Source organism: Cervus elaphus, chromosome 4 (assembly GCF_910594005.1).
Source record: "Cervus elaphus chromosome 4, mCerEla1.1, whole genome shotgun sequence".
NCBI classification, from domain to species: domain Eukaryota; kingdom Metazoa; phylum Chordata; class Mammalia; order Artiodactyla; family Cervidae; genus Cervus; species Cervus elaphus.
The window spans coordinates 17,964,597-18,087,899 of record NC_057818.1 but is presented as its reverse complement, the minus strand read 5'-3'; the positions used below and the strand labels follow the sequence as shown (position 1 = coordinate 18,087,899).

The window sequence follows — 123,303 nt, the reverse complement described above, 5'->3', positions numbered from 1 at the left end:
TATGTGCTCTGAACAGATTCTGCTTGCTGAAGGAGTCACCTACAGTGTGGCCACCAACTTTGTATTCTTCCTTCTACTGTCCTCACAAATTCCGCCCACCTCTGCTAGCCTTGTTGTGTGGTTCAGTCGCTAAGTCATGTCTGACTCTTTGCGACCGCATGAACTGCAGCACGCCAGGCCTCCCTGTCTCTCACTATCTCCCGGAGTTTGCCCAAGTTCATGTCCACTGAATCGGTGATGCCATCCAACCAACTCATCCTCTGCCGCTCTCTTCTCCTCTTGCCTTTCAATCTTCCCCAGCATCAGGGTCTTTTCCAATGAGTTGGCTGTTCACATCAGGTGGCCAAAGTATTGGAGCTTCAGCATCAGTCATACTGGAGAGTTCTAATAAAACATGGTCCACTGGAGGAGAAAATGGCAAACCACTCCAGTATTCTTGCCACAAGAACCCCATGAACAGTATAAAAAGGCGAAAAGATTTGACACCAAAAGATGAGCCCCCTGGTTTGGAAGGTGTCCAATATGCTACTGGGCAGAGCAAGAGCAGTTACCTCTGCTAGCCTCTCTTCTTTCATACTCACTGATGTCAACACAAGTTCAATTTTAAAAATACAAGTAAACAATCCACAGAAAATAGACATATGCACAAAATGTCCTTGTGGCTCTCTCCAGGAACACTTGTAGCAACTTCAACATTTTAAACATTCATAAATAGGAAAATGGATGGATTGTGTAATATGGATATAGAATGTTACTCCATAACTCATTCATTTTGTGGCTAAGAGTTTTTTTTAACCTCTTAAGCTCCTTCACTATTTCATTCACCCTTGCCTCCCTCTGGCAACTATCTGTTTGTTTTCTTTATCTGTGAGTCTGTTTCTGCTTTGTTAAGTTTGTTAATTTGTCCTTTTAGATCCCACATATAAGTGAAATCATGTGGTATTTGTCTTTCTCTGTCAACTTATTTCACTTAACATAATACCCTCTGGATGACCCATGTTGTCACAAATGCCAAGATTTCATTAAGTGTAATCACTGGATTGTATGGTAGTTCTATGTTTAATTTTTTGAGGAATCTCTATACTGTTTTTTTATAGTGGCTGCACCATTTACATTTTACAATTTACATTTTACAAATTTAAAATTTACATTTTTCCCAACAATGCATGAGGGTTCCCTTTTCTCCATATCCTCCTCAACACTTGTTATTTGTTGCCTTTTGATGGTAGCCATTCTGACAGGTGTGAGGTGATATCCCATTGTGATTTTGACTTGCTTTTCCCCGATGATGAGTACTTTCGAACATCTTTTCATGTACCTGTTGGCCATCTGTATGTCTTCTTTGGAAAAATGTCTACTCAGGTTCTCTGCCCATTTTTTCATTAGGTTGTTGGAATTTTTGATGTTGAATTGTAAGACTTCTTTGTTTTGGATATAAACCCCTTACCAGATGTATCATTTGCAAATATCTTCTCCCATTCAGTAGGTGGCCTTTTCATTTTATTGATAGTTTCTTTTGCTGTGAAAAATGTTTAGTTTGATGTAGTCCCACCTGTTTATTTGTTATTTTATTTCTCTTGCTTGAGAAGACATAACCCAAAAATATTTCTAAGGGCAGTGTCAAAGAGTATACGCTACCTCTATTTTCATCTAGGAGTTTTATGGTTTCAGGTCTTTAAGTCTTTAATCCATTTTGAGTTAATTTTTTTATATGGTGTGAGAAAATAGTCCTGTTCGATCAATTTGCATGTTGCAGACCAGTTTTCCCAACACTATTGAAAAGTCTATCTTTCCCCCATTGTGTATTCTTGCCTCCGTTGTGTGGATTAACTGACCATACCAGTGTGGCTTTATTTCTAGGCTCTCAATTCTGTTCCATTGACCTATATGTCTGTCTTTGTGTCAGTATCATACAATTTTGATTCCTGTCATTTTGTAGTATAGTATGAAATCTGGTGGCATGATGCTTCTAACTTTGTTCTTTCTTAAGATTGTTTTGTCCACTTGGGGTCTTTTGTGTTCCCATACAAATTTTAGAATTTTTTATTCTGATTCTGTGAAAAATGCCATTTGTTTTTTGATATGGATTCTGTTGAATCTATAAATTGCCTTGGATAGTATGGTCATTTTAATAGTGCTAATTCTTCCAACCCAGGGCATAGTGTATCTTTCAATTTGTGTCATCTTTCATTTCTTTCATTAACCTTGTAATTTTCTGAGTATAGGTTTTTTAACCCCTTGGTTTGATTTATTCCTAGGTATTTTATTCTTTTTGATACAATTGTGAATGGGATTGCTTTCTTAGTTTCACTTTCTGATAGTTCATTGTTCATAGTTCATAGTTCATAGAAGTGCAACAGATTTCTGTAAATTAATTTTGTATTCTGCAACTTTACTAAATTCATTGATGAGCTCTAATAGTTTTTTAGTGGCATCTGAAGGAGTGTGTACATAGTATTATGTTATCTGCAAACTGACAGTTTTCCTTCTGTTCCAATTTCTTTTTTTCTCTTCTTTTTTTTAAAATTATGAAAGTATGATAACACATTTACAGGAGACAGAAAATGCAGAACAAACTTACATATAATTCCACTATTATTACAATTATTTTTTAAGTAGATAAATTAAGATTTTTTGCTTTCAAACTGTGGTGCTGGAGAAGACTCTTGAAGAGTCCCTTGGACTGCAAGGAGATCAAACCAGTCAATCCTAAAGGAAGTCAACTCTGAATATTCATCAGAAGGACTGATGCTAAAGTTGAAGCTGCAATACTTTGGCCACCTGATGCACAGAGGCAGCTCATTGGAAAAGACCCTGATGCTGGAAAAGATTGAAGGCCAAAGGAGAAGGAAGGAGGCAGAGAATGAGATGGTTGGAATGCATCACCAGCTCAATGGACATAAGTTTGAGCAAACTCTGGGAGATAGTGTAGGGGAGCCTGGTGTTGCAGAGCCAGACATGATTTAGTGATTGAACAACCACAACAAAATTAAGATTTTCTTGTTGGAGTTTCAATATCAAACTCTCAAAAATTAATAGAATGAATATACAGAAAAGTGGAAGGGTATAATAGACCTAAAAAGCACTATGAACCAATTCAACATAATTCAGATTTATACAATTATCATGCAACAGTAGGATACAAATTCTATTCAAGTTCTCAGAGACTATAAACTAGGAGATACTGGAACATATACAGGGACATCAAACAAGGTGCAAAAATTTCATGGCCTTGTAGTAGTCTCATGATCTTTTTTATTTCTGTCATGTTCATTGTAACTTCTCCTTTTTCATTTTGAATTTATTTATTTGGCCCTTATTTCTTTTTTTCTTGATGAATTTGGCTCAAGGTTTGTCAATTTTATCTTTTCAAAGAAGCAACTCTAGCTTTCATTGATCTTTTCTACTGTTTTTAATCTCTATTTCATTTATTTCTGTTCTAATCTTCATAATTTCTTTCCATTTACTAACTTTGGGTTCATTTGTTCTTCATTTTCTAGTCCCTTTAGAGTAAGGTTAGGTTGTCTGTGATTTTTCTTATTTCCTGAGGTGAGGTTTTATTGTTGTAAAATTCCGTTTTAGAACTCTTTTGCTGTGTACCATACATTTTGGATCATTTTGTTTTCATTTGTTCCCAGATATTTTTAAATTTCCTCTTTGATTTCTCCAGTGACCTATTGATTGTTTAGTAGCATACTGTTTAGCCTCCAAGGGTTTGTGTTTTTTGCAGTTTTTTTCTTGTATATGATATCTAGTCTCATACCTTTGTGGTCAGGAGAGATGCTTGATATAACTTCAATCTACTAAATTTATTTGGACTTGTTTTGAGGCCTAGCATTTGATCTATCCTAGAGAATGTTCTGGGCTTCCCCAGTGGCTCAGTGGTAAAGAATTCTCCTGCAATGCAAGAGCTCCAGAAGATGAGGGTTCAATCCCTGGGTTGGGAAAATCCCCTGGAGGAGATCATGGCAACCCACTCCAGTGTTCTTGCCTGGAGAATCACATGGACTGTAACCCTGGTGGGCTATGGTCCCTAGGCTTGCAAAGAGTTGGACGTGACTGAAGTGACAGCATGCACACAGAGAATATTCTACATGCACTTGAAAATTCTTCAGGCCAGAATACTGGAGTGGGTATTTTGTCTTTTAACCTTCCTTTTATCCTTGTAAGTGATTGATATATTACTTTTACTGTATATTTGCTTTACCAATAAGTTTTTTTGTCATTCTTATATTTCTAGTTATAGTCTTTTTCTCCCCTTAGAAAAGTCCTTTTAACATTTCTTGTAATGGTTTAGTGGTGCTGAACTCACAGCTTTTGCTTGTCTGTAAAACTTTATCTCTACATAAAATCTGAGTAATAGCTCTGTTTAGTAGAATATTCTTGGCTTTGGGGTTTTTCCTTCCATCACTAAATATACTGTGACACTCTTCTAGCCTGAAAAGCTTTTGCTGAAAAGTAATCTGACAGTCTTACAGAAGTTCTCTTGTGTGTGACTGGTTACTTTTTCCACGCTGCTATTAAGATTCTCTGTCTTATTTTTTGCCATTTTAATTACACAGTGGATCTCTTTGGTTTGATCTTGTTTAGGACTCTGTGGTTCCTAGACCTGGTTGTCTGTTTTCTTTCCCAGGTTAGGGAAGTTTCAGCTAGTATGTCTTTAGATATGTCCTTTGCAATTTCTCTTGCTCGCCTTCTGGGACCTCTATAATGTAAATGTTAATATTCTTGATGTTGTTCCAGAAGTCTTGAAAACTGCCTGCATTTAAAAAAAAAAATCTCTTTTTTTTTGTTCAGTTTGAGTGTTTGCACTACTCTGCCACTTCACTGATCTGTTCCTATGATCTAATCTACTGTTGATTATTCTAGTCTCTTTAATTTCAGTTATCATATTCTTCAGCTCTGTTTGGTTCTTCTTTCTGTATTCTAACTCTTTGTTAAACTTATCACTGTGTTCATCCATTCTTCTCCTGAGTTCATTGAGCATATCTATAATCACTACTTTGAACTCTTTATTTGGGAAAATTATCTCCATTTCACGTGTTCTTTTTGGGGGGGTTTATCTTGTTCCTTCATTTGAAACGTATTCCTCTGTCGCTTCTTTTTGTCTGATTTTCTGTTTTTATTTTCATATATTAGGTAGATGGGTTAGTTTTTTGATCTTGAAAAAGTAGGCTTGCGTAGGAGATGTCCTATGGGGCCAGCAGGACACTGTCCTCTGGCCACCATATCTATACGTTCTAAGGGTGCACTTTATGCAGGCTGCATGCTCCCTTCCGTTGTGGTAGGGCCAACTACTGTGGGAGTGTTGGTGGTTGGGCATGCCTCCAGCCCTGTTGGTTCCTAGGCTCTGCCTCATATGTGATCTCACTGTGGGCACATTCAGGTCTCAGAGCAGCTGGCTGTGGGTCCCAGAAGGTCCTCAGGCTGTGCTGGCCTGCTGGTTGGTTAGAAAGATCCTGGGGTGACAGGAGTGGGGCTTGGGTGGGCCTAGCTGGAATCTTAATTTATTTTAATTTAAATCTTTAAAAAAGTCTCTTTTAACTAATTATTATTGTCCCTTTTCATATTTACTGTACTCTTGGGAGCACTTTATCCCACTTGATTAAGCTGTTTATCAAAATGCCTTTGGGCTGACAGTTCCGGTACTGTTAGCATGGTTTTTTGCATCCTTTTATTTTTCAACCCATTTGTGTCCTTATATTGAACGGATCTCTCATAAGCAGCATATCACTGGGTATTACTTTTATATGCAATCTGACAATCTCTGCTTTTTTAATTGAAGTATTAACTCCATTTATATTTAATGTAATTATTGATTTAGCTGTATTTCTGTCAGCTTGATATTATCTTTTATTTGCTTTTCCTCTGTTCCCCCTTGCCTATAGTTTTTGGGGGTTAATCTACAACTCAGTGCTCCATTTTACTTCCTTGATTTACTTCCTTAGCTTTAAGTCCTTATTTGTGTGTGCATGTGTGTGTGTGTGTGTGTGTGTGTGTTTTCTAGGGATAACACTATGCTTCCCTGGCTCAGAAAGTAAAGAATCTTCCTGCAGTGTGGGAGACCTGGGTTTGATTCCTGGTTCAGGAAGATCCCCTGGAGGAGGAAATGGCAACCCATTCCAGTAATCTTCACTGGAGAATCCCCATGGATAGAGGAGCCTGGTGGGCTACAGTCCATGAAGTTGCAAAGAGTTGGACATGACTGAGTGACTAAGCACACACAAGACTATGCTATGGTTTTATATTTTCATGTGTGTTATTGTGTGATCATTTCTCCCTTTTTGAGGAAAGGAATTTTGTCTTAGACTTCTCTCATATCATCATTATTCATTCATTCAATTCATTTATTCATTCAACCTATTGTTATCTAACATCTACTATATACCAAGGACTTCTAAGTACTAGAAATACAACTGTGATTCATACAGATATGAAGCCAACAGTCTGCTTGGAAATAGATAAGTAAGGAGGAAAGTTTTCCCAAAGGAGGAAACATCTGAACTAAGCCTTGAAGTCTCAACAGTGAAGTTCAATTTTGTTCAAGTGAAGGGAGTAATGTTAAGTTGTTTCAGGTTGTGTCAATGGTGATTTCAAAGACCCAGAAACAGGAGCAACTGGTAACTTGCTCAGGGAGTGGTAAGACATGCAGCGTGGCTGGAGCACAGTGTTAGACGGAGCAAGTGGGGTGGAATGTGGAGTACAGTATGGGTCGGCAAGAAGTTTAAGGAGTCCCTATTGATAACTTCTAATTTTTTCAGGAATCTAGAGCTATATCCATGATATTCGTGTTATTAATGTTCACTGATTGAATGACTGAAGAGATTTTGAACAGAATTGTTGCCTATAAACCATGTGCCTTGTCCAGTTGACTATAATGCCTGTTTTCACTTTGGGAGATTTGTCTTTAGGAGGTGAAGACATTTTGATTCTCAAATCCTTTTATAAAAAAAGAATATATTATTCCAGAAGAGTGCTTGTTATAACATAACATAAGCAAGGGATTTTCCAAGGTTAGTGGAGAAGAGAGTGTGCATCAGTTTACCCATACCTAGATTGCCTCAGATGAGAAAGTGCTCCTCATTTTACATATATTCTTCCCCTGCCTAGCTTTATTGAGATATAATTGCTCTATAACATTGTGTAATTTTTAGGTGTACAATGTGTTATTTTTCTGTTTTTTTTAAAATTTATTTTTAATTGGATGATAATTGCTTTACATTATTATGTTAGTTTCTGCCATACATCAACGTAAATCAGCCATAGGTATACATATGTCCCTTCCCTCTTCAACCTCCCTCCCATCTCCCCTCCATCCCAGCCCTCTAGGTTGTCAGAGAGCACCAAGAAATGTGTCAATTTGATACATGTATATATTACAAAGTGATTACCACAGTAGCATTAGTTAAGTCCTCCATCTATTCACATAATTACTATTTCTTTTTTATGGTGAGAACACTTAACATTCACTTTGAGCAATTTTCAAGTGTACAATACAGTATTGTAAACTATAATCACCATAATGTACATTAGATCCCCAAAACTTATTCATCTTATCACTGGAGGTTTTTTATACTTTGACCAATATCTCCCTATTTCTCCTGACATCCCAACCCTAACCCCTGACAATCCCTATTGTACTCTCTGTTCCTCTGAGTTTCTGTGAGTTAAGCGTTAAATATACATATTTACTTGGCTGCGTCTGGTCTTAGCTGCAGCCCGTGGGATCTTTATCACGTCACGTGAGGTCTTTCGTTGCGGTGCCCTGGACTTCACAGTTGCGGTGTGACAGCTCCAAGGACACGGGCTTCAGCAGCTGTGTCACATGGACTCTGGAAGACGCACACTCAGCTGTTGCAGGGCACAGGCTTTGTTGCTCCACAGCATGTGGGATCTTAGTTCCCTGACCAGGGATGGAACCTCTATCCCCTGCATTGCAAGGTGGATTCTTAACCACTGGACCACTAGGGAAGTCCTGAGTTAGGTATTTTTAGCTTTCACACATAAGTGATATCACACAGTATTTGTCTTTCTCTGTCTGACTTATTTCACTTGGCACCATGTCCTCAAGGTCTGTCCATGTTGTCACAAAGGGCAGGGTTTCCTTCTTTCTCATGGATGAATAATATTCTACTGTCTATACAGCTGACCCTTGAACAAAGCAGAGGTTGTTGCCGCTAACCCAGTGTAGTGTAAACTCATGTACAGATACCAATGGACTTGGATACCAATGGTATCCTGGTTCCAGGACCTGGCACAGATACTCAAATTTGAAGATGCCCAACTCCCATAGTCAGCCCTCTGCATCTGTGGTTCTGCATCAGTGGATTCAACAACCCTGGATCATATAGTATCGCAGTTATTGAAAAGAACTGTATATAAGTAGACCCACACAGTTCAAACTGGTTTTATTCAACGGTAAATTATATAAACACTTCATCTTCTTTATCCATTACTTAGATTGTTTCCATATCTTGAAAGAGTTAGTCACTCAGTTGTGTCCGACTCTTTGTGACCCCATGAACTGTGGCCCGCTAGGCTCCTCTGTCCATGGAATTCTCCAGGCAAGAATACTGGAGTGGATAGCCTTTTCCTTCTCCAGAGGATCTTCCTGACCCAGTGATTGAATCTGCATCTCTCACGTCTCCTGCATTGTCAGACAGGTTCATTATCACTAGCGCCACCTGGGAAACCCAAGATTGCTTTATCATGCTTTATTTTACTTTCGTTCTCAAGGGTAATTTCACTGAACAAAGAATTCTTGATCATTTTCTTTCACCACTTTTAGCACCAGGGAAGCCCTTCCATATCTTGGTTATTGTAAATAAAGCTGCCATGTACATGGGGGTGCGGATATTTCTTTGCGATGCTGATTTCATTTCCCTAGGATATATACCCAGAAATGGGATTGTTGGATCATACGGTAGTTCTATTTTTAATTTATTGAGGAAGCATTATACTGTTTCTGTAGTGGCTGTACCACTTTATATTTCTACTAACCATGTTTTATGTATCTTTGTCAACACTTGGTTCCCTGGTGAATCAGATGGTAAAGAATCTGCCTGCAACGCAGGAGACCTGGGTTTGACCCTTGGGTCAGGAAGATCCCCTGGAAAAGGGAATGGCTATCCACTCCCGTATTCTTCCCTGGAGAATTCCATGGACAGGGAAGCCTGGTGGGCTACAGTTCATGAGGTTGCAAAGAACTGGACTTGACTGAGCGACTAACACTTTCACTTCACTTTCAACACTTGGTTATGTCTTGTCTTTTTGATGACAGCCATTCTCATAGGTGAGAAGTGTTACGTCCTTGTGATTTTGATTTTAATTTTTATGGTAATTAGTAACTTTAGCACCTTTTCATGTACTTTATGGCTATTTGTGTGTCTTGTATTCAGTTCCTCTACCCATTTTAAAATTGAATTGTTTTTTGTTTTGTTACTGAGTTCCTTATATATTTTAGATATTAACCACCTATCAGACACGTGATTTTCAATTTTTTCTCCTCTTCCATAGGTTACCTTTTCATCTAATTGATTGTTTATTTTGCTGTGCAGATGTTTTTTAGTCTGATGTAGCCATACTTAATTGTTTTTACTTTTTATTTTGCTTGTGCTTTTGACGTCATATTAAAAAAATACCTGCTGAGACTATTTCCCTATTTTTTTTTCTAGGATTTTTATGGTTTCATGTCCTATGCTTTAAGTCTTTGATTTAAAAGTGTGGGTTGTGTATGATAGGCGTGCAATTTTATTCTGTATGTGATTATGTGATTTTTCCCAATACCTTTTATTGAAGAGTTTATCCTTTCTTCATTGAGTATTCTTGACTCTATTGTCAAATATTGGTTGACTGTGTATGTGAGGGTTTATTTCTGGCCCTTAACTATGTTTTATTGGTCTATGAATCTTTTCTTATGCCAATATCATACTGTTTTGATTAATAAAGCTTTGCAGCATACTTTGAAATTAGGAAGTGTTATGCCTCCAATTTTCTTATTCTTTCTCAGGATCGCTTTGACTATTCAGGGTCTCTTGCAGTTTCATACAAATTTTAGGATTGTTTTTTCTATTTCTGTGAAAAATGCCATTGGAATTTTGATAAGGATTGCACTGAATCCATAGGTAGTTTTGGGTAGCATGGGCATTTTAACAGTATTGATTTCTCTGATCCATGAACACAAGATATCTTTCCATTTGTTTGCATCTCTTCAATTTCTTTCCTCCAAGCCTTGTAGTTTTCAGTGTACAGATCTTTTACTTCCTTGGTCAGATTTATTCACAAGTATTTATTGTTTCTGATGCTACTGTGAATGGGAGTATTTTCTTTATTTCTTTTTCAGATATTTTACTTTAGTGTATGGAAACACAACTAGTTTCTATATGCTGATATTTTATCTTACAGCATTTTTATAATGTTGATTTAGTTGATTAGTGTTGATTAGTTGATTAGTGTTGATTAGTTGATTAGTGTTGATAATTTATTGATTAGTCATAATGATTCTTTTGGTGGAGACTTCAAAATTTTCTATATATAAGGTCATATCATCTATAGAGACAATTTTACTTATTTCTTTCCAATTTGGATGCCTTTTATTTCCTTTTCTTGTCAATTGTTATGGTTTTGACTTCCAATACTGTGTTGAATAGACGTAGTGAGAGTAGGCATCATTGTCTTTCTGATCTTAGATGAAGAGCTTTCAACCTTTCACCACTGAGTGTGATATTATGTATGGGTTTGTCAAATATGGCCTTTATTATTTTCAGGTACTTTTCTTCTATACCTAAGATTTTTATTTTTATTATCATGAATGGATATTGTATTTTTTAAAAAATGTTTTTCTACATCTGTTGAGATGATCACATGATTTTATCTTTTGTTCTGTAAGTATGGAATATTTATTTAGTGATTTATGCTGTTGAACCATCCTTGCATCCCAGAGATAAGTCCAACTTGATCATGGCATATAATCCTTTTAATGTGTCATTGAATTAAACTTGCTAATATTTTGCTAATATTATTACATTGATATTTATTAGGGAAACTGGCCTGTAGTTTTGTTTTTTTTTTTCCTTATAGCATCCTTATCTGGCATTGGTATCAGGTAATGCTGGCCTCATAAGATGTATTTGGGAGTATTTCCTCCTCTTTAATTTTTTGGAAGAGTTTGAGAAAAACTGTCATTTAACTCTTCTTTACTTATTTGCTAGAATTCACTACTGAAACCATCTGGTTCTGGGCTTTTCTTTGTTAAGAGATTTCCAATTAATCATTAAATCTCCTTACTCATAATTGGTTTGTTAAGATTTTCTGTTTCTTCATGATTCAATCTTAATAAACTGTATGTTTCAATGAATTTCTCTATGTTCTCTGTTACAGAATTTGTTGGTATATAATTGTTCATAGTCTCTTATGATTTTTTGAATTTCTGCCTACTCTTTCTTTCATTTCTTTTTTTCCCCTTAGACTAGTTAAATGCTTGTCAATTTTATCTTTAACATCCCCCTCCCCAGCTTTTTGTTTCATTGGTTCTTTCAATTGTTTTTAAATATTGTATTTCACATATTTCTTCTCTGATACTTATTTCCTTCATTCTGCTTTGGCAGACTTAGTTTATTCCTTGAAGTATAAAGTTATTGTTTATTTGAGATCTCTCTTTTTTTTTTTTATTAATGTAGGCATTTATCACTATAAACTTTTGTCTTGGAACTATTTTGGCTGCATCCCATGTAGATGCTACAAAAGTAGAATGTGTATTCTACTCAGTCAGATGGAATGTTCTATATATGTTTGTTAGGTCCATTTGATCTAAAGGATATTTCAAGCTCAATGTTTCCTTATTGATGATCTGGATGATCTATTTAATGTTGAAAGTGAGGTATTGAAGTCCCTTATAATATTATATTACTCTCTATTTCTCTCTTCCTCATCTGTCAGTATTAACTTAATATATTTAGATACTCTAATATTCAGTTCAGTTCAGTCACTCAGTCGTTTCCGACTCTTTGCAACCCCATGAATTGCAGCACGCCAGGCCTCCCTGTCCATCACAAACTCCCGGAGTTTACTCAAACTCATGCCCATCGAGTCGGTGATGTCATCCAGCCATCTCATCCTCTGTTGTCCCCTTCTCCTCCTACCCCCAATCCCTCCCAGCATCAGGGTCCTTTCCAATGAGTCAACTCTTCACATGAGGTGGCCAAAGTATTGGAGTTTCAGCTTTAGCATCAGTCCTTCCAATGAACACCCAGGACTTATCTCCTTCAGGATGGACTGGTTGGATCTCCTTGCAGTCCAAGGGACTCCCAAGAGTTTTCTCCAACACCACAGTTCAAAAGCATCAATTTTTTGGTGCTCAGCTTTCTTCACAGTCCAACTCTCACATCCATACATAATCACTGGAAAAACCATAGCCTTGACCAGATGGACCTTTGTTGGCAAAGTAATGTCTCTGCTTTTTAATATGCTCTCTAGGTTGGTCATAACTTTTCTTCCAAGGAGTAAGTGTCTTTTAATTTCATGGCTGCAGTCACCATCTGCAGTGATTTTGGAGCCCCCAAAAATAAAGTCTGACACTGTTTCCACTGTCTCCCCATCTATTTCCCATGAGGTGATGGGACCAGATGCCATGATCTTAGTTTTCTGAATGCCAGTTTTTTAAGCCAACTTTTTCACTCTCCTCTTTCACTTTCATCAAGAGGCTTTTTTAGTTCCTCTTCATTTTCTGCCATAAGGGTGGTGTCATCTGCATATCTGAGGTTATTGATATTTCTCCCGGCAATCTTGATTCCAGCTTGTGCTTCTTCCAACCCAGCATTTCTCATGATGTACTCTGCATATAAGTTAAATAAGCAGGGTGACAATATAAAGCCTTGACGTACTCCTTTTCCTATTTGGAACCAGTCTGTTGTTCCATGTCCAGTTCTAACCGTTGCTTCCTGACCTGCATACAGGTTTCTCAAGAGGCAGGTCAGGTGGTCTGGTATTCACATCTCCTTCAGAATTTTCCACAGTTTATTGTGATACACACAGTCAAAGGCTTTGGCACAGACAATAAAGCAGAAATAGATGTTTTTCTGAAACTCTCTTGCTTTTTCAATGATCCACTGGCTGTTGGCAATTTGATCTCTGGTTCCCCTGCCTTTTCTAAAACCAGCTTGAACATCTGGAAGTTCTCGATTCACGTGCCGTTGAAGCCTAGCTTGGAGAATTTTGAGCATTACTTTACTAGCGTGTGAGATGAGTGCAATTGTGCGGTAGTTTGAGCATTCTTTGGCATTGCCTTTCTTAGGGATTGGAATGAAAACGGACCTTTTCCAGTCCTGTGGCCACTGCTGAGTTTTCCAAATTTGCTGGCATATTGAGTGTGGCACTTTAACAGCATCATCTTTCAGGATTTGAAATAGCTCAACTGGAATTCCATCACCTCCACTAGGTTTGTTCATAGTGATGCTTTCTAAGGCCCACTTGACTTCACATTCCAGGATGTCTGGCTCTAGGTGAGTGATCACACCATTGTGATTATCTGGGTCATGAAGATCTTTTCTGCACAGTTCTTCTGTGTATTCTTGCCACCTCTTCTTAATATCTTCTGCTTCTGTTAGGTCCATACCATTTCTGTCCTTTATTGAGCCCATCTTTGCATGAAATGTTCCCTTGGTATCTCTAATTTTCTTGAAGAGATCTCTAGTCTTTCCCATTCTGTTGCTTTCCTCTATTTCTTTACATTGATCACTGAGGAAGGCTTTCTTATCTCTCCTTGCTATTCTTTGAAGTCTGCATTCAAATGGGTATATCTTTCCTTTTCTCCTATGCTTTTCACTTCTCTTCTTTTCACAGCTATTTGTAAGTCCTCCTCAGATAGCCATTTTGCTTCTTTGCATTTCTCTTCCATGGGGAGGGTCTTGATCCCTGTCTCCTGTACAATGTCATGAACCTCCGTCATTAGTTCATCAGGCTCTCTGTCTATCAGAGCTAGTCCCTTAAATCTATTACTCACTTCTACTCTATAATTGTAAGGGATTTGATTTAGGTCATACCTGAATGGTCTAGTGGTTATCCCTACTCTCTTTAGTTTAAGTCTGAATTTGGCAATAAGGAGTTCATGATCTGAGCCACAGTCAGGTCCGGGTCTTGTTTTTGTTGACTGCATAGAGCTTCTCCATCTTTGGCTGCAAAGAATATAATCAATCTGATTTCGGTGTTGGCCATCTGGTGATGTCCATGTGTAGAGTCTTCTCTTGTGTTGTTGGAAGAGGGTGTTTGCTATGACCAGTGCATTCTCTTGGCAGAACTCTGTTAGCCTTTGCCCTGCTTCATTCTGTACTCCAAGGCCAAATTTGCCTGTTACTCCAGGTGTTTCTTGACTTCCTACTTTTGCATTCCAGTCCCCTATAATGAAAAGGACATCTTTTTTGGGTGTTAGTTCTAAAAGGTCTTGTAGGTCTTTGGCTATAATATTAGGGATATATATATATATACCCAATATAATTATCTTATCTTCTTAATAAAATGACACCTTTGCTATTATGTAATAACTTTTGTCTCTTCATACAGTTTTTGGCTAAAGGTATGCTTTCTCTGATATAAGTGTAACTACTCTGCTCTTTTGGTCTCCATTGTCATGGAGTATCATTTTACATCCCTTCACTTTGAACCTTTGTGTGTTCTTAGAGCTGAAATGAGTCTCTTGTAGGTACATAGAGTTGTTTCTTGTTTTTTCAAATCCATTCAGACACTCCTGCTTTTTGATTGGAGAATGTAATGCTTTTACATGTAGAGTAGTTGTTGATACATATGGACTTTCTAGTGCCATCTTATTGTCTTCTGACTGTTTTGTAGTTCCCTTATTTCTTTCTTCCTCTCTCTGCTTTCCTTTGTGAATTGATGATTTTCTATAGTGTTATGATTTGATTCCCTTCTCTTTATCTTTTGCAAATCTATTGTAGAATTTTGCTTTGTGGTTACCTTGAGCTTACACAAAACATCTTATAGATATCAGTTCAGTTCAGTTCAGTTGCTCAGTCATGTCTGACTCTTTGTGAGCCCATGGACTGAAACACACCAGGCCTCCCTGTCCATCACCAACTCCTAGAGTTTACTCAAACTCATGTCCGTTGAGTCAGTGATGCCATCCAACCATCTCATCCTCTGTCGTCCCCTTCTCCTGTTTTCAATCTTTCCCAGCATCTGGGTCTTTTCAAATGAGTCAGTTCTTCGCATCAGGTGGCCAAAGTATTGGAGTTTCAGCTTCAACATCAGTCCCCTGAATGAACACTCAGGACTGATTTCCTTTAGGATGGACTGGTTGGATCTCCTTTCTGTCCAAGGTCTCTCAAGAATCTTCTCCAACACCACAGTTCAAAAGCACCAGTTCTTCAGTGCTCAGCTTTCTTTATAGTCTGACTCTCACATACATACACTACTGGAAAAACCATAGCTTTGACTAGATGGACCTTTGTTGGCAAAGTAATGTCTCTGCTTTTTAATATGCTGTCTAGGTTGGTCATAACTTTCCTTCCAAGGAGTAAGCATCTTTTTATTTCATGGCTGCAGTCACCATCTGAAATGATTTTGGAGCCCAAAAAAGTAAAATCTGCCACTGTTTCCACTGTTTCCCCATCTATTTGCCATGAAGTCATGGGACTGGATGCCATGATCTTTGTTTTCTGAATGTTGAGCTTTAAGCCAACTTTTTCACTTCCCTCTTTCACTTTCCTCTAGAGGTTCATCAGTTCTTCTTCACTGTCTGCCATAAGGGTGGTATTATCTGTATGTCTGAGGTTATTGATATTTCTCCCAGCAATCTTGATTCCATCTTGTGCTTCATCCAGCCCAGCATTTCTCATGATGTACTCTGCATATAAATTAAAAAAAACAGGGTGACAATATACAGCCTTGACGTACTCCTTTTCCTATTTGGAACCAGTCTGTTGTTCCATGTCCAGTTCTAACTGTTGCTTCCTGACCTGCATACAGATTTCTCAAGTGGCAGGTCAGGTGGTATTCCCATCTCTTTCAGAATTTTCCACAGTTTATTGTGATACACACAATCAAAGGCTTTGGCACAGACAATAAAGCAGAAATAGATGTTTTTCTGAAACTCTCTCGCTTTTTCGATGATCCACTGGCTGTTGGCAATTTGATCTCTGGTTCCTCTGCCTTTTCTAAAACCAGCTTGAACATCTGGAAGTTCTCGATTCACGTGCCGTTGAAGCCTAGCTTGGAGAATTTTGAGCATTACTTTACTAGCGTGTGAGATGAGTGCAATTGTGCGGTAGTTTGAGCATTCTTTGGCATTGCCTTTCTTAGGGATTGGAATGAAAACGGACCTTTTCCAGTCCTGTGGCCACTGCTGAGTTTTCCAAATTTGCTGGCATATTGAGTGTGGCACTTTAACAGCATCATCTTTCAGGATTTGAAATAGCTCAACTGGAATTCCATCACCTCCACTAGGTTTGTTCATAGTGATGCTTTCTAAGGCCCACTTGACTTCACATTCCAGGATGTCTGGCTCTAGGTGAGTGATCACACCATTGTGATTATCTGGGTCATGAAGATCTTTTCTGCACAGTTCTTCTGTGTATTCTTGCCACCTCTTCTTAATATCTTCTGCTTCTGTTAGGTCCATACCATTTCTGTCCTTTATTGAGCCCATCTTTGCATGAAATGTTCCCTTGGTATCTCTAATTTTCTTGAAGAGATCTCTAGTCTTTCCCATTCTGTTGCTTTCCTCTATTTCTTTACATTGATCACTGAGGAAGGCTTTCTTATCTCTCCTTGCTATTCTTTGAAGTCTGCATTCAAATGGGTATATCTTTCCTTTTCTCCTATGTTTTTCACTTCTCTTCTTTTCACAGCTATTTGTAAGTCCTCCTCAGATAGCCATTTTGCTTCTTTGCATTTCTCTTCCATGGGGAGGGTCTTGATCCCTGTCTCCTGTACAATGTCATGAACCTCCGTCATTAGTTCATCAGGCTCTCTGTCTATCAGAGCTAGTCCCTTAAATCTATTTCTCACTTCTACTTTATAATTGTAAGGGATTTTATTTAGGTCACATCTGAATGGTCTAGTGGTTTTCCCTACTTTCTTCAATTTCAGTCTGAATTTGGCAATAAGGAGTTCATGATCTGAGCCACAGTCAGGTCCGGGTCTTGTTTTTGTTGACTGCATAGAGCTTCTCCATCTTTGGCTGCAAAGAATATAATCAATTTGATTTTAATGTTGACCATATGGTGATGCCCATGTGTAGAGTCTTCTCTTGTGTTGTTGGAAGAGGGTGTTTACTATGACCAGTGTGTTCTGTTAGAAAAACTCTATTAGCCTTTGCCTTGATTCATTCTATACTCCAAGGTCAAATTTGTCTGTTACTTCTTGACTTCCTACTTTTACATTCCAGTCCCCTATAATGAAAAGGACCTCTTTTTTGGGTATTAGTTTTAGAAGGTCTTGTAGGTCTTCATAGAACAATTCAGCTTCAGCTTCTTCAGCACTATTGGCTGGGCATAGACTTGGATTACCATGATATTGATTGGTTTGCCTTGGAAACAGAGATCATTCTATCATTTTTGAGACTGCATCCAAGTACTGCATTTCAGACTCTTTTGTTGACTATGATGGTTACTCCACTTCTTCTGAGGGATTCCGTGCTTTGCTGGAGGAAACGTGAAGAGATACCCCATGTCCAAGGTCAGAGAAATCCCAGTAAGAGGGTAGGCGCTGGAGTAGCTGTAAAGAGATACCCCACATCCAAGGGCAAAGAAGAGCCCCAGCAAGATGGCAGGAGGGGCTAATTCGCATTTAGAATCAAACCCCATTCCCACCAGAGACACTCAGAGGGCTCAAACAAACTTTGTGTGCACCAGGACCCAAGGACCTCACAGAGACTGAGACAGGACTGTGTTTGAGTGTCTCCTGTGGAGGTACGGGCAGGGGCAGGGTCTCTGGGTGCAGCAGACTTGGGTATGGCATAGCCCTCTTGGAGGAGGTCACCATCCACCCTACCATAGAGCTGCCAGAACTTACACAGGACTGGGAAACAGACTCTTAGAGGGCACAAACAGAACCTTGTGTACCAGGACCTGGGAGAAAGGAGCAGTGAACCCACAAGAGACTCACCCAGACTTGCCTGTGAGTGTCCAGGAGTCTCCAGCGGAGGCATGGGTCCATGGTGGCCTGCTGCAGGGTTGGGGGCGCTGAGTGTAGCACTACATGCATGGGAGCTTTTGAAGGAGGTCACCATTGTCTTCATTACCTCCACCATAGTCTGGCCCCAGGGAAGCAGCAGGGAGGGAATACAGCTCCACCCATCATGGCTAACACACTATGTATTACAGTAGTAGGGCATTCTGATTTGATTATATACTTACTTTACCAATATGCTGTATATTTTCATATGTTTTCAGATCAGAGATCTAAATTTCAGCCTGAAGAACTCATTTTAGCATTTCTTTAATGTAGGTTTGGAGGTAATGAAGCCTTCAGCTTTTGTCTGGAAAATATTTATCTCTCCTTTATTTCTGAATAGTATCTTTGTCAGATACAGTATTCTTGGTTGGCAGTTTTTTTCTTTTGAATATACCTTCCCACTCTCTCCTGACTTGTGAGATTTCTGCTGAGAAATCTGCCAGTACCTTTATGGGGGTTTCTTTGTAAGTAATGAGCTTCTTTTCTCTTGCTGCTTTTTAGATTCTCTTGTAGTTTGATTTTTGACAGTTTTATTAAAATGTGTCTTGGAGAGGATCTCATTAAATTCAGTTTGTTTGGTGACTATTAACTTCATGAAATGGGATATGAAAATCTCTACCCCAACTTGAGAAGTTCTCAATCATTATTCCTTTAAATTAGATTTCTATCTCCTTCTTCCTCTCTTTTTCTGAAACTCCAATAATTTGCATATTATTTCCTTTGGTTGTATTCCATAGATAATGTAGGCTTTCTTCACTTTTTTTCCTTTGTTTTTCTCTGTCTGGGTAATTTCAAAGTTCTTATCTTCCAACTTTTATGTTTTTCTTGCTGTTGATACACTTTATTACAATTTTCATTTTATTTGTTGCATTTTTCAGATCCGGCATGCTTTTTTTGGTTCTTTTTAATGATTTCATCTCTTTGTTAAATTTCTCATTTGCATTTAAAGTAGTAATCATCTCTTCTAGTCTTTAATAACTGCCTTTGTGAGAGAAACACCTTCTGTTAGTCCTGCTAGGGACTCTGAGGTTTTCTCAATCTGTGGATTCACCTACAAATTGCTCTTGTTGGACAGGAGGCAGAGAAGCATAAATGAGGTATATCTTAGCCATGAATCTGATGTTACTACTATATATACTCTTGAGTAAATCCTTTCTCTTCGCTGGACCTCTGTTTTCTTTTCTGAACAATTAGGAGCTTGTAAAGACTGCATTTGAGGATACTTTCAACTGTGAAATGCCATAGGCTTATCAGCCATTAAAACCTCAATGGGGATTGATTAATTTTATGTTTCTAGTCATGAAAAATTCCATAGTGAATTCATAGGATTCATGTATTTATAATGGTGAGGATTCTCTCTGCTAGTGACAGAAACTAACTTGGGATAATTTAGGTTAAAAAAGAGAATTTATTGATAGAATATGAGGAGCAGAATGTCATGGAACTTTAGGGCAAGAATAGAGCTATGTACCAGGAAAGAGTTTAAACTAGGCATAGAAAACCTTCAGGAATTGTTCTCTATTACTTAGGATTAGGTGATTGGTGAATGGGGTGGTTGGTTTGTGGACTGGACAGGCACTCCCAAAAGTGTCCTCTCAACCTAGATTTTTAATTTCTCTTTGGGACAGTTGTCACAGAAGTGGGGGGAAGGATGCAGACTTGATCAGATGTGCCTAGTCCTGAGAGGTGGTCTCTTTGAAGTTCTCTGATCCTTGAGTATGGAGACATAGGAATGTGGGTATATGAAAGAATTAGGGAGAAAAGGGGGTTTGTATGTGTGACAAACTTCAATCTGGGTCCCATTAAGGCAGCAAACACACCTTCTTGGGTTCTTTTGCTGGGCTAGTACTGAGGCTTGGTCATGGGCTGGCTCCTGGTAGAAAACCTGCAATAGGCTTTTCTCCCTGTCAGCCCAAAATAGGAAAAAAGAGGGACAGAATGTCTTTGCTAACAAAGAAGGCTCTTAGTGGAGTTAAGGGAATTATGGGGCGTCTGACCACTCTCCCCCATGATGTGAAAGGTTGATTGGTGAAACCAGATTGGAGCTGATCTGGGTGGAGTAGGGGCTGCCTAACCCCATTCCAAAGTGTCCTCATCTCCTCATCTTTCTGCTGCAGAGTGAAGGTCATTAGACGAGGAGCCCAGGGCTCTAGACTGCCATCAAGATGGTGGGTGATGGCCCCTACCTTATCTCTGATCTGGACCGGCGAGGCCAGCGGAGATCATTCACAGAGAGATATGACCCCAGCCTGAAGACCATGATCCCAGTGAGACCCTATGCAAGGTAAGTCAGGAGGAGGATTGAAGGGAGGTCTGGGCAGAACTTCCAGGAATCATTTCCAACCCATCAGGACAGTGAACATTGCCCCTGCTCCCCACTTTGCTGCTCTGCAGGCTTGTAATTTTGGCCTTCCATCCATCCATCCATCTTTAAAATTTATTGACCAATCACTTCAAGAAACCTCCTTTCCTTTGGTGTAAAGGAGGCAACAACAAATGTTTAAGGAGAGCTTGCCATGTGCCAGGACCTGTTTGGGTGCTTTACAAACATCTTCTCATTCACTCCTCACAACCACCCTGGAGGTGTTGTGATTATATTTATCTGATGTGTGAATGAGTGAGGCACAGAAAATTTAAATAACGTGCACAATGTTAATCGCATAGATATTACTTTGTAACAAACTGCCTCTGCACTTAGTAGCCTAAAACAATCACTGTTTCTTTAGCTTAAAATTTTATAAGTGGTCCAGCAACTTGAGCTAAATAAACGGTGATTGTTTTAGGCTTGACCAGATTTTCTTATGCTCTGCTGGTCAGCAAGATGGCTGTGCTTCTGGGGGTGATGGGCTGGGGGAAGGTGGGCCCCATGGGCTATGACCTTCCAGCAGGCTAGCCTGCACTAGTTTCACCATTTCTTTCACTGCATTCTATTGGCCAAATCAAGTCACATGTAAGCCCAGATTCAAGGTGTGGAGAAACAGATCTGACGTCTTGAAGGAAGAAGCTGCAAGGGTCTGGAACACAGATGGAGAGAGAGAATTGGGTTGAATTGGACAAGGAAATGGCAGCCCACTCCAGCATTCTTGCCTGGAGAATCCCAGGGACGGGAGCCTGGTGGGCTGCCATCTATGGGGTCACACAGAGTTGGACACGACTGATGTGACTTAGCAGTAGCAGCAGCAGAATAGGAACTTGGGAAGTCTGATTTCCAAGCTCACATGCTTAACTATAATGTGATATTATATTACTATATGTGTATTCTTAACACTACATTAGCTATAATATTTTAAAAAGCTGCTTTTTCTCAGTGGTAAAGAATCTGCCTGCCAATGCAGGAGCACAGAAGATGAGGGTTTGAATCCCATGGACAGAGGAGTCTGGGAGGCTAAAGTCTATGGGGTCACAAAGAGTCGGACATGACTGAGCGACTGAACACGCAGGCACGCAAGCACACACACCTTTCTGCATGAGAAGTGCCCTATAACCTGTCCTCTGAGCAGCAGAAGGCCAAGTGATGTCTCTATGGTGAGATGACTAGCACTGTTCTCCTTCCAGAACATGTAGACCAAAGATAAACCTGTGAACCCTCTAAGGTGAGAGGTGAAGGTTGAAGGGTCAGGGCATGGGCTACCATCTTTAGCTCCAGGCAGGAGAGCTCTAACTACCCACTGTTTTGGCTCTGTTCACAATTGTTTTGTGGAGAGGCAGTGTGATATAGTGCTTAAGAGAAAGACGGGGAGAAAAAAAAAAGAGAAAGATGGGAGTCAGCAAGTGTTGGTCTTGATTTCCTGCTTCGCCACTGACTAGCTATAAGACTTTGGGCAAGTTCTGTAACCTCTTTTTGCCTTGATGTTCTTGTCTCTGAAATGGGATCATAATATCACTCAAATACTCGGGCTGTTGTTAGGATTATATGATGTAATGCACTAAAGTTACCCTTTGGGAAATGTTTACTATGTACCAGGCACATAGTATTAATACCTTATTAATATTATCTTAGCTTGGGTTCTCCCAAAAGCAGAGCATGAATCGAAAACTTGGATGCAGGTAGCTTATTTGGGAGGTGATATCGAGAAGCAGGAGGAAAGGTTTAGGGAGAGTGAGGCAAGGAAGGAGAGCATGTGGTGTGTTGTGAGTGTCACTGCTTGTAGACATGGGGGCTGGATTCTACTAGGCCCCCTGCAGAAGTATACAGTTTTCTACCCGTAGGGTGGGAGGTGGGGGCATTTGTCTGTGGACTCTTATACTCCATTAGTTAGGTTTTCTTCTTGGGGGCATTGAAAGTGAAAGTGAAAGTGAAGTTGCTCAGTCATGTCCAACTCTTTGTGACCCCATGGACTGTAGCCTATCACGCTCCTCCATCCATGCGATTTTTCCAGGCAAGAGTACTGGAGTGGGTTGCCATTTCCTCCTCCAGAGGATCTTCCCAACCCAGGGATTGAAGCCGGGTCTCCAGCCCTGCAGGCAGACGCTTTACTGTCTGAGCCATCATTAGCCCCCTGCAATTCTGGGCTATGCTTCTGCTCTGAGAAGACCCTGAAGGTAGTGAAAAGAGGCACAACACACCTGTGAGACGGGACCCCGTCAGCGGAGCCCAAGCCGCACAGCGTCGTCCTCCACAGCTGAGACTGGAGGTAAATGTGACAAAGTCCACGCAAAGTTTGTGACTCAGAGCATCTTGACAGCATCTGCTACAAGTACAAAGCTCTTCCAGGGCCTGGAATATAGCAAACACTCAGCAATTAGTAGATAACACCCTGTGTCTCTGACTCTTATTCCCTCTTCTATGGTTAATTTCTCAAGGGCAGAAACACATCTCTTCCTCCTCCCTTATTGCTTTTCTTTTACCCTTCCCTCTACCTCCCCTGTCCTCCTTCTTCATCTGCTAGCTAATATTTATATCATAGTTGTTGTTTAGTAGCTAAGTTGTGTCCAACTCTTGCGACTCATGGACTGTAGCCCACCTCTGTAGGCTCTGTAGGTTCCTCTGTCCATGGGATTTCCCAGGCAAGAATACTGGAGTGGATTGCCACTCCCTCCTCCAGCGATCTTCTCGACCCAGGGGCTGAACCTGCGTCTCCTGCACTGGCAGGCAGATTCTTTACCGCTAGCGCTACCAGGGGAGCCTGGTACTGTGCAGTAGTTTACATATATTAATCCATTCCATCCCCACAATAAACCATGAGTTTGACTCTAGCTCTTGCATCCTTGAGCAGGCTCACACCCACACCCTGTTCAGACCCTCCCCATCCTCCCAAGAGCAAAAGCCAGGCGCCCAGCTCCTCTGATGATCTGGTCTTCATTTCCTCATGCCAAATGAAGCAGGTACCCTTTTTTCCATGGGGTGGTCATTGCTAAATGTTTAACAACTGGCTCACTAAAAGAATTCCCTGGTTTGTAGCACTTAGCGTTTTTTATGGTGTAAATTCTCCCACCATGGCTGATTTCAACATGCTGTCCCTGATTGCAAAGTTGAGAAGGGATGCCTGGTAACAGAGTCCTATGATGTGTGCTATTTCCACCACAGAGGTCATAGACTTACATGATCTTAAGAACAGATATGAGTAAAATCCAGTAAAATAATCTAGGAAGCTATGAGTTTTGCATATTGATTGCATTTGTCTTTAAGATAATTTACTTACATTTATGTAATTTAATTTTTAATACCGGCTATGTTTAAGAACTGACTTGCAGAATTCCTAGAAACTGAACAATCAGCTCTCACAAGCTAGTAGGAGCTGGCCCAGCACAGCGCTGCTCACAGGGCTGTGACGTGAGTCACCCCCTGAGAGTGGCTCTGGTTATCCCCGTAGTTAAGAATCCTAGCCAAGGACTCAAGGCACGGGCCCCAACATCCTGGGACACTGAGCGTCTTGCCTGTTTCAGGTTGGCGCCCAACCCTGTGGATGACGCAGGGCTCCTCTCGTTTGCTACATTCTCCTGGCTCACACCAGTGATGGTGCAAGGCTACCAGCACATGCTGACTGTGGACACCCTGCCCCCACTGTCTCTGTATGACTCATCTGACACCAATGCCAAAAGGTACGAGGATTTGTTTCGGTCTGTATCGTCCAGAGAAGAGCCCACCTTAGGAAGGGACCTGAGAGCCCTTTTATGCTCTCCCGATTCCCCGTGGGGAAATCTCCACCCACCAGTCTCGGTGGCCATTCTCCCTGGCTCCTCTCTGAGATGTGGGCTGGGCTGACTGGGCTAATATTTCACTGTTTTGACTGACAAAATCATACTTTTCATTGGTTCCTGGCCTAGTCTCCGGGGAGGTGAGTACTGGGGAGAGTTGTGGGGAGAAAGAGCTCCTTGAGAGCATGAGGATTCAGGACCATCCTGGTGCAGCTGGTTTGTAGGATCACTGCGTTGGGACAGGAGTGGCTGGAATCTCACTTTGCTCTATGCTGGTTGGACTCCACCTGGGCTGCTGTCTGCCGTGAGAGACATGGTGTTTTATTTCACTTTAAAAGTTGTCATTGGACTTAAAATTTTTTTTAATTTTCTATTTGAGTATACTTGATTAACAATGTTGTATTAGTTTCAGGTGTTACTGCAAAGTGATTCAGATATACGCATACATGTATCTATTGTTTTTCAAACTCTTTTCCCATTAGGTTATTACAGAACATTGTAGACTTTCATATTACAAAATATGTTTCGGTTGAACCGAATGAAATATTTGATAATTTTGACTTGCCAAAACATACTTTTCAGTGGTTCGACCTAATTCAGATTCATTGCAGAAGTGTTAAAGCAACAGAAGTTTAAGCAGTGGAAGTAGCCCCACCATATGCCCACCCCACTCCCCAGAGGTCAACACTGTTAAACACTGGTTTGCATCTGTCTGGAATTTTTTCTATTCTGATTAAATACACCCTGTGCTACCATCTTCTGCAGATCAATACCTCTTCTTCTTTCCTACTCACAGGTCATCTTTTTTCCTTTGAAGAAAAAAATGAAGCATACTATTTCATGGTTAACCACTTTGCTATTTTCAGTTAAGAGTTTACATTTTTCCACAGCACAAAATCCTCCTGCTGCGCAGCCCAGTTACTTCATTCTTTCTAATGGCTGCATTGTTTTAAGCAATGGGAAAGCTCTCAAAGTCGTCACTCTGCATTTGTTTCTTCTGGAATTCTCCTTCTTTGTGGTCTATATGCATGAAGGGCTGTGAGTTCCGATCATGCTCCTACAATTATGTATTCACATCCCCTTCTCCATGTCCTGAAGAAATCTGTCAGTGGTAGTTTCCAAAATCCACAGTCCAGGGAGCACAGAGAGAAATGGGCTGGATCAGTGTCTGTGGAGTACCAGGTTTTCCTTCTACCTCTCTCTCTGTTTTTAATGTTGCCTCCCATCTACCCAACATCAGCTTAGATCCTTTTCCAAACACATGCTTGACAACCTTGATAACATGTGATCTTCAGCGCACACCTCTCTTCCGGACTCTGAGTTCATACACCCACCATCCAACAGGACTTGGATGATTCACAAGTATCCTACATCAAAAGCTATGTTCTTGATCCTCAGCCCCACCTGATGATATTCCCTTTTCCCATCTCTGTCAACTCCTTTCCCACAGATCTCCTTTTCTCCCATGTCTAATTCATCTGTAAGTCCTAATGTCTCCACTGTCTACCTTTCTATAAATTTTTCACAGCCCCCTCCCACCTGGACACCCATGGTCTTCCACTGTGGTCTCCCTGCTCCCCACCCTCATAACCAACTATTCTCAAAGCAGCCAGATGTTCTTTTAGGTATGTAAAGTAATCATGTCACATCAGCTTAAAAACCTGCGGTGGCTTCCTTTGCACTTGGAATGACATCGAATCTCCTTCCTGAGGACCGTGAGGTCCCGTGAGATCTGGCCCTGCTTTGCCTCCCTGTGCCCCTACATACCTGGAACACTGGCCTCTGTTCTGATCTTTGACACGGACAAACTCCTCCTTGCCCTGGATATCTTCTTCTTGATTTCTCTGTCGCCTCTGTGTTTCTGTCACAACTGGTATTGTGCCAGGGACAGGCAGGAGAAGGAAACCAGGGTCTGGAAAGAGCCCTAATGTCAGGGCTCTGGCCACAGCCATTCCCATGTCCCATCCACCCTGTAACGCAGCGGTCCCCGGTTACTTTGGCATCAAGGACCAGTTTTGTGGAAGACAGCTTTTCCATGGATCAGGGGTGAGGGGATTGGTTTCATATTCTATATTATTGGTTTCATATTACATATAATAGGCATATTACATTTATTGTGAACTTTATTTGTATTATTATTACATTGCGGTATACAATTAGATAATTATAGGACTCACTTTAATGCAGAATCAGTAGGAAGGAGCCCACCAGTTCAGTTGCTCAGTCATGTCCGACTCTTTGTGACCCCAGGAGCCCACCAGATGCAGCTTAACTATCACTTGCCACTCACTGATAGGGTTTTGGTATGAGTCTGGAAGCAATTGATTTATTGTGGTCTCTGCAGTCAAATCTCTCTGCTAATGATGATCTGTATTTGCAGCCACTCCCCAGTGCTAGCATCACCACCTCAGCTCCACTTCAGATCATCAGGCATTAGATTCTCATAAGGAGCGTATAACCTAGATCCCTTGCATGTCCAGTTCACAGTAGGGTTCATGCTCCTATGAGAATCTAATGCCATCACTGATCTGACAGGAGGCAAAGTTCAGGCAGTAATGTGGGTGATGGGGAACAGTTGTAAATACAGATGAAACCTGCTGCTCACCTCCTGCTGGGCAGCCCGGGTCCTAGCGGGCCACAGACTGGTATCAGTTCCTGGCCCAGGGGTTGGGGAGCCCTGCCGTAAAAGAAGAGCAAACTAATGCTGTTCTGAAGCTGCCACTGCCAGGGGTGTGGGTTGTGGATTCCTGCGGTGTTTTATCCATCAGCATAGCTTTCAACAGCAAGTGGGAATATAAGTTCCTTTCCTTCTTCCTGTTCTTTTGTCACAGATTTCGAATCCTTTGGGATGAAGAGGTAGAAAGGATGGGTCCTGAGAAAGCCTCTCTGGGCCGAGTGGTCTGGAAATTCCAGAGGACGCGTGTTTTGATGGATATCGTGGTCAACATCCTGTGCATTATCATGGCAGCCATAGGGCCGGTGAGTGCAGTGGCCCTTCTTTGGCCTTGTCTCCCTGGTCCCCAGACTGGCGAAGAATGTTATTAGTTACTTTCTCTATGAGCTGGTGGGTTTAGTACATTGTTGTTATCTTTGCACTCCTTGGGGGAGAATTTTCATAAAGCTAATCCTTGTCAAGCATGGCAGCTACCACTGAAGTTAATTAAAATGTTTGCCTCATAAAGTCTGCTTGCTGACATTATCCGAAGCCTCCTGTACCTACCTTGAACCCCAGCGGCAGTTTCCTCTCCCTACCACACTGTTTTACAGACAGTTCTCATTCACCAAATCCTCCAGCAGACCGAAAGCGTCTCCAGGAAGGTCTGGATTGGCATCGGCCTGTGCGCAGCCCTTTTCACCACTGAATTTACCAAAGTCCTCTTTTGGGGCCTTGCCTGGGCCATCAATTACCGCACGGCAATCCGGCTGAAGGTGGCCGTCTCCACCTTGGTTTTTGAAAACCTGGTGTCCTTCAAGACGCTGACACACATCTCTGTTGGTGAGGTAAGCTGGTCCAGAAGGAGTCTAACTTTAGGAAACTGCATTCTGAGTTTTCTGAATATGCATGAGGTGTGCTTCCTGGATGGAATATCTGCCCCCTCTTTTGGTTGTCTGTGTCCTGTCCATCATTTCCCTTCTTCCTGCTAAGTGAAGTGGTGGACACTCAAAACACCAGAAGAATTCAGAGCAAGGAGGACTCCATTCGAGCTGGAGAATTTGGAAAGGCTTCCCTGTTCCAGTTGGAACAGGGCTTAGGGGTGACCTCATTCAATCCCTTTGATTGTCAGTGAGGACATGGAAGCAATACAGAGCATGCTATGGCATTTAATAAAATTGACTGACTAATGGATCTGATGATTCCAACCATGTAGTATCTTGGATGCCAAGTCACAACAAAGACCATGCCTGTTGGACTTTAGAGTTGACATTTCCTTAAGCCCTTAATCCTTAGCAATAAAATCTTCACTTTTTACATGAGAATATTTCCCTGGCCAAGGGAACCCTAGGTAGTGTGAGGTAAGGGAAGAGACTGTTTCTTTCTTACAGTTGCTCTTTCAGTTTGTTTAAAGCATCCAGTATCAATTATGATAAGATTCACTTGTGTAAAACCAAAACCCCCAAATAACAGTGGATTAAACAGGATGAATTTATTTCACTCTATGTAAAAGGAGTCTGAAAGAGGGTGATCCAGGGCTGGAATGGGGACTTCCAGGCTCTTCTGTCTGTCTTTATCACTACCTTAGTACATGGTTTCCATGAATTGTTCAGGATGGAAAGTGCAGGTCCAGACATCCCAGTCATGTTTCAGAGAACTGGTAGGAGGATGCAGAAAAGAGAAAGGGATATGTCTTCCAAGTCGAGCTGGCTCCCTGTCAGAATTCACCCCCAAAGCTCCATTGGATACCTTGGCTTGTGTCTCATTCCCCTTAGCATAGCCACATGGTCACAATGCTTCCACAAAACAGGCTTGCAAATGTGTCTTTTTCTTGGGCCCATGGATGCCCTGATTAAGCAGGGTTGTGCTAACAAGGAAGAAGGAGAGAGAGCTGTCAGATAGACAGTGGGCTTTGCCAATGTACTCCTAGGTGGTATTTATGCCTTTCTTCGTTGGGATTTTCAGTCCTAAAAGACTGGCTTCTCCAGAGTCATACTAGAATGAAACTCACAAAACTCACTGTGTTGTTTCCCTGATGACCTCCAACCCCTTGAAGGCAGTTTTCCCCTTCCTTCCGCAGATCCCCCAGCCATTGCAAAAGTCCTCAGTTGAGGAAATGTTCGGGCGGCCCTTCCAAAGCCTGAACCTGTGTGCTTTCTTTCCAGGTGCTCAATATACTATCGAGTGATAGTTATTCCTTGTTTGAAGCTGCCCTGTTTTGTCCCTTGCCAGCCACCATCCCTATCCTAATGGCTGTCTGTGCAGTGTACTCCTTTTTCGTTCTGGGGCCCACAGCTCTCATCGGGATATCCGTGTATATGCTATTCATCCCCATCCAGGTAATGGCAGGTCTTTGTAGCTGTATTTCACGCACACTCTCACTGAAGTGGGTAGAAGGTTTTGCTTCCAGGGCCTGGCCCTGAAACCTGAGCCCTTACTTTAGGCTCATGGACAGTATAGTTTTTTAAAGAACTTGAATTTGAATGCCCCGGGGAAGGGGGCTTGCTTCTTCAATTTGTCAAAGTCTCCAGTGCTTCCCTTGTATCCTGGTGATTCGGGTATTTGTATCACCTGGCCAGACTCAGGTTGTGTCTCCAGAGAATATTGACCACAACTCAATGGAAGGATTCAGCTGAGAATCTCTCCCTTAGAACTTTTCCTGGCACTTACACCCTGGTCCCTGGATTTTTAGGCCAACAGCCACTCAGCAATTCTCTCTGAATACTGTACCTTGATTTCAGATGTTTTTGGCTAAGCTCAATTCAGCTTTCCGACGATCAGCAATTTCAGTGACAGACAAGCGCGTTCAGACAATGAATGAGTTTCTGACCTGCATCAAGCTGATTAAAATGTATGCCTGGGAGAAATCTTTTACCAACACCATCCAAGGTAGGGTGAGCAACAGCTGAAAGAGTGTGCTTTTCCAATGGGTTCTTAAGATTCTGGGTCTGGGAATTCTGGAAATGGACTGAGGGGACCTTCCAAGCTGGTCTGCAGGCTTTTCAAAAGAGTATAGAGATTTTGGAATAGACCCAGGCATCTCTTCTAGGGAACTCAAAGCTTAGTAGGTGAGTGGCATATGGTTTAGCCATACTGAGGCTGGTGAGTGCTTGTACTGGCCAGCTACCGTTCACAAAAATAATCCACTAAAGCATTATAAGCAGAAGAGCTGGCTCAGGCTATTTTGTTGGCTTGGAAGCTATCCATATGGGCACATGTACGCACTCACACTTATACACATGTCCCCTCCTTGCTGGCAGCAGCCTCATCAGGATGGGATGTCCCACTGACTTGACATGCTTTAGGCAGATAGGAGAATGCATATATAGCTGTTTTGTTTTAAAGATGATATTTAAAACTTTCAATCAAATAAAAATGCAAATCTAATTGCAGGAACATTTACATAATTGCTGACATAGACTCAGGTGGTTGACCAGTTAATGAACTGAACCACTGTTACAACCGACTCTCTGGATCTACAATTACACTTATAGACCAGCCTGTAATTGGACCCAAAGTTGTGTATCCACAGTTTCAAAAGTGGCTTTAGAAAATCTGCTTTTGAGCTTGCCAAAGGAAGTGTCCCACGTTGGGACACTGGCAGCCTTATGTACCCTCTTTCAAGAGCCAGAAATTCTTCCGTGCACATTGAACTCACTTTAATACAATTTATTTGACGTGATTATATTTGATTCCATTTTATGTAATTCAGTGTAACTCAATTTAATTCAATAAATATGTACCAAGTTTCTACTATGTGCAAGGCCACGGGAGTCACACAAAATAATTAGAAAGGATCTCTATTTTTAAAATGGAGGGAGGATGAGCTAACTAAGTTCAGAAATAGCTATAAGTTTGTTGGCTCTACTTCTAGAACATATCCAGAATCTGTCTACTTCTCTTCATTCCACTGCCATCCCAGTCCACGCCAATATCCTCTCCCCTCCCATTTATGGGAAGAACTTCTAGATGCAACCCCTGCTTTCTGCCTGCCCCGTAAAATCCATGATGCACTCAACAGCCAGAATGACCTTTTAAAAATGTCAATCAGATCCTTTCTCTCCCCTGCTGAAAAATCTTTAGTGACTTCTTATCATACTTAAATGTTTTCAAATTTAGGGCTTCTGAATGAAGTCTAGATTCCTTCCAACAGCCTATTAGATCCAGCACCATCTGAGCCCTGCTGACCTCCTGACCTCATCACATCTCATCCCAGGCCTTGATAACTCTGCATGAGCCACTCGAATCTTCTGTTTTTAAAACAGCATCCACATTCATTCGTGCCTCAGGAACTCTGCAGTTGCTGTTCCCTCTGCCTCGAATGGCTTCTGCTAGATGTTCGTGCTGACTTTATCTTAACTGTGGGTCTCCCAAAGTGTCAGTGACTCACAAGGCCTTCTTGACCACAGTCCCAAGCAGTCCACTGCCTCTTTCACTCTTAGTCTTGTCACCCTGTTCATTTCTTTCATATCACCCAACACAGTTTGTGATGATCTTATTTACTTGTTTATTTCTCGTCTATTGCTCCTACTGGAAAAGCTGAGACCCTCTTTACCCCTATATTCCCCAAAACCAGGCACAGCCCCTGGCATATAGTAGACATCAGATTAAAATTTGTTGAATAAGCGAACACATGAATTAGTTATAGAACAAAATGGGTAAAATGCCATAAGGAAACTGAGAGGAGATCCACGGGCATGAGAGATGAGGAAAAGCCTCCTGGCAGAGGCAGCGTTTTAAAAGGCGAAAGATTTATACGGTCTGAAGAGAAACCAGAGTACTGAGAGGCAGCGTTTTAAAAAGGCCCTGAAGGACAGGAGGGATGCGGGCACCGCAGGAGCTGGGAAGCCCCGCTGGGCAGGCGCTAAGGCCTGGAGGCTGTGCTTGGAGAGGCAGTGGCTGCGGTTCTCGAGCGGAAGGGCGTGTGGACAGCAAGGCTTGCATCCCAGGAGAACTGGATTCCAATTCTGCCCTGACCTCTTAAGAAGCAAGTCACTTAACCCAGGAAGACTTTCCTCTACTGTCAGGAGGGCGTACTGATGGCTTCTCCTTTGCCGCGTGGTGGGGAGAGTGGCTTAAGCTTGCCTGCAGAGGGCTCAGCCCAGCACCTGGCCCAGAGGCAGCTCTCCCCGAGCAGGGCTGGCACCGTGTTGCTAACGTGGAAGGGTTTTTGTGGAGGAGGCTGGTGCTGCTGTTGAGGACTTTAAACACCAGGGGAGGGACGCCTGAATTCTACCCGTAAGTGGTACAGAGCCTTGGTATCATCTGGACTACGGAAGGCAGACATGTTCTTGAGGTTTTGTAGCTGTTCCTGAGACCCAGGGCAGGGGCCTCAATCTGGCAGTCTTCAGGCTGGCATCTGTGTTTTGTTTGGCTCCTACAGTACTTTAACTTTTTCTATTAGTTCCCAAGATTTAAACGTAGGGTGATGTCTCACAAAATTCCAGATCTCAGACATCAGACCAGTCTAGTGAGCCTGGGACACCCTCGCTCTGGTCTTGCTCTCTGCCCGCTCCCTTCGTTTACATTACTTACCTGTAGGCATCTGAGCATATGATTCTTGACACACAGGGAATCAGATCGAAAAGGACTTTGGAAGCCATCCAGCAATGGCAGCTGACAAGCGCTGAGCCCCCAGTATATGCCGGCATTGTGTTCAGGGCTGTCTGTGCTTCCTCTCATTTAAACTTCTCAGCAGGAGCCCTTAACACTAATTTGCAGGAGGATCCAGCAGAAGTTATGCTTTTCTTTTTTTAATTGAAGCAGGTGGCACTAGTGGTAAAGAACATGCCTGCCAATGCAAGAGCTGTAAGAGATGCAAGTTGAATCACTGGGTTGGGAGAAGGGCACGGCAACCCATCCCAGTATTCTTGCCTGGGGAATCTCATGGACAGCGAAGCCTGGTGGGCTACAGTCCATAGGGTTGCGAAGAGTCGGGCATGACTGAAGTGACTTAGCATGCACACACATAGTTGATTTACAGTGTTGTGTTAGTTTGGGGTATAGGGCGAAGTGATTCAGTTACATATATATATATATATATATATATACACACATACATATATATATATAGGCTTCCCAGGTGCCTCAGTGGTAAAGAACCTACCTGCCAATGTAGGAGACAATAGATGTAGGTTTGATCCCTGAGTCGGGAAGATCCCCTGGAGGAGGGCACGGCAATCCACTCCAGTATTCATGCTTGGAGAATTCCATGGAAAGAGAAGCCTAGAGGGCTACAGTCCATAGAGTCACAAAGAGTCGGACATGGCTGAAGCGACTCAGCACACATGTATATGTATATATTCATGTATGGATGACATGGAAAAGACTCTTTCTTTCCCAGTATGGTTTGTGGTAGTTTAGTGGCTAAGTCATGTCTGACTCTTGTGTTTAGTTGCTAAGTCATGTCCGACCAAGTCATGTCTGACCAAGTCTTGTCTGATTTCCCAGGTAAGAGTACTGAAGTGGGTTCCTGTGCCTTTCTCCAGGGGATCTTCCCAACTCAGGGATCCAACCATCACCTAAAGGAACTGGGTAGATCCTTTACCAGTGAGCCACTGGGAAGCCCAAGTATCTTTTAAGACCAAGCTCCCAATTCATCCATCTCCCTACCTCTTCCTCTTTGGTAACTGTAACTTTGTTTTATATGTCTGTAAGTCAGTTTCTATTTTATAAATAAATTCATTTGTATTATTTTTTAAGATTCTACATATAAGTGATGTCATATGTTTGTCTTTTCTGACTTCACTTAAAATTTGATATATATGATAATCTTCCATGCTGTTGCAAATGGCAATGTCATTCTTTTTTATGGCTGAGTAATATTCCACTGGACTTCCCTGGTGGCTCAGATGATAAAGAATCTGCCTGCAATGCAGTAGACTGGGTTTGATCCCTGGGTTAGGAGGATCCCTTGGAGAAGGGAATGGTTACCCTCTCCAGTATGCTTGCCTGGAGAATTCAATGGACAGAGGAGCCTGGCAGGCCACAGTCTATGTGGTTGCAAAAAGTTGGACACTGCTGAGTGATTAACACTTTCAATATTCCATTGAGTAATATGTTTCTTAATGCTCGTGCTTGATATGCAAATTAAGACCACTATGGACTGTTTCTGTTTACTAGGTATAAGGAAGAAGGAAAGGAAGTTACTGGAAAAAGCTGGATTTGTCCAGAGTGGAAACTCAGCATTGACCCCCATTGCATCCACCATTGCCATTGTACTGACATTCACCTGCCACATCCTCCTGAGACGCAAGCTCACGGCCCCTGTGGTAAGTGCCTCTCTAGAACTGGCCTCTTCTGAACCAAGCTCTGCCAAGTGCCAGATGGGTAGCTCCTCCCCACCTTAGCCCAGCCTTGGCACAAGAACACCTTATCACGGTGAGCCAGGTGACACCAGAATTCCATCCCAACTTCTAAAACCAGTACTTGGGCTGACAGGGAGCAGAGGAGAGCTTAGTAGCAATTCTTGTTTAGTCTACCACAGGATAGGGATAGTACTTAACATTGGAACACAGTTTGACATTTGGAAAACAAAATTGAAGCCCAAGGAGCCCTTTGTTCATATGTACATGTATATACGACAGGAGTAGGGTTTGTGGAAGGGTGGGAGGAGGTATCGGTGTTGGAAGAAGCAGTGTGGTGTCTAGATCAGAGTCCCCCTTGTTTAAATCCCCACTCCACTCGTTGCTGTGACTTACAACAGTTCATGGAGCCTCTCTCGCCTCAGCTTTATAATCTGTAAATGGGGTGATGACACTCTCTATGGCTGTGAAGACAGAAGTTCTATTACACAAAGCCCATGGGCCAGCGCCTGGAATGCAGCAAATTCTGCAGAAGTGTTTGCTCTTCTTACTAGTCTGATGCTCACCCAGGCCAGGCATAACTGAGTTGAGAGCCTCAGAGGGAGAATTGGATTGAAGTGGCGGTGGGGGGTGGGGCTTGCATTACAAGGGGGCTGTACATTCAAAGGTAAACCTGAGCTAGAGGGGGAATGGCTCCGAACTGAAATAAACAAACAGATATTGAACAAGTGTCTGAAGGGCAAGTGGTTGGAGGAAAAAACACAAAGGCAAGAACAAGAGAGAGAGAAAAGTAAATAAACAAGGAGAAATATGCTTACAGGGGAAGAATTACACCAAAATCAGGGATCTGGAGGGAAGGTGGGGGCGACATTTGAGAAGGCAGGATGCTCTTCCAGTTCATCCATTGTAAGGCTGTCAGTCCCATTACTGCCCATGTTTCTTTAGAATGTACTTTTTTGCACAGTTTTCTGTCTCACACACACACACTCTGGGAGCTTGAACCTAGCCACAAACCCAAAGCCAGTATGAAAGTCAATGACGATTGTACTGGAGCCTGAATGAATGCTACCTGATTCTTGTAACTGCTGTCTATGATCCCAAGCAAAAAGAATTTTTTTTTTTCCAGAACACACAAAGCAAATTAATTTGAAGCCAAATTGAGTGCATGTAGTTAATATTTTCTAAAACAATGATTTAGAAGAAATCTAGATCCAGAACAATTTGCCTGAATGAGAGGCTTGTATTTCCTTAGACTAACAATGCTTGCAGTCTGCTTCTCTGCCAGAGTCACATCAGTAGGAGGTCAGCCCTGAGGTGCTGTCATATCAGGCAGCCTGAGGGCTCTGGGTTTCCTGAGCCAAGAGGTGCTTTGGAACATGGAGGAACTGAATTCTCTCTGGGGATATATTTGGGATCATATGTGATGAAAGGGGTGGGGCGGGCTTCCCCGGTGGCTTGGCGGTAAAGAATCTGCCTGCAATGCAGGAGCCACAGGAGATGCAGGTTTGATCCCTGAGTCGGGAAGATTCCCCAGAGGAGGGCATGGCAACCCATTCCAGTATTCTTGCCTGGAGAATTCCATGGACAGAGGAGCCTGGTGGGCTACAGTCCATGGGGTCGCAAAAAGTTTGACAGGACTGAAGCGACTGAACTCACTCATGATGAAGGGAACATCCTTCACCATGCTCTTAATGAACTAAGTAGGATTAGTTGATACCTGGGAGCCCTGTCCACAAGGCCCATTCAGCAGCAGGAAGGATCACTCCAGATTTGTTGAAGGAAGTTGTGTTTTTAATTTCTTAGATGGGTGGTTAGGGAGAGGCTGCTAATTACAAGTTGGACAGATGAGAAGATGAAATCTGAGAGATGAGATCATGTCTCCCCTGGGGCACTCACAGAGCAAGGAAACTTGTCTTCATTGAGGCTGTATGATATTAGCCACCCACTAGGCAGGACTCAGTGGGGAAGGCCCTAGTAAAGAGAAGGATGATTTTTTCTGGAAATGGCTGTGAAACAAAGGCTCTCAAATAAGTCCCTTATGAGTGTGTGGAGATAGAACATGGAGGCCAGCCCCTGAGGGCAGGAGAATGAGCAACCAGCCTAGGCCAAGCACATCATTGCAGGGAGCTTCTACCTTCAACACTGGCCTGTGTGGTGTGTAAAAGGATGCTCTATCTCTGAAGGGTCAGACACCTCTGAGAGAAGGTGACGATTTAGGAAAATCTGCATAAGGGTTTCAGTGAATTGTCTAGGCCAAATAAGGATGTGGGATGGATGGGGCTTTCCAAATGCACTCAATTAGAGGCCCTTCTCGGACTTTATCCTCTGGACTGACAGAGATAAGGGGATAAGTTTCCCACCATGTTGATGAAAATCCAAAAACAAAATAGATTAAGATGTTGATATCTTTAATTTGCCAACCATGATTTCTGAGCCATGAAATGAGAAAATTGTTCCTCTGAGAATCCCAACTGTGCTACTGTTTCCCATTTCAGCAAGTTTAATCCCCATGGACTTAATGGTTCAAAGGCAAGGCAACATCCCATCTTAAACTCTATACCTCTCTATTGTTCTTCAGGCATTTAGTGTGATTGCCATGTTTAATGTAATGAAGTTTTCAATTGCAATCTTACCTTTCTCGGTCAAAGCAGCAGCTGAAGCCAATGTCTCTCTAAGGAGAATGAAGGTATAACTAACACTGGGTGAGTAGGGAAGAGTGATCTCAGTTTTGGGTGGGAAAATTCTCAGAGAAGGGCAGGCTGGGGCTTCCCAGGTGGCGCTAGTATTAAAGAACCCACCTGCCAATGCAGGAGAAAGGAGAGGCTGGTTCGATCCCTGGGTCAGGAAGATTCCCTAGAGGACATGGCAACCTACTCCAGTATTCTTGCCTGGAGAATCCCATGGACAGAGGACTCTGGTGGGCTACAGTCCAAGGGGTCTCAAAGAGTCGGACATGACTGAAGCAACTTAGTACCCTTTGGAAGGCTGGGTCACTGGTTTTGTGGATATTGGGAGAAGACTCTCCATTCAGTGTTGGATACATAAATATGCATCAAGCAGGATAGAGGCAGAATATTATAGGTGGCCTGTTCTTTTAGTAAAAGTAAGATGGAGTCTCCACTCAGGGAATGATGTTCCTGACCCTCTACTCTTTTTCCAAGCTATAAATCTTAAGTTGTTCCAGGAGTGGAGTTCAGTCTGCACTGAGCCATCCCCCCTTGCCTATCTAGTTTGTCTTATGATGGTGACAGAAGGGATGACAGTGTGGGGGCACCATATTTGTACACTCATTTAGCCACTTTATTTTTTTAACTTATCCATTCACCAAGGATTTATTGTATGAGACCCAAACAGGATCCAAAAGAGGACCACACCAAGACACTTTGCAATTAAAGTGGTAAAAGGCAGCAGGGACTTCCTAAGTGGAGCAGTGGTAAAGAATTCACTTGCCAAAGCAGGATGTGCAAGAGATGCAGGTTCAATCCCTGGGTTGGGAAGATCCCCTGGAGTAGGAAATAGCAACCAACTCTAGTATTCTTGCTTGGAGAATTTACATGGAGAGGGGAGCCTGGTGGACTACAGTCCACAGGGTTGCAAAGAGTCAGACACAACTGATCAACTCAGCATGCACATTAAAGCAGCAACGGGAAAGCAACAAGTTATATACAAGGGAACTCCCATAAGGCTAATAGCTGACTTCAGCAGAAACTCTGCAGGCCAGAAGGGAGTGGCACAATATATTTAAAGTGATGAAAGGGAAAAGTACAACCAAGAATAATCTACACAGCAAGGTTCTCTTTCAGATTTGTTGGAGAGATCAAAAGCTTTACAGACAAGCAAAACTAAAAGAGTTCAGAACCATGAAACCAGTTTTACAAGAAATGTTAAAGGGACTTTTCTAAGCTAGAAAGAAAAGGCTACAATTAGAAACATGAAAATTACAAAAGGAAAAAGCTCATCAATAAAGGCAAATATACAGTAAAGGTAGTAAGTCAACAATGTACAAAGTTAGTAGGAAGGTTAAAAGACAAAAGTATTAAGCTAATATAAATCCACAATAAGCAGTTAGGGGATAATAAAACAAAAAGATGTAAAATATGCAAAATAGCACTCATGAGGGGAGGGGAATAAAAATACAGGGTTGTTAAAATTCATTTGAAATGAAGAGATGTGTAACTTAAAATAATCCTGTACTCATATACAGATTGCTATATATAAACCTCATAGTAACCCCAAATCAAACATCTGTAAGAAATACACACACACAAGAGAAAGGAATCCAAACATAACACTAAAGATATTTGTCAAATCACAAAGGAAGAGAACAAAAGAAGAGAGGAAATTTTTTTTCCTCAAAAAATTAAAAATAGAACTGTCATATGACCAGGAAGTCTGGAGTATATATCTGAAGAAAACAAAAACATTAATTTGAAAAGATACATGCACATGTACCCCACTGTCCATAGCAGTATTATTTCTAAAAGCCAAGATATGGAAGGAACCTAAGTGTCCATTTATAGATGAATGGATAAAGAAGCTTGTGGTACATATATACAGCAGAATACCACTCAGCCATAAAAAGAATGGAATTTTGACATTTACATCAGCATGGATGGACTTGGAGGGCATTATGCTACGTGAAATAAGTCAAAGAAATAAAAATACTGAATGATATCACTTATATGTGGAATCTAAAAAACCCCCACAAAGCCCTGAATATAACAAAAAGGAAACAGACTCACAGATACAGAGAAAAAATTAGTGGTTATCAGTGGGAAGATGGAAGGGGGAAGGGGCAAGGTAGGGGTAAGGGAATTAAGAGGTACGAGCTACTATGTATGAAATAGATAAGGTACAAGGATATATTGTACAGCACAGGGAACAGGGAATATGGCCAATATTTTATAATAAATTTAAATGGCATATAATCTATAAAACCTTGCAATCACTATATTATACATGTGAGACTAATATAATATTGTAAGTCAATTATATGCTGATTTAAAAAAAGATTTACTGTGTGCCTCCATATGCGCAACATTGTGGAAAATGCAAATACAAAGAAGAGAGTCTTTACTCTGAAAAGCCACCAGTCTAGTATAGGACCAGGCACCCTAGTAACTGCTATATGCAGTAAGGATGTGATGTGCAGGAAGGACAGATTAAGTGGCTTTGAAGTTGAGGCAAGGAAAGGAAAGAAAGAGGGAATTTCAGTCAAGAGAGCAACATGTTCCGATGTCCATGAATTGATGGGACGATCTTATTCACTCAAGCCTGAAACGTGGATGTCATTTTAAACGTCTTAGGGTGGCGCTGGCGGTAAAGATGCAGGAGATGTAAGACACATGGGTTCAATCCCTGGGTCGGGAAGATCTCCTGGAGGAGGGCCTGGCAACCCACTCCAGTATTCTTGCTTGGGAAATGCCATGGACAGAGCAGCCTGGCGGGCAACAGTCCATGGGGTTGGAAAGAGTCGGACCCGACTGAGCACACGCACGTAGATGCCTGTATCCCTCTTCTCCCGTTCCATCCGTAGCCAACCAGTCGTGAATCTTGCTGACTCACCTCCTGATTACTGAATTCCTTCAAGTTTAAGAGGTACCATTTGTAAGACTGGATTGGAAGATTGCATTGTTATTACTTTTTGAATAAGATACGAGTCAACCTCATCACATTACTAGTATAATGATATCCAATGTCTTAGACTAGAGGAAAAATTCTATTTCTTGACTCCTCAGCCTCCACTCCGTCCCTAGCGGGGATCACCCACTAGGGATGGGGATCACCTCCATTTGAGGCCTCATAGCCGCTCACCTGAACTATCACAGTGACTTAGGAACCAATCATCTTTTTCCACAGTTGTCCTTTCCAAATCCATGCTGCACTGTTAATGGAGCTGTTAAATTATTTGTCTGATCGCTGCTATTAACCTGCTTGAAATCCTTGTCCTTCACCCTCCAGGGCTGAGCCCTTGATCAGCGGTCACTCAGTTACGTCTCCAGCTCATTTCCTTTCTACCTTGGGCTCTGGGCCTGGTGATCCTGAACATCTTGTTTAATAACCCTTTTCCCTGAAAACCACACTATCGCATGTTTCCTTGCATTTGCTCATGCTGTGCCCTCTACTATAAGATAAAGCTCTCCTCCCCTGTCCCCTCCCTCGTCCCTGCCTATACAACACCGTAAGGACTCAGCTTGGGCATCAATTACATGGGTCTCCAGGATGGGGATCAAGGATCCCATCTCTGACAGTTATAGGGTGCAGTCCCTATCACATTTCACTGAAGTGACCCATGCATGTTCCCGTCTCCTCCAAGACTGCAATCTCTTCAAGGACAGGAAGTGTGCTTTATTAATACTTGCATTTCTGTTGTTTACCCCAGAAACTAGCATAGAATAAGTACTTGGCACGTGTTTTGTTGAACTGAGCTGAGTGGGGACTTGGGAAGGAGACACAGCAGAGACTGAACATGTGACCTTAGTTTCATAAGCATTAGTGCAAAGCAATAAGGCCCACAGCCCAAAGACTGGCATAAGCTGGCCCTCGCAGGCATGAGGGTAACAATGTAGCTGGAATCAGCATTCTCCAATGTGGGTGACCCAGATAGGCCTTGTGGTTAAAGAGTTGTCTGTCCTGGATAGTATGAGCTAGTGGACTATTTTTGTTGCAGCTTCTCCTGGGGGGAATATCTTCAGAATACTTTTCCTGGATGTCCCAGGTAGAATTGCCAAGATTGTGATTTGGGGGTCATTAGAAGATATATTGGGATGATTCTTGCAAATGGATGACATCTGCCAAGTTAATTTTGTTTCTTTAATCTCAGAAAATTCTCATAGCTAAAAGCCCCCCATCCTACATCACCCAACCAGAAGACCCAGATACTGTCTTGCTTTTAGCAAATGCCACCTTGACATGGGAGCAAGAAACCAGCAGGAAAAGTGGCCTAAAGAATGTGCAGAACCAGAAAAAGCATTTTCTCAAGAAACAGAGGCCAGAGGCATACACTTTGAGTCCATCAGCTCAGGGAGCCCCTGATGCGGAGGAGCAATATGACAGCCCCAAATCAGTTCTACACAACATAAGCTTTGTGGTGAGAAAGGTGGGTATGTGTTCCAAAGGGGTGGCCTGAATATGATTCAGTTTGAGCAGGAGGTGGTGGTGGGATGTCTCCATTTCTCCCCAAATTTTAAAACTAGCAAATCAACCATGGAGATATCTCTTCAAGCTGAGAGAATACCGTGGTCTTAGTGGTTGTTAGCGCTGATCTTCAAAATTCAGAGGAGTTGACAACCAGTTGCAGTGTTGAGCGGACACTGCATCTCAGGTGGCTAGACTCAAACTGACAAGCCTTCATAAATCTTTTCTGATTTGTTCTTAATTTCACATTGGAGTCCTATGATAGATTATAATAGCTGACAATCATGAGCAGTTTCTATTTACCAGGCATGAAATGAGCTCATTTAACCACCCCAATGACCCTATGAGATGCGTGTAGAGCTACCCCACTTGATGACTGAGGAACCAGAGGCATAGTAGGTTAAATACCTTGTTCAACTTGCACAGCTCGAAAGTGGCAGAAGAGGGCTTCACACCCTGGGCTCCTGGCCCCACAGTCTGCACTTAACCATTATGAGACACTATTCTTGTAAAAAAAAAAAACAAAATGAGAGCTATTGCTCTCATTGCAGCCCAGCAACAGAAGCCAGCCAGAGTCTGCTGCCTGCTCCCGTTGGGATTGCGGGTGGGGTAGAGTGTTTAGAGAAGCCCTGCATTTGGGGAATGTCTGACCTTCTCTCGCGTGTGGTTTCCTTGCCCTGGGAACTCAGGAGCCGTGTTCCCCGGATGGCAGTGTTGATTTTGTTGCAAAGGGCTCAGCATTAATCTTGTGCCTAATATTTTAATCTCCCATCTTGTTGACTCACCTTTTCCCCGTGTGAGCACTATAGAGGGAGAGGTTCTTATGTATTACGTGACGCTAAGCTCGATAGCTGGCGTAGAGTGGTACTTCTTGTAGTTAACAGGGCTGTCTGCACACATTCACTGGAAATGCTACTTGGTTGGCTGAGTGCAATCGAGCCTGGCTCTCAGTTAAGTCCTGCTGTGTGCAGCCCACTTGCCTGCCCATCACGTTCCCCGGCCTATGACGTGCAGCACCCAGATTACTTCAACCATGCCTTCCGAGCTGCTCCCAAGAGGCCTCAGCGAACCGCTCTCGGGTTGTAAGGAAGCTGCTTCTTATCTCTGCACTGACTTTCCTCCTTCTCAGTACATTGGTCGCTCCTGACTTGTCATCAACATGGTCAATGCTTTGTGAAGTGAAGTGAAGTCAAAGGGGCAGCACGCTGTCCTGGGGGTTCAGGCTCTGCCTCTCCAGCCTAGCGGACCTGGGCTCCAGTCCCTGCCACTGGTCAGCTGTGTACCTGAATATACTCTCCAACCTCTTGAAGTCAGCTTCTTTACCCACTCCATGGGTATTTTTACAATAGTACTTGTTACCCAAGGTGGGTGTGAGGACAGAAAGACATCACACACAAATGCTAAGTCCCTGTGGAGGTGAGCTACGGTTGTTGCCTTTTTCCTCCAAAGATCACGTCCAGCTTAAGTGCTGCCCTTAAATGTCCTAAATTCAAGACATCCATGTTTTCCCAAATTTAGTTCCAAGATTCTATAAGACTGTAGCTTCTTTGAGGTCAGGGCCCATATCTACTACACAGCTGTGACCTTACACTGGGCCCAGCGCCTGGCACAGAATAGATTCCCAATAATGTTTTCTGAATGAACAAATGAATAATCAGAAACTCAGGGGTAAGGCCTCATGGATTTCTTGCTGAAAACAAGGATGAGTTTAGGCTGAAACAAAGCTCAGACCTGGCTGCAAGTAGTAGACAGGACTCAATGAAAAGCCAAATGCCTAGGCTGGTTAGATCCATCCTTGTGTTTCTTTGTCTCAAAGTCTCCATAATGCCCCCCTTTCCTTGTAGCTCTTTGAGTGGAATTAAAATGATCAGTTTTACTTATGTGCAGCTCCGGTGACTACAAGGCATCTGCCCTGATCACTGTTTTATCGCTAATGCCTACTGCTCTGCCTGGCGTTCCGTGAAGACTCATCCAAGGGATGAGTGAGGACAGGCAGCAACTGTCATGTGCTGGGGTAGCAGGCCAGCAAGAGGCCCTTCTGATCTAGCTCAGGTGGAAAAGGGGTCATATTTGGTTCCATGCTGAGCATCTTTGCTCCGAGGAATTGCTGCAGGTCTTTTTTTTTTAAATAATTTTATTTATTCATTTTTATGGCTGTGCTGGGTCTTTGTTACTGTGTAGGCTTTTCTCTAGTTCAGGAGAGCAGGGGCTACGCTTTGTTACAGTGCAAAGGCTTCTCAATGCAGTGGCCTTTCTCGTTGCAAACCATGGTGTTAGGCTGTGCAGGCTTTGGTAGCACGTTGTCTCAGTAGTTGCGGCTCCTGGGCTCTCGAGCACAGGCTCAATACTTGTGGCACATGGGCTTAGTTGTGCATGTGGGATCATCCCAGGTCAGGGATCGAACCCGTGTCTCCTGCACTGGCAGGCAGCTTCTTTACCACTGAGCCACCAGGGAAGCCCTGGGAGCAGGTCTTAATGAGAATGCTCCAGATGTTGCAATCACAGCATTGCGATAGCTGCTTGAACTCAAGTGGGTCTGAGCCAACCTGAGTCTCTGCAAGGACTCCTCCTCTGCCAGCTGTGGCTCCCTGCTGATAGCTACACAGCTCACCCCCTCACCTCCCCCGGGTCTTACTCAGACGTCACCAGTAGCAGGTACTATCAGTGACCCATCCGTGTGTCCTGGCCACCTTCCAATGGCCGGATCAGCATCTGTGTGCCTGGGCGCCCTCCCCACCATGCTCAATGAGCCAAGACATCAATAGTCGAGGGAGCAGCTCTCAAACACTGGTTGTGGGGTATTTATCCTGATTGCTTCAACCACTGGGAGGAGAAAGACTCCGTTTCTGCGATTCCTTGAGTTTCCCAGCAGCACTGAGCTTCATTTGCCTCCTGTGGGAGCTGACCCAACAGCACACCCTTGATGGGCCACCTTCCTTCTCCTGTACCATCCCCATCCTCACAGTTGGTGTTTCCTGCACCTCCCCAACAAGCCACCGTCACTCAGCTCCTCGCTTTGGGTCCTCTTTCTGGGAGAACTCAAGCTAAGATGTCCACCTTCCTGGTAAGCCCCCGCCCCCATTTCCTGCCTGCTTTATTTGTTTCCACAGCGTGCATCTGTCATACTTCATATTTTATTTAATTATCTTGTTTACTGTCTGCCCAACCAAAGCATAAGCTCCATTAGGGTAGGCCCAGACTTGACTGCGGTGTTCTTGGCTATGTTGTGCTGTTGCTGGGGTTCAGAACAGCACCTGGCACAAAGCAGGCTTTAACGGTGATTTACTAGTGGAATTAATAAATCTGCAGCCATAGAAAAATCCATGAACCCAACATGCTGGAACAACATAACTGCTCAGTAATTTCGGACTGAGATGTTATGGTGGGAGGATGCTTTAAGAGGACTTTTAGAAAGCTTCCAGGCCTCTGCACTTCAAGGCTACCCCTGTCCCCCTGGGCTGTGTAGCCTTTAGCGTCCAATGAATTTGCTTTCCCGGAGTCTGGGCACAAGACAACTCTCATATTCAGGGCCTGTGTGTCCCAGACCAGCACAGGCTGTTTCGCATCAGTGCTTATACATGATTTCTAGAAGTCCTCCGGGCACTCTGCTGGGCTGTGCCGGGGAGGCACTCAATGAAGAGTGCGGTTCCGGCATCCTCCCAGGCTGTGTATCAGGGTTGGGGTGTGAAGCTGCGGCCGCCACCTCACAGAGCCAGCAGTGACCCATTGGTCCCTGCCTGGCCTGGCCAGCACAATTTGGGGGTGACCCTCTAAGAGCTGGGAGAGTGACTGTCTCTTTTCTGTTTCTCTGATAGGGGAAGGTCTTGGGCATCTGCGGGAATGTCGGAAGTGGGAAGAGCTCCCTTATCGCAGCTCTGCTAGGACAGGTAAGCTGCATGCGGAGCGCTGTGACGTCGGAGTGCTTCCCCGCCGGCCTTGTCCGGGGCCCCGGCCTCGGCCACATGGCATGCTATACTCAAGAGTTAACAATGAGTCCTAGGCGGTCGATGCGCTTGGCAGCTCCAGGCCTGCGGGCCGGACCTTCCACACTCTCTCTGCTTTGCCTGCTGAGTTAAGCAGTGAGAGCTTTCTTGCCTGGAGCTCCATCTTGGTCAAAGGGAGAGACGGGTCATTAAACCCACAGTTTTCTCATGACATGCTTGGCCTGTGCCGATTAGAAAGGCCAGCCAGGTGGCTTGGCGGGGAAGCACCCGAGAACCCGGTGCAAATCACGGGGACTTGAGATCCACCTCCATTTCCTCAGCGTCTGCCCGGTGCAGGTGCTGGTCCTTGGAGGAGGGGCTGAATGAATGCATGAAGCAGAGCACACCTCCTGCTAGGAATAGCGGGACTCTTGTGTGCTGTTTCTAGCTGCGTGACCCCAGGGAAACGGCCAAGCCGTTCACTGTATCCTCAGTAAATGAACCGTTCACGGTTACCAAGGCTTCCCAAGTGAATGAGAAGCATTCAGGGAAAAATGTTAAGTCCCTTTTCCCCTCACTCTGTGCTCCAAAAGAGGTTGGGACCTGGGACTGCCTTTGCCTGCAGTAGAGACAAGGGGATTCCGGGCTCAGAAGAGCCTCTCCAAACAGGGTGACTTCTACTGGCCTCACTTGGCTCATTTGTAGGAGGAGTGACAGCTCCTTCCCTGCTTGAAGGCGGAGGTGGGGAGTGAGGCAGGTGAGCTGCTCAGCCCCTGTGCTCTGGGATTTGGCGTGTGTCTCTGTGACAGCCCTAGAGTAGGTAGGTGCATGACAGGTGACCCAACCCGATTCTCCACCCGATAATATGAATCCTTTCCACGGAACCCTGTAAGAGGTGAGCCAGACTCTACTCAGATACCTCCAGTGATGCGGGACTCATGACCTCACCCTGATCCCTCTTTGGAGAGTTTTGAGGCATATGGGAGTGAAATTTACCTCCTTCTAACTTCTACCCTTGGTCTGCTCCTTTGGAACGTCCCAGAGAAAACAGAATCCAGCTCCCATGCCCCACATGTTCTCCAGCATGCAGGGGTTACCTCTGCCCCTTCTGGAACATTCCCACCTGGCCTCTCAAGGGTGTTTGAGTGCCTCCGTCAGCACAGCTGGGCTTTGTGTGTGGAGAGACATCCTATCACCCTCCATGCCTTCAGAATTTGTGCCCATGGAATAAGCGTGTGGCAAAGGTCCAATGGGGGCTGTCCTGGTGGCTCAGTATTAAAGAATCCACTTGCAACGCAGGAGCCGCAGGAGATGTGGGTTCAATTCCTGGGTAGGGAAGATCCTACCCTGGGATCGAGGTAGACATGGTGACCCACTCCAGTATTCTTACCTGGAGAATCCCATGGACAGAGGAGCCTGGTAGGTTACAGTCCATAGGGTCATTAAGACTCTGACATGACTGAAACGACTTAGCACACACTCATGCACACACGCAAAAGTGCAACAGGGCCCCGAGGAGAAGGCAGTGAGGCCTGGCTCCTGAGGGTTCTCTGGTGTTGTGGCTTCAGATGCAGTTACAACAAGGGATCGTGGCCGTCAACGGGACTCTGGCCTATGTTTCCCAGCAAGCATGGATCTTTCATGGAAATGTGAGAGAAAACATATTATTTGGAGAAAAGTATGATCACCGAAGGTAATATTAACTTTGAAAGTGTGAAGTACTTTTGTGTTTGGTACACTCTGCTACAGAGGCTGATGTCATTGGTAATGATTGCTAAGTGGGTTTCTTTAATGAGTTCTGATTAAACATTCATCATATGTGGCTGGGTGTTGGTTTTTCTCTTCCTGATCCCAGAGTTCAGGAGAGGTGCCTTCTGCAGACCTGCGATCACACTCCCAGGAATGAATGGAATCAGCACTCCATCCCAATGCAGAGTAGCATATGTTCTGAGGTTTTCTGTAACAGTGCATATGGTGTCTGACTGCAGAAAGAGGAATCTGACAATTTTGCTTTAGGCCAAGTAATCGGAACTTTCCTTGAAACTGTGTGCAGCAGGTATGCAATTAATCAACCCTGAAACTATTAACTGACACCAGAGCTATCGGGATATGTTGCTGTTGATGTTCTCAACATGAAAGGAATGAAAACAAAGTTCATAATTTTTGAATCCACATATAGGGCCATTATATTTAAGCTCTGGAAATACATTCTTTTTTTTTTTTTTTGGAAATACATTCTTAAGGTTCTTTGCCAAGCTTGATGTGTTGCCATGTACATTCTTTTATTAGAGTCCCATAACCAACCATTTAGGGGGACTCTGGCATAATATCCCCATTTTACAGAAGAAGAGATTAAGGCCCAGAGAGAGAGTTGACCTGCCAAAGTGAGTTGACCCTGCCAAACTCCATTCTTGCTGGCTGGCATTGGCCAGCATTGGGTTCTCAGCAAGAGATATGTTACCTCCCCTCCTTGTCCCTGGTCATGACATCCCGCTGTCAAGAGGCTCAGTCAGGGAGTCCTTAGCCCTGGCCAAACTGTTCTTCCCAGCATCTCCTGGCCTGCCTTTTCCCGTGCCTCCTGCCAGCCCTGTCTGGAATGGCTTCTCTCCGCAGAGGCAGACTAGAGGAAGGGATTCTTGTCCTTATCTCATAGGGCATCAGAATGCAAGTATTTACCAAATACCTGCAAGACACAGGACTGTGCATGACCATGGGGGCCACCGGGGTGGCTCAGATGTATCTTTGGCCTTCAAGTGCTCAAGTGTGGAATGGGTGGTAGGAGACGCACAGAGATGACAATCGGCCAAGGAGGAATATGCCAAGGGCAGGAGACTGTGCCGGACTGTTCAGAGGCAGCAGAGATCACAAGAGGGAAGAGAGAGTGGCACTTGAATTGGGCCTTGAAGGATGGACTGAGCACCCTTTATGTGTGGCATCTCTAGCAGAGGTTTTGCTCTTGGGATGGATATTGAGACTCTCAGGACCACGGGAAGCAGGAGAGTGGGAGGAAGTTTAAGATGGGAGTGGAGGTGGCAAGATGAAGATGTCCCGAGCATCCTGAGTCTCATAGTCAAAGACTGGCCAAGGTGATAACATTAGCTGTAACTACTGCTGATGGAGAATTTGAGCATCAGACAGCGTTCCCACTTCTCCCAACCTAATGAGTTATTAACCTAATGTACAGAGTGGAGAGTGATCAGGGAGGTATAGTCATTTGTTCAAGGTTACCCAGCTGGATTCAAACCCAGGTTCTGATTCCAAAGCTACTGGTCTCAGCCACCAGGCATAGCAGCCCTGAAGTTGACACATGGGCTCAATGCTCAGGGCGTCAAGTGCTTCCAGATCCTGGTGCAGACCTGTGATCTGCCTGCTCACTGTCTGCTGGTGCCACCCACACGCATCTTCTTGTCCATCAATGGTCTTGCATCCTCTGGGAGATCTCCTCCAGTGACCTCAGCCTTCACTGGTGACTCCCTGCTCTAACCCCTGTGAGTCACTTTCCCTTCAGAGGTCTTGTGTGCACTTATTTCATCTTTCTCAAATGGTGGGAAGCCTGTGAGGGGAGGGACCCTCCCGAGTCAACTCTGCATCAGATAGACGGGAAGAAGTCAAGAGGGAGTTGCCCTTGGACATCAAAGACCAAGCCACCAGCCACCTCCTTGCCTGCCCAGGACACCAGTGCGCCTTTTGAGCCACCCTGGGCTGCATGGACGTGGGGTCTTTCTCACGGTGCTGACCTCAAGCTTTGCTCCCACAGGTATCAGCAAGCAGTTCGCGTCTGTGCCCTCCAGGAGGACCTGAGCAGCCTTCCTTATGGAGACCTGACCGAGGTGAGTAGAACCCAGAGCTCAACCCCACAGCAGTGCACAGCCGCCCAAATGCCAGGTCCACTGCGCTGAAGCTCTGCAGGCTCTGGCTCCATCATATCCAGGTGTCCCAGAGGACCGAAGGGTCCCAGGAGATGTGGGGAAAGTCAGGCTCTACCATCCTGTATTCTCCACCTGGGTCCTTTCTTGGGGGATATCACGATGGATGTGACACCAGCTCCACTTGGGTTGGGCTCCGCCTGCTCACTCCTGGGGTCACTTCCAGTTTGCCTGCCATCTCGGGGATGGTTTCTGGCAAAAACTGCTTCCCCATCTTCCAGGCTGGCTTGTCTTCCAAGACAGAGACTGGGGGTACAGCATTGTGGCTGGATGCTCACGGGCCCCTTCTTGATGTGCTGGCCCCACCCGCCCAGGAGTGTAAGGGTCATGTCCAAATATCTCCCCTGAAGGGTGTTCATTTAAAGGGCGGGGGCTGAGCCTGCCAACTCAGGTGACTGAGGGGCATCACCAGGCCACCTTCTGTCTCCCCACCCCAGTGGGCCCTTTGCACAGTCTTCCCAATCTGCCAGGACCCCAGAGAAGGAAGGCATCCTGACGAAAGCCCAGTTCAGAGCACACTGTCATTCTCTGCCGGTGTAGCCATGTGCCTGTGTTAAGGGAATGGCCACCACAACCACTGAAGCCCTGGCCCTGCCAGTGTTTGCTTCCACCCACCCCTACCTGCTTACCTAGCTGCACACTCGCCTTCCAGGCTCTAGACCTCTGCTTCTGCCAGTTACCACCATTCGAGTTCCCACTCCAAATCCATCCCCTTGAGGAAGACTTTCCTGAGTCCCAAAGTCTAAAGTAATATGCCCCAAAGGGCTTAGTTTATGCTTCTCAGATGGCACTTGTTAAAACTCCTTTGTGCCATTACTTTGTGTATAACTAAACTACCCACCCCTGCTAAGATGTGAGCTCCCGGTAGAGAGGGGACTTTTCTTGTCTGACTTCATGTGTCCTGCCCTAGTGTGCAGTCCAACGCCTGGCTGAAGTCCTGGAGGCTCGCTTTGGGGTCAGTTGGATAGGATCACCTCAAGTAGGCAACCTGGGCTTTTCACCTTTTCAACAAATGCTTGCTGAGCACCTGTTCTGGTCCAGGCATGGTGCCAGGCCTTAGGAATGTAATGATGAACAAGGCAAACACATCTCTTGCCTTCATGGAGCTTAGAGTTGCCTGGTGGGAGTGAAAAGTTGATCCACAAGTGGACCAACAGAGATACCTGCTCCTTGACCCTCTGCTTCCAGCCACTTCTCCCTCCTGTTCGCTTGTCCCCTGGCTCTCCTGCTCCACAATGAGAGGTTCCTGCTCAACAATGCCCTCTGGCACTACTGGTCAAGATGAAGCCCTCCCGATGGGGTTGCACTGGGGTGGCGGTATTGTGAGCCAGGAACCCCTCACTCAACATTGGAAGGAGCATTTCCCTAGTTGCCACTGCCCACCAGGCTTCCTGCAGAAGTGGAGCCTCCCACTGCCAGGGTACCTGGTGTGGCCAGGGCGTTCCTGGAAGGGGGTGGAGGAATTGGACCATGGTGATGAGCGGTCTGCTGTAGAGTCTCCAGGAAGCTCCTGGTCCCCACGGACTGTGGGGTGGGAGATTCGGCCTGATGATGGACCATAGCATTACCCTTGTCCACAGATCGGGGAGCGGGGCCTCAACCTCTCTGGGGGGCAGAGGCAGAGGATCAGCCTGGCCCGTGCCATCTACTCGAATCATGAGATCTACCTGCTAGATGACCCGCTGTCGGCCGTGGACGCCCACGTGGGGAAGCACGTCTTTGAGGAGTGCATTAAGAAGGCACTCAGGGGGAAGACCGTTGTCCTGGTGACCCACCAGCTGCAGGTGACTGGGACCAGCAGGACCCATGAGGTCATGAAATGGGTGTGGCTCGCAAAGTCTCCTCTTCTGCCTAAACCTGCAGTCCTCACCTGGACCAGGTCAGGGAAGGGGCAGGTGACACTGTGATGGTCCCCAGCCATCCAGGCTAGCGTGGAGCCCTGCCCAGTCCTCTGTGCTTGGCTTACCCTACCTTTGGGCTCAGTGGAGCCAAGACCATCCATCAGAGGGAAATTCTCCAGGAACACCTGACCCCTACCTGTGGGATTGACATGGGGCACCTCCTCCAGCTCGGGATCACTGATGATGGGGAGGTGGGAAGCCAGGTAGGAAGAGCCTTCTCCTCCATCAAGGGCTGGGCAGACCTGAGGTCAGGGGTAGGGGGTGACAGGAGATGATGAACACTTGATTGGGGTTCAGATGCCCCTTGTATCACTCCCCAGGGGGAAGGGGCTGGAGACTAGGACTTCAGGGCTGAGGCAAGAAGCTTCTCCCTGCTCAGAGCCACTCTCAGGCTTAGGAACATGAATATTTCCCGGGAAAGGGAGTGACTGAACTCCCTGAATAAGCTTGGGAATTTGGCAGATTGGGGACAGTACTTACTGTGTCAGCCCCATGGAAAGGGTTCAGGACCCTTCTCCACTCTGACTTATCTACAGTGAGTAGGCAAGTGAGTCCCCAGAGGTATGCGCTGTGCATCTGTGTGTGTATGCGTGTGTGTGCGTGGCTGGAGGAGAGAGCCCCCAGCATGGGACTGTAATGAGAAGTCAGTTGGAGCAGAGGCAGGAGAAGTCCTATCTTCTGACTCTTCTGCCACCCGGGGGGAAATGTTAAACTAGGAGTAAGAGGTGGGACTCCCGGCCTTTGCAAGGGTAAGACAAGCTAGGGGAGGGGTTGGAGCTGACAGCATGTGAAGTTGCCATGGTTACAGCATCTTTAGGCTCCTCTGTCAGTGGCCAAAAGGTCTAGCCGAAGAGGGCCAGGTTTTCAAGGACTAGGAAAACCAGGCCTTCCTATACCTGTGGCTTTGCCCCAACCTCTGCCTCTCTTTACTGAGGGTTAGAGGTCTCAGAAGAAGCGCCAAGCATCTGAATTTAGCGTATGGGGTTTACCCGAGTGGTGTCCGTCATCTCCAGGAAACATCTTAGCTGGGCGTGTGAGATAAGAGCTCCTCGTTCCTCGGCTAGGCAGGGGCGGGGTGTGGAGAAGGCTGGGTTTCTTCTGGGCCCCCATGAGGTGACTCAGAATGGGCTCTCGCCCAGCCCAGGAGCTAAATGTGGTGACCACAGCTCTGCCCCGTGAGGCTCCAGTCCCTGGAGACCACAGGCAGTGGGAAGGGTTGTCCTCCTGGAGGGCCCAACGGATGTGGGTCAGAGCTGTCTTTTCAGGAGTCTTCAAGGGGCACAACGTGACCTTGGCCCTGGCCCAGCCTCTGAACCTTGCTCACCAGCAGAGTGGCCTCAGACTATATCCCAGGAGGCTCAGTCTCCTCAGAGACTCTATTTTTCACCAAGGTCATTTCATCTTACTTTTTGCGTGTTGAAAATACAGGCGGCCACTAGATGGCGCTGGAGTCTCAATCCGGTCATCCATTATGGGAAGGAGGCGCTCAGAGGCGGACCTGAAGCCCCTGGGCTTTTCCGGAACATTTCTCCCGCTACTTTCACTCGGGGGTCCACACGCAATCTGGATGCTTTCCGGTGCTCAGACTGGACGATTGCTCTTCTGTCACTTGAGGAAACAAATGAAATGAGGCCAGCGGCCGACCACTGACATCCAACCCAGGGCCAGAGTCTGTGTTTGCAGAGCAAAGCTGCACAGATCACCCTCTGTCTCGCTGGAGAGAACTGGGAGATCACTGGCCAGAGGGGCTTCACCAGGAGCCTCAGGGGCTGGGATGTGTGCTCCCATATCTGTGCCTTAGTTTCCCCATCTGGGAAATGGGCTGATAATCATGCTGCCTGCTTTCTTGATTGGACTGTGGGGGACAGAGAGGGGATGAGATCAGGCTTTGAAAATTAGAAGATGCTGTGCAAAGATGAGAAGAGACTTTCTATCAGAAAGTGTCTCCACTGGATATTAAGATCCAGCTGTTCCTCCTTGTGTTGTCTGGGAAAGTGGACATGGAACCAGGCAGTTAGTCCAAAGAAGCCAGAAAGGCTGGACCTGTCCAAGGCCAAGAAAACCTGTTGTCATTTGGCTTCTTCCCCACAAACCCCAACAGATGCAGAGTGACCAAATGTAGCTACTTCTTTCAGGGTTTCAATCAAGAGCATCAAGGTAGATTTGATCTGTGTGAACCCCAAAGTACAAGGGAAGACCTCCCACCTGAATTGCAAAGCCCTGTTCAGGCTGAACTGTCTTAGATCTCATAGCATCTTGTCCACCTCTAGGAGGGTCTCCCTGCCCCTAGATGGGCTGATCCTATCGGGAGAGCTCAGTCTCATTCCAAAATGAAAGGAAACTCCGCTTAGCAGCTCTTTGATCTCAGACGTGATATAGAAATGAAAGGAACTCAAATTAGAAAAACAGAAGTGCTTTGGACAAAATGTAGGATGCTATCATTAAAGGTACAGATAAGGCTGGTGTAAACTCCTCAAGCCAGGTAATGTGGCCTGGAGGCCAGGGACTGTGCCATGGGCTGCATCTCCTGGGCTGTATAAGGATGGTGAGGTGGGTTTGTAACGTTACAACAGAGGGGAGCCATTGCTGAGGTCATACTTCCCTTCTCCACTAAATCATGGCTTCAGTGACCTTGTTAATTTCATACTCCAAGTTCCCGTGATCAGATTTCTTAGCAAGGAGGTTCATATAGGGAGTAATAGCAGAGGAAGATTCAATGTGCATCACAGTGACAACCAGAGGCCCCCTTTGCTCTCACAAGACACATAGGCACTAAGTCAGTGTTTCTCGGCTGGGGGCCACTGTACCTCATAGTGGGCATAGGGCAGTGTCTGGAAACACTTTTACTTGCCACAACCTGGGAGTGGAGGTGCTCCTAACATCGACTGGATAGAAGCCAGAGAGGCTGCTAAATATCCTGCAATGCCCAGGTCAGTCCCCACCTCACCCCCAACTAAGAATTATCTGGCCCTCAATATCAGTGTTGCCAATATTGGGAACCCCTGGATCACATGAGCCCAGGATGCTCCTGGATGGGAGTCCAGCGCCGTGCTCTTCCTCTCTCTTCCAAGACAGAAGCTCACTGTACATTGCTTGAATATCCCTGCAGTTCTTAGAGTCTTGTGATGAAGTCATCTTGTTGGAAGATGGGGAGATTTGTGAAAAGGGAACCCACAAGGAGTTAATGGAGGAGAGGGGACGCTATGCAAAACTGATTCACAATCTCCGTGGGTTGCAATTCAAGGTAAGTCTCTTTCTACTTGGGTGCAAGAGAATGGGTGCCTTCCCTCATCATTTCTGGCCTGGAGAAGTTCTGTCGTTTCGTTTTCAGAGGGATTTCATTTTGTTTCTAGGATCCTGAGCACATGTATGATGCAGCAGCGGTGGAAGCCCTTAAGGAGAGCCCTGCTGAGAGAAATGAAGACGCTGGTACAATCAGAGTTCCCATCCCACCTCTCTTATCACTCATGGCTCATGAGTGGACACAGATGGTTCTTTATTTCTCACCCTAGTTTTGGCTCCAGGCGATGAGAAACGTGAAGGAAAAGAATCTGAAACAGAATCAGAATTTGTAGACATAAAAGGTATTTACTGTTCATTCCCTCAGTTACATACTCTTAAGAATTTGTTGGGCAGCTACCATGTGGGATAGAGAAGTATAGGCATGCTGTCCTTTGTGGGCAGCTGGAATTGTATCGTTTATTGTAGTGTGAGCCTTGGGGTTCAGCTCCCTGAATTTGAATTCTGGCTCAACGACGTATTAGTTTTAGAACTTGGAAGCAAGATACTTGGCCGTGCGGAACCTTAGTTTCTTAATCCATAAAACGGGGGAAATAAGAGTACCAACTTCATAGGTTCTTGCAATGATTACAAGAGAAACTCTACATAGAATGACTAGCACAGTGCCTGACATATAGTTATTATTGTTATTAGTTGTTGTTATTGTTATTTGGAAAGATCAAAACAATGCAAAGAGATTATGTGCATAATCAAAACAATGCACACACAGGAGATGAGATGTTTCTCAGTCTTTATGTTGAGTGTTGAGAAAGAATTGTATAGCAGAGTAGAAATCGATGTGTAATAAGGGTATTCATTCTTCCCACAAATAAAGACTCAGCATTCTACTATATGCCAGTCACTAAGCTAGACTGCCCCTGTCTTCAGGATCTTTTGGTCTGGTGGGGGCCATAGGTAAAAGGATAATCAGGGGCAGCTGTGATAAGAGTAATAGGGAGCTGAAGTGGGAGTAAGAAATCAGGAAGGGCATCACAGAAGAGGTGACCTTTGAACTGGCCCTTTAAGCATATGTAGGAGTTTGCCCAGGACACTATGGTGAAAAGGTGGGGAAAGCGGGGGGCTTTGAGGTCGAGGGTAACAGGTAATTCCAAGAAAGCAGAGAGAAGAGATGTGGGAGATAAACCTGGCAAGGACCAGGCTGGTCAAACTCCTTCTCCTTCTTAGTCTCTGTTGCCTTTCATCCCTTCATCCATTCAACATTTGTTGAGCACCTGCTCTATGCCCTGCCCTCGATGGGCACTGAGAAGACAGGAATCAAAATACACCCCCCTAAAAATGGCCACAGCAAGGTCCCTCAATAATGTGTGGCTGAAAAAAAAAAAACCTTAGTATATTTCATCACATTTAAGATGCCATCTATTTTAAGAGCAGCGTCATTTTATGTACCACTAAGAAAAGTCTCTGCCAATTAAATGATATGGCATGCTACCGAATGGGGCACATCCTGATTTCAGAGATGTTAAAATGTGGGAAAAAATGTGAGTCTTCACATCGATGAAAGTTGGCACCATTAATGGTGCTTGTGACAAACGCATGCCCATTTGGACAATATATTTTTATCGCTCTGGAGGCGGCCAAGGCTGAAGTGGGGCCCTTGTAGTCTCTTCCATGCTTTCCTAGGAAAGCTCCAGGCTACTAAGGATTTGGGGTCTTGTGGGCAGAGTAAACCCTGCTCCTCTTCTCCTCCTCACCCCACCCCCTTCTCTGGAGAGGAAAGGGAAGGTGTGAAGCTAAATGCTGAGAGCTGGAGGGATGGAAGGGTTGAAGGTGGCACAGCCCGCAAAGGTGCGCAGTGTCAGCAGCAGAGCTGACTGGGTTGGGACCAATAGCTCCTTTAACACCCCGGGATGCTGCTCATTAGGCTCTGCTGACCCGTCAAGGCAACCCCCGCATGCTGCAGCCCCAGAGGGAGACACGATGATGAGCAAAAGTCAGGCTGAACATTTTAAAGAAGCTCGAGTGAGCGTTCCCAGGCAGAGGGGATAATGGCAGCTCTGTTCAGAGGCACCTTTGAGATGCGAGCTCTCCTTGCCGGGGCAGGGTACCAAGAGCCCTGTGCAGGGGGACCCCCTAGTCAGGCTCTGATCATCTCTGTTTACAAGAGCCAGGTATAAGCATAGGGTGCTGCTTCCGAGCCGACATTCTCCTCCTTCTCATGCTGGAGAGGGGAGAGACGCGATTCACTCCTGGCTGCTGGGAGCTCATCCCTGCACCTCTGGACGTTGCTCCAGTGGGAGCTTCGTGGCCCTTTGCCCTTACACCTTGGAAAATGGAAGGGACGTGGGGGAGCCACGTGGCGGGATCCAGGGACCCACCTGGGAGGATGCCCTGGTTTCTGCTCATGGTGTGATCTCCGTGGTGGAGGCGTTCTTGTTGGCCCTGTAGTAGATAGCGTGGGTACCCTCAGCACTTCTGCACCACCCAGCCCAACTCCCAGCTGGCATTTCACACCTGCAGCCCTTTGCCCAGAGCTCTCTGGGAGCTGCCAGCCACAGGTTAAGCCTGAAGTGTGGGGGGAATTAACCCCCAGGGGGGAGCCTTCCCCGATGCCAATGGGAGTTGGTGTAGAAACATCCCAGGTCTCACTGATCATGTGAAAAATCTCTGAAATGTAGTTGTGCCCCAGTCTGAGAGTTCTCTGTGCTGAGGTAAGCTACCATTGTCCATGGAAGTGGGTGGGGAGGGGGAGCGGGGAGCAAGGAGCGCTGCCTTGCTGAGACACTTTTTTTTTTTTTTTTGCTGAGACACTTTTTACTGCCGACTTCCTTGCCCTGTGCCCTTTAGCTCCGGAGTAAACTGCGTGTGTTCACATCCTCTTCTTAGGGTCTGCTTCTGTAGAGCTAGAGAAAGGCAACCCTTGTCTCCCCAGAGCTGAGCACGCCAGTTCAAGTTCAGTCGCTCAGTCGTGTCCGACTCTTTGCGACCTCATGGACTGCAGCACGCTGAGCATGTAGTAGTTGCTTAATAAATATGTCTCAAAAGACTGAAAGCCACCTGCCTCACTAGGCTGTCATGAGGACCAAACAATAAAACGAGCAAAAGTGTGTTGGGAATTTTAAAGCATAGGGCTAGTGGAAGGAAGGATGACAACCGGCCTTAGTGGTGGGGGTGGAGAGGTGGGCAGGAGGGGGCCGCCCCACTGCGGGTGTCGCAGGACTTGTGTTTGTCCCCACAGTTCCTCCGCACCAGCTCATCCAGACTGAGTCCCCCAGGGAAGGAACTGTGACCTGGAAAACGTATCACACGTACATTAAGGCTTCTGGAGGTTTGGTAGAAAACAACGGGTTTCTTGATTTAATTTGCATTAAAAATTCTTTCTTAAACTGTTGGGTTCATGTTTTATGACTTCTTTAACAATTGCTCTCTTTATGCTAGGGTCGTTTATCAGTGCTTTATATTTTTTTCCCCCTTATAATCCAAAGTCTGATAAAGCCGCCTTTTAAATGGAATCATCCTTTATCTCCATTAAAGCTGCCAGACACTACCTATTGAAACTGAATGAGCAGCAACGTGACCTGGCTGTGGTGCTTGTGTAACCTTGCACTCTGATCTCTGAGTGCAGCGCCATCTGCTCGTTGCCTGCCTTCAGGGCAAGAGTCATTGCCATGTGCAAAAGATAACCTATAGTTCCATTGCTTGTCACTCTCCAGCAAGGCCGGGTTTTTTAAAATTTGTTTGTTTTAAAAACATTGAGTCACTTGTATTACAGTGAACAGTGGTGGTTTTTGTTTCTAAACATGTTGACATTTGGATCCATTTTCCAACTAGGTGGAATAGATGTCCCCACTGGGGTTTCTGGGACCTAATGCTCATAGTTGTCACGTCAGCCTAGAAAGTGCTTCCCAGGGTGGATGACCTTTCCCTATAGGCTTCGATTTTCCCCACCAGGGTTGGACCCCGAGGAAGAGGAGCCCACCGCTGCTGCGTGGCCTCTGTGACCCCTGGCCCTCTCTCCTCCGCTGCAGGGTACTTGCTCTCTCTCTTCGTGGTGTCCCTCTTCGTCTTGATGATCGGCAGCTCTGCCTTCAGCAACTGGTGGCTGGGTGTCTGGTTAGACAAGGGCTCACAGGTGAGTTCCCCTTTGGCTCTGGCAACTGTTGAGTCAGTTGCTGACAGAGTCTGAACACAATGAGCCTCCCACAGCCCCCACCACAAGACCGAGGTCAGCAGCTTACACCTACGCAACTTGACTCCAGCAATCCCCTTTGATCTTTCAAGACAGGCAGGGCATCTGAATTTGTATGTGCCACTTTCGAATTTTAAAGGATTGGCTAAAAACCATGTGCCAGGCAGATGCAGCCTCTCTGGAGTCATGCACAGGCAGGATGGGGTCAGTTTTTTGCAGACTCTGTTGTAAGGGACCTCCAAGGAGAGTCTGGGAGGGACTGGGGAAGCCTAACGCAGATTTCCATCTTCTTGCCTCTGAAGAGAAACTGACATCTCATCACTGACACTGTCTGATGTCAGTGGGTTCCACTTGGCTTGGCTCCCCAAAGTCCCTCTAAAGGAAGAGGACATGCGAAAGTCAGCCTGGATCTGCTGTAGGACCCCTGCGGGCCTCTCCCTGACTCCCAAATTTGCAACCAGGCCAGGCCCCTCTTGAGGACTGATAAGTCTACTCTCCCTCAAGCCTGATGGAAACTCTCCCAGCTTTTGGCCCATGCTTTCAGAGCTTTCCTGGAGCCCCCTGGGAAATGCTGTGAGGTTGCCTCCCCATCCTCCAAGATTACATTTTGGTATAGTTCTGTTGCTATGACAACCAACGTGAGGCGGCCTTGGGAAGACACGGGCAGAGGAGAGGATGGGATTGCCCTCCTGGAGTTCAGCACAGCTCCCTGAGACCTGTCTCAGGGGGGTGGCCTGCCCTTTGCAGAAAGAGAGGCACCTCTGGAACATTCCCCCAGATCCTTGCTTGCTCCTGAAGAGCCCTTTCCTTGGAGAGCCCAGGGTGTTCGTTGGAGTGGAGCCTCCCCAGGAGGCCGGTGCTGTGCTAACTGGGCAGCAGCCGTGACGGCCTACCCACGTGTTGGCTCCACCCCCAGACACCGTGGACACAGCCCACAGCACAGTGAAGCCTCCTCTTCAAGCTGGTCCTTTGGTCGATTAGCTCCCCAGGGATGCTCTTGCTTTTATGGATGTGCATCCATCAGCCACCACCTCTGGTTTACATTTCCTCTAGGGCTGTAATCAGCAAAATGGCATTTAGAAGGAAGATGCTTGTTTGCTCCCCAAAGGCAGTCTTGACTTTTTAGCACACAGCTCAGAGAAGAATGAAACTGCCAATTTCTCAGGAGGAGGAGATGGCCTCTCCCCAGAAATGGAGGCAAAAACATGTTCTTCTGGGGCAGGATGGAGCCAAGTGGGGTCACTTTGGATCCTCCCAGAGTCTTTGGTTCATCAGACTCCCTCCTACCCCCTGGGGACTCCAGCGCAGTGAACCAGTGCCCTCCTAGGTGTGCCCCCAGAAAAGGAAAGAAAGAGGGCTCTGGGGCTGACCCCTCCTACAGAGATGCTCCTGAATCTCCCCAAAGGCCCAGTGGCTTCTGCCTTCGGGTCCCTGATTCCCCAACCTGTCTGGGCTGCCTGAGGGTTGCACAGCCAGCCTATGGAATTCATATGTTGTTGCTTCTGTGACTTTCCTGGCCCAGCATCACCTCTGGTCCCCTGAGGCACTGTTGGTTTCCAAGACAACTGCCCTGTACAGGTCTGGTCTGTCTGTTATGCTTTTTCCACTGACTGTGCTGAGCCTCGTCAGCCAGGGGCCCTTGGAATCCCAGAGACCCAGCAGGAGGACCCACTCAAAGTTCAAGAGCCCCACAGGGAACCGACTTGACTTTACCACCTGATTCATTCTTAACGTTTATGCACCTCTATTTAGTTTCTTCTCCCTGGGAACATTCTCTGGAAAATTCCCATTCTTTTGACAGTTGATCAGTTCTTGGTGCTTCTTGCTTTCCTCCCAAGATGACGTGTGGGCCTCACAGTAACATGAGCACGTGCGAGGTGGGCACGGTGCTGGCAGACTCCGGGCCGAGGGTGTACCAGTGGGCGTACTCAGGGAGCATGGTGTCCATCCTGGTGTTTGGCATCACCAAAGGCTTCATGTTCACCAAGACCACGCTGATGGCCTCCTCCTCCCTGCATGACCGAGTGTTTGACAAGGTACAGTCCCCCTGCCCCTCGCCCTGGGGGGCTGCATGCATATCCCAGTCAGTGGGGTTTACACCGATCCCCTGCGATGCGCCAGACGCTGTGCTGGGCTCTGGGGCGGACACAGTTGCTCACTGAGCTTACCGTTGAGTCTCCCACATCTAATTATCAACCAGAAAGGCAAACTCTGGGGAGCTGCAGGCGTGGCACGGGCCCGACAGGGCTGGGAGTGAAGGGGAGGGTGGTCAGGAAGTTCTTCCTGAGGACACTGCCATGGAACTGGTGAGCGCAGGCCCAGAGAGCATCTCCTGAGTACATGGGATCCCCTCCTCATTCCCCGGCGGCCGGGGAGGTCCCTGGCTGGAGCGCACAGGGGTAGCCTGCATCGAGACAATAGAACTTGACTTTTTATTGCCCTGGGGCGCAAAATCCCTCCATCCTTCATGGAGGCTGAATCCCTCCCCCGTCATGCTCCTCCACGTGGCCACAGCCTCACTTTCCCAGGATGGCCTGGCACACGGTGTCGGGCCCCAGAGGGAAACTCAGGCCTGGTTCGCGATCCCAGGCAGCGGGCAGGCCTCCCGGGGTGTCGGGGGGGGGTGCCACCAAACGCACGCCCCGACCCTGACTCTCCGTGGTCACCCGCAGATCCTGGAGAGCCCCATGAGCTTCTTTGACCGGACGCCCACCGGCAGACTGATGAACCGCTTCTCCAAGGATATGGACGAGCTGGATGTGAGGCTGCCGTTTCACGCCGAGAACTTTCTGCAGCAGTTTTTCATGGTGCTGTTTATTCTTGTGATATTGGCCACTGTGTTTCCTGCTGTCCTTTTAGTCCTGGCCGTCCTGGCTTTAGGCTTCTTCATTCTCTTACGGTAGGTCGATGCGCTCTTTAAAGCGGAGCACACAAATCCTGGGCAGAGACCGGCTGGTATCCGGGGGTGCTGAGTCCGCGCTGTGTTCTCTGAACGCCGGAGCATGTTGACTTGGGTGCTGTGCTAGGTGCTCGGCGTACGTCAGGCATCTGAGCCTCAGAGCCATGCTGAGAGGTGGACAGGATTGGGAGATTAAGTCACTGGTCCCCGGTCAGGAAAGTAGCAACAGTGGCTGCTCCCTGACTGATGTTATGTTCTTAACCATGGGGCGCTGCGGTTTCTGCTGCTGGAGGAGAGGACACCAGAACTCAGTCTCTCTGAGCTTTGAGAAGTAGCCCCACCTGACCAGTGATGTGGTCAGCTGTTTGGCACTGGAGGGGGTCCCTGTGCCCACCTTCTCACCTACCCTGGGGAAAAGCAGGAGGGTAGCATCTGTCCCAGCCTTCCAGGAAACCCAGCTCCGCCCTGTCCTGGATGAGCTGGAGTTCTCAGCCGGCAGCTGGTGGTATTGTGTGAGGGCTAAGGATTGGAGATCAGATGAGATTTGCACCAGGGTCCCAACTCTGCTGCACAACTAGCTGGAGGACCTTGGAGAAGTCAAAGGAATGCTGCAAGCCTCAGTCTCCTCATCTCTAAAATGGTAATCATCAGAACATGTGCCTGCCCTCTTCCAAAGGGGTTCTCGAAAGGATCAGATGAGACTAGGCTGCCTAAATGTTATACAAACTTTGAGTTTCAATAAAACTCAACAAAATTGCCTTGGACTTGACACACAGCATCTTGAAGAGGGTCCCCCAGATTACAAAGGATTCAGCCCACAAATCCTGCACCCACATCCACCTGTAAACAGGGACACCACACTCAGAGTTGAGCTTGCAAAATACTGCTTTGGCCACAGTGTGGAGGGTGGATGAAGCTTCAGAAAGATCAGAGAAGGGCTATAGTATTGGAGACTCTTGCAGGGCAGAGTCTGGCTGAGAGATGAGACACAGGCAGCAGCAGTCCGGGCAGAAAACAGGTGGATCCTGAAGCCATTTCTGAGATAGTCCGCTGAGGTTAGGGGATGGGAGAGGCCAAGGATGCATCCAAGATGGGGAGCAGTGTGAAGACAGATATGAGTGACAGCTGAGGAGACGCAGTTGAGGGTGATCAAGATTACAGGTTTGGTTTTGGATAGTTCAAGGCTGTGGATCAAGTCCACGGATGAGCCAGCCAACAGTGGGAAGTGTGAGTGCAGGGACGCATGGGTGGAGAGGCAGACTCCGCATCCTTGGCTGCAGCTGGCATCACCATGGCAACTAGCACATGCGCCCTGGGTGTTGGGGGAGCTGGACTCTCACTTCAGTCTCCCACTGCCCCCTCGGTGACTCTGAGAGAGGACACATGGGCCTCCGTGTCTGGCCTCAAGGGTTTATTGTGGTGATCTAATAAAAATGATGTCTGCAGGTCTTTTTCTAAATATAACCTGTCCTAGGTGCGTGCCTGCTCAGGGTCTGACTCTGTGACCCCATGGACTGTAGTCTGCCACGCTCCTCAGTCCGTGGGATTTTCCAGGCAAGAATACTGGTGTGGATTGCCATTTCCTCCTCCAGGGGATCTTCCCAATCCAGGGATCAAACCCATGTCTCCCACATCTACATTGGCAGGCAGGTTCTTTACCACTGAGCCACCGGAGAATCCCCCACGTCGTGGGTGCTGTGTCTTATTAAGAAAAATGATTCCTTGGGCTAGTGTTAGTTTTTTACCATCCACGTGTTTGTCACGTGTTCGTCTGACCATGGTTCCTGTCTGTTCTCTCTGTTCTGTCTGTTTTTGATTTACTTTGCAAAAGGTTTTTCTCTGCACTGCATTCTTGTATGCTGTAAGACAGGCCAGATCAGGCTGATCCAGACGGAATTATTGGATGTTTCTAACAAACTCACTTGAACTCTGGACAAATGAGGTTTCCCTTCCTCTGCCCTGGGTCAGATTCACTGTCATGGATCAGCTGCCACTGTGCGTGCTGAGGGCAGTGGTCTCGCACCCACGGGGGCCCAGGGGGAGTTACATACTGTGAAGAGTCTGGTTTTAAAGTCAGCTCCTAAGGAGATGATGTTCGTATATTGCTCAAAATTACCTTTGAAACTGCCTTTAGAAGACTGCACACTGGCAGTTGATACACCAGATTCAGATTTTCCTCCAGAACTGGAAGAGATCCCTTTTTATTTGTTTGTGTGTGTGGTCACTCAGGTGTGTCTGACTCTTTGCAACCCTTTGGACTCTTTGCAACTTGGACTGTAGCTGGCCAGGCTCCTCAGTCCATGGGATTTCCCAGGCAAGAATACTGGACTGGGTTGCCATGCCCTTTTCCAGGGGATCTTCCCAACCCTGAGTCTCCTGCATTGCAGGCAGATTCTTTACCCACTGAGCCATCAGGTATTTGATTGGGCACCCCAAGGTGGCTGGCTTGTATTTAGGAGCTGCACTGTGTGAAATTCTCTAGTCTTTGAAAAGAGTAGAGTCACAGCCCGTGTAGTGAGACCCTCACGCCACAGGAAGCCTTCAGAACTGGGAACGCAGGAAGGAGCGGCTTGAATTTCTGAGACCCTTCCTTCCTGACACACGGGGACGGCTGCTCCCGGAGGAGAACGGCAGGCCAGCCCCTCCTCCCTTGTTTGGCGGCGCCAGCCGTCTTCAATTTGTCTTGAGCGCCCAGCTGGGTTTGTGTGAGCCAAGGGGAGCCCTGGGAAACCCTATCTGGGGCTCTCTTGGTTTCCCTGCAGCATCTTCCACAGAGGAATCCAGGAACTCAAGAAAGTGGAGAACATCAGCCGGTCCCCCTGGTTCTCCCACATCACCTCGTCCATGCAGGGCCTGGGAACCATCCACGCCTACAACAAGAGGGAAGACTGCATTAACAAGTGAGTCCTGGGCAGGGGCTGCCCCCCGGCTTCTGCTCCCCGCTGGCCCGGCTCTGAGGAGGGAAGTCTGAGGGATGAGGACTGACTGAGGAGAGCCGGTAGAATGGAGGGGAAGCCCCTCATGCACTAAGCCTTTTCCCCCAGTGTCCGAGGCCCCCAAAGACTCGAGTTCATCCAATGGCAACCTTACCATGGTGCTTTACGTGTTTTATTTTTCTTCTCTAGAAGTAGAATGTTTTCAGCTCAGGAAAATAGGAGAAAACAACAACAACAAAAATCTCCCATAGGCCTGCAACCCAAATCCTATTAATATTTTTGTGTATTTCCTTCCAATCTTTTCTGTTTTTCTATTTCTGAAGTACTTATAGTCATTTTTGTTGTGTTTTATTTTTAAATAGCATTTTTTTTCCCCTGTTATTACATATTCCTTGTAAAGCTCATTCTTAAAGACCACATTACATCTTATTCAGTAGATGGACCAGTTTGCTTCTTTGTAAGATGCAGGGACTAGGTTAATAAATTTCTCTGGAATCCTCCATCTCCAATCTTCTAAAACACCATATAATCATAGGTTATCATTGTGTATCGGTCACAGTAAGCTCACTGTGGTAACAAACAACTCCAAATTTTAGGGGCTAACCCAATACATGTTTATTCTTAAGTCATATGTGAACAAGGGTCCATGGGGCAGGGGTCGGGGATTCTGCCCCACACTCAGGCACACAGTCTCTCTGCATCTCACAGCTCCTCTGGTCTAATTGGAAGGTAAGAGCAGAGATGTGAGAGGAGGACCCCAGTGAAGGTGCTCATCACTTATGTACTTTCATTGGCCGGATTTCAATCACATGGGTGCGGCTAACTGCAAAGGGGGCTGGGAAATGTAGTCCAGCTGTAAAAATGGAATTTGGTGAACCTATAGTGTCTCTGCCACACAGATGTTCTTATTCCACCCCCATCCTTTCCTTTCTCAAAAGCTTAATGTACACTTCAAAAGTTGCATCTCTTTCTCCCTGCCACCCCCAATCTCAGGCACTCCAGCCTGTCTTTACTTCAGTCAGCAGCTAGCCTTGTTACTTGTTTGACCTGAACATCATCTGTCAAGGGCCCTGCCATGCCCCTTCCAGTGTCTTGATCATGGGCCATCCATCAACTCTCAACAAACTGAGCAGATTCAAGCCTTGTCTTCCAGCAGATTGTCCTCCAAGGTTTCCAGAACGATCCTGTAGGCTAGCTGAGCCCCCACAGTACTGATGGGCTCTGCCGTCTTCATCCGTTCTTTCCAGTCATGGACTTTCCAGAGGGCTTGGGCTTCTGACTTGTGTTGCTTTCGCAACCAGACGAAAATGCTGCACCACTAAAAAAAGGTTGGAGGTCAAATTCCAATTTGACCCCAGCCAGTGGTTCTGTTTCTGCACAACCTAACCAAGCGCACAGAGAAGACCACAGATGACTCCTGAGTCACTCAAGCTATCAGTTGAATCTGTAGGCTTTACAGTGACATGGTGAAAACATCATGGTGCTTGGAAGAATATTTTAACTGAGGAAAGTAAGTGAGAGTGCAAACAGAGAGGGCCAGCCTGGGTGGTCAGAGGTGTTTCAGGCCAGAATCCTTGGAGGAGGTTTGGAACAGGATGGAGCAGCCGTGCCCGAGGACGTCATGACTGTGCCAGCAGAGGAATCTCAACTCTTAGGGTTTAAACATCGAATGGTTTTCAACTTTACCAATAATTTCTTTTACCAGTTATTCTGAAGAAGCCCCTTTCCCAGGAGGTCCAGGGAACCTTTAGTGGCAATTGTGATTGATGTCCCTTCTGGTCTGTTTAGCTCAGTTCAGTTAAAATTACAATCTTAAATGTACACAAGTCATAGCACACACACCCCCGCCCCCCAGGCATCTGCTCAGAGAATTGGAGCAGTCATGCTGTGTTGCCATATGTTGTGGACAAGGGGGCAGGGTAGCTGTTAGGAAGCACCTGGTCTGTTGTGTTAAACACCCCCTCCCTTTTCTCTGAGCCTGGTTATCTGAGGCTGGTGCAAGGAGATGGAGTGGGGGAGTAGGAGAAGGACACACCCTCCTCAGGGGACCGCTGTGTCTATTTCTGCTGCTCATTTCTGCTGACCCAGCTCCTCATGCAGATGTGGCGTGGCAGGGGAGAGCCCCCACCAGGACGCGGGTCCCCAGTCACTCTGCTGGACATACTGCCCGCGGGCTCTGCTTTGTTCTTCTGTGAACTCCTGGCAGCCTCACTGCTTTCCTTTGATGTGGGGCCTCCCACTTCATGCCAATCAGTGTGGCACCAGGATTGAAGCCCCATATGCCATCTTCCCCCCGCACCCCAACTCTAGGTACTGCAGGAATGGGCAGGACCATCTTCCATACATCTGGGGAATGAGCAACTCTGGGCGTGGGTCTTGCCCATCCCCTGTCAGTGTCATTGCTCTGTCGCTCTGCCCTGTGTTCCCTCTCCTCTTTGGCTCAGGGGACACGCGGCAGGCGTGCAAGATGTCAGCTTACTCTTTTTCCCTCCAGCTTTATAAGCAATTGCCTTGAATCTTGTTTCCCTGAACTGGGGAGGAGAACCAGTCCAGCACCCTCTCTTCCTTTCCCTACCATCACAAACCCTGAGATCTCCTCCACCTCCCATCCTTTATAGATCAAAGGGGTCAACGTCATTTCCACTGGGCCTTTGGGGGATGCCTGCTCTGAAGACAGCGGTCCTTTGAAGTTTGAAAAGGAGGTTCTCAGCTATGGGTTCCAGCTGCCAGTTCTGGGAAAGACAGAAGGAGCCCACTCAGCATCAAGCTCTATTGCCACCTGGGATTTCTCAAAATACGTGCAAATCAAAGATGCTCATGGTGGCAGATTTTAAAGTCTGGATCTATGCTCTCTTTGTAAGAGATTCCCATGTACTAATGCGTTGGCCTTTGATTAAAAATTCCTCTTGCCCTATTTGTCTGGTAGCCCTAACTCTAAGTCTATGGAGGCACAACCCGACCTCCTGTTTTGTCTCATCTCTTAATTTTAGGTTCAAGATGCTAAACGATGAAAACTGCAGCCATCTCCTGTACTTTAACTGTGCTCTCAGATGGTTCGCTCTAAGAATGGACGTCCTCATGAACATCGTCACCTTCATTGTGGCCTTGTTGGTGACCCTGAGTTTCTCCTCCATCAGTGCTTCATCCAAAGGCTTGTCATTGTCTTACATCATCCAGGTAACACCTAGTGGAAGGCTGGGCTTGGCCTGGAGGCTCTGGCATAGAGTGTATCAGGCAGGGTGGACATAACAGAAAACCTAACTCGAATGGGCTTAAATAATAAAGAAGGCTCGCGGTGGCTCACGTGGTTAAAAGGTCTGGCCGCTGTATGGGCTTCAGGCACAGGGGGACCATGGCCCCTGGCTTCATCCTCCTATAGTGACTTCCTTCATGGTTGTACAATGGTGGCCGGCAGCCTCTAGGGGCTCTAGCAGGAAGAAAGCAGGAGGAAAGCCTTCCCTGCTCCAGCCACTGAACAAAAGCCCTTGCTTTACTCTTAGCGGATTAATTTAGGCATCCCAGAACTATTGTTAATTTGTGAACAGACGGGATTGAGATGATTGGTTTAGGCCAAAGGAGGGAGTCACGCTCCATCCTGACCCAAGTCACACAGCTGCCCCACAATGGGGAGAGGGAAAGCAATGCTGGAGAGGCAGCCACGGTGTCCATGACAAAGAATTACTGACTTCTCTTTTGAGGTGCTTTGGGGTTTTTCTTTTGAAAAATAACAACAATATGGGAATAATAGTAATAGGGAATGATAATGATAATAGGGAAACGCACGCTATTTTAGGCACTGTTATCAATTCTTTACATAAATTAACTCATTTACCTCCACAATAACCCGTGAGGTAGGCATGCCACAATCCCCATTGTACAGGTGAGACTGAGGCCCAGAAAGACTCGCCAGGGTCACACACCTGCATGTGTGAGAGCCGGGATTTGAACCCAGGCCATCTGGGTCTGATCCCATCTGAGTCTGCGTGGAGTAGACACAGGCATGGATCTGCTCCTTGACGCATGCTTCACGTTCCTCTCTCCGGAAGCTGTTCCGATGCAGCCCTTATCCCCAGGGCTCTGACATTCTAGGACGACGAGTCTGAGTGGTGGTCTCTTTCCGCTGATTCTGTTCAAGGCTGGGAAGAGAATACAGTCAGGTCTCTCTTCAAGTGGAAAAATTTCTCCTTTTCCTCCCGTACTCTTTTTCCTCCTGTTGATAATGTCTTTGTCTCCTTTGCCTTTGTTTTCTCTTCCTGTGACTCATATTGCTTGAATATTGGATTTCTTGCATCAGTGCTCTATGCTTCCTTTCTTTCATCTCAAAGTCTCCCTGTTCTTGTCTTTTTATTTTTATTCTGGGAATTTTCCTTTGCTCTGTCATTCAGCCATTCTTTGCATACTTAATTTTCATGTACTCTTTCTTAGCCTCTGAGTTTTTAAAAGAATCATCTTTAAACATGTATTTTATATCTCTCTGAGGATATTAATCAGAGAAAACTCTAAACTCTGCCTTTCTTAAACTCTCCTCTCTTCTTTGACTGATATCTGCTTTTTTCCCAGGGTCAGGCTTTTTGTTCGTTTGTTTATCTGATTCTGTTTGTTATCTGGTTCTTGCTCTTTGCTGCACTGGTTTTGTTCATATATCCTCTCATCCTTTTGTGTTGAAGTATGAGAACCTATGTTGGATTTTTAGGGTTTCCTCTGTCTTTGTGTATGCTTCACTAGGTCTCTCCTGATGGGAGGTTTTATGACTGTGGATGGGTGGGTTGGACTTGTCCACAGGCTGCTTCACTTCAGGAAAGCAGCCAGGGAGCAGGCCTCCAGGCACACAAAAGTTAGTTTTAAAGGGGCTTTATCTAGGAGCCCCATTTATCCCCAAATTATTCAATTTCTTTAAAGAAGCATGTGTGTGTGTGTGTGTGTTGGCCTAGGGAGAGTGTCCAGCTGGGAGGAAGATGAGGAAGGGGAAGAAATGGGTCCAACAGAAGTTTGTCAATGCACCGTCTCTCAGTCAGTCTTTTGAGGGCCCCTCCTCATACCCGGAGCCTCTCTGAGTTGTGCTCCTTGGAGCACTCTGGAAGCCCCTGCAGCGCGCTCTGCCTCTGTCCTATCAAAAGGCGTTCATCCTCTTTCCATCTTCCAGAAACTTGTAACTCTCATACAATACTTCTTCCCAAGCCCCTTGCTGTTCATGGTCTATTCCATTTTGAAATCTCTCACCATCATTTTAAGAATACTTTGGAAAAGAGGAGGAACAAAAATATATGCTCAGGACACTATGTTAATCGAGGAGAATGGATTTTCCTTGGGTAGGCAGTTTCCCTCATTGATGGCTGATCTTATTTGTCATTGCCTCGTAAAGTATTAAACAGATGATGTTGGCTAGATTCCTGTACTTGTTTCAGCTTTCCTCAACTGAGGTCATGCTTTTGGAAGATATCACCAGCTTTCTGTGAGACTGTTTTCAAACATGCCTGTAAGGCTGGAGAACTTGCACACATCAAGATCCAGGGGATATGTTTCTTGCAGCTGGCTTTCTTGAGCATTAGCCCCCTTTGGAGAACACAGAAAATCCAGCTGACAAAGCTTCCCTTGAGAACAGAGGAGACTCCTAGATGGATGAGAAATTGTTGTGAAGTCCCACAGAGTAGAAAGCAAGTGCAAAGTAATATCACGTAACATCATGGAGAGAACAAACACTTCCTGGGGCCAGCACTGTGCTGACAAGGGGATTCTAACCCTGTGGAGGGCTGCCTGGGGCCTTGAAGAGCTGATACCCTTGAATTTTTAAAAAAAACTTTTTATTTTGTATTGGGGTATAGATAGTTAACAATGTTGCCGTCTTTACAGGTGAACAGTGAAGGGACTTAGCCATATATATGCATGCATTCATTCTTCCCCAAACTCGCCTCCCATCCAGGTTGCCACATAACTTTGAAGAGTTCCATGTGCTATACGGTGGATCCTTGTTGATTATCCATTTTGAATATAGCAGCGTGTACATGTCCATTTCCAACTCTCTAACTATCCCTTCCCCACCTCCTTCTCCCTCGGCAACCATAAGTTCGTCTTTTTCTGTTGTAAGTAAGTTCATTTGCTATACCCTTAAATTTAACAACAACAAAAATGTATGTGCCTTTCTTAAGAGCAGGGTTCATTCACTCACTCACCAGATGTTCACTGAGCACCTCCCAGGAGCTGGAACCGTGCCCGTTGCTGTGGGTTCAGCTGTGAACAAGCTGGGCAAGTCTGTGCTCTCATGAGCTTACATTCCAGTGGGATGGGATAAATAAGTGTGCAAGTAAATAAATAAGACTTCAGAAACTGTTGAACTGTTATTAACATAATGAAGCAGGGTAACTGGCTGTCAGTGCGGAAGCCCCATGAGACCCCATAGAGTCAAGGGAGGTCTCTGCCGGAAGGTGACTTGCAGGCTGCTACCTGAACTTGACCAAGAAGGAGCCAAGGAAGACAGAGGGAAGAGCGCTTCAGGCTTAGGGGCCAGGGATCTGGGTGCGGCGTATCTGTGGGGGGACCACCATCCAACCTGCCCAGTACACTCCTGCCCTCAAATCTCAGGGTTGGCTTCTGGGGGATCCTGGCCTAAGGCGGGTGACCTTAGCAGGTCACGGTCTAAGCCTAGATTCTCTCCTGTCTGAAGCAGGCTGCTGGGTTTGATGGTTGTCTTCCTCTTCTGCCATCTGTGGCGATTGGGGCTTTCCGGCTGCTGGCAGGCTCATCGGGGAGGGCACAGAGGTGCAGGACCCCACACGGTGGCTTCAGGGGGTGGGCACCCAGCAGTGCAGAGGTCCGTTGGAGAACTTCTGCCTACAGGAATTCCCCACCGCTCCAACCAAGAGATCTGTGCGGAGCGATGCTGTGGTGGGTTGACTCTGACCATCTGGAGTGCCAGGGCGGATGTAATTACCATTTGTTTCTACATACAAAGGAAGTGTTTAGGGCAAAACACCCCAACAGGAGAGTCTTTACATCTGGACCCTCGGCTGGGCGCGGAGGCCTATTTTTGTGTGGCCCGGAGGGAGCCCCGAGGGTGACTCACAGCTGCCCCTGAAGGCGGAGAGGGCTCTGACCGCGCCTGCCTGCTCCCTCCCATAGCTGAGCGGGCTGCTCCAAGTGTGCGTGCGGACGGGGACCGAGACCCAGGCCAAGTTCACCTCCGTGGAGCTGCTCAGGGAGTACATTTCGGTAAGAAACCGGGGCCCGGGAGGAGCCCGCTGACGCTGCAGAACTTGGGCATTTTCTCCTTGTTCATGTGTGGATTTTCCTAAAGTCCATATTTATATAGTCTAAAGTCCTTAATGCTGAGGGAGAAGTTCTTTTAAAAAACATTTCCTCAAAGGATTTCTATACCCAGAAAAGAGAATTTGGTGGCTTACTTTAGTTTCTAAAAATTAATATTTGATGGACTAAATTAAAAAAAAAACGAATCTAACTCTTCTTTCAAAGCTTTTTCTGTTCCCCTTACAAATCCTGCTGTTCTTTGAAAAGCAGTCTCGCCAATTCAAGTAATCACTTTTAAGGGCCTTTGAACAGCTTTTGGCCCCATTTGCAAACTTAATTAAACACTTTAAAACATTTTAAACTGCATTTTAAAATTTAATGCATTCCGTTTCCTTTTTAAGTACCTCGATAATCTGATTCAACAAACAAACCTTCCAGAGGTTATATAAATCTAATAAATTAAACTTATAAATATGGAGAGCTTTAAGTTCTCATAACAATCCCAATGCAGTACATAAACAGTAAGTTTTTAAACCTAAAACCATGTTAAAATAAGTTATTCAATTATACATTTTAATTTAGAATCACAGTCTGAATATTATTAACATTATGAATAGTTAAAACACCAAGTATGCAGAGTTCATAAACTAAAAATATTACCATTATAATTTTGCTTCTCTTAAATACTATTATTACTAATTCTAAATCTTCTAGGGGTTAAAAATACTCACTGTCTAGGAAAACTGTTATTTTCTCAGTTAATTGTAGTTGCCTATTGACCAGCAATTTGAGCTGGTCAGCCACCCTAATGGGGATCGTGGGAGCCCTATTTCTCCCTGGTGAACAGGGACTTTATAATTCAGAGGAGGGGGTTAGTCTTGTAATGCAGTCACGTTGCTTCACTGCTTAATTAGACTTTGCTTTCCTTGGGCTCTTAGGAAACTTTAATTCCTTTTCCATGTAACTCTGAACTTGACATGCTGTGCTTCCTACTTATAACACCACAGTGACTCTTGCAGATGATGAAATTGTGTCTGACTGAATTCTGCAAATCTCTCAAGGCTTGGTCTGGATTGGTCACGATGCTGACACTTGCCGAGGCTCACAAGGACCAGTATGCCCTGCTCCTTATATTTATTCATCCCTCTATTCATTAAGCCCTGGCCATACAGCTTTTCTATTTCTCAAAGTCCTCAAGCTTGTTCTGGCCTCAGGGCCTTTGCACTAGCAGCTCTGTCTGGAATGGATCTTCTCATAGTTGGCATTGTCTCAGCATTCCAGGTCTCAGCTTGAACGTCACATCCTCACAGATGCCTTCCTCAACACTGTTACTTTCACATCTTCTACCCCATTCACCACACATATTCTGTATTCTACTGCAATAGTCTGTTTAATTGTCTTCATTTCTCATTTCTTTTCTTGTTTTATTATCTGAATTCCCCATTGCAATGTGAGTTTTTGCAGTGCAGTATCCTTACTGGTCTAGTTCACCACCATGAATACTAGTGCCTAGAACTGTGTGAATGAATACATGAATGAATGAGTGAAATGAATGGAAAAGCAAATGACTATTAACCTGCCATTTGTTATTCTGCTTTTCAGACCTGTGTCCCTGAATGCACTCACCCCCTCAAGGTGGGGACCTGTCCCCACGACTGGCCTAGCCACGGGGAGATAACATTCAGAGACTATCAGATGAGATACAGAGATGATACTCCCCTTGTTCTCAACGGGCTGAACTTGAACATCCAAAGTGGGCAGACAGTTGGGATCGTCGGAAGAACAGGTTCTGGTGAGGACAAGCTCTGGTTGCCTTTTTCGCAGGTTGTTTTCTTTGCATTTCCACCGGGTATGCTAGTTATATCACACCAGAGGGTGATGTGTATGTGTGGCGAATTGGCTGTTTTTTCCCTGAAATGTCTTTATTGTAAATTGGGATTTCAGGTTGAATGGGTGTGTATGGAGTTGGAAGTAAACACACATCAGTTTTTGAATTAATTAAATGAGAGTCATTCTGGTGAGACGAGGCCCAGAGGATGAGTCACGCACTAACAGCCCTGCAGGGATAGGCAGGGTAATAGTGTTAGGGCAGCCAATCACCCCTGCAGAGTGGGACTTCTGTCTGTACACTCATCCGCACAGAGCCGTTTTCATTGCATTAAAAATTCACTTGATTAGACAGATACTCAGATATGATGCAATGCAAATTGATGTGATGTTTGCTGCTTCTACATTTATTGTTCCCAGGCAAGTCATCCTTAGGAATGGCTTTGTTTCGTCTGGTGGAGCCTGCTGGTGGCACGATCCTCATTGATGGTGTGGATATCTGCACTGTTGGTTTGGAAGACCTCAGAACCAAGCTGACTGTGATCCCCCAGGATCCTGTCCTGTTTGTAGGTACAGTAAGGTAGCTGTTTTTGATCACTGTGCATCCCTATTTTTGGGTAGCAAAATCAGAGTAACAAGAGCTTTGAGAAGTTGTCACATCGTGGCTGGCCCGGGGTTGTTCTATCTGAGGGAAGTTATGTCCTGAGATGTTCACAAGCTTTTGGGGGAGTTGAGGACCAAGGCCCTGAAACCTGTGTTTTATAAACTGCATTAAAAATAAGCAAGATGCTATGTGCAGGGTGAGCAGACATCCCGTTTGACTCTGGAGAGGCTTGGTTTATGCCTGTCCAGCATCTTATCAGGTTTAGCTATGGCCACTCCCTATATTACCCCAGTTTACACAATACAATAAGTGGTTATTCTACATATGTAGCCATCCTTTGGAAGCACATCATTTCATTCCCACTAAGAAGTGAGCAGAGGCACTTACCTGCTGGTCCAGTGGTTAAGACTCTGCCTTGCAATGCAGGAGACTCAGGTTACATCCCCAGTTAGGGAACTAAGATCCCACATGCCACAGAGCAACTAAGCCCACTTGCTCTGGGGCCTGTGAGCCACAACTAGAGAGAAGATCTGACACAGCCAAATGAACAAATCAATATTAAAAGAGAGAGAGAGAAGTGAACAGAAGCTGCTCAAGTACAAGAAAGGTAGGGTCATTGCAACCTCTACAGGGGTTCAAGATCTGTTGGCAAGGCACAAGGGAAAAACCACAGTTTCTCACTTAGCCCAGTGTAGCGGCTGTCCCTCTAACAAGAGGCACCTTTCCCCAACTGAGCACCAGCTGAAGTAGGGGGCTATATTGAGAGCTGTGTGAAAAGAAGGAGATTCTGTGTCTTGAAACACTAGACTCACACCCTGCACGTGAGACGCTCACCCTCTGCGAGGCCCTGAAGCTGCTGATAAAGCTTTGCCTCTTGAGGCAGAGTGAATGCACCAGCAAGTGGAATTGCTTGCCCCCACTCTCTCTGCCAAGACTTTGCACAAAGTCAGACCTGCTGTTCTGCACACAGCCTCCGAGAGGACCGAATGTGTATCCTTGTTGCCTTGCTCGGTGGTGGTCTGCCCACCTTGGTGTGGTCTCTGCTCCATCCCAGAGTCATGGGTCTGCGGTCTCTCAGCCTGAGGTTTTGTATTTCATGGACCACCATCCCAGGCTAAGCACTGCTCTTGTTGCCACGGGATCATCACATACCACCTCTGCTCTTCCCCTCGTGCTGTGGGAAATATGCTCTTCCATCCGCTCATCCTCAGAAATTCAGCTTCCCCTCCTTTCCTTCACTGCAGGTACAACTTGGATCCATTTGAGAGTCACAGTGATGAGATGCTCTGGCAGGTTCTGGAGAGAACATTCATGAAAGACACAGTAGGTCGCTGGGGCTGTCCGGGACACGTCCATTTCCTAGCCCCAGTGCCCCAAATACCTGGTCCGGGTTTAAATTTGGCCAGTTGTTTGCTGGCACCACATATGTTGATCCTTATTACTCCTTGTTAAAAGTTGCAATAGACTATTTATTAGGCCAGTGCAGTGGCCCAATAGAGTCAAGAGCTCTACATGCAGTATCTCAGTTGGTTTCATCCAACTGAAATTCAGCTGATTTCATCCCCCCGAGGTTGGTACTCCTACCCTCACTTTTTGAGATGCAGCGGTTAAGACTCAGGGTAGTAAGGTGGGAGTGGCAGGATGGAGACTTGACCTTAAGGCCATCTGACTCCAGAGCAGAGGAAGTGCCAGGAGCCTCATTTGCTTATTGAAACAGATAAGCTCTGGGAAGGTGAGGGGTGTGGTATGGAATGCCCCATCTGTGAGGCGGGGCCCTGTCCTGTATGTGCTGCGGCTGGGTCAGCAGGTGAGCACCGGCACCTCTGCAGCCCAGAGGGAATTTTTCCCCAGCACTTGGGACCAAGGTGAGCATTTCCCAAAGCCGCTTTGACTTAAAATGCTAAATAAATCAGACCCTGTCTTACCTTTCCTTGATGACCAGAAAACGCCCATCCCATCTCTATTTTATCCATGGAAACAGGGATGCTGAAAGCCATTTACGGTTGTTTGTGTTTCTCTGGAGCCGTCTGTGCATCATTTGTACTCTTTTGGCAAGGTGTCTACGGGGTTCTATGAATCACCCTGTGATTTTAAATTATTAATGTCTGCCTACTCCTTGGTCTCTCCCTGGTGCCTGTTGGCAATATTGAAATGATTGTTGTTTTGCGCTTTCTTTTCTGCAGTAAAATAAAGCCAGCTGATAAATGCAAGAGAAGGGGGCCATCAATATAGCAGATGCAGGACAATTTTATAGATCGTCAGCACAGATATGGCATTCTCTGTGTTTTATAGATAATGAAACTCCCGGAAAAATTACAGGCAGAAGTCACAGAAAATGGAGAAAACTTCTCAGTAGGGGAACGTCAGCTGCTTTGTATGGCCCGAGCACTTCTCCGTGATTCAAAAGTAAGGAAACAGCACGGAAAATGGATCGGTCAAATTTTTGATATTCCCTGCAGTGCCGCTCGATCCAGGGGATAGAGCCACCTGTTTGTCTCTCAGCAAAGAGAGAGGAATTGGTCCATTTAAAAACCGATCACTTTTTCTTAAGACAAAGTTGTAAAGGGTCAAAATTGAAAAATAACAGCTATTTACAGCAATAGCACCTGCCTCCCCTGGGCCTTTCCCCGGGAGGCCTTGCTTAGGTATTCTTTCTGTCCTCCTAAGTGGTTTGGGTTTGAGAAATCAGCCTCTCAACATTTCCCCTTTGTCCCTGAACAATTCTGAGGCCTGACAAACAGTACTCAGGATACTGAAAAAGGGCTTCAGTATGCCAGTCTATGAGGACTATAAAATTATACTCTTTTTTCTTAGTGACTTAGTCATCTTTGCTTACTGATTTCAAGGAAAGGATTGCTGCTGCTTTAGAAATCCCATTCTCCAATCAACCAGACTTTAGACAATACCATGAAAACAAATAAGTGGTTGCCTATTTTGTTCACTCTTAAGAAGGTATTTAAACATTAGGTAGATAATTGTAAGCATATTCTGTGTGTTTAAGTGTAAGTTTGTTACAATCTTTCAATTAAATTCAGTGACCCAGAGAAAATTCTGTCTTAAGAAATTCAGGCTATTCCATAATGTTAAGTTGTATTTGGGCTTCCCTGGTGGCTCAGTGGTAAAGAATCTGCCTGCGATGCAGAAGACCTAGGTTCGATCCCTGGGTCTGGAAGATCCTCTGAAGAAGGAAATGGCAACCACTCCAGTATTCTTGCTTGGGAAATCCCATGGACAGAGGAGCCTGGTGGTCTGCAGTCCATGAGGCCGCAAGAGTCAGACACAGCTTAAGTGACTAAACCATCACCACCAACTTATATTTTATAATATGCTACAAAACTGTGATAGGTATAGGTGAACAATCTTAGAAGTGGTAATTGGCATGGTTTTTATTTACTATATTAAAGAAAAGAATATTTTCATAGAATTTTAACTTTATAACAGAATCAATAATTTGAAGTGAAAAAAAAAAAAAAGAAATTGTGTCCTCTGAACCCCGATCAAAGGGTAACCCATCACATGGGCTCTCTAGCGTGCTAACGGCAGGGAAGGGGGCCAATATACATTCACTGCTGCCTGTGGCCCTACACGGTGCTGAGTGGTTGATGGGTTGTCCTTGCATTTTACATACATAATAAGGTGTAATCCCCTTTCACAGACAAAGAAATAGAGGCTTGGGTAAGTTATATAATTTAGCCAAAGTCAAGCAGAGTTAGAGCTGAGCTGATCAAGTCCTCTGATTTGCAAACCAGCACTGTGGCAGGCATAATAATGCCCCCCCACCCCCAAGATGCTCATGTCCTGATACTCAGAATCTGTGAACGTGTTACCTTACCTGGGGAAAAGGGCTTTGCAAATGTGATTAAGTCAAGGACCTTGAGATGGGGAGATTACGCTGGATTACCTTGGTGGGCCCAGTGTAATTACACAAGTCTTTGTAAGAGAGGCAAGAGAACCAGAAAGAAAGTGACGATGGAAGTAGAGGTTAGAGTGATACCAGGAAGGTACACTAAGGAATGCAGGCAACCTCTAGAAGCTGGAAAGGGCAGGAAAAACGTTTCTCCTTTTGAGCCTGCAGAAGGAATGCAGTGCTGATACTACCTTGGCTTTAGGACTTCTGACCTCCAGAAGTAAGTGTAAGATAGCGTGTGTTGTTTTGAGTCTCTGATTTATGTGACTCTGTTACAGCAGAAACCGGAAACTAATAGAAGTGCTGTTATTATGCCTCATGCTGACTTATATAAGCGCAGTAGGTAAAGATCATGGGGCATTTCTTCCTATAGTTTGTGGGATTAGAATAAACCATTTATAAAAAGGTAAGTAAAGAATGTACAGTCTTGCTTCTCCAGCAAGTCAGTTCCCTCTGCGAAAGATAAAGATTGTGTGATATGGCTTTTTTCTCTTGCTCTTTTTCTAACTTTCTGAGATGGATAAATAGCTCCTTACTTTTCAGCCCTTCTTCTTCTTTTTTAATGAATTGAGCTAAGACTGTAAGTTTCCCTCTAGGTACAGCTTTGGCTTGGTGTGACTTTCACAACATTCCTTCTTCAACAGATCATTCTCCTGGATGAAGCCACTGCCTCCATGGACTCTAAGACTGACACTCTTGTTCAGAACACCATCAAAGATGCCTTCAAAGACTGCACTGTATTGACCATTGCCCACCGGCTCAACACTGTCCTCAACTGTGACCGTGTCCTGGTCATGGAAAATGGGAAGGTACAGAAAGTTGGTGTCACCTCTCCAGAGGTTTCAGTGGTTTGGGCTCTATGGCGGGTAGCTTTTTTCTGACAATTTCAGCTCTTCTTCTCTGACTTTCAGGTAGTGGAGTTTGATAAGCCTGAAGTCCTTGCTGAGAAGCCAGATTCTGCCTTTGCGATGTTACTAGCCGCAGAAAACAAAGTCCGAATATAAGGGTTCCCAAGGGACCCCATCAGCTAATTTTAGAGGAAGAGGAGGCTGTGTGAGATGAGTCAGATGCACCTATCGGGGTTAGATCTGGTCCACCATCCCATCCCCCAACCCCGCCCTGCTCCCGGAACCTGGAACCCAGGAAGAGCCGGGATGGAGGTCGCTTCCCTGCATTGCCCAGCACATACCTCCTGGAGGGCTTGGGTCTCAGTGATGAGCAGAGGCAAGAGAAGCTCCTGGGTTAAAAAACTGACCCTGAATTCCTAAATCCCTCATCATCCCTCCTGTGTTATCAGGACACCTCCAGTGCTGGGAATGACAACATTGTAACTTCCAAAAAGGTTACAATCAGAATGGGAAAATGCCTAAGGATGTACTTTGTAAAGATTTCCTGCCTGGTTATCAGAAGGAAAAAGAAGAGTTTTCTTCCCACTTCCTATTCACATCTATTTTGAGTGTGTGACAAGAGGTAACTACACAGATCTGTAGCTTGAAAGATTGATTACAGTGCTTGGTGAAAAAATTAAAAAAAAAATCATATTGTATGTCCCATTTGATCTATTAGAACAACCAGGGAAACAAAATGTTGGAGTTTGTCTGTAAACGACATTTTTATATCTTCTATATTGGTCATTAAAATGCAGTAGGAAATTAAACTACCCTGAAATGTTGCCTTGCAATTATTTTGCTGAAGATATTCTAGTCTTTGTACTATTTCCTCTCACAGACTCCCTTTGCTTTCTCCATTGACTCAGTAATAAGCCCCCACAGCGTTTCTCAAATGAAAGGCTTTTCTTTCCAGCCTTAAGGTTTGCTACAAGGGAGGCTGTAAAGGCTGGCTCAGGAGTGAGTGCTGCTAATTCACAATAACATTTGATAAGAAAAAAAAAAAGAAATCCAAAGGGCTCTTCTGCAGTATTTTCCCTAGTCTGTCTGCTCCTTCTTCCTCAGGACTGAAGTCCCTGGTGATGTTTCAGTGAGGTTTCCTGGACTCTCCTCCCAGCCCAGGCTGAGCTCTAGATGTGGCATGGGGCAGCCCATGAACCGCCTGCCGCATGCCTTCTTAGTCTTGGTCCCGCACTTCACCCTTCCCTTCCAGACAACAAGGAAGACAAGCCTGGCACATGGTAGTCAAAAATGAGTGACGTGAGTGCTTGACACCACGATGAACTCATCCTGACAGGTACCCCTCCTCTCCCCACTCCTTGGGTATATTTGCATGTTGAGGGTTTAACCTGGAGAGACTGAGATTTAGGGCAGACAAGCTATGGGCTAGCATTTCAAAGGCTAGGCTTGTGGGATGTGCCTTCAACAAGTCACTCTCCAGCTCGCCTCTGACCAGGCCTGGGCAGGTATCTGCAGGACAGGAGGTGAAGTAAGTACAACCAGCTGCAGGTAGCACGCCCCATCTGGTGAGCATCAAGGTCCTGGCTCAGGTAGGTAGTTGGGCAGCAACTCTGCCATCAGCAGAGGGTACACAGCAAAAAGGGTGTGGTTGAAAAGTCCATGAGTGAGGGGGCTCCTTTCATGGGCGCCCCATGCCGTTCGGATCTCCTGTGAAAGGGCAGAGTGCATCTTCAAATACTCCACGGCCCCGATCTGATCCTCCTCCATCATGGCATGTGACCTTGATCTGGGGTCATTAAACCCACAGGTGCTGGGCAGCTGCCTCACGCTGAGTGTCGCCTTCACCATGATGGATGTCCAGCAACTCCCCCATGTGGCAAGCAGACCAGGCAGTTTGTGCTGGTCATGGGAATCCATGCCAGCTGTGTGATGGGGAGAGGATCCTTTGTTTTCTACCAACTCAACACTAGCCAGACAATCAGGCTATGATCTCAGGAAGGCAAAGGGGAGCCAAGGCTACAAAGATCCCTGTGGCTTGTTCAGATGCATTGAGAGATGAATCACCTCCTACCACTTGCTTCTGCCCACACTCCCCTTGACTGGCACCGTCTTGAAAAGAACACCAGCCGGACATCCTGACTTCTAGTGAGCCCCCACCATGTGCCAGGCACTGTGGTAAGCATTTTTATGTGAATAATTTCATTGACTCTTCACCTCACTCCATGAGATGGACACTTTTATTACTCCTATTTTACAGAGGTGGAAACTGAGGCTCATTCAGGTTACTAACTGAGCTATAGATGTATAAGAAGGGAAAAAACAGAGGCAGGACTTGAACCCTAGCCAGTCTGACTCTAGGACCCTGCATGTAATCCCTCCACAAGAGCCCTTCCTGTCCCTTCCCCTCGTCCTGACCAGGGACCATGATGGCTGTCAGCATGGCACACAGCAGAGGCTGACTTCTCGTGGGAAGAATGTTGTTTGCATATGCAATAACATGGAACAGTCTCAGAGAGCCCTCACCTCTCAACCCCTACTGTTGTCGAAATGTCAGTCAGGAGGAAAGTATGTGGAATAATAATAACCAATGTTTAGCCAGTATACACAGACCTCCCAGAGATACTGCAGGTTTGGTTCCAGATCACAGCAATAAAGCAAATATTGCAAACAAGTGAGTCAGACAGTTTTGGGGAGGGTTTCCCAGTGTGCATTAAGTTTATATTTGCTATACTATACTGTAGTCCACTAAGTGTGCAAGAGTATTATGTCTACAAAGCAACTACATATCTTAATTAAAAAATACTTTATTGCTAAAAAATGCTGTTATCTGAGCCTTCTGTGAATTATTTTTTTATTGGCATCATTATTATCCTTTTATTAGCATTAAAGATCACTGGTCTCAGATCACCATAAGAAATACAACAATAATGAAAAGTTTGAAACATTGTGAGAATTACCAAAATGTGACAAAGATACAAGAAGAGAGAAGATGCTGTTGGATAAATGGTACCGACAAACTTGCTTGATGCAGGGTTGGCACAAACCTTTGGTTTGTAAAACATTCAGTATGTACCAAGTGCAACAAAGCAAAGAGCCATCAAGTGAGGTGGGTTATGGTCCTTACAACACACATTAGTTCATTGAATCCTCACCAGATCACTGTAGAGAAGGTACCAGTCTTTTACTGATGAGGACACTGAGGCACGGAGAGCCCCTGGCCCATCACACAGCTGAAATCTGAGCCCAGGCAGACTGACACTGGAATGCGTGCTCCTGACACACAGCGTGTGGCATAAGCCCTCTTGGAAGAGATTGCCACTAGCTCCACCATACAGCTGCCATGGGTGACCCACAAACTGGAGAACAATCATTCCAAAGAAGTTCTTGCACTGCTGCGAAAGTTCTAGGCACCACAACAGACTTTCCAGCCTCGGGATCCAGCAAAGGGACTGAGAATCCCCAGGGAATCTGACATGGACGGTCAGGGGGATCATAGAAATTCCACAGGACTGGGGACACAGAGACTCCTGAAGGGCACCAACAAAACCTAGTGCATGAGGATCCGTGAGAAAAGAGCAGTGACCCCACAAGAGACTGAGCCAGACTTGCCTGTGAGTGTTTGGGAGTCTCTGGAAGATGTGTGGGTCTACAGCGGATTGCTGTGGGGTCAGGGGCACTGGGAGCAGTGGTCCTAGAAGGCTCGGCATAAGTCCTTTTGGAGGAAGTCTCCATTACCCCTGTGATGGTCTGACCTGAGGCCAAACTATAGGGATGGAGCACAGCCCCACCCATCAGCAGAAAATTTTATTAAAGGTTTACTGAACATGGTCTTGCCTACCAGAGCAAGACCCAGTTTTCCTCACAGTTAGTTCCTCCCATCAGGAAGTTTGCACAAGCCTCTTATCCTCATCCATCAGAGGGGAGACAGAATGAAAACCACAATCATAGAAAACTAACCAAGATGGATCACAGCTCTGTTTAACTCAGTGAAACTATGAGCCACGTGGTGTAGGGTTACCCAAGATGGACAGGTCATGGTGGAGAGTCCTGACAAAATGTGGTCCACTGGAGAAGGGAATGGCAAACCATTTCAGTATTTTTGCCTTGAGAACCCCATGAACAGTATGAAGAATCAAAAAGATATGACAATGAAAGATGAACCCTCCAGGTCAATAGGTGTTCAATATGCAGCTGGAGAAGAGTGGAGAAACAGCTCCTTAAGGAATGAAGAGGCTGAGCCAAAGCAGAAACAACGCTCAGTTATGGATGTGTCTGGTGGTGAAAGCAAAGCCCAATGCTTAAAGAACAATATTGCATAGGAACCTGGAATGTTAGGTTCAAGAATCAAGGTAATTCAAAGTGGTCAAATAGGAGATGGCAAGAGTGAACATCGACATTTTAGTAATCAATGAACTAAAATGGACCAGAATGAGCGAATTTAATTCAGATGACCATTATGTCTACTACTGTGGGCAAGAATCCCCTAGAAGAAATGGAGTCACCCTGATAGTCAACAAAAGAGTCTGAAATGCAGTACTTGGGTGCAATCTCAAAAACGACTGAATGAACTCTGTTCACTTCCAAGGCAAACCATTCAGTATCACAGTAATCCAAGTCTATGCCCCAACCACTAATGCCAAAGAAGATGAGGTTGAGGAGTTCAGTGAAGACCTACAAGACTACTAGAACTAACACCCAAAAAAGATGTCCTTTTCATTATAGGGGACTGGAATGCAAAAGTAGGAAGTCAAGAGATACCTGGAGTAACAGGCAAGTTTGACCTTGGAGTACAAACAGAATTTTGCCAAGAAAAGAAACTGGTCATAGCAAACACCCTCTTCCAATAACAGAAGAGATGACTCTACACATGGACATCACCAAATGATCAATACTGAAATCAGATTGATTATTTTCTTTGCAGCCAAAGATGGAGAAGCTCTATACAGTCAGCAAAAACAGGACTGGGAGCTAACTATGGCTCAGATCATGATCATGAACTCCTTATTGCAAAATTCAGACTTAAATTGAAGAAAGTTGGGAAAACCATTAGGCCATTCAGGTAAGACCTAAATCAAATCAAGTCCCTTATGATTATACAGTGGAAGTGACAATTAGATTCAAGGGATTAGATCTGATAGATGAGAGTGTCTGAAGAACTATGGACAGAAGTTCATAACGTTATATAGGAAGTGGTGACCAAAACCACTCCCAAGAAAAAGAAATACAACAAGGCAAAACAGTTGTCTGAGGAGGGCTTACAAAAGGCTGAGAAAAGAAGTGAAAGTCAGAGAAAAAAAGGAAAGATATACCTATCTGAATGCAGAATTCCAAAGAATAGCAAGAAGAGATAGGAAAGCCTTCTTAAGTGAAAAATGCAAAGAAACAGAGTAAAACAATAGAACAGAAAAGAATAGAGATCCATTCAAGAAATTAGAGATATCAAGGGACAATTTCATGCAAAGATGGGCACAATAAAGGACAGAAATGGTATGGACCTAACAGAAACAGAAAATATCAAGAAGAGGTGGAAAGAATACACAGAAGAACTGTACAAAAAAGGTCTTAATGACTTGGATAACCACGATGGTGTGATCACTGACCTAGAGCCAGACATCCTGGAGTGTGAAGTTAAGTGGGCCTTAAGAAGCATTACTACAAACAAAGCTAGTGGAGATGATGGAATTCCAGCTGAGCTACTTCAAATCCTAAAAGATGATGCTGTAAAAGTTCCGTATTCAATATGCCAGCAAATTTGAAAAACCTAGCAGTGGCTACAGGACTGGAAAAGGTTAGTTTTCTTTCCAATTCCAAAGAAGGGAAATGCCAAAGAATGTTCAAACTACCACACAGTTGCACTCATTTCAAATGCTAGCAAGGCAATGCTCAAAATCCTTCAAAACAGGCTTCAACAGTACATGAACCAAGAACTTCCAGCTATGCAAGCTGGGTTTTAGAGCTTGTAGGCAGAGGAATCAGAGGCCAAATTACAAACATCCAATGGATCATAGAAAAAACAAGGGAATTCCCGAAAAGCCTCTACTTATGCTTCATTGACTATGCTAAAGCCTATGACTGTATGGATCACAACAAACTGTGAAAAATATTAAAGAAATCAGAATACCAGACCACCTTACCTGCCTCTTCAGGAACCCGTGTGCAGGTCAAGAAGCAACAGTTAGAACCAGACATGGAAAAATGGACTGGTTCAAAATTTGGAAAGGAGTACCTCAGGGCAGTACATTGTCACCCTGTTTGTTTAAATTCTATGCAGAGTACATCTGCGAAATGCTTGGCTTGGTGAAGTTCAAGCTGGAATCAAGATTGCCAGGAGAAATATCAATAACCTCTGATATGCAGACGATACCACAGTAATGGCAGAAAGCAAAGAGGAACTAGAGATCCTCTTAATGAAGATGAAAAAGAGTGAAAAAGTTGACTTAAAACTCAGTTTTCAAAAAACCAAGATTATGGCACCTGGTCCTATATCTTCATGGCAAACAGATGTGGAAACAATGGAAACAGTGATAGACTTTCTTTTCTTGGGCTCCAAAATCACTGCAGATAGTGACTACAGCCATGAAATTAAAACACGCTTACTGCTTGGGAGGAAAGCTATGACAAACCTAGACAGCATATCAAAAAGCAGAGGCATCACTTTGCCAACAAAGTTCAGTATAGTCAAAGATATGGTTTTTCCAGTAGTCATGTATGGATGTGAGAGTTGGGCCATAAAGAAGGCTGAGCGCCAAAGAATTGATGCTTATGAACTGTGGTGTTGGAGAAGACTCTTGAGAGTCCCTTGGACTGCAAGGATATTAAACCGGTCAATCCTAAACAAAATCAACCCTGAATATTCATTGGAAGGATTGATGCTGAAGCTGAAGGTCCAATACTTTGGCCGCCTGATATGAAGAGCTGACTCATTTGAAAAGACCCTGATGCTGGGAAAGATTGAAGGCAGGAGGAGAAGCAGATGACAGAGGATGAGATGGTAGGATGGCATCACTGATTCAATGGACATGAGTTTGAGCAAACTCTGGGAGACAGTGAAGGACAAGGAAACCTGAGGTGCTGCAGTCCAGCGGGTCACAGAGTCGGGCATGACTGAGGGACTGAACAACAACAATTCTGAGCAGCACCGCTGGAAACCCGAGACTCTCCAGGTGAGGAAGAGCCCAGTGTTCAGAGTTGTGAAGCCTGTGTATTGGTCAGGATTAGGCTCAGTTAAGCTGTTGTAACAAACAGCCTCACATTTCAGGGGTTTATTTCACACTCACATGACATGTCTTTCCCAGGTCAGCTGTATTGGCACTACTTATCTTCTTCACCCTGCAGCCCAGGCTGGAGGAATAATCAGAAGTGCCATGTGCCCGCTCAGAGGTTAAAGTGTCTGCCTGTGATGCGGGAGACCTGGGTTCGGTTCCGGGGTCGGGAAGATCCCCTGGAGGAGGGCATGGCAACCCACTCCAGTATTCTTGCCTGGAGAATCCCATGGATGGAGGAGCCTGGTGGGCTACAGTCCACGGAGTCACAGCGAGTCGGACACGACTAAGCGACTTCACTTTCACTTGCACTTTCATGGACAACAAGTCACTTGGCCACTCCGAAGTTCATCAAGGAGGTGGGTTATGTACTCTGGCTCCAGGGAGGGGCATGCCAAGGCAACTGTCAAATTTCTCCTTGCAGGAATTTGTAGATTCCACCTCTTGGGAGGGACAGCAGATATTTTGAACAATATTACAACCTACCACAGCCTGGCTTTGGGTCTTTATTTTGGCACTGAGTGGCTGTGTGATCTGGGGAAAGTAGCTTGCCCTTTTTGAGCCTCAATTCCCTTATCCATAAAATTTGGGGGTTTGGACTGAGTTCTTTTCAGTCTTGACTTTCAATACAGGAAGAATAAAAAGGAGATATGAAAATAGCTTCTAGAGAATAGAATTTGGACTTCCAAGGGGATTATAGTGAGATCTAGATGTTTTATAAATGTTAATTTGTAAAGTAAGCTACAAAGTAAGTACAGAACAAGGTTTAACTGAATTCTGAGTTTTCCCTTAGTGTCTACTTTGATGCTCATTAGAAAGTAAGAAATTCTTTGAAATTTTTATTTCATTTGGTGTCCCAGTTTTGCTGTGTTCTGTTAAAATGCCTATTAGATGATCATACATTCAATGTTATGAATTAGAACTTCTCCAATATCTTTTGTTAGGTGCCAGCAAAGAATAGGATAAGCCACTTACAAGTATTATTATAAAATAACAACAAATTGCCTGTGATATGTTTCAGAATGGTCAATCTAGAGCATGGATGGGTAAACTACAGCCCATAGGCCAAATCCAACTTGCCTGTTTTTTGTTTTAAGGGTGTTTTTTTTTTTCCTTGCCATGTGGCATGCAGGATCTTAGTTTCCCTGACTAGGGATCAAACTCATGCCCCCTGCAGTGGAAGCACGACGTCTTAACCACTGGACCACCAGGAAAGTCCAGTCTGTCTGTTTTTATCAATAAAGTTTTTTCATAACAAAGCTATTGTCACTTGTTAATGCATTACGGATGGCTGCTTTTTGGTAGAGCTGAGTACAACCAAACACATGTCCTCAAAGCCAGAAATATTTATTCTCTTGGCCCTTTACAGAAAAAGTTTGCTGACTCCTGGTTTAGGCATTGGTGTGTGATGCAATTCAGGCCAATGGAAAATCAACTGGGGGTGTGGGCTGGGTTCTGGAAATTATTCTCTCCCGTGGCCTGGGGTGTGCATGGCGTCTGGAGCTGCGGCAGCCGTCTTGTGCCCACGGGGGAAGTGGAGAGATGGACAGAGAATAAGTTCTTGCTTACGATGCTGAGCAGCTTGGTTTGCTGACCCTGCAGTCACCTCCTTCTCTTTGTCACGTGAGAGGCTGGATTTTCCCCAGCTAGAGATAAGTTGCTGTTACTTGCAGCCAAAAACATCATAAACAATGCAGAAGACAAAGAGGTCTTTCTCTCTGGGAAGACGCTGAGTCTGACCCAAGGAAAGCGAACTCAGGTCCCTGCCCTGGGGTCACACCTGTCTTCCTCTAACCTTAGATGTGTCCCAAATGGGCACTAGTTTACATCTAAGCAAGGAGGACTTTCCAATTCTCATCTTCTGCCAAAGACCCATGCCACTTACGACTATTTCCTTCCCTACTGCCTGAGAGAAGAAAGACCCAGAAAGAACTCACAGATTTTATTCTTGCTATTCAAGTGAACAAGTCTGAAATTGGCCCAGAATTACTGGTCAAAATATGAAATATTCTTTGCTAAGAGGTGGAATCACTTTGGCCAGAACAGTGTGATTTAAAATGAATTGAAAAGCGCAGGAGGTCAGTTTGTGGTCAGATGGACGATCAAAGAAATCACTTTTCTTTTGGCCCTGTGTAGAAGGTCACCTCTGGGTGAGGCTAAATCGGGCACTAAAACCTTCAAATACATGCTGATTTCCACAGAGAGGGTCTGCCTGACTTCCCAGTGTGCATGTTCACAGCTTCTGCTGAAAGACTTTCCCTCTGTGGAACTGGCATTAAAGGGCCAGACCCAGGTTGTTTCCACGGTTTCAGCACGAAACACGGAGGCAGCCAGGCTGATCTTTACCCTCAGCTCCAGGAGCCTCCAGCAAATTTGGTTTATGGCAATTGTTTTATATTTCTTTAAAATATTTTTATTATGTTAAAGTATGTATAATGTAAAATCTACCACTTTAATCATTTTCAAGTGAACAATTCAGTGGCATTAAGTACATTTACATTGTTGTGCAACCATCACCACCCACACAGCCTCAGATCTTTTTCATCCTTCCAAACTGAAACTCCATACCCATTAATAATACCTCCAATTCCACCCTCCCCCAGCCCCTGGTAACCACTATTCTACTTTCTGTCTCCATGAATTTGACTACTCTGGACACCTCATGTAAGCAGATTTATATAGTGTTTGTCTTTTTGTGACTGGATCATTTCTTTTAGCATAATGTCTCCGAGGCATGTGTCAGAATTTCATTCCTTTTAAAGGCCAACCTAGTAAGTGTGAAGGCTTCCCTGGTGGCTCAGATGGTAAAGAATCTGCCTGCAATGCAGGAGACTCAAGTTCAATCCATGGGTCAGGAACATCCTCTGGAGAAGGAAATGGCAACTCAAAATCCCATGGACGGAGGAGCCTGGTGGGCTATACCCCATGGGGTTGCAGAGTCAGATATGATCGAGCAAGTAACACACATTGGCCTTGAATTTCTTTTAATGAGAAATTTGTACCAGGGGCTCAGTGGTAAAGAATCTACCTGCAATGCAGGAGAAGTAGAAGTGAGTTTGATCCCTGGGTCAAGAAGATCCCCTGGAGGAGGAAATGGCAACCTACTCCAGTATTCTTGCCTGAAAAAAATCCCATGGATAGGAACACTGTGGGCTACAGTGCATGGGGTTTCAAGGAGTTGCAAAAGACTGAGAGACTAACGCTTTCACTTTCTATAAAAAAAGGTAAATGAATGTCAGAAGACGTGAGAACGATTCTGGGAACAACTAACAAGTCCCGGCAGGACAAGTAGGGTCCCTGAAGGTGGGGGATTGGGAAGGGTGTTCCTGGTTGGGAAAGTCATTCAAACACATGAGGTGAGCATTCGCCTTGTCAAATGACAGCAGGTGACTGCCTAACTAGGGCCGAAGACTGGTTGAAAAATTGTCAGGTACTTCACTGTCTGCATCTCCAAACACAGTTGGAGACCACCAATGGCTGGGATGTAAGTGGTGGTGGAGAACAGTTTGTTGTGGAAACAATTAGGGCAGGTGCTGGAAACAGCTCATTAGCAATCCAGGGAGTCTGGCCAAGGAGAGCAGGCCTTGGACAATCCCACTGCCGTGGAGCCAACAAGCCATGGGAGACAGAGTGGTTTGGTTCCGCCACATCACCCCCTCCCCAGGGCAGAAGGCATGTCCTGAGGACAAACTGCCAGTGACAGGCAAGGTTCACATTTGCCAGCCGGTGGTAACAAGCAGGCTGTCCGCCCACCGGAAGCTCTCTCCTTGGCACATAGTAGAAGGGAAGCCAAATTTCCTCTGGCACATCCATTTCCACTGCATGTCTCTTTGCTTCTGCAGCGGCTAAGTCTGAGGTGATCTGCACAGCAGGATCATTTAGGAAATGATGAGACCGCTCTGTGCAGAGAGCACGCTTGGCTTGGCAACCGAAGGGCTCCTTTGGTAAGTGGTCATCATGGTGCTTCAACACTAATCAAATTCCTCAGTGTTCTCTGATGTAGGGATTTTAGAGCCAAGTGTCCTCATTCTCAGCAAAGGCAACGTGTTACTATCTGGACTGACAAAGTGAAGGACAGGGAGTGAAGGGAGAAAAATGGGCCTGGACCCTGGCCTTCTAGGAAGCGCTGTTGGTGCCCTGCCTGGATCCCTCTGGTCAGGGGATGCTTCAGCCAGCTCTTGCTTCCCGAGGGCTCTACCATTTCCTCTTCTCCCCAGGACCACCCTGGGCTGCTGGAGTCACTGAGCTCACACAAGGAAATGCAGAGGAGCCTGGAAGTTTACAGTCTTCCAGGTTAATGGAAGCACTGAACTGATCAGAGGCCAGCCCCCTAGTCTCAGGGTGGGGCTCTTTGGAAGTGAAGCTCACGCTTGCAAGGTTCTATGTGGGATCAGGTTGATGGCAGCCTGCCCAGGACATGGCCAGAATCTGACCTCTCCTTTTCCTTGTCCTGCTTTCCCTCTGCCCTTACAGATGTTCCCTGGGGGCACTTCCTTGATGAATTTTATGTGTGTGTGCTCAGTTGCCAAGTGGTGTCTGACTTTTCATGACCCCATGGACTGCAGCCCGCCAGGCTCCTCAGTCCATGGGATTTTCCAGGCAAGAATACTGGAGTGGGTACCCATTTCCTTCTCCAGGGGATCTTCCCAACCCAGGGACTGAACCCACATCTCCTGCATTGGTAGTTGAGCTCTTTATCACTGAGCCATCAGGGAAGGCCAGTATAGTCTTCCTTGATAAATTACTCTCATACAAATCCTTATCTCTGGGTCTGTTTCAGGAAAGCCTACCTGAGACAGAAGGTTTTAGAAATCTCAGCTCAAACCCAAACCCATCATTTCCAAGATCTCAGCCCTTCTGGGGGGACCACTACCCACTTTACTCTTAACCCAGCTTCTAGGCAGTTCAGGTGATGCTGACTCACCAACTGTGTCTCAGGGTGGGCCAACCAGTGAGGTACACCTCTGTAGTGTTATGAGAGGTCTAAGGTGGGCATGTGACCCCAGGCCAGGTCAGTGAGAGTCAAACCCAGGACTTTTTAGCTAGAACTAAGGTGGGTCAGACTGATCTTCTTTAGGATGGACTGGTTGGATCTCCTTGCAGTCCAAGTTACTCTCAAGAGTCTTCTCCAACACCATAGTTCAAAAGCATCAATTTTTTGGCTCTCAGCTTTCTTCACAGTCCAACACTCACATCCATACATGACCACTGGAAAAACCATAGCCTTGACCAGACGGACCTTTGTTGGCAAAGTAATGTCTCTGCTTTTTAATATGCTACCTAGGTTGGTCATAACTTTCCTTCCAAGGAGTAAGTGTCTTTTAATTTCATGGCTGCAGTCACCATCCACAGTGATTTTGGAGCCCAAAAAATAAAGTCTGACACTGTTTCCACTGTCTCCCCATCTATTTCCCATGAGGTGATGGGACCAGATGCCATGATCTTAGTTTTCTGAATGCCAGTTTTTTAAGCCAACTTTTTCACTCTCCTCTTTCACTTTCATCAAGAGGCTTTTTAGTTCCTCTTCACTCTCTGCCATAAGGATGGTGTCATCTTCATATCTGAGGTTATTGATATTTCTCCTGGCAATCTTGATTCCAGCTTGTGCTTCTTCCAGCCCAGCGTTTTTCATGATGTACTCTGCATATAAGTTAAATAAGCAGGGTGACAATATACAGTCCTGGGTGTTCGTTGGAAGGACTAATGCTGAAGCTGAAACTCCAGTACTTTGGCCACCTCATGAGAAGAGTTGACTCATTGGAAAAGACCCTGATGCTGGGAGGGATTGAGGGCAGGAGGAGAAGGGGGAGACAGAGGATGAGATGGCTAGATGGCATCACCGACTCAATGGGCATGAGTTTGAGTAAACTCCGGGAGTTGGTGATGGACAGGGAAACCTGGCATGCTGCAATTCATGGGGTCGCAGAGAGTCGGACATGACTGAGCAACTGAACTGAACTGAATTGAACTGAAGGTGGGTCAGACAGTAAAGAATCTGCCTGCAATGCAGGAGACCTGGGTTTGATCTCTGAGTTGGGAAGATCCCCTGGAGAAAAGAAAGGTATATCCACTCCAATATTCTTGCCTAGAGAATTCAATGGACAGAGGAGCCTGGCAGGGCTCCAAGGGGTTGCAAAGAGTCAGACAGGAATGAATGACTAACACTTTCACTTTTTCAAGGGTGAACCCGGGAACTCTCCTTGAATGGTGGTGAGAGAGCCACAGACCTCTTTAACTTTCTGCTTCCAGATGCCAGTTTTGACATCCCAGGGATAGCGTCTGCCTGAGAATGAAGCCAATACAGAAGAAAGAAGAACTGAGAGACGGGGAAGATGTTATCATGTGCCCTGGGTGTTTCTCATCTCTTTTGAATAGCACAGTCCCTGTTGGTGCTTTGCTGTTGATGGGGTGCTGACCCCAAAGTACCCAAATGTCCCCATCCTGGAAGAGCCATAATGTGTTGTGGGCTTGAATGGGGAGAAGGACCCTCACAAGAAGTCTAGGCGGGGAGCCAGATGTTCTTTCAGGCCCAGGCCTGCCCTGCACAATGCCTCCTCCTACAAGTCAATCCCAGGGTGTCCCCTGCTCTATTACACTGTCCCATAAGCATCATGAAGCACAGAACTAAGAACAGATTTGTTTAGAGCCTGCCATGTGCCAAACCCCACAAAAGTTTGGCAACTTTTGTGAGATGACCCCACTCACTTCTCATAAGTGATGTTGGGATCCATGCTTCACCAAGGCCCAGGGAAATGAAGTTACTTGCTCAAGGATCCTACATTTTAAAAGTACCATTGAGTTTTTCCAATGATTTTATATTTTAATCTGCTTTTATCATCACAACAGTTTTCCTGAATTGGAATTATTATTCTTCATTTAGAATTTTAAAAGACTTCACAGGTGGTGCTAGTGGTAAAGAACTTGACTGCTAATGCAGGAGACTTAAGAGACTCAGGTTCAAGCCCTGGGTTGGGAAGATCCCCTGGAGAAGGGCATGGCAACCCACTCCAATATTCTTGCCTGGAGAATCCCATGGACAGAGGAGCCTGGCAGGCTACAGCTCATAGGGTCGCAAAGAGTTGGACACAAATGAAGTGACTTAGCACACACATAGAATTTTTTTTAAAAACCCAAAGCATAAAAAGTTAAAATAAATTGCTTGTGGTCAGATAAATCTCATGTCAGGGTTCATTCACAGAAGCATGGAAGCTCAGGGTTGAAAGAACTTTGGAAACCACACAGTTCCAGCTGTTCATCTAACTGCAGGGGAGATGGAGACTCAGAGGAAAGAGAAGTTTGCCTGAAAGCAACTTGAGGTCTGGTGGCTTAATCTTCTCAGCTCTTTCACTCTACCATGCTCCCTGGAAGGGTGTGCTTCTGTTTCTCTGCAACTCTGTCTCACACACACAGGCACACATGCATGCATATGGCACCCGCCCACCCTCTCAGAACTGTTCATCTCCACCCTCACCCTCCAACCCCTTATCCCTCCCTCTGACATTAGGAGGAGCAGAAGGTCTGTGCTAGCCGCCATCCCTCTGATGAACTAGGTAGCGTTTCAGCTCAAACCCAGATGACTTTATTTCCCACCCCACCCCAGGAAATATCCTCATTGTCCAAGGGAGTTTAAGGTTTCCCTGAATTTTTTCTGAGCTGAGGGGGAAGGCAAGTACATGATGGAGGGACCACCATCCTGGGGGTGGGAGACGGGGGTCAGAGCTCCTGTGTGTAACAGGGCTGAGGGCTCTGGTCTTTCTCTGCCCAGACCGTGAATGTCTGGGAGAGCGAACAGGGAGAAGGTGGGAGTGGAGGGCTTGACCAGCCAGGCAGGCAGGCCTGTGGGCTGTCACTAATGCAGAGAAGATACAGAAGGAGACTGCAGCCGAGAGGAGCTCATAGTTGGGAAGAGAAACCCATGTACGTGAAAACTATCACCTGCACTAGGGAGGTCATGAAGAAAGCAGATCAGCAGAGGCAACGCAAACTCCAACCGCTAAGCCTCTCCTCTCCTCTCTCCCTTCTGCAAAGCTACCATGTGTGGATTGATGTATGTCTACTGGGTCGAAGTCAGCAGCACAAAAAAATTAATGAGGACAATAGAATGGAAATGGCTTGTATTAATAGACTCAAGCAGAAAACAAATTAAAATGACTTTCATGAATGAGTCCAAGTGAGGAACAACAACAACAAAAAAAGATGCAGAGCACAGTCAGAGGTGTTGGGGGGCAGGGATGTGGGAAGACACAGAAAATGATTACCAAAAGCTACTTGTTGGAAGCCCTTGGTGACAGCAGCCCCAGAGATGAGCTATCTGATTAAAGTGAAACATGAAAGCATGGCAGGATTCAAGAGATTGGCACCAGAAAGGAGGATGAGGGCGAGAGCAGAGGAAAAGCTGGAAGTCAAGAACATGAAGAGCATGATGCTACAAAATTAGATTTTGCAACTGTGTGCAGAGTGGAGTCCCTGGGGGCAGGGTTCCACCAGAGGAAGGCAGCGGTGTTGAGGGGTACAGCAGAGAATCATTGCTCCATGGGGTCCTGGCACCTGCCTGAAGATGCGGCTCTCTTGGAGGTGTTGGTACCGGAATGGGGAAGAAGGCCAGGGACCAGTCAGATCTGGGCAGCTTTTCCAAGGAAAGATGGATGTAGCAGGAGTGTTTCAAAGGCTTCAGGCTTCACAGTTTCCTGTGTGTTAGCGGGAGCCGGGCAAGGGGATCTCAGGCTGTGCCGTGTGGGTTGGTGACTTTCCCACAATGGTGTCCCTCTCCCTCATCTGATGAAGGAAAAGCAGTGGGAATTTTAGCTTCTACCTGTAGAGGTGAGGTTGGGTAGCCCTCCTCTACATGTGAAATATACCAGCCCCATCACAGTAGCATTTTCAAAAAACTTCAATTTCTTGACTGTCTTCCTCAATGTGTTGGGACCGCTTAATGTCAGGACTACCACTGTAATCCCAGAGCCCAGCAGAGGGCTTGTCCCATAGTAGATATGGAAGAAAAATAAAATGTGAAGAAGTAAATAAAAACAGGAAAAAAATACAGTCTAATTAAAAAACAACTCAAGATTCCATCACAGACCTACAGGAATCTATCAGATTCCAGATTCTAGGTCTAATGAGGAGGAGGAGGGGGGCAGAGAGGGCTACACAAGGCAGGGTTCTAGGGGCCTGGGAAAAGTGCAGCCCAGCTGGGAGAAATCAGCTGAGCCAGGAGAGGACTGATCTTTATAAGCAAAGAAGGACCATGACTCAGTGTGGGAAAGTCCTGGAGGCGCTGTGAACTGCTATTGTTAAATCATCAGTGCTTGGCTATTGGCCAGAAAATAGCATCCCTGTTTCCTGTGATTTCTAGTTTATCCAGGAGCCTCTGCGGTGTTCTGGAACTTCTGTTAACTCATGTGTCACCACGGTAAATTCCAAATACCTTTGTTCTTATACTGATGTTTCTCCCAGGCTGAGACCTGAAGCTGGTTCTGTGACTGGGAATCAGCAAACACTTGGTAAGCCCTTGCTCTGGAAGAGATGTAGGCCTGGCAAGTGGGGAGGAAACCATGTAGATAGGACATAAATGGGAAGGTACAATTTAAGGGGAAATGGACATGTTCTACATCATCAAAAGTGGTGGTGGGGTGCAGAGCCAGCCCAATTAATATCAGGCATCAGGGTGGTCTAGGGACTGGAGGGAGGCTGGACTGTGCTCAGGCTGGAGACTTAGGAGAGAACCAGAAAGAGAAAAAACTGTTTCCTAAGGACAGCAAGGATCCATACCAGGGATGTCAACTTCTGTGCTCAAGTTCAAGGAGGACACACAGGGCCAAAAATGGGAGAACTACTGGAAAGTCAGAAGTAGGAAAAAAAAACTGGTAAACAGTGAGGAACAGGATTGGAAGAAAAGATTTCCTGACACTTTGCTGAGAACTGGACTGGAAGTCCCAATGCCTGTTTTTATTGATTGTTAGCCATACATTTTGTGGGTGAGTGGATTTGTTTAAAGTCTCGGGGTCTGGATGTGCATCTGTGCAGTGCTTTATGCTGTGACCCACAAAACCCTGTCCCAAGGTGGGTTCAGAGTTCAAGAGGCTCCACAATCAAGAGTAATGTCAAAGCAAGCACTCCTATGCGTGGTTTATATTTTTCGGACACCAAAGAGGACACAGAAAACCACAGCCATTCTTAACACATTCCTGTTTCCTCTCTCATCCATTTTGCTCATGCGCTGCAGCAGCTCTGATCTTATTTTTCCCAAGCCACCCCGGAAAACTCCCCCTCTAAACTCTGCCTCCCAGACCTCTTGCACTTCTCTCTCTCTTCCTTTCTCCAGATTCTGTGCTTCCAATTCTGAAGAGCTGGTCTGCTAAGCAGTGCCCTTCTTGGAGGGTGGGGAGCAGGCCCAGCCAGAATGTTCATGAGTGGGTAGGGGATCAGGAAAGATTCAGAACATTCTCTTCTAAAATTATATCCCATCACATATATAACAGACCACCAAATGCCAAACGTGAAGCAAATGCCAAGCAGAGGGCTAAGGATCTGTGTGCAGGTTCAGACAGAATTTCCTGTCTGCTGTGGACCATCACAGAGATTTCCTGGGACAGTGCTGTGGGGTGTCCCAGAGAGGACATCCCATGTCCTCCTAGGGCAAAATAAAATTTCCTTGTCCTTGCCAAAACTTGGAGGGTCTCCCTGTGCCTCTGTGATGCTCTGGACTCCAAACATAGGTTTGACCCAGCATTTCATGGTTGATTTCCCTCCTCCCACCTTCTGCATTTTCCACTGGCATTGTTAAATGCCTATGCTTTGCTGGTAGGGCACACCTTAGATTTTCCAACTATAAAATGATCCTATTTGTTAACACTGCAGGTTCTGCATCGCTTGAATGCCTCTCAGTCCCAGACTCAATCCTGCTCAAGCCAAGTTGTTGGAAAAATTCCTCCCCAGCTATTTTCCATTCATCTCAAATGTTGAGTTTCCTGACATAATTGCCCAGTCCTGGGGTGTCTCTGCCTCTCCACCTCACAGCTGGAAGGAGATTGGTACCATTTCCTTACGGGTAGGAACAGGGCAGGACGGTTTGTTCCCTCCCAGGCAGCAAAATATTCTTTGTGAAGTGTGAATCCTCTAGGAATTAGCCTAATCCACACCCTGTCCTTGATATAGGAGAGCAGGAATTCAAAGCAGGCCCTGTAACAGCAGATGAACCTGTTTAACGCCCATGTCAGAACTTCCGGGCAGCCTGGGCCTTTGGGAGGGTTCTGTCCCTGAGGAGTCCTAAGCCCAGGTATTTCTGGGAGGCCGAATATTCCCTCACTAACATCTCTCCTGCCTCACATACGGATCATCCAACCCATCCCTGACTTCTTTCTTCGACACAATTCTGTGACAGGTGAGCGTCCTGCCCAGGAGCTACCACAGGGCTTCCCAAAGACTGTTCTCTAGAACCCTCACTCTCCAAGATAAACTGTCAGGGAAGGGTTCCTCGGTCAAAGAGAAGGCTTTGGACTATGGGCCTTGGTTGGAGAGTTAACACGCATCTTGGCTGTGTCTTTGTCACCGTTTCCCAAGAGCCCTGACTGAGATAAAGTTTCCTGATTCCAGAGACTTCCCTGGTATTCCAGTGTTCAGAATCTGCCTTCCAATGCAGGGTAGGTGGGTTCCATCCCTGGGCAGTGAACTAAGGTCCCACATGTTGTGGGGGCAGGCAGCTAAGCCTCTGAGCCACAGCTGCTGGGCCTGAGCACTCTGGAGCCCATGGGCCACAGCTAGAGAGCTGGCGTGCTGCGACTACTGAAGCCCATGCGCCGCAATGGAAGACGCTACAGGATGCAACAAAGGTCCTCCACGTCACAACAAGACCCAACACAACCAAAAAAAAGGGAAAAGGGAAAAGAACAAGGTTTTTTTTTTGTTGTTGTTGTTGTTTTTTAAAGTGCTCAAAAATAAAAGTTTCCTGATTCCTAATAGATAGGGAATGAAGGCAGGGAAGTGAGACAGCTAAGGATGAGTTGCAGGGCCAGCGACCCTGTGACTGAAGCTTGATCCTGCTGGGGAGCTTTGCAGCCGTGAGGGCACGGGTCTGCTGCCCCCATGAAAGGGCAGGGTGGGAGATCTGGGTGGTCACACACCACCTCCATGGAGGCTGCTTCTCAGGTGTGCCCATGCCTTGGCACGTCTTGCTTGGCTTGGGTGAGCAGAGTGGACTCTGAGGGTCATACAAAGCCTCTAGGAACAGAAATGCAGGTTCCGACCATGGAACTTGAGCCACGTTCACTGGAGAGTCAGGGACGTGGCACCAACAGTGACCCCCAAGTCGATTAATCCAGCGTTTTCAAGCTTATTTGGCCACAGACTTCTATTTTCCTTCAGGGAATACCAGTTCCTACACTGTGACACATTTTGGATAAACCTGGCTCAGAGAGTTAGCAGGCAAACATAAAACCAAAAGCTGAAAGTAGTGCTTTGGTATGAGAAGAACAGGCTCTCTATCCAGAAGAGGCAATACTTGAGAGACGGGGAAGGCCTGAGGGGCTGTCAGGGAAGCAGACTGAGTCCTTCTTCCCTTGGGCGTCGGGGCACAGATCTGGCTCAGAGGCAGGAAGAAGAGGAGCATTCGGGCCGGAGACTGTGGGGATGGAAGGACCGCGAGCTTCCTGGCACCGGGCAGATCCTAACAGCATCTGGGGTCTGTGAGAGGGGAGGGGAGGGGGCGGGATGTGTAAGGGAGGAGACATTTGTCAGGAGTCTGACATTCTAGCTCTGAGACTGTGTCATTTTCACATCTTCATTTTGATGCTAGCTCCAAAATTGGAGGAGGCTTCCCAGGTAGCTCAGTGGTAAAGAATCTGCCTGCCAATTCAGGAGACACAGGGAACATGGACTGGATCCCTGGGTTGGGAAGATTCCCCTGGAGGAGGAAATGACAACCTACTCCAGTATTCCTGCCTGGGAAATCCCATGGACAGAGGAGACTGGCGGGTCACAGTCTATGGGGTTGCAAAGAGTCAGGCATGACTGAACACGGACACAAGCAAGCCAGGATTGGAGGGCAGGAAGAGGGGAAAGCCAGGGCACTACTCCCCAATCTCTCTGCTTATTTGGCATCTCTAGCACTAGCTAGATGCCAATGCAGGAGATGCAAGAGACACGGGTTCGATCCTTATTCTGGAAGATCCCCTGGAGTAGGAAATGGCTACCCACTCCAGTATTCCTGCCTGGAAAATTCCATGGACAGAGGAGCTTGGCAGACTGCAGTCCATGAGGTCGCAAAGACTCAGGCACGACTGAGCACAAATCCTGGTGTAGCCTAGCACTAGCTGGGTCTCTCAGCGCGCCCGGGCAGCCTCTGCCATGGCTTCATTTCTGCCAGAAACCCCAGCTTGTGAACTTTGTATCAAAGATGGAAGGCTCACTTCTGCTTGCAGCAGAATCCTCTCCCTCATTAGGCATTTACCCTTGGGTTGAGGGGAAACTGCCCTTTTCACATGACTGGAGTGGGAGGCAGTGAAGGGAGAGCATTGCCCAAGGTCCTCAAGCCTTTGCCTGGTGTAGCGAAAGCCATCTTCTTTCTTCCTTCCTTTCCAACTATGTTAAAAATCCCACAAGACACTCTGTGCTGAGATCCTCAACCAAGTCTCAAGCCTTCAGATTGCCAAGGAGGCAGGGAGCTTCTTGGGGTTTTCACTCAAACAGCTGTGCTTTTCTGTTGATAAGAAATAATAATTGTCCTTTGTTCAGTCAGAGAAGTGGATTAGCCCCTTGGGAACTGACAGATTTGGTTTAAATTAATCTTCCAAAGATGTATGGAGAACATGAAAGAAAAATTTCAAACTAATAATAAAAAGAACGGAAGCACCTGTCAGAAAAAATTTAAAGAAAACAGGGAAACTTAATTCCCTCAACCCCAGCCTCATTTTCCTTCCTACTCTCTACAGCATTCCATCCCAACAGAACTGCTCTGGGGGTGGTGTGTGGACCTCTGGGGGTGGTGGTTCCAGGACCCTCTGATACTTCTCAGGTGAGAAATGCCCCTTTGCATTTTAATTCACTCAAGAGACAAAATTCAGTGTTGGCTCCAGGGGAGACAAGTGCCTTAGGAACTCAATACTCCTGTTGACTACCCATCTCTCTCATCCACGGCCTGCATTCTGTATCCCAAATTGGTGTAGGAAACTACATTTCCCAGACTCCCTTGCTCGCTGGATGGAATGAGAGGAGTAGAAAAGCCAGAGTATTTTTTTCCCATCTCTCTCTGCTTACTATGCTGTTTTATAGCACACACATCAGTGGCTCTGTCTCTCCCAAGGCCGTGCTGTTTCTCAGTCTCGAAATCATGTTTGGCTCTTTTGTGACCCCATGGACTGTAGTCCTCCAGGCTCCTCTGTCCATGGGATTTCCCAGACAAGAATATTGGAGTGGGTTGCCATTTCCTTCTCCAGGAGATCTTCCTGACCTAGGGATTGAACCAGCATCTCTTGCATTGGCAGGCATCCATGGCTGTAGCTTCCATCAGACTGTCCCTCACTCCTGTGTCCCAGGTACATCCTATCAGCACTGTACGGTTTTAGCTCCTACCTGGAAGCCTGGCCTCTGGGATCTGCAGAGCCATATTTTCTCATGTCCTTCCGGTCGTCAGATAGCAGTGACTTCTTGCCGATGCTAATTTCTGGCTCAGCTCACTGCCCTTCGCTTGGCTTCTTGGCTCTTGCATTACTGGTGTCACCAGTTCCCCGTATTAAACCTGCTTCTGTTTGGAAGACCTTGTGTGAATTCTGCACCTTTGGCTGGATCCTGGTTAAAATGGTCTATCTTATGGGTTGGGGACTGGTAGGACCTCCACTGGCCAATGAGGTGGGAAGCTGATTCCCCTCATTGAGGACTATGCTGAACAGAGGCCAGCCTGCAAGGAGCAAGGATCTGGGTCAGCATCATTATCACACCACAGTCACAGAGGCTCCCTCAATGCTCTAGTTCTCACAATTTGTCTCTACCTGACCTAGAACATTCCAAGATTGTTACCATTACTATTATTGTCCTATTTTACAAATATGGAAATTGAAGCCTAGAGAAGTGAAGTCACATGCCAAAGGTCAGTGTGGGGTTTGAACACAGGTAGGCTGACTCCAGAGTTCATGCTCCTGACCACCATGCTACTCTGATCCCCTGACCTGCTGTCCCGTGGTCTCCCAAATAAGTGTTACCCAAGGCCCCCTGTCTCTGATCTGCTCAGACCTGCTTTGGTTGCTTTTGACTTTAAGTGGAAATTGGACTAAACAAAAAGAAAGTATATGCCTGATTTTTGCATCTTAAATCTTATTTGACTTCTAAAAAAGATAAAAGTCCTTAATCAATTATGCTATAAAATAGTCAAAGCAGCCCCGAGGTCCTGAGTGCTTAGCTATAACTGTGGGGCTGCCTCACAGATAGAGAACAGTATGGAGGTTCCTTAAAAAAACTCAGAGTAAAACTACCATATGACCCAACAACCTCACTGCTGTGCAAATACCCTGAAAAAAACATAATTCAAAATGACACATGTACCCCAATGTTTCATTGCAGCACTATTTACAATAGCCAGCACATGGAAGAAACCTAGATGTCTGCTGACAGATGAATGGATAAAGAGGTTGTGGTACACATATGCAGTGAAATATTATCCAGCCATAAAAAGGAATGAATGTGAGTTAGTTGAACTGAGGTGTATGAACCTAGAGCCTGTTATACAGAGTGAAATAAGTCAGAAAGAGAAAAGCAAATATTGCATATTAATGCATATATATGGAAGCTAGAAAAATGGTACTGGTAAACCTATTTGCAGGGCAGGAATAGAGATGCAGGTGTAGAGAACGTGGACACAGCAGGGGAAGAAGCGGGTGGGATGGGTTGGGAGAGTAGCATTGATGTACATACACTACCATGTGTAAAATAGATAGCTAGTGGGAAACTGCTGTATACAAGAGGCAGCCAGCCCTGCCTCTTGTATACACAGAGCCAGCCCTGTGCTCTGGGACGACCTAGAGGGGTGGGATGGGGTGGGATGGGGTGGGATGGGAGAGAGACTCAGGAAGGAGGGGACATATATATACTCACAGCTGATTCCTGTTGTTGTATGGCAGAAACCAACACAACATTGTAAAGCAATTATCCTTCAGTTAAAAAAAAGATGCTCCCTCCAATCCAGCAGTAATGAGCCATCCTCCACACCCTCTTACCATCTGTATGAGCGCTCCAAGGACAGTTGACAGATGCTGGGTGAGGTTAGGAGAGGACTTTGCAGAACAAGCAAACTTTGTTACTCTGTATGGGGGTGGAGCCCTGACACTAGCCTCATTAGCAAATACCTCTGAACAACTGGTGACAACCATTGATGCAAATGCCTTTTCTTCCAAACACATTTTAGGTCATAGACTAAAAGTCTGTGTCCCTGTCCATTCCCTAGGAACCAGGCCTTATTAAGAAAAGAACTAGTTGTACCCAAAAGTTCCTCAAAATGACAAATTAACTAAGCTTTTTATAAAATGTGGCCTTGGAGATGAGAAGGAACTGGGTTATTCCCAGTGAGTCTGCTCCACTGATGTTGTCTTGCAAAGAGTCCTGTATGGAGTGACCAGGAAGCCACAAGGTACCTATTAGAGAAGAAAAGAATTTGCAGAGATCAAAATGGGGCTGACCTGATTTCTTATGAGGGAACTGTCCTGCTGCTGAGATTAGAGACACAGAAGTGAATATGTTTCAGGTTTTTATCACCATCATCATCATTATCATCATTAATGACATTATCATTCTCATCCTTAGACAGTGTTTATTAAGTCTGCAGGATTAGGTGTGATGATAACCAAATAAATGGGGTAATTAATTAAGAAATTTGGGTCCTTGTCTGGTCTAAATTCAATCAATCAAATAACCATTGAATATTTTCTGAGTATCTGTGATGTGCTGAACGGTTTTGATCCTGTCTGCACAGGAGAATCACCTGGAAAGCTCTGCAATAAGATGTGAGATCAGTTAAATTCAAATCTCTGATCATGGGACCTGGTGTTTATATATATTTTTTGCAAAGCTCTGTTGGAGATTCTAAAGAAAAGCTAACATTGAGAAGAATTATAATAAGAAATGTGTTTGGAATCATGGCCAGATTAAAAGAAATTTGGCCTCTAAATATTTGATACTTACTGCCTAGTTAGGGAAATGAGATGTAGTTAAAAAATAATGTACGTGTTAGCAAATGAACTAAGACAAGACTCAAAAAATGTTTCAAAGTAGAAAGAGAGAGAGAGAGAGAACTTTCCAGATGAGAGGAAAGAAAAAATAAAGTTCAGGAGGTGTGGAGATGAGAGTAAGTTCAAGTGTTCAGGAGGACTTTGCAAGAGAATTGGAGCTTGAGAAGGGATTTAGGAGAATTAGATAACAGATGTATCATTCCAAGTTGAAGTGGTCTCAATAGTTCTAGAAAAGCAGATTAAACTTGTTATTTCCTGAAAGTAGTCTTTAGATCAAGAATATATTAAATGGTGGGTCAGAAAGAAGATTAAAAAGGTAGGTCATGAGCTGGATTGAAATGTCCTTGTGTTGTTCAGTCACCAAGTTGTGTTTGACTCTTTGTGACCCCATGGACTGTAGCACTCCAGGCCTCCCTGTCTCACACCGTCTTCTGGAGTCTGCCCAAGTTCATGTCCATTGAATCCGTGATGCCATCCAACCATCTCATCCTCTGTTGCTCTCTTCTCCTTCTGCCTTCAATCTTTCCCAGCATCAAAGTCTTTGCCAGTGAGTTGGCTCTTCCCATCAGGTGGCCAAAGTATTGGCACTTCAGCTTCAGCATCAGCCCTTCCAATGCGTATTCAGGATTGATTCCCTTTAGGATTGACAGGGACTCTCAAGTGCCTTCTCCAGCACCACAGTTCAAAAGCATCATTTCTTCAGCACTCGTCTTCTTTTATGGTCCAACTCTCATGTCCGTACATGACTACTGGAAAAACCACAGCCTTAATTATGTTACACAACAGATTTCTAGAACTTATTCATTGTGTTTAACTGAAACTTTCTACCAATTGAACATAGTTAACAATAGTGTATTGTGCGCTTAAATTTTTTAAATTTGTTAAGAGCGTAGTTGTTTGTTGTTGTTGCTATATCCAGTCATGTCTGACTCTTTGGGACCCCATAGACTATAGCCCACCAGGCTGCTCTGTCCATGGGATTTCCCAGGCAAGAATACTGGAGTGGGTTGCCATTTCCTTCTCCAGGGGATCTTCAAGACCCAGGGATCAAGCCCACATCTCCTGCCTTGCAGGCAGATTCTTTACCACTGAGCCACAGAGTATGAGGGTAGACCTCACATTAAATATTTTTACCTCAGACATACAAAAGGACACAAGAAAACTTTTGGAGGTGACACCTTGATTGTGGTGATGGTTTCATGTGTGTATGCTTATGTCCAAACTTACCAAGTTGTGTATGTACAATGTATATGTGTATGTATATATGTGTATGTAAATGATTATGTGTAAAATTATACACAATAATTGTATGTAATTTTTTGTGTACAATTTATATCAATGAAACTATTGAAAGAAAAGAAAAGTCACTTGGCTTCAAGCTAAGGTGCTTGGTTTTTATTCTGAGCAGAGGAGTCTCAAGAGGTAGAGACTTGTTATTTTTGTTCATTTAGATTTGGCTTTATGATGTAATGAAATGTACACTGGAGTGGAATGGAAAGGGAGTATTTAGAAGACTGTGTTTCCTCAGGAATAAAAACTTGGACCAAGATACAGGCTGTGTAGAGAGAGGAAGACAGAGAGATGCCTAGAAGAGTCAGCGGGCCCTAATGACCAAAGGGATAGGAGTTACTGACTTGTGTGACTGATTGAATGGTGGGTGCTCTTAACCAAACAAGAAGACATCAAGCCTGACTTAGTAGAGTTGAAGGCAGGCAGCAACGATTGGGCCTGAAGTTAAATTGTGATTCAGTCACTTACTAATCAAATGAGCTTAGACTCTTTGAGATTTAGTTACCTCATCTGATAGTGGGGCTTTTACTATCTGCCTTGCATGTTAGTTGGGAAGACTACAAATGATTATATATTGCCTACTAGAGGGCCTTGCACAGTGATAGCTCATTTGGTGCTTTTGTTTTTAGTAGTATTATGAAACATAGGAGAAAACATTTGGAGGGGTGAGGCTATATAATGAGTTGAGTTTTAGTTGTTATATTTGCAAGATTTCTCAGTAGGAACATTCAGTAGGCAGTAGATAATATGAATCCAGTGGTAAAATTAGGGCCTGAAATAAAGATAGGAAGGTCATCTACATAAAGGTGATAGCAGAACCTCATGGACGTAGATAAGACTGCCCAGAGAGAGTATGTAGAATAAAGAGAAAGGGTGTTCAAGAATGGGTTTGGGTTTTGTATCAGTCAAGACTCTCGTTCTAAAAGACAGAACCCCAATTCAGTTGGATTAAGAAAAAATGGAGAAGGGAGGAATGTTTATTGACTCCAGTAACCAAAGGTACGAGGGAAGGTACATGTGGCCTCATTCTTGGCTGCATGGTTGATCCTGGGTGCTCAAAGATCACGAGGATTCTTCCTTCTGCCTTCCTTCCAGATCGCGTCATTCTCATGCATGTTCTCCCTGTGTTGTGGCAAAGATGACCCAGAGGATTTACTCTATTTGCTTAGAAATCCCAACAGAAAAGGAGTATATCTTTCTCATCACTCACAGAAAAAGGACCAAGATTACTTCTCATCTGTTCACAGGCTTTGGACCATTCCTGAGACAATCACTATGACGTTGTCTGAACCTGAGTCACACGACCACCCCTAGCCCTGAGGAGTGGACTCAGACCTATCCAAACATGAAATGAAAGAAGAGCAGCATGTATTTCCAAAGAAAAATTGGAGGTGGTGTTAATCCACTAAAACTGAAGACCACAGGTCAAATCCCTCCCTCCTGCAACCCATTTTGTAAATAAAGTTTTATTGGAACACAGCCATGCGTGTTTATGCATTGCCTATGGCTGCTTTTGAGCTATAAAAACAGAGATGAAAAACTGGTCAACCCTTGAATGAGAATCTACATCCCAGGGACTTTTGTCTGCTATATTCACTGTTGCAGCCTCAGGGTTGGAAGAGTGCCTGACAGATGGTGTAGGCATTTAATGAACATGACAGAATAAATGGATGAAAGGGAAGAGGTGACTGGCTTTGTACAAAGAGTGGATGCCCACCACCAAACCACAGATAGCATCAACAAAACGGTGCTTGTCAACAAGACAGCATCACCAAGGGTGACTTGAGGAGCGTGAGGATGAACAGCTGATGTTTCAGGAGCTCCATGAGGAGAGCAGCTCAGAGAGGCAGGTGAGCTGCAGGAAGGGCTGGGAGGAGAGTCTTGGGTCTGCATGGGGAGAGAGTGCTCAACATGGTACTCTTGCTGTTCTTTAGTGGCTAGATCGCACCTGACTCTTTGGGACCCTATGGACTATAACCTGCCAGGTTCCTCCATCCGTGGGATTTCCCAGGCAAGAATACTGGAGTAGGTTGCCTTTTCCTTCTCCAGGGGATCTTGCCAACCCAGGAACTGAACCCACACCTCCTGCCTTGCAGGCAGATTCTTTACCTCTGAGCCACCAGGGAAGCCCACTCCACATGGTGCCCTTCCCCAAAGCTGCTTTAGCAAGGCAGCCAGCTGTAGGAGGACGGGCGGGTGGAAACAGTTGACGTGTGTCACATTTTGAGATTTGGGAGGAGCTTAGAAATGCTCAGTAATCCCAAGTCACCCACAGAAAGCTGAGAGCAGGCCTTGCGAGGCGGCTCAGGTTCTTAAACTGCCTGGATCCCTTGGGAAGGTTTCCTTCTTTCCTGGTTTTGGCTTAGAAGTTAACCCCTGAATGCCCAGCCTTCCTGCTCTGACATCCATCCTCCAAACAACTGAGAAGCAAGCCATACAAAGTCCAAGACCACATGTGGTTGGAAGGATCTGCCATCCACTTACTGTCTAACTCATATTTGTCTCCAAGATCCAGAGCTCCAGGCTTTTCCTCATGGGTTAAACATCTTCTGAGACTTTGAAATAAGCCCTGGGGGAATTGCCCTGTGTGCACTGTTTTAATTTCAAGCAGAAAATATAAGGGCTGTTTATTCTTATCTTTTTTTTTTTTTTTTGCTTAATTCAAAGACCCCTTCTGCTAACTTCATTGGAGTATACTAATTGATGTCAAAATCACCCAACTCAGTTTCAGTTGCATTTGAATCCATTTAAACAACTTCAGGGTCCATTAAAGGCAGGATCAAGAGTTCCATTCCCCCAAGCATCAGTTCCCTCCCGGAAGAATTCTCCTCATGCTGGGCTCTCTGGCAGTCTGAAGTGAGCTAAATTTAGTGAAGGAAGCATTCAGTCTACCTCAGCCCCCAGTAGGCATCCACAAATCCATTTCTCCTCCCTTCCCAGCCCCTCCAAAATGGGCCTGGGAGCAGCCTAGTATTTCCACAGTCTCTGATTTCAGGAAGGGGGATTGTGAAGGGATTGACTACTTACATTCCCTTAAGAAAAAGTAGTCTTTGCATCAATTCATCACCTGGGTTAGGGATCCAAAGACTCCCCTGGGATGCTGTTTGAATAAGCATCTGCATTTAGGTTTTCTTTAAGAAAAGTTGTTTAAACTGTCATCCAAGGTAGAAGTTTGAGGTTTTATGAAGTCATTTCCTGGAAAGAGAAAAGGCATTCTGTTGCTTAATGAGGGGCTCTCTCTCTCAAGGGTGCTTTTTCTCACCTCGGCTGCTGGCAGCTGCCTGTGGGGGTGTGAGGATAAAAGCAGACATTGTGAGCCCCTGGGTGAGGCCTGCCCCGCCCAGCCCTCACTTCAACAGCAGATTCTGCCGGCCGAAGATCAAGTCAGAGCCAGGCCCCAGTTTCCCAGGCCACGCTGGACCAGTGAACGCTGGGTTTTGCTAAGACACCTTCCCTCCTCACTGATCTCCAGCTCTGCACCCCCTCTACCTGCAAGGCTCCTTGATCTGGGTGCCCCCACCCCACACAGAGTCAGTGTGAGCGAACATTTATTTGTGTGCATTTGCATGCACTGAAAAACCACAAGGTTAGCCTCTGCCCGCAAGAAATAAAAAGTAGATTGATGAAGGTGAGCAGGGAGGGTGTGGTTGGAACCGTCTGGATGCCTGGGATCCGGTGCAGGCCTGCAGGGCCCCGCTGGCCGCCACTAGGGGCTGCTGTGGGCAGGGAGTAGACAGAACAGAGAGCTGTTTACTCAGAGGGAGAAAGGAGAAAGACAAAGCCAGGGTTATTTCAGCTTGTGAATATTCTTGTGATTTCTGAGGATCTGGGTGCTTGCCCTCTGCCCCCATTTAGCAAGTACGTGGGCCCTTTCTTACAGTGTGGCCCTGCGGGGGCAGTCCCATCTGAAGGTCTACTCTGGCTGATCAGGGGCTTGTGTGGACAGGTGCAGGCAGCTGTGGCCGACACGGACTGGGTTGGGCTTGGGCTTCATCGGCATCACACGGCTTAGGGAGGAAGAGCTTCTCCGAGGGGGCTGAGCAGAGCTGGACTCTCAGTGACAAACCTCAAGTAATAAACATGGAAGAGGGCAAACTAGCTGAGGGAGGCAAGGGATCTTTTCCCCAGATTCTGTAGTTCCCCATCAGGCTGAGACCAAGATAAAGAACTATTGGTGCTTCAGTGTCATCCAGGGCAGCCTTTATTAAGCATCTACTACATGCAAGATACCTTACTCTAGTTGAACAATATTTACATAAACTCTATTCAGAAGAGCCATGTTAGAAATTTGGAGTGAGGGGGTGGGGGAGTGTTCAGAGGCTTTTGAAAACAGAGCTCACAGGAGCAAGGAAAGTAAGAAAAGCCTATAAACTGCACCTATTTATTTACCAGGAAATAGACACTGGACGGGAGAAACAGTGAATTAAAGAGTAACATGCACTGCTCTCTTTATTTCCTGCGGTTTTGAAAATGATTCCCTGCTGAAGAGAGATTTCCTCCACATGCTAAAAAAGCATGGTGACATTGTCATTGCTGTTATTATTATCGTCCTTCTTACCTGGAACATTTTTTGCCCGTGTGAGCAATTGTCCATAGAGGATACCTATCGTTGCTTATTAATTTAGCCCTTATCAATTTGAAAAAAAAGACAAACCCATTCCTCCCCTATTGACAATAGATCTGAAACCAGCAGCATTGATAGCAAGGTGTTTGTGCAGCAACGTTTTGGTCTGGGCTGTGGCACTCTGTGGATTGGCATTTCAGGCTCCAGCAGAGGATCTGTAATTTTGGTGAGGGTCGAATCTGGGCAGGACTTCTGCATTTGCTCTCTGCAGCCACCCCTGGGAGTAGACAGCCCGAGGAGGAAATAGTTTGGAGGCAGCCTCGCTCGATTCTCATTGTGCAGTCAGGCAGCCTTGATCTGGGCACACTCTGCTGTCTGTTGTGGCCCCCCAGAGACAATGGAAGGTTTCTGGATATAGTCAAAGTTGGAACCTGTGTGGAGGGACAGGAGAGCAGTCTGAGAACTGCTAACTCACCCCTGACACTAACGCATAGTCAGGAAGCTTCTTGTTCTATCTGTATCCTTCACTGCCCTCTAAACATAGTGCAATGTGCATTAGGGAAAAATGTGTGAATAAGCCTGGTCCATTGTCTGGCATGTAACTGGTGCACAGCGATGTGATTCCTCCTCTTCCTCTTCCTTTCCTCTCAACTTGCTACCCCTACTCCAAAGGGAAGCTGTCAATTCAGTGATCTCTGCTGAGGCAGGAATGGCCAGTGGTTTAGGAATGGTCAGTGTGCTCAGTTCAAGGGCCTGGCGGGCAATTTCCTGGTCTCTCCAGGGCCAAGTGGAGGAAGAGCATCAGGGTGAAAATCTGGATGAAAAGTTGGTAACCCAGAGAAACAGACTCAATGGAGGCACTGTGGGAGTATGAGAGACCCCATTTTGCTGAGAGTAACAGCAAAGGGCCTTAACTGTCTCATGGGTTCTGCATGTATTATGTATTTTCTGCTTGTAAAGCATTTGACAGGTTTTAAATGCATCAAACCAAGCAGATTCGTTGTGAAGTGTGGTACACATATGCTGAGTATTTTAGAATCATAGCCACCAGGAATGCTTTTCTCCTGGTGTGAAAACAAAGACAAATACCTCCTCCATCCTTTGATCACAGTTCCCAGCATAAAGATCTCTGGATTTACATAAGTATAAAGATGCATTTGTATGTCTGGAAATCACACCATACCAGATTTCTCAACTTTGTCTTTTTCTGTAGAAGGTTCACCACTCAGGGACTCTTAGAGAAGGAAGTGATCTAAAGTGATGATTAACGCTAACACCGCTGAGGAATTTCACCTATATCCTTCCTGCCCAAAGGGTGGTCCACAATTAGCAGCATCACCTGGAAGCTTGTTGACAATGCGGAATCGCAGCTCCACCCCAGACCTAATGAGTCAGGATATGCATTTCAGAAAGAGCTCCACATGATTCTGGAGAATGCTGAAATTTGAGAAGCACAGTTCTTCAGCTCTGACAGATGCCACCCACTTCCCCCAAAGTCAGACAGCTCTTCGAAAATTTTTACTTATTAGCTATCATCCAGCTTTCTGAAGCAGCATGCAGTACGTCATCCCCTTCTTTTCCAAGTAAAGCAATTAAATCACTCACCCAACAAATATTTATTGAGAGCCCACTCTATGCTAAGTGTTTGCAGGGTAGGAAAGATGTGTATGTGAAGATAACAGGTCTTTATCCCATGGCTTTTTCTTCCCCAGACTCCCAATGTATTCATACAATATGGCTCTCAGACCCCTTTCCCATTCTTCTTCGGTTCATCCAAGTTGTCAAAGTAATTCTTTCCAAAGATTTATCCCTCTTAAAAATTGGCACTTAACCAAGACCATATTTTTTTTTTTTCTTTTTAAATCATATGATCCAGTAATCTCGATTTGGGGTGTTCATGGACTAACTACTTGTTAAGATGAAATGAAGATGACACATGATATTTCCTATCTTACTAATTCAATATAATATTCTGTATTTGGGCTCATGCGTGCATGCTAAGTCACTTCTGTTGTGTCTGCCTCTTTATGACCCTATGGACTATAGCCCACCAGGCTCCTCTGTCCATGGGATTCTCCAGGCAAGAATACTGTAGTAGGTTGCCATTTCCTCCTCTAGGGGATCTTCCCAACCCAGGGATCCAATCCAAGTCTCTTATGTCTCCTGCATTGGCAGGCAGGTTCTTTACCTCTAGCGCCAACTGGGAGGCCCATATTTAGGCTTAGAGAAGTATATTACCACAATTGGAAGCAGATACAAAATGTAAATATTTCCAAAAAAGTTTATTTACCCAAAAGAACTGAAATTAGGATCTTGAAGAGTACTATCACAGTAATGTTCATTACAGCCAGGATGTGGAAGCAACTTAAATATACATTAGTGGGTGAATGGATAAAGAAAATGTAGTATATACATATAACAGAATATTACTCAATCTTATAAAGAAGGGAAGTTCTACAACATGCAAAGACATGGATGAACCTTGAGCACACTACATGAGTGAAATAAACTAGTCTCGGTCAAATACTGCATGATTCCACTTACATGAAGTATTTAAATAGTCAGATTCGTAGAATCAAAGAGTGAAATGGCAGTTTTCAGGGGCTGGTGAAAGAGAGAACTGGGCAGTTACAAATCAAAAGGCATAAGATTTCAGTTAAGCAAGGTGAATAAGTTATAGAAATCTGTGTACAACATTGTACCTATCATTAATAAAACTTAAAAATTTAAGAGGGTAGATCTCATGTTCAATGTTCTTACCACAATACAATTATATTTAAAAAATCATACAATGAGGTACCATTACATGCCAGTCAGAATGGCTGCTATCCAAAAGTCTACAAGCAATAAATGTTGGAGAAGGTGTGGAGAAAAGGGAACCCTCTTACACTGTTGGTGGGAATGCAAACTAGTACAGCCACTATGGAGAACAGTGTGGAGATTCCTTAAAAAACTGGAAATAGAACTGCCATGTGACACAGCAATCCCACTCCTGGGCATACACACCGAGGAAACCAGATCTGAAAGAGACACGTGCACCCCAATGTTCATCGCAGCACTGTTTATAATAGCCAGGACATGGAAGCAACCTAGATGCCCATCAGCAGACGAACGGATAAGAAAGCTGTGGTACATATACACAATGGAATATTATTCAGCCATTAAAAAGAATACATTTGAATCAGTTCTAATGAGATGGATGAAACTGGAGCCCATTATACAGAGTGAAGTAAGCCAGAAAGATAAAGACCAATACAGTATACTAATGAATATATATATGGAATTTAGAAAGATGGTAACGATAACCCTATATGCAAGACAGAAAAAGAGACACAGATGTATAGAACAGACTTTTGGACTCTATGGGAGAAGGCGGGGGTGGGATGATCTGAGAGAACAGCATTGAAACATGTATATTATCAAGTGTGAAACAGATCGCCAGTCCAGGTTTGATGCATGAGATAAGTGCTCGGGGTTGGTGCCCTGGGATGACCCAGAGGGATGGGATGGGGAGGGAGGTGGGATGGGGGTTCAGGATGGGGAACACATGTAAATCCATGGCTGATTCATGTCAATGTATGGCAAAAACCACTACAATACTGTAAAGTAATTAGCCTCCAACTAATAAAAATAAATGAAAAAAAATAAAAAATCATGTATTTCCAACGTAGCCTGAAGAAACAGTAATTTAGAGGGACTTACACTTTTCTGGTCTGGACAGAATTGTCAGGGAGTCCTTTCAGGGAGGGGGTAAATCCTTTCACTTCTTTGGGCATCTTCATCTAAAATCAGGCCATTGGCATAGACACGTTTAGGTAAGAGTAGTGCTAATAAGAAAGGCACTGAATTGTATTTAGGCATTAATTGCTTTAACACATCGCTTTAAAAACGTCTTTAAAAATAAAGTGCTTTAGAGTTAAAAGAATTCGGGGGAATGTGGAGTGACCCAATGCATACAGGGTTTCTCTTTGGCCTTGGTGAAAATATTCTAAAATTGAGTGTGGCGATGGTTGTACAACTCTGTAAATACATTAAAACCACTGAATTGTACATATTTAAATGGGTGAACTGTGTGGTATTTGAATTATATCTCAGTAAAGCTGTTAATTAAAAGTAATTTTTTTTAAACAAAATGAGGCCATTGGGACACATCACCAGTTCCCCGCATGTTCTATCTTATTCTTCTGGGCTCTGACTGGAAGGAAAAAGACTCCCCGCCACCACTGGGGCACCCTACTTCTTGTCCACCGCACCCTCCAGGCATGTTCCTAGGCCCTGGCGATGCAGCAGAGTGCGGAGCCTCGGCCTTCACGGAGCTCCCTTTCTAAGAAGGAACAGCAGAACGGAGGAGCCAGCAGAGAGGCCCCAGTCTAGCAGCTCTCCAGCCCACACTCTGCAACTCAGATGGGGGAGGCCAGAGAGAAGGATTTGTTGCTATAGCTGTAGGCCCATCAATTATTCCTTATCTCTGTTTTGTCAGCAGCCCTCTTAAGAATGAGGGAATGAATAAAGCAAAAGAAAAGGTTTTTTTTCGGGGCTAAACCCACTCTTATTTTCAACACTGACTCCCACAAGGAGCAACTACATCACTTTTCCTCGGCAGCAAGAGGAGGAAACAGGAGAAGCAGAGGTCCCATGGCCCCAAGTAAGCAGCATTTTCCACCTCAAGGGCAGCAAGAAAGAGCCTGAAGGAAGTGGGCTCCAGGGTATGATTTACAGAGGCTCTTATGCCCATCCACTCCCCAAGTGAGTGCTCTGGAAACACAGTTCTGCTATAAAATGGAAAATGTATGTTCAGGGGCAGCCAAGGGGGTGGATGACGCCAAAGTGCAGATTCAGAGATGAGCACTCCAGATGACTCACTGACATTTCCTGGGCAAGCTCTCTCAAGTATCTCTGCTGCAAACAGCAGTCAGAATCCAGAAAAGGCTTTCCATAGGATGTCTGCCATTCTGCTGGTGCAGGGAACCAGTTGTAGGAGGAAATAACACTTTGAAAAGGCTTTGTGATGGAGAGGCACTTCTGAGATGTTCCTTACAAAGCCTGTGTACAGGCAACCCCAACTTAATGCAACCTTTGGTCCCAGAGTCCCCCTTGAGACAGGAACTCCTCTGGCTGGCCAGGAATCCACCATCGTGGAGGCTCCAGGAGCTTCTCACTATGACCCAGTGATGCTGCTGACCGTCTACCAAACTCTAGACCTGCTTATGTGTAGCTGCATGGCCCAATGAGGACTTAGTCCTCCCTGCTCCCTTCCTAGTTTCTTGGTTGTTCCATGAGGGCCCCAGTGACCAAGGGCTGTAGTTTTGGAAAGATTTTTTCATCCTGCCAGCACTTCATCTTGGTTAGGGTTCTGGGCTGCCTGCAACAGGGAGCAACTTTGACCTCTTTGTACAAATGGAGATTTATGGAAAGATATAACAGGCAGGAGCTGCTCCATCTGCCATGGCCACAGTGAATGACCTCTGACCATTAACCCTTTTCTTTTCAGCAACTTTCAAGATTCAAGGTCTGGGGAGAGAACATGTGCCCTCATTATCCTGGGGTGGGGTTGACCCACCCCACCAGTTTTTGTAGCGAAAGGTGATCACCTGAAATTATTTTTCACCAACACCATCACCAGTGGAGAGGGGCAGAAGATGATCCTGCAATAGGAAAGTGGTGGGCCATCAGGGAAGGGACTGTGGTGGGTAGTCAAAGCTGGTGGATATCCACCAGGTAGCTGGCCCAGCCTCCATCTTGCAAAAGGCAGTGAAAAAAATTACAATGGAAAGTCTTCTCTTTTTATTGTCTTTTGAATATACCGGAGGCAGCACATAGGGACCTCGACCTGTATTAGCACGCGGGGCCCTAGTCCCAGACCCACATCTCCAGGCTTGGTATCCTTGCGATAGAATGGGGCGAGTTCTGTCAACTTTGCAGGGTGGCTATGGATGAGGAAATGAGTGAATATTCTCGAAGAGCAGAGCTCATCCAGTAATTGAGAGGTATTCAGCTTGCAGTGAATGCGCCAGCTGCGCCTGATCACCAGCTTTTCATTCCCTCCTATTCTCACTCCCCTTTCATTTGCCTTTGCTCTGATTGAGTTAGTTTCACTCTGCCTCAGAGGGCTCAGCTCTCAGGTGGCAGAACTCCTCCTTCGTTCCCTGGCAGGCTCGCATCCAGCCCTCTGGGATTTTGTGGGAGCTTCTGCCCTCCCTTTGGATTCCATATGCAGCTGGTGGGAGAGCTGGAACAAGTGTGGGGGTCACCCTCTGATGAGGGGCCCCTCCTTGGCACCCGCAGAGGACCAGGGTGCCTTCCCCTCATCTAGGCTGAAGCAGAATCTAATCATTCCAGCCCCTGTCGCTCCTGCAAATTTTCCTCAGCCTCCTCCTCTTCCCCCAGTTTGTTCTTCTTCTAAGCATGACGATGTTGGGACAGCTGAGGCCCAACAGACTGAGTGCCAAGTTGCCTGCATCTCTGTCCGAGGCTCTGAATGCAACACAGTTTTCTAATCTATTCTTCTCCGACAAGGTGTCATTTGGCTTTAACAGTAGCAGACCCAGATTTTCATTGGAAAGAACCGTGGAAAAACAATATTGAGTCCTCTTGAAAAGAACACCCAGCAGCACAGTAAAGAAGCCTTGGGGAAAGGGCAGGTTCTGAGCAATAGCGTCGCCTCAATATAAATCAAGATGAAATAAATTGGGAATCATAATTATAGACTAGCCTGTGAATGTCATAAACCTTAAAAATTTTTGTTAACAACTAACAAAAGGGAGAGTAATGCTGATTTTCTTTTTCTTTTTTTTGATTTTCATATCTTCCACAGAGTGGAGTAAATAAATATTATTTAAAATTGATATATAAAGTTAAAAATGACAAACATTTTCATGTTTTAATTATTATTATTCTCTTATTCTAAGAAAGCTTTTTTAAGGAATTAATACCTCTAGTGGTACTATAATTTTTGCTTCAAATTTATAAATTCTTTTAGTTTAATGTCATTTTTCCTACTAAATTTAAGTAAAATTAAATTTATAGTATCATCCACTTCACAGAAATATAGTTTACATGATTTATGTGGCTTCCAATTCATATATATGTAAAAGAGAAAGAGGAATTTGGAATAATATTTTTATAACTTAAAAAATATTCACACTATTTTACTGGTATCTATTTCTAGGGGTTAGATTTGGGATAAGTCTTTAAGTTCATTCTGTATAGATTTGGCATTGCCTAAATTCTTTATAATGAACACAAACTGTTAAAAACAAAACAGCCCTGTATAATAATTGCTCTCAAAAGAAAGCATCTTGAGGGAAAGAACCCTGGGTTAATTGGAAAATTCACTGTAGAGATAAATAAAGTGGATTCTTAGGATAACATAGGTGATTTTTCATGTTTACCTGGACTATTTGAATATGTCTATAAATCCTGGTGATGCATGCACTTAAGATGCATGCTTTTTAAGCATAAAGACTTCTGCCAGTTAAAAAAACAGACAAAAAGAATCTGCTTTGCAACGTAAGGTATACAAGTTCAACCCCTGGTTGGGGAACTAAGATCCCACATGTTGGGGCAACTAAGCTTGTGATGTGACTACTGAGCCCATAAGTTCTAGAGCCTGTGTGCCACAACTAAGACCCAAGGCAGCTAAATAAACAAATAAATATTTTAAAAGAAATTCTAAAAAGACTTCCAATTTAGAAATTTCTCTGTGTGTTAACAGTAATGGTGCTACTGAAGCATGACACTGCTTTCTTTATCCATGTGGGGGTGCACAGCTGGTGAGAAGGTTGGGGCAGAGGGTGAGAAATGAACTCTTTTGTTAAAGGCAAATGAATTTATTTTGATCAGTCCTACCAGAGTGAAGCAAAAAGTGAATATACGACAGAGTTATGATGTGAAGGAAGAGCTGAGAGACTCCTGTCAATGACAGCAAGCTTAGCCTTTAGGACCTAAAGCCTTGTTTTACATTTCTACCACCTCCAGTTTGAGCTTGATTATCATGACAGCCCCATGCTTTTAGACTCTCTCTTCTTCAAGTTATTTTTTGGTGGGTGGCATCTTTTCTGCTCTCAGTTCAGGGAGAGTGAACTAAGAGCAAGTGGGTTGGTGGGAGAGCTCTAGCCTGGGAAAACAGGGCGCTGCAGGCCGCTCTTCCAATCCCCAGCATCTATTGAGGAAATGCCCTAGGCTAAGCTGATCACATAGTGTGCTCTGTAAAAGTGGCTGGGTTTATTTTTCAATCGATCTGGGCAAAGTACATTTCTCCAAATTTACACCAGTCTTCTGACCCAAGCCCAGACATTGCTGCCACCCAAAGCACTAATGTTTAACCAGGGCCTTCCAAATTTATGCCCCAAAACAAGAAATAAATGACTAAAGTCTATTTCTACTGAAACTATGGGAAACTTTGAAATTGCTTGCCATAAAGAAATAAGGGAGTATATGCATTTTTATTTAAACATGGAGAAATATATGGCATTATTTTGTGTGCATTTTAATATAAATATAACAAATATAAAATATAACAAAATATATATTAAATACACAGTATGCTACAATAGTTATATAAATGCATCTAGAAAGTTCTGCAAATCTCATAACAGTGGTGGCCTTTAGGGAGAAGGGAGGGGACCAAGGTTGGCCATAGGGAGGAAAGAGAGCAGAACAAAGGGACATGTGTAACATTCTCTCCTATTCTCCCTTTTCTCTTTTTTTTCTTTTTAAAGAAATAGTAACATACTTTACTTCCACAAGTGAAAATTTCTTTTAAGAATTTAAGAACAATACTCTTCAAAATCACTGCAGAGTGTGACTACAGCCTTGAAACTAAAAGATACTTGCTCCTTGGAAGAAAAGCTATGACAAACCTAGATAGGGTATTCAAAAGCAGACATCACTTTGCCCATAAAGGTCTGTACAGTCGAAGCTATGGTTTTTCCAGTGATCATGTACAGATGTGAAAGTTGGGCCATAAAAAAGGCTGGGCACCGAAGGAAGAGCTGATGCTTTTAAACTGTGGTTTTGGAGAAGATTCTTGAGAGTTCCTTGGACTGCAAGGGGATCAAACCAGTCAATCCTAAAGGAAATCAACCCTGAATATTCATTGGAAGGACTAATGCTGAAGTTGAAGCTCCAATACTTTGGTCACCTGATGTGAAGAGCCAACTCATTGGAAAAGACCCTAATGCTGGAAAAGATTGAAGGCAGGAGGAGAATAGGGTGACAGAGGATGAGATGGTTGGATGGCATCACCTATTCAATGGACATGAGTTTGAGCAAGCTCCAGGAGATGGTGAAGGACAGAGAAGCCTGGCATGCTGCAGTTTATGGGGTCACAAAGAGTCAGACACAATTGAGTGACTGAACAACAATGAACAACAACTCTCCAGGAAGTTCAGTTATAAACTTAATTATTGCCTAGTCGAAGTGCTTTTTTGTTGTTTTAAAAACTGATATCTGTCATTTAATTTTTTCTTTTTTTGATGGGTGGGACTATGTTCCTTCTTATTAGTTGTTTGGTGTATACCTGTGGTTAATTCATACTGATGTATGGCAGAAACCAATACAATATTGTAAAGCAATTATCCTCCAATTAAAAAATAAACAAATCGAAAAAAACTAATATCTACATGGTACCTACGTTTTTTGATACAGTTGATTACATAACATTACTGGGATAAATGAAAATATAAAAAGATGTTTGTTATCTGGTGTTTATATATGAATAATTATTATTTGCAACTGGGAAGAGCCATGAACTTGTTTGTGAATGGAACATAGTATTCACTCAACAAAATGCTTGTTAAATGGCTAGTTGGCTGGCTGGATGAGTGGATGGATGACTGGCTGGATGAATAAATGACTAATGCAGTGTGAAAGATAATCATTTGTTAGATTAAAGATGACCTTGAGCACAGTTTATAAATTTGAAACAAAAAATGTGGTTAAAACACATTCTCATTTACTTTGGTTAAGAGCTGAATTTGATAAGGACAGTGTTTCCTAACTTAAAAAAATCAGCAAAATGAGTGGTTGGACAAGATGATCTAAATCTAATAGTAAGGCTGAAGCTGAGACTTCTGGTGTGCAACCAGGGAGCAGTAAACCGTTTCTCCTCTCTCTGTGAAATGACAGGAAAACATGCAAATGAACACCAAAAGCATTTAGAAATGTGGCCGGGTGATTCCACAAGTTACAAGAGAGGACAACAGTGCCCAGAGGTGCTGCAAAGCAGTCAGGAAAACGGAATCCACTGCACAAATATGGGTTTTATTCCAAAAGGGACAATAGAAAGAGACAAACAATCACTGGCAGCCAAGCTTCTGCTCCACCACAAATACGATAATGGAACCAACAATCCCATCAAAGGAAGCAAGAGATGCATCTTCTCACAGGCACTCAGGGAAGGGTGCGTGACCAGAGTGATGTCATGTCTTTTCCTAAGTGATCACCTTCTTCCTCTCTTTTCACTTCCCACCATGGGGTCACTGCTCTCCCCTCCCCACATTTTTACAGCTCCGAGATGTGGAAAATATGAAGACTGAATGTGTAGCATGAAACTTTCATCTTGCTCCCACTATCAGCCCACTCTGTCCCAGCCCATCAGGGCAAACACAATCTTTTCTCTAAGCTCTAGAAGGCTCTTGGCAGGCATTTCGCCAGAAAACATCTCCTGGTTTATGCAGCAAAGAATCTCCTAGACGACAGTTTGAAAAGCTCAGTATTGAGGGGAGGAGCCAAGATGGCGGAGGAGTAGGACGGGGAGACCACTTTCTCTCCTACAAATTCATCAAAAGAATAACTGAATGCAGAGCAAACTTCACAAAACAACTTCTGATCGCTAGCTGAGGTCATCAGGCGCCCAGAAAAGCAGACCATTGTCTTCGAAAGGAGGTAGGACAAAATATAAAAGATAAAAAGTGAGACAAAAGAGCTAAGGACGGAGACCCGTCCAGGGAAGGGAGTCTTAGGCGGCCTTGCTTGGGCTAGGGTCCGGGCCTGAGTGCCCTGAGGACAATCGGAGGGAGCTTCTGTGAGTTGCCAACTTGAACTGTGGGAGACCAAAAGAGAGAGAGAAAATTAACCGGCCAGAACACACTGCCGGCCGTTCGCAGAACAAAGGGACGGAGAAAGTCCCGAGAAGAGCTCGCAGGCTGCAGACCGGCCCAGCCCCGCCGGAGGCAGGAGGCAGGGGGGAGGGGAAGGTCGCGGCGAGACACAGGGCGCAGGCACCCGACCGGCGTGGGCGGGGACTGGGGCTGGGGACGCAGAGGGCGGAAGGCGCGCGCACCCGACTGGCGTCAGCGGAAACTGAGACTGGGTCCGCGGAAGGGAGTGAGTGCGCCACACCTGGGGACAGTGCGCCCATCAAGCCCCTGGCTGCCTGGACCGCTCTGACGGGGAAGGCACAGAGAGCAGGCGCAGCTTTTCCTTCCGCGCTTTTGTGTAACACCCGAGGGCTGGAACCTAGCGCAGCGCGGGGCGCGCTCCATATAGAACAGCGGGAGCCTGAGCAGCGCAGACGGAGAAAGCAGCGTCAGCCCCTCCCGGCAGCGCCAGCCCGCCCCCGCAGGGCCAGCCCCTCCCCACAGCGTCAGCCCCGCCCCGCAGCGCCAGCCCATCCCCGCAACGTCAGCCCCTCCCAGCAGCGTAACGGAACTAGCTATCTGAATAAGAGTCCACCTCCGCCCGCCTGTGTCAGGGCGGAAATGAGGCTCTGAAGAGACCGGCAAACAGAAGCCAAATAAACAAAGGGAACCGCTTCAGAAGGGACTGGTGCAACAGATTAAAATCCCTGTAGAAAACACCGACTTCACCGGAAGGGCCCTGTAGATATCGAGACGTGTAAGCTGGAACAAGGAGCTATCTGAAACTGAGCCGAACCCACACTGACCGCAACAGCTCCAGAGAAACTCCTAGATATATTTTTACTTTTTTTTTTTCTAAGTAAGGAAAAAAAAAAAATTTTTTTTTCTTTTTATATTTTTTCTTTTTTATTTTTTCTCTTTTATTTTCCTTTAAAATTCCCTATTACTCCCCCATTACTCCTTAACTTTCATTTTCATAGATTTTTATGATTTTTTTAATTAGGGGAAAAAAATTTTTTTTTTCTTTTTTTTTTTTTTTTTTGTTTTTTTTCTTTTTTTTTCTTTTTCTTTTTTTTTCTTCTTTTATTTCCTTTCCGTTTTCTCTTTTATTTTCTATTTTTCTTTTTCTCTTATTTCTTTTAAAGTCCTCTAGTACTCCTCTACTACTCTTCATTTTCATTTTCACTACACTATAACCTTACAAAAAAAAAAAAAAAGAGAAGCCCTATCTTTAAACCGAAGATTATTCTCTCCCAATCTTGACTCTCTGTTTTCTACCTCAGAACACCTCTATTTCCTCCTTTCCCCTTCTCTTCCCAATCCAATTCTGTGAATCCTTGTAGGTGTCTGAGATACGGAGAACACTCTGGGAACAGACAGCTGCGTAGATCTGTCTCTCTCCTCTTGAGTCCCCCTTTTTCTCCTTCTGCTCATCTCTATCTCCCTCCTCCCTTTTCTCCTGTTCATGTAACTCTGTGAACCTCTCTGGGTGTCCCTAACGGGGGAGAATCTTTTCGCCATTAACCTAGAAGTTTTATTATCAGTGCTGTATAGTTGGAGAAGTCCTGAGACTACAGGAAGAATAAAACTGAAATCCAGAGGCAGGAAGCTTAAGCCCAAAACCTGAGAACACCAGAAAACTCCTGACTACATGGAACTTTAAGTAATAAGTGACCGTCCAAAAGCCTCCATACCTACACTGAAACCAACCACCACCCAAGAGCCAATAAGTTTTAGAGCAAGACATACCACGCAAATTCTCCAGCAACACAGGAACATAGCCCCGAATGTCAACATACAGGCTGCCCAAGGTGACACCTAACACATAGACCCATCTCAAAACTCATTACTGGGCACTCCATTGCTCTCCAAAAAGAAGAAATCAAGTTCCACGCACCAGTACACTGACGCAAGCTTCCCTAACCGGGAAACCTTGACAAGCCAATCGTCTAACCCCACCCACTGGGTAAATCCTCCACAATAAAAAGGAACCACAGACCTCCAGAATACAGAAAGTCCACTCCAGACACAGCAATCTAAACAAGATTAAAAGGCAAAGAAATACCCAACAGGTAAAGGAACATGAAAAATGCCCACCAAGTCAAACAAAAGAGGAGGAGATAGGGAATCTACCTGAAAAAGAATTTAGAATAATGATAATAAAAATGATCCAAAATCTTGAAAACAAAATGGAGTTACAGATAAATAGCCTGGAGACAAAGATTGAAAAGATACAAGAAATGTTTAATAAAGACCTAGAAGAAATAAAAAAGAGTCAATTAAAAATGAATAATGCAATGAATGAGATCAAAAACACTTTGGAGGGAACCAAGAGTAGAATAACGGAGGCAGAAGATAGGATAAGTGAGGTAGAAGATAAAATGGTGGAAATAAATGAAGCAGAGAGGAAAAAAGAAAAAAGGATCAAAAGAAATGAGGACAACCTCAGGGACCTCTGGGACACTGTGAAACGCCCCAACATTCGAATCATAGGAGTTCCAGAAGAAGAAGACAAAAAGAAAGGCCATGAGAAAATACTCGAGGAGATAATAGCTGAAAACTTCCCTAAAATGGGGAAGGAAATAGCCACTCAAGTCCAAGAAACCCAGAGAGTCCCAAACAGGATAAACCCAAGGCGAAACACCCCAAGACACATATTAATCAAACTAACAAAGATCAAACACAAAGAACAAATATTAAAAGCAGCAAGGGAAAAACAACAAATAACACACAAAGGGATTCCCATAAGGATAACAGCTGATCTATCAATAGAAACCCTCCAGGCCAGAAGGGAATGGCAGGACGTCCTGAAAGTAATGAAAGAGAATAACCTACAACCTAGATTACTGTATCCAGCAAGGATCTCATTCAGATGTGAAGGAGAATTTAAAAGCTTTACAGATAAGCAAAAGCTGAGAGAATTCAGCACCACCAAACCAGCTCTTCAACAAATGCTAAAGGATCTTCTCTAGACAGGAAATGCAGAAAGGTTGTATAAACGTGAACCCAAAACAACAAAGTAAATGGCAACGGGACCAC

At 45.2% G+C, this 123,303-nt stretch overlaps 1 protein-coding gene across 1 annotated transcript; it reads left to right on the top strand.

Annotated features, from left to right (window-relative positions):
* The first annotated feature begins 20,351 nt into the window (after positions 1 to 20,351).
* ABCC12 (ATP binding cassette subfamily C member 12) lies at positions 20,352 to 79,666 on the top strand. The gene is made up of 29 exons (XM_043898387.1): positions 20,352 to 20,470; positions 24,073 to 24,228; positions 27,156 to 27,303; positions 27,592 to 27,825; positions 29,143 to 29,316; positions 29,719 to 29,866; positions 34,100 to 34,248; positions 36,860 to 36,967; positions 41,105 to 41,380; positions 45,234 to 45,305; positions 46,910 to 47,034; positions 49,099 to 49,171; positions 50,848 to 51,051; positions 54,278 to 54,412; positions 54,522 to 54,597; positions 54,681 to 54,752; positions 57,644 to 57,733; positions 58,434 to 58,537; positions 60,433 to 60,630; positions 61,267 to 61,493; positions 64,256 to 64,393; positions 67,420 to 67,606; positions 71,546 to 71,635; positions 73,274 to 73,463; positions 73,919 to 74,078; positions 75,347 to 75,425; positions 76,395 to 76,508; positions 78,654 to 78,818; positions 78,921 to 79,666. Exons 1-29 carry the CDS (start codon positions 20,352 to 20,354, stop codon positions 79,011 to 79,013), a joined length of 4,104 nt encoding a protein of 1,367 aa, XP_043754322.1. The 3' UTR covers positions 79,014 to 79,666.
* The last annotated feature ends 43,637 nt before the right edge of the window (positions 79,667 to 123,303 follow it).

Excerpts from the sequence above, each read along its gene's own strand:
- ABCC12 (XM_043898387.1), top strand. The coding sequence starts at position 20,352 with ATGGTGGGTGATGGCCCCTACCTTATCTCTGATCTGGACCGGCGAGGC. Across the intron at positions 54,753-57,643 it reads AGAATTTGTAGACATAAAAG|TTCCTCCGCACCAGCTCATC; the intron begins GTATTTACTGTT and ends TTGTCCCCACAG. Across the intron at positions 60,631-61,266 it reads ATGACCGAGTGTTTGACAAG|ATCCTGGAGAGCCCCATGAG; the intron begins GTACAGTCCCCC and ends GGTCACCCGCAG.